Source organism: Dermacentor variabilis, chromosome 8 (genome assembly GCF_050947875.1).
Source record: "Dermacentor variabilis isolate Ectoservices chromosome 8, ASM5094787v1, whole genome shotgun sequence".
In the NCBI taxonomy this organism is placed as follows: domain Eukaryota; kingdom Metazoa; phylum Arthropoda; class Arachnida; order Ixodida; family Ixodidae; genus Dermacentor; species Dermacentor variabilis.
This window is the reverse complement of record NC_134575.1, coordinates 123400078-123544256: the sequence shown is the minus strand read 5'-3', so window position 1 is coordinate 123544256 and position 144179 is coordinate 123400078.

Genomic DNA, 144179 nt, shown 5'->3' with positions numbered 1-144179 from the left:
CAAACCGTAGGTGATGTGACTATAAATGAACGCATAGTATAAAGGTAATAATGCTTGTTCTGAAAAGAATGCATTTGATTTCATGAGAGATGTTATGAGATTTTATGCCAAAAGATGTTTTCTCTTTAACAAACGCAATATGATTAGTAAACTTCAAGTGAGAATCTAATTTATGCCAAGGAACGACACACAGTCCGCTGCAGGAATAAGGTAACTGTGTAGAGCTACTTGGGGGATACACGGCACGATCCTCTGCTTTGTTCGAATTCGTAAGATTTCCACGTAAGACCGAATTCACAAAATTTCAAGAACTTAAACTTTGTTAGGTAGCTGGTTACATGTTTCAGAAATAATTTCTCGGTAATTTTACTAATGGAGGACAAAATAGAGATTGGGCGATAATTAGACACGAGAAAATGGACATATTTTTTAGAGACAGGAATTACTTTTGCCTTCTTAAGCGAACTAGGAAACGTACCGCATTTGAAAATTTGATTATTTGTGGTGCTTAGGGACGACGACGACGAAGTGTCCTGTGTGGAACGCTGCCTTTTTGTCTCTGAGAATTTAAAGCTACTTTGTGGGAGACGCCACTCCCTTAACTACGGCGATGGACGTGAAGTCGCCTGGAGAGGTTCCTGGTCCCTCTACGTCAACAGCGACCGCACCGAGAAAGCGGTCTAGTCGCCCGAGTGACACCTACAGCGAGGACACTGTGATCTACTCAGGGACCAGTGATGAAACCTCTGATGACAGCGACTTCGTGCCCGTAGCGAAGCACAAAGCAAAGAGAAGGCTCGTCAGGACCTCTCCTTCCACAAGTAAGGCAACTGTGATCCCGACGCGAAAGCCATCAGACCTCATCATTTTATATGTGCCTGTGGCTGCTAGCGACAATCTGAACCGGATCAACCGCCAAGCCACATCTGTATCGCTCAAGGCACTTGTTCCGGGTCAGATCAAAGATATAAGGATCAACGGCCGTAAGAACATCCTCGCTATAGATGTCACAAACCGCAGCGCGCTAGACATTCTGAGCAACGTTAAGGTGCTGGATAGCATCAACGTACGCTGCTATAAACAAGACCATCATGACTCTACGGCCGGCGTTGTGTACGACGTAGATAATTCCATAAGCGATGCTGACCTGCATATACTCATCAAACCGGCGACAGAGGGAATTGCCATATTGCAAGCCCGCCGCCTGGGAAACTGGCAGTGTGTCAAGTTAACTTTCAAAGGAGACAGCCTACCGTCCCACGTCAAGGTCGGTCACTTCCGACACATTGTACGGCCTTTTGTGCCAAAGCCGCTTCAGTGCAGGAAGTGTCAAAGGATAGGGCACGTTAGTGCGGTTTGCACAAACGCTGCCGTATGCTCACGGTGCTCTGGGTCGCACAGCTCCTACGCCTGTCGTGCAGAAAACCAAAAGTGCGCAAATTGTCAGGGCTCTCACGATGCAACTTCGAAGCATTGCCCACATGTGAAAAATGAGGCGACAGACTTGAGGCAAATGGTCAGGGATGGTTCCTCGCACAGGGAGGCTGCCGCTAAGGTGCGACGTCGACGTTCACGTCGCCGGAGATCTAGGAAACCCACTGCTATTGCTAAGGATGCACCGCGTCCACTGACAGTCCAGCAACTTCTGCATACAACTAGCAATAGCAGCAATGAGATTCCTCAGCAGAATGTCTCCCATATCATTGCCTCAAGCGAGGAGTGGCCGCCATTGCCACGGCTAGATCCACCAGCGGAGCGACAAGATGTAGCACGCTCGCCGAATCATGCTTCACCTTCTGGCAGCAACCAAGACAACGACAAACAAGTTGTCACCATGATAAGGGCCCTTATGAACACGCTACGAGCACTGCTGACCGCCATACACACTCCGGCGGCTCGAGGCGCACTTCAAATACTGGATGCCCTGTATCCGGTACTGTCCGGTCTTGAGAAGCACCATGGCTGCTCCTCTACATTCGTTCCTTAAAGAGGTCAAGGAAGCGTCTATCTTCCAATGGAATGTCAGAGGCATTAAATCGCGTATTTCGGACTTTCGTCCGTTTGTTTTTAAGAACAAATTTCCAATCATCGTCATTTGTGAACCCAACGTTGAGAGCGCCATCCGCCTATCAGGATATGAAGCTTTCATGTCTGCCACCTGTACCAACCGCAACAAAGTCATCGTGTATATCAGATGCGATTTCACATATGTTTTACACCCAGTGGCACCTGATGACGACAATCAGTATGTGTGTTTGACTATAAAATGCAAGAACGTCGCACTCACGCTCATAGGTGCCTACATTTCACCTAATAGTCGATTTGACAACGCACGACTAGGTGCAATTTTAACAGCGACACCTGGACCATGGGTTATTACCGGCGACTTCAATGCGCATCATCCGCTATGGGGAAGCTTAAAGATGGACTGTCGAGGCAGACGTGTACTATCCTTCGCGTCGGACCATGAGCTCTGCTGCCTAAATGATGGCAGTCCCACTTTTCTGCGGGGATTGACATACAGCAGCTGCCTGGACTTGACATTTGTTTCAAGATGCCTCAGTGCCAGTGTGAAATGGTTCACGGACAACGAAACGCATGGTAGTGACCACGTTCCAACATATGTCAAAATCGACGGCTTACGCAAGTCACACTCTACTACAGTTCTTCATCACATCGACTGGCCTAAATACACACTGCTCATGGAGAAGAATTGCCAAGAGATCCAGGACTGTCTGCCTGGCAACATCGAGAAGCTAATTAACGCTGCTGCTCAAGAAGCCACAAGATCTTTCAGACCTATTCCTAAATTTTCTGAATTCGAAGCAGAATTGGAGCGGCTTCGAGCAATCCGCCGTCGCGCGGAAAGAAGGTACAGGCGCACCAAGTCCATCTACGACCTAAGGGAGGCGAGACGCATACAGAAGAAGATCCAGCGTCGGATCAACTCCCTGCAGTCTCTAAGATGGAAGACCTTCTGTGATACCCTTGATCCACGTAAACCCCTGTCACATATATGGAGAACAGTGCGTGGTCTTCGAACATCACCGCAACAAAGCCACCCCTTCAAATGCCTGGCTCTCTACCAAGGTCGCAGAGAGATCGACGTAGCGGAGGACTTCTGTTTCAAAGTTGCTGGTTTACCGCCATCGTTCGCAATACGTGATCCCCGTGATGTTCCAATCTCGCGGGATTCTCGTATGGACAATCTGTTTTCCATCGAGGAGTTGCAGGCGGCGTTGGCAGCGTGCAGACGTTCGTCATCGCCTGGGCCTGACGGGGTGACATACGCAGCTCTTGGAAACCTCGGTCACACAGCCCGGCATGCACTTCTGGACGTGTACAATAATTCATGGCGTGATGGAGAAGTTCCAGCTGCATGGAAGTCCAGCCGCCTTGTGCCTTTGCTCAAGCCAGGTAAATCACCCCTAGATGTGGCGTCTTATCGCCCCATTCCTCTGGCCAGTTGTCTAGGGAAGGTGATGGAGAGGATGGTGCTGACGCGTCTAGAGTGCTATCTAGAACACTACCGGTTATATCCTGACGCTATGGCAGGCTTTCGACGCGGACGCTCTTCTATAGACAACGTTATAGATCTTGTCTCATCTGTTCAGCACGAAAAAAGCCTCAGGAGACTGTCAGCGGCGATGTCCCTGGATGTCAAAGGCGCATATGACAACGTCACCCATCAAGCCATCCTGGACGCCTTGGGTGAGGTCGGCCTAGGCGGCCTTGTTTTTCGGTGGATATCCAGCTTCTTGAAGGACAGGTCATTCTTTGTGCAAACAGAGGACGGTGCGTCATCACAACGCAACACCTACCGAGGCGTACCACAAGGCGGAGTTTTGAGCCCCACTCTATTTAACCTGGTGCTCATCGACCTGGTCCATACCCTTCCGGAATCCGTCCATGTGTCGATCTATGCAGACGATATATGCCTTTGGTCATCAGGAGCGACGCGTCCTCAGGTGCGCGCCAGACTTCAAAACGCGGCCACACTAACATCAGGTTATCTTCGAGCACGAGGTCTGGAGCTGTCCTGCGAGAAGTGCTCTATAGTCGCTTTCACGCGTAAAGCAATGAAGCCGTACGTTATCAGAATTAATGGACATCCAATTGCCTACGAGAAGACGCACCGGTTTCTAGGAGTGATATTAGATCGCGACCTTTCCTGGAGTCCTCAAATATCCTACCTAAAAAGGAAATTAGTCATGATAACCCACGTGCTCCGATTTCTTGCGGGAAAGTCATGGGGTGCGTCTGTGAGTGCGATGCTCCAACTCTATAACGCACTGTTCCTCGGTCTGCTGCGCTATAGCTTACCTGTACTGGGTGGGACCGGCAAGACCAACCTCCGTGCCCTCCAATCTGTACAAGCGCAAGCTCTGCGAATTTGCCTTGGTCTTCCCAGATGTGCGTCCACGGCAGCAACAATAGCCATCGCGCATGACCATCCCATCAACACGTATCTTCAAGTCGACACTTTAAGGATGCATATCAGGCACTTCGCCCGCCTTCCATCGCATCATCTCGCCTCCCTTCCTGCCGCTCGACCTCGTTCAGCGTTAAGCAAGATTATTGCCGCCAACCATGGAATTTTACCGTCAAACTTCACGCCTGCAGCACGACCACCTCAACCGCTGTGGTGCCTCCATCCACTCCAGGCTCTTCTTGCTATTCCCGGTATCAAAAGGAAAACGGAGATGTCCACTTTCGCCCTCAAACAAACCGTGCTTTCAGTGCTACATGAACAGCACAGAGGACGCATCCATGTTTACACAGACGGTTCTGTATCCTCTAATAGTTCAGCTGGAGCAGTGGTGATTCCCGCAGAGTGCGTCACCCTCAAGTTCAAGACATCCTACATTACGTTATCGACGGCTGCAGAACTCGCAGCTATCCGTGCTGCTCTGGAGTTTATAGTTCACAAATCATCACATTCATGGTCCATCTTATGTAACTCAAAGGCAGCTCTTCAGTGTCTGATATCTCCTTTCAACCATGGACCAAATGAGCACCTAATCGCAGACATCCGACTGCTCCACCATCACGCAATCAACAAGGGACACAACATCATCTACCAGTGGATACCGGGACACTGTAGAATTTCAGGAAATGACAGTGCGGATGACGCTGCCCGGTCGGCTCATGATGGTGCCCAGATTATACCCATACCGCTGTCAAGAACAGATGCAGCCACAAGTCTTCGCTCCCTCGCCCGCGAGCTTACGCAGAATCTGTGGAACACCAGTGATTTCACGAACGCACGTCTCCACAAATTGGATCCACGTCTGCAACTCCGCCTACCACCAGGGTTGCCACGAGCGGAAGCAACACTTCTGTGCCGCCTGTGGCTCGGCGTGACATTCACGAACTCATATTCATTCCGCATTGGCATGGCCGACAGCCCTACTTGTGACACCTGCGGCTGCGAGGAGACGATTCAACACCTCCTATGTGACTGTCCCCGTTACGCAGTGCGAAGAAAAGTGCTCGTGACCGCTCTCGCAAAACTGGACAATCGCCCCTTTACAGAGGAAAAAGCTCTAGGACATTGGTCCAGACGGGCTTCGGCACTCAAGGCCTTAAGTGCTTTGTTGAAGTTTTTAAGGAACTACGAATTGTGCGACCGCCTTTGAACGTTGTAGCGCGTAGTTTCGCGTTACCGTGTGAATTTTCTCTTTTTTTTGCCATTTTTTTCCCTCTTCTTCTTTCTCCTTTTATTCCCTTTACCCCTTTCCCCAGCACAGGGTAGCCAGCCGGTACTTACACTGGCTAACCTCCCTGTCTTTCCTCTCCTTTGTCTCCTCCTCCTCCTTATGGTGCTTAGTGTTTCCGCAATGCATGGCGTAACAAGTGATACGCAGAGACATTATCTAGACCTGGGCAAGTGTTTTTTTTTATTTAATATACCAGAACAGACCAGAACAGACCCATCGGCTGCGACGGGAAAAAGAAAGAATGTATGATTGCTACGGTTACAGGTATAGGAAGAGGCTATCGGGTTGTTACTGCACACTTCATAGAAGTAATTTTTAAATGAGTTGGCTATACAAGACAAAATTCAGTGCAAGTTTCATGTTTAAAAGGTATTTTATCAATGGTTCTACTAGCCTGGGGTGTATTGAAAAAGTCCTTGAAAAGTTGCCATTGTTTCTTAGGATTATTGTTAGCCTTGCAGAATTCTTTCTAATAATATAGCCGTTTTGATTTTTTTGTGTAGGTTGTTCAACATGGTATTGTTTTATTTTTATAGCGATGTGCTAGGTTTACATTGAACGACTGTTTTTTTTTTAATCTTCCTGTAAAGCTTATCTTTTTTACGCATGCTGGTTAACAAACCTGTATATCGTATACAATAACATTCAATATGGATGTACTGGTCAATGGTGCAGTTGGCAACCTTGCCCACACTGAAGTCGGGACTCGCCATAGAGTTTCATGTTTGTATAACTAGAGGGAAATTTGGCGCTGCGATCGTTCAACCATCATGGGAATGATGGAAAGTACAGGCTTCGGATTGGCATTCTGATGCTTGGCGAACTAGTCTACAAGTATTTTTTGGCAGTTTTGGTTTCGGTCCAAGCGCAATTGCTATAACTCGCAGTGGGACAGTGCAACGCAAGGCTCTCTGCCTTTGTTATGTTTCTCGAAGTGGCGATAGCGCGCTGGGCCAGCGGCTGAGACGATGTTCGTGTCGCGGTGTGGTGTCGAAGCCCTGACGAAAAAGTGACGGCATCGTAAACGTTGAAAGAACATGTTTTGACCGTTTGGACCTTGGTTTGTTAAGTGTGTTATTATGTTGGCGCTGTAGAGTAACCTGCTTTATGAAACTTCAGAATAGGAAAAAGAAGGCACTACTGATACAGGGGTGGCTTGAAATCAAGTTTTATTGAGGGATTTATTATGCATTGCTCGTTTATGTGCTCATTGAAATACGTGTTTAAGACTTTGAGGACACAAACTTACTTGTGATAGGAAAGGTTGCTGCTTCCTGACTGTAGTCTAGTGTCGCAAGATGTGTAAGTGCAAAGCCACGCCATAACGCTTCGGAAGCGGTACGTCAATATAAAATATGATGAAGCATACTCGTAGGAGGCCACTAGCGTCCTAGATAGCACTGAAGCAGATGTGCTTAAAAGTACTTGACGATGTCTAGCAATCGTGACAGCCGACGCAGCCTTTCGAAAGAGCGAGAGAGTTCGAAAGTGCCTGCGCAAGTGCCTGCAGCGAGCAGGCGTGGTAGCCGACGACACTTGTAGCATTCCTTTCAAGGGCGCAACACTTTCTCACAATAAAACATTCTTATTTCCAGAAATACTTGATGAGTATTTTTATATTAGAGCATGCACGGTTGTTATTGCTGTTGCCAAAATAAATAAATAATTATTTTTTTCGCGTTAAATCGGGAATAGAATCGCACAAGTATGCATACGCTGGTGTGTCCTGGTAACAAATCATAGTAAACCATGCTTCCATCTCAAAGACATACAAAATTTATGTAGCGTGTTGTACATTATATAACATACTGCAGAAATAAAATTAGATTTTACGCGATAATATTTGAGTATAGCTTTGTTTACTGCGCCGCAAGCAAACGCCACTAGTCGAAGTCAATCCGAAGCCTGTACTTCCCATCATTCCCATGTAGGTTGAGGCAACGCTCGTGAAAGCCCCCGTAGACACTAGCGCCACATTTCCCTATAGGGTATTTATTTAGAAACTCTATGGGACTCGCCAAAAGCCACTGGATCAGTTCCGACTGTGGTGCCACGGCAAGGCTGGTGCAGCTAAAGGCAGCACCGTCGAGCAGTCTATGCGGGAGCGTGGTTCGTCCTGAGGTTGTACCCATTGAATAACGCACGGTAACAGCAACGTTGGACAGTAAGGTTGAAATTACATTTCGCCGCAAACAGTTTTCCGTGGTACAGGTTAGTGCAATAAGGATTCATATGCCTCAGGGTGGTGCCTATACTAGCGTCGTTTGCGATTACCACAAAGGTCACCCCCAGAAACTTCTGTGCCTGGCACACTTCACTTGATGGCCATCAACAACGCCGAAGGCGAGTTCACGTTTTACTGCGCCGCTGAAAACCCAGATCGAGCGCTGTGTGAAAAATTTCATAGACTGAAGCAACATCGCCTTGGTAAAATCGTTCAGCCTTGCTTTGCAGTGCTCGATCAGCCCTACCAATTTGCCATCTGCTAGCTCAACCGCTGGCGTGTCATGCACCACCACATCACAATGCGACTTCCCCTAATCTCGTTCTCCGAGACCTGCGGTCATCCACAGGAAATCAGCGACTACTGCTGCGTCGTATCAGCAAACAGGGCTGCGCACCGGGCCACGGGTGTGGTGATGTACGAACAAGAAACTGAGAGTGTTATTCGAGCTCCTCGGGGCACCGGACGTAGACTTGGTCGATGTGTGCGCATGGCGTGACTCCGAGAGTATATAGGCGGCCTCTGGGTAGGTGCTGGTAGGTGCTTTTAGCGCAAACACATTTAAGGCAAGCACTTTGCGTGACCTTGTGGGCACGTGACTGAAAAAAAAAATTTCGTTTAAGAAACCTTAAGGCACATGCAAAGCAAACGTAAACCGAAGACAGGCCCCATAAGGTGCCTAGCACCGAATATTTATGACACTTTGTTGGCGCCCTGCGGGCTGTTTCACCTACAGACGCCACATTAACCAAACAATCTGAGAAATTTGATGGCTAGGTGCTCGTAATATCGGCTTCCGGTGTTGAATTAGATGAAGTGAGACCGGTATTTATTGTGATTCCCAGTGAACAGTGCCCAGCCAGCAAGTCATTACGGACAGAGCTGGGAACAGTCGGTGCCACAAGTTTGGCAGCTCTATTCATGTATGTATTGAAATTGTAGTTATGTCCATTTTGCTTAGTTTTATATTTTGCAATAGCGTACGTAAGCAACAGGAATCCAGACAAGCACGATGCATGCCCAGTGCTACTTCACTACAAATTTACGGTCTTTGGGATTGCTGGTGAACCCTATCTATAATAAAAATTTCAACTTACTGTCATTCATCACGAATTACTCCTAAAGATCAGGATAATCATTACTCTATTGTGAATATCAAAGGTACTCGGCTCGTATTAACAAAATATCGCAAGAGGGACCTTCAACCAATTATATGACTGGATATATAGGGCGTTTCATAGAACCCTATCTATCTATCTATCTATCTATCTATCTATCTATCTATCTATCTATCTATCTATCTATCTATCTATCTATCTATCTATCTATCTATCTATCTATCTATCTATCTATCCATCTATCCATCTATCCATCCATCCATCTATCCATCTATCCATCCATCTATCTATCTATCTTTCTAAAGTGGGCACCGGTTCTGAAGCGTAGCTGCAAAAATATTTATTCTATGAGTTCTCTAAATGAACTGTGAATGCAAAGCAAATAAACTGCGTAGTTTGTGTGCCTTTAGTAGCCACAAACAGTAGAAAACGTACTTCGACATTTGTGCAGAGGCCCAATTTTGCGGTGAGTCTTCTGCGCAGCCCGGCAACAGTGCGACCGTGTCATTATGACTCTTTGCTTTGACGAAGTTACGAGTCTTCCCAGAATACCTTGTGATTTGCCACCACATTCACATGCTTTTCCTTTCTGTGCGCTGCCCGTCCCGGTGGCTCGTTTCGTTCCTGTCGTGGCTTCGGGTCCTTACAACGAAGGAAGAAACCCAAAGGTAGCAGTAAATCATTGCGTGCTGGCAACATGTTGCACAAAAAGTGTATAAAATACGAATGAAGGACCAGACAGACAAGCAGCCTCTTAGCACAACTGCATGGTCATGTATATGCGCAAACAAAAAATATATTTGACTTCGTGCTTTAACAAAACACTACCATGAAATTTCTAAGTCTGTATTGCAGTTTTTTTTCTTTACATGTAGATACTCTGCCTGTAAACCCTACCGAAACATTGAAAAGCACTACGGCGCCTGAAATAATTGGCTCTTATACGTTTTACTTCGTATCGCAGAATGTGTATCAATTATGACGTCATGAAGCCGTAGATGGTCACGTGATGGTCATGCGTGTCGTTTTAATACTCGCCTAGACTCGCCTGCTCGTCTGCCATGCTGCCATTTTGCATCGCGGCACGATAAGCAGACTATATCAAACGACGCTGCGAGCGTCAAAAAGTCCCGATCTAGCCTCCAACGTGACAACCTTCTGCGTTATGACGTCACGCCACATGCGCCTCCTATGAAACAAAGCCCAAGCTGGGTCCGTATTCACACAAAGCCATCTCTACACAACATGTGTTCTTAAGAGTAAATTTCAGCCAATCCTCCTGCTGCACAAAGCATTATCGAAGGCGGCTGTCGCGTGGCAAAAATCACTCACAGATGAGAGGCTGTGCTAATTCAGTTCCTCGCTGGCAGAAAAGTCGTCATGGGAAGCTAACGAGGGCGCTTTGAGGCTTGCCAAGGAAGAAAAAAGTGAAGGAGGAAAGGGAGAGAGGTTAACCAGTTTAGCTCAACCGGTTTGCTACCCTACACCTGGGAGCGGGATGAGGGGGATGAAAGATGGGGAGGAGAGAGAGAGAAAGCGCATAGCACAGCACACACGTCATCACTTACAGTCCGTCACCCTTGCGTGGTACATGACATCACTGTCACAGCCGCTTGTCCGAGCCCGTGTCATTCAAAAACAGAAGTAGTCTCTTCGTGGCCTTCTGTTTTTAAAAGGTTTATAGGTCCGGCCCCTTCATTTACAGTACAAATTAAAGATTGAAAATGACATTTCAGAAATATCTTGAGGGAACGTAAAAAATTGGCAAAAAATGGGGCTGTATGCGCAACGCCATTCCTTATGTTAACTTCAACGTGGATTGGTCATTGTCACAAAGAAGGTGTGTTTCATTATTTATTTTATTTGTTTGTTTCGACATTACAGCACACAAGTGTCGTCAATCTATATCATGAGCGCTAGTGTACGAACGCTATCCATCGCGGACGCGCCTTCACTTGAGAGTAGTTCTCTGAATACTAGCCGGAGTGATTCACTGATTTTAAAACGTGCACGTGGCTGCATTCACAGATGCGGCGATGACTGTTGGAATGAGAGAAAACACGACATATTCACGAGGGACTCACGGTGTCCTTCTTTTGGCAAGCTCATCAATGTCTTCCCGACACACTGAATTTAGCTCAGCGACTTCAGCATTCGTTGAGTCAGCGGTCAGCTTCCTCACGGAAGCCACTACGAAAGTGTCACTGCTCGACATAGTGCATCATTTTTTTTTAATTTTAGCATTCTTCAAAGAAAATAGAGAGGCTCGACAAGTACCGCGCGTGAAAGCTAACGCGGAATGGACAGAAGAGCACTTTCTGTTAGATCTAATATTGCTTGGCGTTACCGAGCAGCTATATTGCAGGCGCATTTACATAGGCGAAGTGCTTCAAAGCATTCGGTACTGAAATTCCGAAAGCCGGTTTTCGCGTTAGCTTGCCAGATATGTAACAGGCTACTTTCTTAGGTGTTGTTGGCTTTCGAAAGCTTGACCGCAACTAATAACGCACGTATGCATAAAGAAAGACAGAAAAACATAAAACGAAGATCTGCTATTTTCATTCATAGTGCACCATATTTTATAAGTAGGTCAGACATGTTTTTGTGTCATCTGCACATATGAAGAAAAAAAAACGGCATTGTAGACACATCGTCAAAGTTTGACCGTTATATACGGCGTTATTGTCACGGAATTTACAAGTATGATCGCATCCGTGTCCTCCAAACGGGTGAAAAATTGAGCATTTCTTATTTATGAAGCACTTTGCTACTATGCTGACTAAATTTATGGCAGAAAGCTATGCGATTCCTTTTTCTACTATCGTATAAAATGTGACATAGTGCTCCCCATATGCAGCCCGTTCAGCGAACAAGAAGAACACGGTAAATTCACAGTACATGAAATAAAGAATATGCATGAAGTTATGACACGTTCATATTATTGATGAGAAAAGGCCCACGTTTTTTTTTTTTTGTGCGTAAGAGAATGCAGCGGAGCCTTCCGATCCAGTGGCGTAAAAATTGTATGGAGTACGCACACATTGTTCTCGTTTCGCAAAATGGGAGAAATGAGGCGGGCCCTTGGCGAGCAAGATTTAATAAACAAAATACCATCTGCTCTTGCACTTAGACCTCGTATGGTACCGTAATAAAAACGTGAATCTAGAATATGAAGCGCATATGCGCACGTATTAAAATAAAGAGAAAAATTGGGCTTGTTGCTTTACATGTACGCATAACGGCAAGTTCCCTGTTTAGCCTCCTGCACACAGGCCTACAGAAAGGGTTGTTTTATAGAGGGTACTTCAACAGGGATAAAGTGCCTCAGAAAGGATGGCCAACATTTCGATAGGATGACCCATCTTTGTCGAAGGCGGCCTTCTCATCCTCCGCGAGTTAGATTTAACGGGTTAGTAAGGTGATGTTCGCTGTTGTCGTTGTGGGCGGCGGCTAGCTGTAAAATTAACAGACTGAAAATCAACACATCACAACCATTCGCCGTTTTGGTGCATTGTGGATAGGAGGACGGGGCTAAAAGACGAGAGGAAGAGACCGGGCCAGGAGGAGTTGGCAGCAGAAGGAAGAAGGTGGGGGGGAATTCGTACGGGGAGGGAGAAGATGGGAAATCTTTAGAGACGTCGACGGAAAGCGCAGGTATCGTAGACGGCATGCGTATGTGGTTTAAGAAGAATTCTTCGGCAAGCCGGTCAGCACCGGAGCAAACGAGGCAACATATATGAGTTTAAATAATGTCCTCAGTGGCCTAATAGGCAATGCGTCAGGAAATTATGGGGGGTCATAAGATGGCGACATGGTGCGTGTTGGAAAGAACGGGAGGGTGAGCAGACGCGGTGTTTGTACAGGTGCGCGTGCAAGAGCAAAGCAAAATATTTAATATCGACGTTTCAGTCGGGGTCCGGCCTTTATCAGCACCCAGGCCTAAATTTATACATTTTCCCTATAAGAGCGAAGCAAACTATATGGGAAAAGAAGAAACCTATGGTCTCATGAATACCAGCACGCGTACATTCCCTCAAGTTAAAGAAGAAAAAGAACCTACGCCGCCTATGAATACAAGCAAGCGGAAATTCAGTGGTATCCACAAGGCGTGAGAAATATGAGATGGAAAGACGCCGCCAATGAAATGAAGGGGAGAGGAGTAGAATGTTAGCATAAGGAATCCTAGAGATCGCAGCTACGACAAGAGTAGTTCTCTTGTTCTTTGTTAATCCAACTTTTGTGAGGCCTTGAAGACGGTCCACACACCCCCGACCGGTTATATGACCTCCACTATACTCTGATTTCGGCGTACTGCATTCTATTGCATTCTCTGCACAGGTGGTATCCTTTGTGATTGTGGACCTCGCACAACTTAAAAGCAACTTAGGCAAGCCACGTAAGAGCTAGGTGATTACTAGCTCCGCTGTCGACTGCAGCCTTGCACCACTAATGCAAGCTGCGCACATTTCTTTTTTTATACAAAGTCTGTACATGTATGAAAAATAAAATATAAGATGAGTGAAGTATTATAAGAAGAAATATCAACATACCAGAATAGGGCGAAGAATCTTTAATGATGAAGAAATATTCATATAGCTACATAAGCGTCGTATATATTATACACAATATCAGCCGTTAGTAAATGGAAACAGGCAGAAAAAATATTCTATAGTGCACGAAACGTGCTGGCCGTCTTGGAAACATATCTCTTGCTAGTTGGGCATGCACGTCAGCCTACCTGCGCCATCATTACTGTGAACGATCGGGGGGCAGGGAACAATGTGTGTTTATTATCAGACAAGGGGCTGCACATATAGGGACAGATAAAAATATGAGCATGCGCACTTCGTACGGTAAGGGCACGTGTTAACATGACAGTGCGCATACTTACATCTTCCTTCTTTTCGAAGAGAAAAAAAAATGAGAACAAAAAAATTTACACATTCGCATGTCAGTGACCTAATGCTGCCGTCTCTCTGGCTGGGGGCAACGTTGTGGCGGTCTAAGCAGACGGTTACTTCTACCAAGGGTGTCTTCAGGTTGTAGCTCCGCCATCTGGTCAGGCTGGGATACTGACTCCACAGAAACTGTAGCTTCAGGTTCCGACGTAGGTTGCATTTCTTCGGAACTGAGATGCTCCCTGGTGGGCCGCAGCTCTTGTCCGCTGTCTGTAAGTAGGTTGTACGACCGAGGTGTGCCTGCAGGGCCTACAACCACAGCTGGCGACCAGGTTCTGCGTATGGTGTCGTACACTGATACTGGAGACGCACTGAGAAGATGGGGCAGACGCTTGGCCGTCTGGTTGTAGAAGATCCGCTGCTTTTCTCTTATTTCCTGGAGGCGATTGCGAACGGCTTGTGGTGGCACAGTCTGCGATTCGAGGTGCTGGGGAAGAACCGGCAACTGCGTCCTTGTCTGGCCACCCATCAACCTTTGAACGGGCGACTTCAGTTGCTCGTCCCTTGGCATGTTTCGCCGCTCCAGCAGGGCGCTCTAAAATTCCAGGGTTGCAAAAGGACACTTCGTTAGCAGGGTTTTCGCCTCCTGCACTGCACGCTCCGCCATGCCGTTACCACGAGGATAGTACGGGCTTGAAGTTACGTGGGCAATTCCGAGCTGCGCAGCAACAGAGCGGAAGCACGCGATGTTGAAAGGTGGGCCGTTATCACTGCACAGCTTTGCCGGGATTCCATGAGTGGCGAAGAACAGCATGCACGCACTGTTTACCGCTGTCGCTGTTGTATGACGTAGCTTTTGAATCTCAAAAAAGAACGAGTAGAAATCCGCGAGGATTAGGTAGGACTGGTCATCGTGGCGGAAAATATCAAGGCCTACTACTTGCCATGGCAGGCCTGGTATCTCGTGGCTCAGCATAGGCAGTCTAGTGTTCCTGCGCTTGCACTTTTCGCACGCAGCGCATGACTTAGCTAGAGCCGAGATGTCCGCGTTCATGCCGGGCCAAAACATTACTTCTCTGGCTATACTCTTCATTTTTTCTTCGCCTCCATGTGCGGTGTGTAGCAAGCGCAGAATTTCCGCTCGCTTGGCCGGAGGAATTACTATTTTGTTGGTTCTGAGTAGCAGGACTTCCTCAACATGCAGTTCGTTGCGGTAACACCAGTATGGACGCAGGGTATGCGGCACATGGTTCTTCGTTTCCGGCCATTCTGTGCTCGACTAACGGCGCAGTTCAGCCGTACTGGCGTCTTTGTTAGTTACGTGCCGAATACTCTCGAGCTGCTGGTCTGACACAAGAAGAGAAGAAATAACGCTGACTTGAAATTGTTCTGTCTCGTCGGTTAGTTCCGTAGCACTCGGAAAGGGAGAAAGCGCATCAGCTAGAAATAACTCCTTGCCTGGTTTGAACGTGACCTTGATTGGGAATCTTTGCAAAACAAGCCTCATGCGCTGCAATCGTAGCGGGCACTCACAAAGTGGCTTTTTGAATATAGATTCCAGAGGCCTGTGATCCGACTCGGCGGTAACCTCTGACTGCCCGAAGATATAATCTTGAAATTTTGTGCGACCATGAACAATTGCTAATGTTTCCTTCTCGATCCGCGTGTAGCGCTGCTGTGCTTCCGTTAGCGAACGGGATGAGTAGGCAACTGGCTGCCGATCCTGTAGAAGAACGGCTCCTACGCCATGCTTACTGACGTCTACTGAAAAGGTCAATGGTTTTTCTTGGTTAAAATAGGCAAGGACTGGCGCCTTTGTGTGGGTCTCACGAAGCTGACAAAAGCTGTTTTCTTGCTGGTCTGTCCAGACCCACGCGACGTCCTTTTTTAACAACTCGCGAAGCGGCGCTGACAACGTGGATATGTTAGGGACAAACCGAGCCACGAAGTTGATCATGCCGAGGAAAACTTGCAGTTGCTTACGGTTTTGTGGTGGCGGGGCTTGCACGATGTCTTCGACTCTGCTCGGGTCCAGTCACAGCACCTCTGGAGTCGGAATGTGGCCCATTTAGCGGACTCTGCGCTGGAGAAAATTGCACTTGTTCTTATTGAGCTTCAGGTTGCGTCCTCCACACCGGGACAGCCAAGCTACTAAATTTCTGTCGTGTTGCTCTAGTGGCTGTTCCCAAACCAATATGTCGTCCATAACGACGTCAACGCCCCTCAAGCCCTCTAGTACTTGGTGCATCACCCGCGAGTTTAACCCGGAGCTATGCGCCTTCATTGGATAACCACTGTGGCTGGTACTTATGACAGGCCTAACCTCGTTTCCTGCATCTCAGCTAAGGAAAGCGCAACGTCATATGTCTTTTTCGGGAATAAACGTCTTGCGACTAAAGCGTGCGCTTCTCAGTATACTCAAAGTTAGCGTGGCTAGCGTCTCATCCGCCAAATTGGGTGCGTTGGGTAAAGTTATTTACTGTGTAAGGCTCCCTGCTTCGAGAAAAAGAAGTAAAGAAAAAAAGAATTTCGTCTTTTCTTTATAACCCAACGACGACGATGAAAAAACTAGGACAGGAAGATGGAGAACGCTTCAGAAGGCGGCAGCTATGGCAGGAAACTGCGACTACCGTCGCAGGAATCGGAAGCGATGCCAAACGGCATGCGCAGGAATCTGTATCGCCCGTAGGGCGTGCTCATAGTGCATAAGCGGGAGCTCGGCTCGTCCGACTTAATCGGCCAAAATCCTGACGATGCACCCACAGTAGAAAAGAATTTAGCTCCATGCAGCCGTGGTGGGATATCTTCTAACGTCGGCATGTGGTAGTGCTCTCTTAGAAGTGCCTTATTCAAGTCAGATGGGTCCAACCATATGCGTACTTTTTCTTTCTTTACAACCACAACCATGTGACTAGACCAGGAAGTCGGTTCTGTTACCTTAGCAACGACGCCGTCGTGCTCCATCCGGTCCAGCTCAGCTAGGACGCGCTTCTGAAGGGCGATGGCGATTCGTCGCGCTGGCTTGACCACGCCTCGAGCTTCAGGTTTCAGCTCCATGTGGTAGGCTACGTCTTCGATTTCTCCCAGCCCCTGCAAAACACCTCGAAATCTTTCCACTATTTCGTTAGTTTCCAAGGCGTCTACGGTGTTTATGCGGCCAATCAGCCCTAAGCGGTCAGCCACCTTGCCACTCAATGTAACAGGAACCGCTTGTTTCACGATAAAGAATAGCGCCGTGGTAGACTGCGTTGTACTGCGACCTGAAGCTCGATCGTCTTCGTCGCCTTTTCTATGTGCCCGAAAAACGACCGCAGCGTAGAGCAGCAGTCTTGTGCTGGCTTCGTAGTTATGTTTCTGAGTGTCACTTCGGGCATGACGCAACAGTTGGCTCCGGTATCAATTTGCAGCGTATGGCGGAACCTGCGATGTCGACAGTCGCTGACCAGCGGTCGTGGCCATCAATTGCATTGACTTCGAGGGTTTGAAGAAAATAGCCCTCGTCCTCTACTATTTCGACCTGTTTTATCTTACATGCTTGGCCCCTCGGTCTCGCGTCTGGTTGATGACACGCTCGCGCGAAGTGGTTTCGGCAGCCACACTTGTTACAGAGCTTGCCTTGCGCAGGGCACTTTGCTTTTCTTTGTGTGTAAGAGCAGTTTGAGCAATTTCCGAGGCTTGCTTTTGATTTCACAGCATGTACGGTGGCCTCATCGGTTGCGCTTACTTCTGTCTCCCTGATCTCGTTAAAGTGCTCCTTCGCTGGTACCCTTGCTCGGCATATTTCCACTGTTTTGGCATACGACGGATTTTCAGACAGAAGTTTCTGCTGCAGGTCCTTGTCTCTAACTCCTAGAATTATTCGACTGCGCAGTAATCTGTCCTCTAGTTCCCCGAATTCGCACAAGCGAGCAAGAGTTCGGATATCGATCAGCCACTCGTTAAGAGATTCGCCCTCACGTTGATCTCGAGAGCCGAAACGAAACTCGTTGAACGTTAAATTCTTCGTTGGTTTGTAGTGGGCCTCGAATTTTTCAATGAGCTTATCGAGGTCTTGCTTTTCGTCCTCATTTGCGAATTTGAAGGTATAGAACAGCCGCCTTGCTTCTTCACCAACTGTCACAAGAAGTGTTGCTGCCTGAACTTCTTTAGGCTGCTTCCTTAGTCCGGTCGCCGTAGAAAATAGAGTAAACTCACTTTTCCAGATGATCCAGTTCTGGTAAGCGTCACCCGCACTTTCCAGTGGCTTTGGCGGTGGTATAACCGTCGACGCCATACTTCTTTCTCTGGAGTGTACTAGGGGTCTAGTTGGACGAGGGGGCGGGGAAGAACAGCGGTGAACGCGGCTTGCGAAACGCGTCGCCGCCCCACTTCTGACACCATGTGAATGGTCGGGAGGCAGGGAACAAAGTGTGTTTATTATCAGACAAGGGGCTGCATATATTGGGACAGGTACAAATATGAGCATGCCCACCTCGTACCGTAAGGGCCCGTGTTAACATGACAGTGCGCATACTTACAATTACTTCCCCTAGAAAGTGCACCGAACTTGTGTGTTGACTCGCAAGCTCATCTTGTGTAGCGTGTGGATAATGCTGATTTCAAAATAGTGGCCTTAACTTTTTCCATAGGGTGGCCTAGTGTGTTCTCATGTTCGGAGAGGGGAAGCTGCAGTATAGATTTCGCATGTGATTAGCGATTATAAAAGCGCAGCCTCAAGGAGGCTTCCGTTTTGTCCGATGTGTTCTGCGTGGCACATGGTGCATTCGAGGATATATACATCGTTTCAATTGTCGCAGTTGTGATCCCCTTACATTTTGAGTGAAAATGAGGACGCCGTGCTCATGGCAACATTAGCGGTACTCATCGTGGGGCAGAGTTTTCGAAGATTGCCCGCATGGTGCGCAGACTTTCAAGTTAGCTTAGTTAATTTTGGAGGACGTAACCACATCTCTGCGGTTGGTGGCCCGTCTAAATACCACCCGCGGAGGTTCAGCAACAATTTAACGCACTTTCTCGCTCGGTAAGGGTGTGGTGCCTAGTTTGTGGAGGATACGATTAAGGTTAATAGTCGATACTGAATACCTGTGGATAAGGGCAGCCCGTAAATCTCGAGCAGCCGGATTGGTCTTGATGAGCACATGACGATCAAGGTTTCTTTCTGAATCGCGTCGCTCATAACAGAGGGAGGATAACGCTGGCGTAGTAAGCCGTTACGGAGTTGTTCACAGTTTGATGCAGCGTCCTGTTTTCTACTGCATATCCACTTCAAACGAAGAGCTTCAGTGGGCGCGATTGCTGTTTTACAGTGTTTTACATGGATACTGTGAAAATGTAAGCATTGGTGCTTATCGGTTGGTTTTCCGTAGACTGATGCCGTAAGTTTTTTTGTGCACGCTTACACTAAATTTCAGAAATGTGATTTTGAAAACCAAATAAGCATGGGAAGAATACGATGGCTGGATGGACTGCGTCGAACTGACAAATGAACTTCAAAAGCCCTTCCTCGCCATGGCACCAATGAGGAATGCGCCGTCTATGAACATTTTTTAACAATGGTTTTAGCACGCAGCGCTCAAGGAACTCCGATTACACTATGCCCATGAATTTATTGTCTTAACTGGGGCCAATTTTAGTGCCCGTTGATGTGCCATGGACTTCCACGAAGTGCTCTCCATTAAATTCAAAATTACTCAGCTCTAATACTAATTTTAATGGAGTTGGAAGTGTGTGAGAATTAATAGGTTTTCAAACAACGACTCTGAAAACGGACGTAGAACTGCGCGAATGCCATCCACGTGTGGCAGATTTCTATACAGCAATACAACGTCCAGGGTCTCTAAGAGGCTGCCTGTGGGGATACAAATGTCAAATATTTCGAATAGGAAGTGAGTGCTGTCTTTTCTCTAAGAAGCGAATTAAGGAGGAATTCCTCTAATTAGGCCATCTACGTAGCTCGAAATTTTTTTTCTTTTATGATTCCGATCCCAGAGACAACAAGTCGCTTGGGATTATTCCCGTTGTGTATTCTTGGTAGAAGATAAAACCTGCCTGGGGTAGAGCCTACAGCAAGCAGGGATTTGGCATCGGCGTCACAGATCCTGTTTACTTTTATAAGGTCATTGAGGGTCCTCCGAACGACTTGTTTAATTTCTGAGGTGGGGCTTTTGTCTTTCTGTTTGTAGAACATAGTGTTCCCTAGCTTGCGATCGACTGCTCTTAGCAGTCTTTGGCTTTCCCAGTTACAATGGCGCATCGTTTGTCCGCTTGCTTTAAAACTATGTCTCTCCTACCGCTGAGGTTCCTTAATGATATTTCTTTTACTTTATTTCGGTTTCTTCGGAAGTGCTTTTTCTTTCTCGTCTTGGAGATTGCATCCTGCCGAACTGCCTCAATGTGTATGTCAAGGTTATTCGTCACGTCGTGGTGGGGCAGTCCAATACCGGGCTGACGGCAGTTGGGGGCGTTCGGGTGAAGGATGGTGCTTGTGATGATAAAACTCGCGCAGTCTCTGATGGCGGGAAAATTTATCCAGATCCTTGTGTTGTGTGTATATATATATAGAGCAAGGGGTGGTGGTCTGCCCTACGAACCACCGGTAGTAGCACTTGGCTCCTCGAAGAGGCAGGACATGTGTCGAGTGAGCCCCTGAATAACGCCACTTGTGAGTGCTGCGAACGTTGTTTAAATCATGGATGCGGGACCTCAAAGAGGTGCGACGCAGTCTCTCTCGCACCTACCGCTAAATGGCCACCGGAGAGTTGTTTACCGATAGGAGTCACTACCGCTCGCATGGGCACCTTTCTCTGTGTCTTAGCTTTGGCAAGGCTTAGTAATAAACAGCGCGAGTCCGCCCGTGAACTAATATTAAGATGTTAAGACACAGCGGCCGTTTAGCAGGAAATTTGGAAAAAACGTTGCTCACGTTCAACCTTGCCGACTTCCTGAAGGCTTCATTAGTAAGATCTTGATGAGGGCTAGTTGGTTTATATTTAGAACTGAGGTTGAACAGTGCGAACAAGGACACGAGGAAACAAATACCGCAGACAAGCGCTGCATTTGAAATTATCCAGCTATGTTATACCTATTTCAGCATAGGCATGCCTACACCAGTCGCAAACACATCTGCAAATCCAACGACAGCGCCTGTCTGTAGTATTCGTTTCCTCGTGTACTTGTTTTATTCGCGTTGTTCAAGCGCAGTTGTGAAGACCTCAGTTTGTTTTACCTTTCTAAATCATCCGGTGGAATAAAATCGAGGCAAGAAGAACAAAAACAGGCCGATGGTCTCTATCAATGAATATTGAGAATGAGGGCCTACCGTCAATACCTGCGGGTGGTGCGGGTGGTGGTATCATCAAGCAGATGTTTGAGGAATTTCCACGAGGAGGCGCGATGAAGTTGTCCATCCACTGCGTTACACAGCTCAGTCCATTGTTGCCCGCTGAGGGTGTGACAATGCTCCTCGATGGCTGTGTTGAGTTTGGAGATCTTACTTTTGGGGCGACGGTTTAGGCGCTGCCCCTTCCATCACGCTAGGATGGAGGCCTTAGCTTCCAGAAGATGGGCGAGGCGGCTATCCATGCGTTCAACTGAGGCATCTGTAGTTACCACCCGAGCGGTCGTTTGAACATCAGTGCGTAGCGCTTGCATCCAGGTGTTAATGTCGGCAATGCAATCTGCTGAGGTAGAACCTATGCGTCTTTTACGGAAAACATCCCAGTCGGTAATGGTGAATTCTTTAGTGGGGGCAGCGGCGGCAGCGAGTTGGGGTAAAGAGAGAGCAAGGATATAATGGCCGCTGCCCAGGTCTTGCTGGGTATTGGTCCAGTGTGCATTGTAGATATGTTTGATGAAGGTGAGGTCGGGGGCAGAGTCCCGGGTAGTGGAGGTACCGACGCGTGTGGGAAAGGAGGGATCCGTGATGAGCGCAAGGCCTAAGTCGTGGTAATCTTGCCTGAAGTTGCGAGCTGCAGCTTCCGTGCGAACGTAGTCCCAGCCTGTATGGGCGAAGTTGAAATCGCCGCCGATGAGTAGGGGGCGTTCCAGCTACGTGAAGAGCCTTCTTAAAGCGGGTGAGGAAGCGACACCTTGCTTTGTACGTGGGGCTATTGTAAATGTTCAGAAGGCAGATACATTTTTTCCGTTTACGATGGGGAATTAATTCGAAGAATAGATGTTCCATGTGAGGACTATTGAGATCATGTTCAATAACAGGGATACGACGCCGTACTAGGGTGGAGACCCGGCGAAGAGGGTCGGTGGTATGGAAGGTTTGATAATCGGGAGCGTAGTGGGACCGTTATTGGTTTCTTGAAATAGGATAGCAGTATTTTCTTGCTAAACATTTATCGTACTCTGAAGAAATTTTGACGCGCTGGGCCCAATTTGTTCTAGCTGAAGAGATTGTTTGCTTCCAATTCGGCTACTACTAAGCTCTTTTATGATGATGACCATAATAATGATGATGATGATGATGATGACGACGACGATGACGACAACGGACGACGACGACGACGACGGCATGATGCTTTTTCTTTCGTGGCAGGCACAAATATTGGTTACGTGCTGGCTGTGTCAAGCGATTACAGCAGCTGGCCAATCTACATTTCATTGTACCGGTGTATAGCAATAGAATTACCCAACTCTCGCATAACTTCAACATGTAGGGCGTCTTATGGTTACCAAGCCATGTTGGACACTTTGCTGCGCTCGTTCAATGACGTGCACACATTTGACATAGACCTGCATCAGCTAGCGCTGTCAAAATTCCATAAGTTGTCGCTTTTATTTTCGCTTGCATATGCGAGCGTAATTAGCTCCCCCGCATTTTGTCGCCGTGTGCTCATAATTTTTTTTTTCGCATAGTAAACGCGTGTTTGATAAATTACCTTGTTCTCCCGTGAGAGTGTATTCCTTATTTAAACGAGAAGGGCATATAGATTTTTGCATATATATACACGCACAAATATATATATATATATATATATATATATATATATATATATATATATATGTATATGTTAATACTGCTTTCTTAACTAGGTGTGCTCAGGTAAATTGCATTAGTTTTGCCTTGTTGTTACTCCTTCATTGTGATGCAGATTGTTCGAAAGCAATTTTTGGACAAGTCGCAGAGTGCCCCTCATTTTAAAAGGTCCGGTGGGCACGTCAAGCTATTCATACATCATTCTTCCTCGGTGCTCGCCATGTACTCATTGTAAAAATAAAGAAACTTCTGATTTCAAACAAGATTAAGGCATATCGTAAAATACACAAAACGTAAAACGAAACTACAACAAAAAATTTAATGCAGAAAAACAAGAAGAAGGGGGAAATGAGAGCAGTCGCACGCATTCTTGACGGGAAACGCTCCCCGGGCGGTGTGCAGCAGCTTCTTAGTGCATGATGAACATTTCCACTCGGGCCCTGGTGAGGGGCCCTTTAAAACTGTTGCGACGCCTGCCAAGGAAACTTTTTTTTTGTGGTCCTACCTGGCAGTTGGGCTCCCGGTATTATAGCCTCTTCAGCCCGTAGATTAAAGTGGCCCTTCTGGTTCCCAAGGAAGAAAACAACTTTCGCCATTTCATTATCCGGAAGGCTACTAACAAGCTAAAGAGAGGTTCAGAAGCCTTGACTGTTGGCCCATTTGGTACATGGTGTAATGTCCTTGAGGGGCAATTAGGTCAGGTCCTGTCCACGTGGTTTCTATCATGCCCTTATTTCGGCTCAACGAATGTAATGGTCTTGAGCCGAATTAAAGGCTCTACACGCTACGCTCCCTGAACTGAAAAAAAAAATGAGTCACTTAAGTACGCTTAGGTGTTTTTAATGCGAAAGCATGATGACTTCTATAATTCTTTGGTTACGTCCTTGACATATGACGTCATACGTTATCACGTCTCCTTGACAACTCCACCTTAATCCACCTTGCTCTAATTTGTACCCCGCCCCCCAATCCTTAATCCATTACAATCCGCTTTAATCAAATTCACTTTACTCCACCTTGACTTACCTGGCCATGACTTCAGCTGTTCTAACTTTAATTCGCTTCACTTGGCTCTAATCCGCCTTATTTACCTTTACCTCACTATAATTCTTACGGCTAATTACCGTCGTTATCATCATCATCATCATCATCATCAGCCTGGTTACGCCCACTGCAGGGCAAAGGCCTCTCCCATACTTCTCCAACAACACCGGTCATGTACTAATTGTGGCCATGCCGTCCCTGCAAACTTCTTAATCTCATCCGCCCACCTAACTTTCTGCCGCCCCCTGCTACGCTTCCGTTCCCTTGGGATCCAGTCCGTAACCCTTAATGACCATCGGTTATCTTCCCTCCTCATTACATGTCCTGCCCATGCCCATTTCTTTTTCTTGATTTCAACTAAGATGTCATTAACTCGCGTTTGTTCCCTCACCCAATCTGCTCTTTTCTTATCCCTTAACGTTACACCTATCATTCTTCTTTCCATAGCTCGTTGTGTCGTCCTCAATTTGAGTAGAACCCTTTTCGTAAGCCTCCAAGTTTCTGCCCCGTAGGTGAGTACTGGTAAGACACAGCTATTATATACTTTTCTCTTGAGGGATAACGGCAACCTGCTGTTCATGATTTGGGAATGCCTGCCAAACGCACTCCAGCCCATTCTTATTCTTCTGATTATTTCCGTCTCATGATCCGGATCCGCCGTCACTACCTGCCCTAAGTAGATGTATTCCCTTACGACTTCCAGTGCCTCGCTGCCTATTGTAAATTGCTGTTCTCTCCCGAGACTGTTAAGCATTACTTTAGTTTTCTGCATATTAATTTTTAGACCCACTCTTCTGCTTTGCCTCTCCAGGTCAATGAGCATGCATTGCAATTGGTCCCCTGAGTTACTAAGCAAGGCAATATCATCAGCGAATCGCAAGTTACTAAGGTATTCTCCATTAACTTTTATCCCCAATTCTTCCCAATCCAGGTCTCTGAATACCTCCTGTAAACACGCTGTGAATAGCATTGGAGATATAGTATCTCCCTGCCTGACGCCTTTCTTTATTGGGATTTTGTTGCTTGCTTTATGGAGGACTACGGTGGCAGTGGAGCCGCTATAGATATCTTCCAGTATATTTACATATGGCTCATCTACACCCTGATTCCGTAATGCCTCCATGACTGCTGAGGTTTCGACTGAATCAAACGCTTTCTCGTAATCAATGAAAGCTATATATAAGGGTTGGTTATATTCTGCACATTTCTCTATCACTTGATTGATAGTGTGAATATGGTCTATTGTTGAGTAGCCTTTACGGAATCCTGCCTGGTCCTTTGGTTGACAGAAGTCTAAGGTGTTCCTGATTCTATTTGCAATTACCTTAGTAAATACTTTGTAGGCAACGGACAGTAAGCTGATTGGTCTATAATTTTTTAAGTCTTTGGCGTCCCCTTTCTTATGAATTAGGATTATGTAAGCGTTCTTCCAAGATTCCGGTACGCTCGAGGTCATGAGGCATTGCGTATACAGGGTGGCCAGTTTCTCTAGAACAATCTGTCCACCATCCTTCAACAAATCTGCTGTTACCTGATCCTCCCCAGCTGCCTTCCCCCTTTGCATATCTCCTAAGGCTTTCTTTACTTCTTCCGGCGTTACCTTCGGGATTTCGAGATCCTCTAGACTATTTTCTCTTCCATTATCGTCGTGGGTGCCACTGGTACTGTATAAATCTCTATAGAACTCCTCGGCCACTTGAACTATCTCATCCATATTAGTAATGATACCGTCGTTATACCTTTCACTATCTTCCGTATTACTACTCAGCGAGAAGAAAGGCGGTTAACTGATGGGCCCGATTTTAATTTGTCATATCATAAGAAGCCAACAAACACTGACACCAAGGGCAACATAGGGGAAATTACTACTGAGGTATTACTACAGAGGTTACACAAGACGTTGATGACGTCACATTAATTTTTGGTGCCACTCGTCGCGGACAACACCGGCTTTTCTGCCTCATGTGACATATAATGCTTTCGCATTAAAGAAAAGAAACCTACTCGAATTCTACGCGCTGAAAAGCGTTCTAACTGCGATGGTGTTGCGTATGGCTCTGCCTTTGTGCGTCTGCTGGCGTTCCATAATAGACCCGAAAATAGCTTCTACGAGGCAGCTCCACGAGCAGTGACCTAACGTATTTGTCGTCGAGTGCAGTGGGCTAACGCGGTCGCTACACCTAGGATACGTCAGCGGGAAGAGAAAAACAAGCCGTTGTCACGCCATTCTCTTCCATTCACATAGTCTCACGAGAGCGCGCTTAACGCCAGTTTCTTCTATGTACTCTAAAGAAAAGAAGATTCGCCGGGTATGCCTCTGGTACAAAAGAGACGTACGGACAAAGTATCCAGTTTGCCGTGCTTTCACAGTTCACATAATACTGTAGGCGCAAAAACGAAGGATTCCTTCGGGCAATGTATACGCGGGACATGTTTACGTAACAATAAGGTTTCATTCTACCCAGCAGGTTTCAAAAAATATGGTAATATTGAAGTACCTCTTATAGCTAAGAAATATCACAAAAATTGTTATTCAAGTGCCGAAAGCAGGTTCGTTTTCCTTTCCGAGAATACACAACTGAGTTAAGTAGTTTACCGCGCCTAAATCGGCATTCCTGCGTTGGGTAGAGGGGTGCAGGTGCACATATCTGTATAAATTTTTCAGCCATTTCGCAGCAATCTCTATTACTAATTTTAATGAGCCAAAATTCCACATACTACTAACTAAAGTGGCGCGCACGCATTTTATTATCATTTCACCATGGGCGCTGGAAGCAAACTTTATTGGGATTTTTGTTTTGTATGTGTTCGTTTTTACATTCTTTTAATTTTTTTGTTTTTACGCAAGGCACGCACCGCTTTCCCCAAATCACACCCCTACCTAAACGCAGCAACGAAAACTGTATAGCCTCGAGAAATTTCTGAGGATATCGCAACGCGGTTAGCCAGAAGGCGGCAGGGGAAATAAACGCTTTTTCAATCAGTTTCACTGGAATATGCAAGCGTCATGAATGCTTTATTTATGTCTCTGTTTGATTCAAAAGTTTGCCCTGCGGCATAAAACGGATAAACCGTGCCGTGTCAGTGAATTGTGCTACGCAATGAACGCGGAGCCCTTTCTGACACATGGTTGCTGAATTCGCCGCCCCTTCCCCACACCGTCCTGGATCGATGAAACAGCGCTCATCGTTGATGCATAAAGCGACGGCGACGGCTACGTTGGCTGATTATAGAGTTTGTTCCGCTGCGTAGTGTGCATGTTATGAACCAAAGCTTTATTTGCTGATTGCTGAGATGGGGGTGTATTTTCTAGCTTGACCTTTAGCAAAATTTGCAACTTGAAGCTGGCTCTACCAGCATAAGGTTGAGTAACGTCGTTTCATAAACCCAGGGATATTTCCACGCATTCATGATATGAAGATTATTTGCAAGTTGCCAATTATCGTATAACACGCACGCAGAGGCGGGCATTCTTCAGGGCACGTTTAAGGACCAGTGCGCCACCGTCGAACCATTCTCCCGACGAAAGCCTTCTTCAAACTTCATCCTCTCAGTGGTTGGTTAAAATGAAGAACACGTGACGAATGGTCGCGCTACCTCCAAGACCAAGAGCAAGCGTTGCAACCTGCACCGATGAGGCTGCTGCCTTCTGTGTGCGGAATTTGATGTGGACACGCTAGCGCCTTCCGCTCCACTTGCGTGTGCAAGCCGCCTCTGGCCAAATTTACCGGTATTCTTGAACATCAGAGAGACCACACTGACACGGAGGTGCGCAGGCATGAAAATGGGGAAATGCTTGACTATGTCCGATGCGAAAGATACCGCGCAAAAGGCCCGACGAAGTCACAGAAAGAACCAAGTACAGAGTTTAGATGCTAACGTTACGCGAACCACCTTGCGTCCCTTCATTTTAAGCCACTCTAATAAGGCTGAAATTAACAAGGGAGGGGGGGGGGGCTGCTTTCCGTATGGCAGTGCCGGAGACAGCGCCGTTTCCTTCGTCCCAGAGCTCAGGCAAAGAACGCTGCGTGGCAGCGGCGGAGCGGTTTGTGCGTGCATAGTGTCGAGTAGCGACGCGTGTTTGTTTTGAGTCTGGTCGCCGCTTACGGGCGATGCGCTTTCTCTTCATCGCCCAACGGTTTTGCGCTGTGCCGAAATAGCAGCGCGAGCGCGCCCGCCCGCGCGTATACTGCTGGCTTCCGGAGCCGCGAGGCGCTTCAGGAACAGGGAGCGAACGGCACCCGAAATCGTCAAGCGGATCCGTCGTGGCCATGGCAACAGCGCGTGGGCACCTTGCATCGGAGCGGACGAAGCTAGCCACAGGTGTTGCTTACGGAGCGACCATACGCGAACGGAAGCGTAGTTTGATATGAGACAACCGTTTGTCGTGGGTTCTGTATACCTTGCTTGTGTTCGGGCCCCTGTTTGCTTCGTAAGCAATATGAATCTTGGCCAGCTGGGTACGCAGTTGCTCACTTCTTGTGATCCGTAAAAAGCTCTTGTTACCTGCAGGTGCGATTTCCGGCATTACTATACTCGCTTTGTTCACGAGCTGATGATTCTGCGACGCCAGAGGAAAGCGGGAGAGAGCTGTCTTTTACTCTCGACACATCCTGCATAAATCACATCATCAGGCAAAAGACAGGTGACTCGCTGCACAAACGCCAGGATCGTCTGTTCTCTTCGTGTGCTGCGTCACGGTCTGTAGTGCTCAAAGTATGTGATGGCTAATATTGCAGTAGGAATTGTATAGATACTCGAGGCAATTTTTTGTCGTCGCGTCACTGATATGTTCCGAATAAAGTCCAAGTGCGAGAAGAATGAGAGGCCTGCGAGCCACATTCCGTGAGTGCGAGGGCAAGCACTCACGATGAGCAAAGTATGACGGTTGCCTATTGCCCGCCGGTTCCCTGCGCGCCCAATTTGAAAGCATATTTGTTGATGCATACATGACCTTGCTATAAATATATCTTTGTTCGGCATTTGCTTCCTTCAATGATTAAGTTTACATCCAAAGCAAGGGCATCTTACTTGTTCATGAGTCGCTCCAGTTTATGTAGCCTGATTTTATCTGCTATTGCTCGAGATATGTCGCAAGTCTTTTACAATGCAAAAAATGTACAACGATTTTTTTTCTATGCTGAAGGCTTTTTAGTGATATCAAAAAAGGTAACCCTTTGTGACGCCCACCAACCTACCGTATAAAATTTTAGCGCTGTTTGGACAACATGACAAAGGGTTTTCTTTCACGCATGAGCTTCCTGAATTAGCCGACTTGCACTTTTTAGACTTTAGCGTAACATTTTCTGGACGATACATCTGCGTGGAGTGCAGCCCTCGTTCACATAAGGAGCAGTTACTATTAGACTCGGACACAATGAACTTGTCAAGAGATCTACAGCTCCTATGTTTTTTGAGTCGGCTTTGGCGACGTCATGGCTTCACAAGACGACGGCTCGTTTATTTATCAAGTTCGACAGCTATACGTTCTTCCGGACGTCATTTCTTCGTCAGGATTGCAATAGCTTAAACCGTGAGGTTGCAAGCTGTAAGCAAAGCCGATAGTGGTAGGAAGGCGGCAGATAGTCCCTTTATGTGCACAAAGAGGCTAACAGGTAAAGGGTACCTTAGAATGACAGAAAGCTGAGCTAGTTGGTGAGGATTCATTATGCAAAAAAGAGGTGAGGCGTGCAGACAGGACACAAGAGTAGAGAATAGTAGAGAAGAAATATACTTCGGCGTTCGTGTTGTCCACTTCTCTAATCTTGTGTCCTGTCTGCGCGCCTCACCTCTTGTTTGCATTATGAAAGGGTACCTGCTGTTTTCTCGGCATCGCACAAACTGGTTGGCTCGCGCCCGCTCATTTCGGAACCGTAATAGCCGCCCCCGCGGGGAAAAATAGGCGTGCTGGGCCCTATGCTGCGTGCATGGGAGGCGTAGTGAATGAAATACGGCTGATTAGCGTTAGGGTTTACATTGACCAGGCAGGCTGCTGCTTTTGTGACAGGGCATGATTACTTGACGTTTTACGGTGCACTGAGCTTCCTGCAATCGTAGGACAAGTCGTTTAAACATCCGTACGCACTAGGCAGAGGCAAGTACACTTTGACGCGTGAGTCAATAGAATCATATACTTGTTTGTTGCAAGTCATCTCTATCATTGCTCAACATGACAATCTAATCTGCAAACGAAGCGTTGCTTATATGCTTTCCGTTGATCACAATTCCTAGCCCCACCTTTCCCCCACATAGCATCTTGAATACTTATATGAATGCAGTGAATAGAATTGGGGGTTTTGGCTCATTGCCTGGACCCTTTCATGAAAGGTATGTTGTGGCTTTTCTTGCGAATTATTAGGCCAGCTAAGGCATAGTGATAGGTGTTTGCTAAGATACTAACGTTTTCTCCCGGTGCTTGCATTTAATCTGATGCAAACATAAAATTTGCATACGATCGAATTTCTAACGTGTGGTGCATAAACATAAATATTGCATGAGCTTACACGTTGCACAGGATCAACGTAAACACAGTTGTAGCATCGTGGTTAGTTCGATAGCGTTTAATGCACCGTTTGAATAACTCTTCGCTTCACATTGATTCCAACGTGTGATTTCGATCTGCATTATTTTCTTTTGTTTTCATGTTTTACAGGCTTTGTGCACAAACCAGAAAATAGAACCATGAGAACCTTGTAAAACGTAACGCAAGGGAAAGAATTTCTGTGGGTGTTTCTAAGCATAATCGAAAACATGTACAATCACGCCTCCCCCCCCTTTCGACAAAAAGATATATAAAATTCCTGTAATTTAGCTGAGTTAGCAAAAGCAACTTAATCGAATTTCATAAAATGCTATGGGTATTTAAAGTACAGTATGAATAGCATGCCATTGGTCTCTAACGCCTAAAATGTACCCCTTTTTGAAAACTTGGTTTGATTTACATGATACATCCCGTGCGAACTGTGCTATTACGTCGAAAGTAAAAAAATATCACTGACCTTAGTCTGACTTAAGCAAATCTCAAAGGCGGTATTCTGATTACTGTTGTTGAGAGTAAAAATTCGGATTACAGGTTTCAATCTTGAGGAAAACGAGAACGACGTAACAGCGGGAGCCAACGTTTCAACAAGTGGACTTGTCTTGTCCCATCATGTTAAATTTCCACCTCCAGCCTTCCCCTTGCTCATCGTCTTCAGTCTCCATCTCCCGCCTTCCCCGTGTTTTCCCTAGACTTCAGGTTTAGTCATTCTAGTTACCCGACCTTAAATTCTAAAGTGCCATTGTGGCACACTGTTTCCAGCGTGGCACAATTTCGTCTTCCCGACTTTTTTCCTCCACAATACGACTTTCGCGGTTACTGGCCCTTCAGTGGATCTAAAAAGGCGGTGACGTAATAATTGCTGTTGACAGTTCACTGACATGTGCTCGGCAGAGCGACAGGAGTACAGGAGATGATTTGTGTGAAATGCGCTGTGAAAAATTGTTTATTGTGTGTTTCTATCTGCCACCGAATATTTCCCCTGTCTTCCTTAATGATGTCATTTTTTATTGAAAGTGTAATATGTTCCTATAGTAATTCCGGAGTAATACTTCTTAGTGAGTTAAATACACCTTGAATTGATTGGAACAGGCTTAAATATTGTCAGTACAATCATTACACAGAGAACAAATGCAGTCTGTTGTTGGGCGTTCTGTCCTTCTGTTCCGGTCAGCAGCATAACTTGATTGCCAATTCCTGTGGCAACGTTTTAAAACCTTTGCACCTCGAATGCTCAAGTTATACACGTCTCTCATTCTGACTTTTTCCTTATGCGTCCTGATGAGCTTCAATTGTCACTAAAGGTTATTGCCTCTGATTTCAGCCCTGAGGCAGAGCCCCTCCGGTGGCATAGATGAGCCCACTTGCTTTGCTTTCAAGCATGGTGATTATGCTGGTTTATATGATTTGTAGTCCACCACCCATTGGTCACTGGTTACAAATAAAACCAATGTTTATGACCAAATAGACCAGCTTACGGAGCCTGCACAAAGCAGTATGCGCAAATACATTCCCAAGTACAGACTTAAGCTCTCTGAACATCCCCACTGGCTCTAGTATGAACTTATCAGTGACCTATAGCATAAAGATCGCGCGCGCCGGAAACCCAGAAGTCCTGTGCCTAAGAAACGGCGGGAATAATTCCGCCTTTTTGGACTCTCTTCAAACGTCTCTGTGAGCGGGATCACGACTCGTATATTGCATTCTCGGAAAACGGCGCCGCCGACCGGCCGGCAGAATTTGAGAAGTATATCTGCGAGAGCTGTAGTAAACGCGGAGAGTGTTTTCGCCTGCTCCACCCTAGCGGATTCAAGCAGTCGTGGAATGTTTTGCTGCCCATTTCGCGACCTTATATAAAGCTTCTGGCTTCAGCGCTGGCGTCGGTCAGTACCACACGACGGTTCCTACATCTAGTGGTGCGTTGCTTGATGAAAAGCTGATTAGCGAATGCATTAAGCACTTGAAGCTTTGCCTATCCTGCGGGCCTGATGGCATCCCCTTTGCGATTCTGAAACCTTACAGCAGCATATTTGCCCCAGTATTGAGAGCTATATTTAATAACTCCCTCAATAATTCCGCTTGCCCTCACATGTGGTAAAGCACCCGTGTTTTCCTTGCATTCCAGTGTTGCTGTACAGGCGATGCCTCGATTTATTAAGCGATTTCTCTTCTCGGTGTTAGGTCAATTATTTTTTAGGGTGCTCTTCGCCACATATTGTATTCTACTGTGACGAACTGATTCATTCCGAATCAGCATCGATTTTTCACTCCGCAAATCGCAAATCTCGCAACTTTCTTTACACATTTCTCCGCGCTGGTACTTCAAAGGGGGCTAGTTGGCACCGTTTACTGGGATCTCAGCAAAGCTTTTGATGTAGTCAGCCATTCACTGCTTCTGATCAAGTTTACGCACTCTGATCTTTTACTCGTCAATTACCAATCTCTCGCATAGTTATCTTCTTCATAGATCGTGTTAACGTTAATGGTTCAAAGTCTTCTTTTTACATCGAAACTAGCGGTGTGGCCCAAGGTTCAATATTTGGACCACTCTTCTTATTTAATAGTTGCGCTCTTTCCGGTATTCGGAATTCTTCGTTCCATCTATATGCCGATGACATCAAGATTTTAAAGGAGACTCATACTGTTGATGACTGTCGCAGCCTGCAGACTGGCCTGTTTTCTTTTTCTAAATGGTGCAAAGATAATAACTTCACCTTGAATGCTGCTATGACCAAAGTCATGAGTTTCACACGCAAAACAGCAAGCATTTCTTTTTTCGTATTCTGTAGACTCTGTACCACATTGCAAGGTCTGTGAGATTAACAATTTCGGTGTACTTATCGGTGCAAGTTTACACTTTTCAGCTCAGACAAAACACGTTGCCACGCGAGATTTGCGCTCTCTTGGCTTTCCATCGAGGGAAGTCAGTTCTCTCACGCCGTTCCGCAAATTGTACACAACACAACAATCTCTCTTCATCAAATCGAATTCGCGTTCATCGTCTGGAATGGCATTTCTAGATCCAACAATGAGATTATATATTGGGCGCCAAAAAACGTTTCTAAGCATATATCATCAACGCTTTGCTAACAGGGACACCCGACCTTGTTCCAGCACTCTTAAATTATCCTCATTGCCCTCACTTGGCTGCCGACATAATCGCGCTGGCCTTCTGTTTCTTTTCAAGCTCGTTCACGGGGCCCGCAGCTGTACCTAACTCCTCAGTCGGGTCATGCTTCGTAATCTGCGCAAGATCACCAGAGGACATAGACCTTTCTCTGTTGCTGCCTGTCGTCACCAACACTCAGGCGTCCACAAAGTACTGAGTCTTTATAACGCTTTTATTTTAAAGATCTCGATATTTGTCATAAATGGCTGTCATCGTTCTCTCTCGAGTTTTGCGTTGTTGTGTCGAAGTTTCACATATTGTTCAACTCCCTTTCTGTTCCTTTTTCTTTTCTATTTACCGTGTGCTTTGTTGTATGTACACTGTTTTCATAATTATTTTTTTATTCATTGTATCTTTTTTACTTATATACCCCTACAATATTTTTCGTTTGTTTGTATGATTGTTTTTTTTTCCTCTGTGTACGCCAGCATTAAGACCTTAGTGTTGTTCCTGGGCATTGTAATTGATTGATTGATCGATCGATTGGTCGGTCATTATTGGTGTGCGAAAATTGGAAACTTGAAATACGGATTGAATAGCCTTCATTATTTAATTCGCATTCTATTCAGGAATTAGGTATTCAATGTTGTCGAATATTCGTTTCTTTTAGAATATTAGGAATAACAACAGTCATGGGAGTCTGCAAAAACCCAAATGCAAGTATTCACTGTGCCGTTTGGATCTGCTGTTACCAAGCCGTGGTTCCTTCGCAGAGGCATCATTTGTTGAGGAAACGTATGGTGTAGTTACACATCTGCTCCATATTCACCAGAAGTTCATAAGGTACTAGTAATTATTCTCACAATACTCATGCCAGTGTCGGAACCTCGAGGCATCTCGTTCATACAATCGCTTTGGGGCTGCGACACTTGCTGCGCTGCTGGTGGCTGTTTGATTTCCATTTGATACCGACCACGTCACTGCAGTCGAAGGATTGCGGAACTATTATTAACAGATTCGCTGTGAAATTAGTCCTAGCACGAGTTCCTTCACGCAACTCTTGACTGGATCACAGTTTTCGCTTTTCTTGAAGCATCCCCCACTTTACCGCAAACTTCATTCGCGAGTGAGTAAACTTGAGCAAACCAATCATAACTGCCTGCTTCACCTTTTCCATTTCTTGGCCCCTACAGTCGTTTTCGTCCTGGCAGCAGCGAAGGGAAAGCTTGGCTTAACTTCAGCTACGCTAGTTTGTTCAGTTTTCCCATGGAACAATGTTGCCACACTGAGCATGCTTCAGCAATATTGGCTGTATTGACGAGGCCAGAAAAAAGAAAAGAGGTAATTTAAGGCGCGTCACGCCACCAATTCTGAAGTGAGTTGGAACAGCAACGGAAAACCTTTTGGTCGTTCTCTAAAACGGAGACGCCAGGACTTCATGCTGGGCCGCCTCTACGCAGAACCCATGAAGTCTTCGCCAGCGGGGAACATCGAGGCACGGCAGCGAGACGCGAGAAGAAAAAAACTGGCCTAGATGATTTGAGGCGAGCGCAAGTGCTAAATTGGTTGTTTTGAGCAGAGAGGGCAGGAAAACTATAAGAAATATAATAAAACAAACTCAAGTTATCGCCATACCTTCAGCGCCTTTTCCCTGCCAAAGATTCGTGTTATAAAGAGAGGCCCCGGGTACTGCGGCTGATGGATTGTGTATGTTGTACAAAGAGAGATAAAACCAGAGAAACGACAAAGAGGTTCAATGGAGAGTATCTCCGGTTAGCTACCCTGTATTGATCAGCAATTTTGGTGCACAAGCACGATATATAAACTGCATTAGGATAGAAAACTCGGCTACTTGGTAGACGCTTCTGTTGAATCGCAATCGCAGTTGGATGACGGAGAGAAAATGCATGGGACGGGCGCTGACCCCCCGCTGAAATTTATTCGGAAACACACAAGTATAGAAAACCAACAGCGCGTAGATAATGTACGTGACCACAAAAATAAAAACGGAACATTTGCAAATTTTAAAGCACCATATCAAAAAGCCTTCCTCTGCAGTGCAATCCACCTTAGGCTGCCACCACCTGCCGACCAAATATTCAAATTTCTTACCCAAGAGCTGTATTGATGGCTGACCCACACACTCTCCCACTTTAATGAATACTTAAAGCGTCTTTCTCGCAAGCGCAGCTGCGAAGCCCTGGCAACGAGTCACGTCACTTAAACATCCTTGCACAAGATTCTCTCCAACTTGCTAACGTTTGCGTAACACGGAAACAAACTTTGTAATGACAGCGACTATATGTACTGACCCACATCACAGCTCTCCTCGAATTAAATCTGTCTTAAGGGCTGTATTCCCCTACAACTTTGCACCTCTAGACGTTTCTGGTGTCCCCACGCAATCAGAGAAAGAACGTGCTCTCGCTTGAGAAGCTTTCGCTCTGCAAAATGAAAGCCTCGACGTAATTCACATTCGTCTACAGTGCGGCTTACGTGCGGTACCTAATTCACTCGCCGTCTCTGATCCTGTGAGTGGAGTTCATTCCATTGCCCAAAGAGCACTTTGTCGCTCCTACGCATTCATATTTTTTAAACATCTTTCAGCAACGCTTAATAATCGAAGGGATTTCATACCTACGTAGATACTGCTAAACACTTCTTCATTTCTTTCCTTACCCTTTCAATAGTTGAAAAGTGCTATGCGAATATGTGAAGTGCAAACATCTCGTTCCTCCGAACTGCACAGAATACATTACAAGCTATGTAAAACTGTCGACTTCTTTTCATTTAAAAAAAACGGCAACTCATTAAAAAGTAAGACTATTTAAAAAGGAGACTTTAGCTCAATCCCTACCTGCTCTTTTTTTTTACTCGGCGGCTTTTCATTCCGCCAGCAGTTCTTGTTTATTATTTTTTCGTGTGTGTGTTTTCTCAAAACACTTCCACACTGTTGGCACTGTTCTTGCTCTTCACATCTTGTACTACCAAAGCTTGTTGTGAGCAAATTAATTATTCCGTCAATATTTTCATTGGCCTTGATGCAATATTGTTTACAGAGATATGACTGTGTAATACTGGCATGTCCCCCCAATTGACCAATTAATAAAGCTTTTTGTTGGGCGAGTTGGTTCATAGGGTGAGGAAATGAATGTAAGGCGCGAAATTCAGCACAGAGCGTAGTCTCTGGAGGTAGCCCAATTCAACGCTAGTCCATGTCTCTTACTACTTTCTTGTCTTGAATTATGCGCGTTGGATTTATTTCTTCCCCAATTACTCGGCAGTACGATTGAATCGCAACTGAACAGGCGGGGGGCCAGGTGTATACCTTACGTTAGGTGTATACCTGAAGCAGCAATATTTCTTTCAAATACTTGATCATCTTTCTACGAGTAATGGTGACGTAGAAGGCCCAGCAATACAAACGAATTCGTTTTGCTTGCTGCATTACACTGTGAGCAGAAACGTCGTTTTCTAAGCCATTTAGAAGAACTTCAGCGTTGTTTTAATGACATTAAATATTTATTTATTTATTTATTTATTTATTTATTTATTTATTTATTTATTTATTGGTTACTATCAGGGCCGTTTAGGCATTAATGACAACAGTGGTAAATATTTATACAAATCAATAAAAAAGGAGAGCTTTAGCATAGGTAATGAAGATGTGCAAATATTAAAACTTCAGGTTCAGGAATAGAGACGATGGAGGCAGGCAGGTGGTTCCAGTCGGAGCCGTTCTTGGGGAGGAAAGAATAAATATACTGAACATATGAGCAATGTGAAGAATAATATTATGACTGGTAATTTATATGCGCTTCATCTGAAAAAGCTTATCGGTCTCTATGGATGAGAAACTGCTATCTTTAGCCTACCCGTGTTACAATAGTCCCACATTTATCGACGTCCGTGTAACAAGCCTAAAGGAATGCGACTACACATCAGGCATATTGTGCTCAGGGCTTATTGACCACCTAACTAGCTATATTTGCACACAAAACTTATTCCCTAAGATAAACGTCGAAATATCTCGCAATATGGTAGTAATAATGACAAATCAGTATGAAGTTAAGTGAATTAATGAAACAAGCTTACTGATGACGTGTGAATGCGCAAAAAATCCAAATAAAAAAAATTGACATTTATTTATTTATTTATTTATTCATTTACTTATTTAAACATACTGTCAATGCCAATAGAAGTTACAACAGGAGGGCCACAAAACACGGGAATTTAGTACAAGGTCAAAAATAAAACATACAACAAAAAGATCACCCAATTTGCTTCTGTGAGGCATACAAAAAACTCTACAAAAGTAAGCTGCACAGACGGAATGACATTGGCACTTGACTATTATTACAACACAGGAAAAATATAAGCACAGTTTTAAAATTGCCAAGTTAGCAAATCCTTTTCAATTAGTTTGAAGAAACGGACTAAAGTTGTGCTAATGGTAATGGAGGGGGCCAGGTTATTGCGTTCTCCGTTCACTAGAAAAAAAAAATCTAGAATTCGAGGGCATCTATCTGGGAATTTGTAAGAAGTGGCGGTATGGCAATGGTTCTTCAGGGTAGTTCTTGCTGCAGATTGCTTAATATGCTCCTTAACTTTAGGCACGGTAATTGAAGTAATGCTATAATTCAAGTCGGATCAATGCTTTTTTCTTGTTACGGGTAATAGAGTTGATTTTTGTTCGTTGATGCGCATATTCCAATCACTGCACCACACTGAAACTGCCCTTAATGCTATATTTATGGTTATATAGTCATCGTGGAAAATTATTTCTTTGTGCAGAAGTCGGTCGTCTGCAAACAACTTACATCCGACAATAACAGATGAAGGCAGATTGTTCACAAAAAGTAAGAATAATAGTGGCGCCACAACACTACCCTCCGATACACCAGAGGTCACCGGTACGACTAAGGCTTCACATGATTAAGTTCTGGGAAGTGCGATCTGTCTGTGAGTAAGTTAGTGATGCAGCCAAGAATTTATCTGTTGCACAGGGTCATATTAAGTTTCAGAATAACTTTGCGATGCGACACCCAATCGAAAGGCTTAGAAAAGACTGCAGAATGAGATGGATTTGTTTTTGATGATCTACGCTTGAGGAGACCTCATGGACCAATTCGATAAGTTGAGTTACCATTTACCTGCCCTGGCGGAAACCATGTTGAAAAATAGATAATATTTTGTATTCTTTAAGGTGGCTCAATATATACTTTAGGATTATGTGTTCGAGCAGTTAAGCAACTGTACAAGTTAATGAGATTGGTGTGTAATTGGAAGGTTGGCTCCTATTTCGGATTTATTTATAGGAATTACTTTTGCTATTTTCCATTCTTTTGGGATGGTCCGCAACGACAATGGTCAGTTAAAGAACAAGCACATGTATTTCGATTTCCACTCGGTGTATCTATTTAAAAACGCATTAGGTATGTCATCCAGTCAGGAGCTTTTTTTGTTCAACCAAGTTCAGCAGTAAATTAAGGACTCCCGCTTCTAAAACAACTAACGGTCTAGTCCAGTTTTCCTCCACAATGTCTACGTTAGGCTGCTTCCCGTCATCAATGCACGATGAAAATAGATTGAAAGTAGCTATTTAATGTGTTTGCGGAATTTGCACTTTGTCGAGATCTCTGTTGAATTCTACAACGCTGCTTTTCCGCTACACCAGTTCAAAATGAAAAAGGGTAAAAATAAAAAAACCATGGATAAAGAGATCTCTTGAAGAGAATCAAGCATAAAAGCGCACTTTTGCATATATTTATCGCTACCAGAGATATTAAAACATTGCGAGAGTTCAAGCAATTTCCCAACGCAATAACTAGCGGCACTTTAAAAGCAAATATAGCCTATCACGAATTTTTTTTTTCGCACATAGTCAAATCCCTGCAAACATATAAAAGCAAGCTGATTCTTCACTTGGAAGCAGAGTACCATGCAATGCACCTAAACAAATAAAAGGTAACGATATTATTTCAGAGGGTAGAGAGCTTGTAGATGCAATTAATCAGTAATTCGTGAATGTGGCAGTCAGTGAGGAGGACACAATGCAATATGAAAATCAAGTAGGCAACCAGGTGAATTCTCTCTTGTTACACGAATTATCACCAAAAGCGGCGTACATATACATAAAAGAAGTAAAGACCATGGTTTCAGATGTTTAATATGAGGCAAAGGTAGCTCCAGTTATGGCTGTCGCATCTATACTTAGCTGTGTATCAGCATATCTTATTCTTTTTGTTTCTAACCGCAATTTTGCCGACAAAACGTAATGTAGCAAAAATTACTTCTATTCAAAAAGGTTGCAATACATGTGAATTAACAAATTATCGACCGATATCCGGGCTACCTGTCATCTCGCAAACATGAAAAAATGTATGAATAAGCATCTCGTAACAATAACGACAAACTAAATCTGTTATAACCATATGAATATCCTTTGCGAGAAAAACTAAACCACAGAAGAGGCAATAATAAGCGTTAAAAACTATATAATAGAATATGTTGAAAATAAAAAAAACTCACGTTAGGCGTCTTCCGTGGCTTGCATAAAGCTTTCGATTCCATTTACCATCACATGCTCTTGCGGAACTTAAGCCGCTATGGAATTCGTAGTGTAGTCCTATACTTATTTAAAAGCTACTACCATCAACATACCAATTTGTTGGCATAGACAGTGAAGTGTCACAGTACTTAAGCGTAATAAAAATAATTACACAGGGATCTATATTAGGTTCCGTGCTTTTTCTTCTATATATAAATGATATTACGGAAGTTCAAAATACTCTTTAAATGACTATGTTTTCTGACGACACAAGCCTCTTCATCACAGATCCATTATTCATGAAGTAAATGTTTCAACAAGTCTATACCTCTCTAAACTTTCAGGCTGGCTAAGAAAAACAAACTAAATCTAAAAACAAAAAGCTAAATTTATTTTACTCATGCCTATCAGCAAGCACATCAGCGATAATAACATAATATAAGAATTTCTCATAACTACGGCATAAGCAAGTAAACACATAAATTCCTAACCCGTCGTGGTTGCTTAGCGACTATGGTGTTGGGCTAATAAGCACGAGGTCGCGAGATCGAATCCCGGTCACAACGGCGGAATTTAGGTGGGGACGAAATGCGAAAACATCCATGTACTTAGATTTAGGTGCACGTTAGAGAACCCCAGGAGACCCGAGTCCCCCACTACGCCGTGCCTCATAATCTGATCGTGATTTTCGCACCTAAACCGTCACATTTTAACTTAATAAGTACCTGGCAGTCTGGTTGTTTCCATGAACACCTGTCGTGGACACCACACGTGAATCATCTCTTGAGGGATTTAGCCCGTTTTGTAGGATGTCGAAGTAGGGTCGGTTCTCTTCTCCCTGCATGGTTAACTAAGTCACTGCACTATACATTATTTTTACTCGTAACTACTATACGGAATGGTGGTGTGGCGAACAACAACCAAGCCAATTATGATAAGTTATAAATCTTGCAAAGCGTGCTCCGAATCCTAGAATAATGTAAAGGTGATGCCAACCACCTAGCCACTGGACCATTTTTTCTAAAACATGAAATCCTATCAGTTAACCCTTTCAGGGTTGATTTTTTTCGCCATATGCGACCGCCCAGGGTCGATATTTTTTATTGCGGATTCCGATTGTTCTGATGGACCTGTTTAATAAAAAATTTACCGTAATTTTTCTATGGTGACCGCAAAGTGAGAAAAATTATTTTGCGCTGGTATACATGTACTCTCCATTTATGATGAACAACAATAAAAAAATAAACTTATAAGAATTAAAAATTTGATGCATTGTTATACACATAGTTCAAGGCTATGAAAATGCGCGCACGAGAATATTTCTCAAGTCTCAAATGTTGCTGCTCTTACACTAATACGTACGTCCATTGCGTAATCGAAGTGCGTAGGTGCGCGCACTCAAGAAAACTGTTTTGTTGTGTGCCCGTCAAAAAAGCGAAACGTGTGACAAACTTCCGCTAATCTTCATCTTATCGCCAACCAGAGGCAATTAGTTTTCGCGAGTCTCCAAAAAAAAGGAAAAGAAACAGACACACATGGACGGCGCCATCCTTCTTATGCGCCCTCCTGCGAGCAGTAAACAACCAAGAAACTAGCGGTCGCCCTTTGAGCGACTAGTAACGAGATAGCCATCAGGTTTATTTTATTGTTTTTATTGTTTCACGGATTCTCTCCGTGTAGGGGGCAGAAGTAAAGGCAAAATGCCTGACAGAGCCTCTGCGCCCTTACCGTTCAAGGCAGCATGACATATCATTCACATACATATTTGCGAAACATATCTTTAACACAGCACACAGCAACGAAAAATTCACTTATTCAGAAAGCGTGTCTCCAAAGCATTAATTTTCCTTCAACGTGATTCATTCTGAAAAAAAAGCAGAAGATACATAAGCAATAAGTATTATATAACAATAAAATTGGCTTACATCACAAGTCAACAAAGAAAAGAAAACCATATGAACCACTCGCCCGAAAATAAATAGCATATACAGTAAGTAGATCAGTACATAGAAACATTCCAGAAAAGAACGAAGGTTTAGACTGATGTACAATGTAAATGCCGAAACGAGCTCAGGAAGCGGAAACCGCCCGCGGAACCAAGCCCAAACAGCCGCCCGCGCGCGCGCTAATGCGCGAGCGGTGGTATACGGTCACGCCGGAGCAAACTAGCTCTAAAACGAACTATGCAAAGAAAACCGAGAGAGGGAGGTGCGAGAAAAGAATTCCCTGTATTCCCACCTAGTGGCAGTCCATGACAGAAAAGAAAAAGTTAGGAAATGGGCGCGCTTTTTGAACGTACAGACGGCGCCGTAAATATACGGCTTCGACCGTTTTGAACTTATTCGCGGCGCCGTATAGTTACGTCATTGACCCTGAAAGGGTTAAAGAGTGTATAATCTAAAACCTAAGCAACACATACAAAAACACGAATTACAGATGCCTTCCCGAGCGCTATATCGACAAAATATGGCTTCAGAAGTTATAGCCAGAAAACTAAACATTACGTACAAACTATGGCAAGGGGGCCATTGAATATAATATCATGCACTTACTAAACCTCCATGAATCAAATATTGACCTTACATTACAAACCTAGCGACTCAACCACAATTATCCATCATTCCTTCTGGCTACTAACATCTTATTCCGTCCTAAATGTGGTCAAGGTATGACTGCATATTTCTATTTGAATTTTTTTTCGGTTAACATTTTGCTCGTAATCACAATAATTAAGCAAAACTGTTTGATACCATTTTAATGTACGTTTTTCAATATTTAGCGTACGTAGAGCATGTTGAATGCACGTGTATAAACAAATACGAATGTGATCAGATGTAAAAGAAAGAAGCAAACGCTATGTAATTGATGAAATGTATACTATGTCGTGTCGACTGTTGCAGACTGTGTTATTGATCAAGGGGGCCAACACCTCGTCAGGGATTCTGCCTTTAGTCTTTGCCTCCCGCAGGGAGATCTTGTATTCTTCCTGCAAATAATTATATTCGTATTGTTTTTATTGTGTTCGTCATGCTGTACCTTGTAAGGCTACAGGACAACTTGCATAGTATAGGTAGCGAAAAAAATATTAACTACGTAAATTTTGCCGATCCACCGGAAATATATTGAAAATTTTCTAACGGCAAGCGATGATATTAACGGCGAGATTTGGAGCAAGATTCGTATGAAGCAAGATTAACAGCAATTACCAGCAAGATTTGGACGAAGATTGCCGAGGAGCGGGGATCACCAGAAAGCGCCGTGGCAAAGCGTAGCCGTTTCCCAACTTCTGACGCTTTGGTAGCGCAGGGCGAATTGATGACCACCGCTTCCGGAGCATCAGCTCCTAAAACAACAGTCAAATAGAGTAAATCTATCTATTATATTGATCGTTAAAAATTAGTACGGGCGAGTTGCACGCGGTCACTGATTTTAGTCACCAATAGATCAGTGTATGAACAAAGTACTTCAAATGGTTGAGTGACGAGCGTCCCCGTTAGCCCAAATGGGGCTGTCAGTATGTAGATTTCACGAAAGCGGCTGCGGTGCCCAAAGAAATATCAACGTTTTCGACAAGTGTAGAAAAGAAGCTCCGCTAAGTATTGGCGTAAACTATGGCAGGTTCCAATACATATAATATTGCTGTAGTATCCCTCAATATAAATAAATCGCTTGTTTGGGGGGTATAGCATGTAATTTTTGTGATGATGAAGACGATGACGATTTATTGGCATCCCCTTTGAAAGTGGCCGGAGACAAATAGTCACCTTGTTTGCTTGAGTTACTCAGATGTCCTGCACATGCTTTTCATTCTAGCATTTTTAACGCGATAGCGTTAAGGAGCTCGTGTCGCAGAAAAGCCGGTGTCGTCGGCGTCGGTGTCGGGTGTCGGCGTCGGCTTCCGCGGCGTTGGCCGTGAGCGATAAATCATGGCAGGCACTTCATAAATAAAAAGCAACTTCCAAGATGGGCTGGGTGGGAATCGAACCAGGGTCTCCGGAGTGTGAGACGGAGACGCTACCACTCAGCCACGAGTTTTTTTTTTCTTTATCACTCAGCCACGAGTTCGATGCTTGAAATCGGTACAAACGCGCTTTTAGTGAACGCGGTGTTGCCTTAAAAACGTGCCGTAGAATGTTATACTGCGGTGTATATCGGTAATTATGAGCACGTAACTTACAGAAGTCGCATTTACACGAATAGCGAAGTACGTTTCCGCTACATTTCTTCTGCGCTTACCACACACACAGAGCCATCTTGCGGCAAACACAGAAGACCCCTCCTCTCAATGTACGGCGCTGCCCCGACAGGTGGCGCGCCATACGCGCATTGGGGCTGTGCTGTGCGCGGACCGGTGCCAGGCGCGTTGCGGCCCCGACTCCCTCTCCCCTGGCGATGCTTCGCCGTGCTCCCACGCGGGTTGCAGAATCAAGCGCCGTTCCTTTCTTTAGATTACTATCTGTCTATCTCTCTGCCCGTGCCGATCACGACGTTTGGCTGGCGTAGATCGTTTCCCCCTCCGAGACACCGAGTTCTTTGGTTCGTTCTGTTTGCTCACGCGCACGTTTCGTTGCTGCGCAGAACGCTGCGTTTCTCGACGCTTTCCGTGTGATAGGTGGACGCAAAGTCCGATGCGGGGCGCCTCGTAAGTGATCCCTGCGCCGTAGCGCTTTGTCTTACACCCCTTGGCGGGTCGATGGAAACGCTGTCGCGTTCCACTCTTGAAGGCGAAGCTTAAGCGTCCTGCAATTTTTAACGCGATAGCGTTAAGGAGCTCGTGTCGCAGAAAAGCCGGTGTCGTCGGCGTCGGCGTCGGCGTCCGCGGCGTTGGCCGTGAGCGATAAATCACGGCAGGCACTTCATAAATAAAAAGCAACTTCCCAGATGGGCTGGGTGGGAATCGAACCAGGGTCTCCGGAGTGTGAGACGGAGACGTTACCACTGAGCCACGAGTTCGATGCTTCAAAGCGGTACAAAAGCGCCTCTAGTGAACGTGGTGTTGCCTTAGAAACGAGCTGTTTCTAAGGCTCAGGCGTCCGTCGCTTGCTCAGGCGCACATTTCGTTGTCGCGCCCAACGCTGCGTTGCTCGACGCTCACCGCGTCCGATGCGGGGCGCGTAGTCGCTGCGCCGTAGCCCATTGTCTTACACCCCTTGGCGGGTCGACGGGAACGCTGTCGCGTTCCACTCTTGAAGGCGAAGCTTAAGCGTCCTCCAATTTTTTGTATACATCTTTCGAACCTTTTTTTTTCTTCTTCAAAACTGCTATATCTGCCTTGTACCAATGCCTATGTTTGTAGCGGACTCACTCGTATGAACCTCTTCCCTGCTTTTTCCACCAATAATCTAAACGTCTCTTGCTTATCTAGACTGCTGACCAGTTGATGCTTCCGTCCACTTGAATTCCAAGCGCTTTTGGAAAGTGCACGTTACCTAGGAATGTAGCAGGCAGGTTTGATGTAGAGGTTGTTTTTCTGCCCCTAACAAGATCATCAAAATTTGCGGTAAGATTGATTGGCCCAGGCTGCCTCCACTCATGCTTGGAAGGGCTGCACTGTTAAGCATACATCCCCGCTTGTGCACTGTTGAACAGGCTTTGTTTACGAGCTTATGTTTTTCTGCGGTCATCTCCGTATCGGCCAAACAGGTGGTTACCCGAACATTAGATTGTCTGAGCATAGGCGCTCGCTAACGGGTAATGCCTAATCACATGTCGCGCGGCATTGCTCTGAGCACGGGTGCACTCCGATCCACGAAAACACCGCAATACTTTCCACGCATAGCAGTCATACTACGAGGGAGATTATTGAGGCCTGCTATATCAGGAAAAAAGGGACGCGTTGTGTATGCATGCCATCGTTAAATTACAGATTACATAAAATTAGATTACAGGATTTTGAGTTTTTGCCTGCGCACTGACAATGACGTCATCGATGGGAGACCACGTGGCCATGGGTTTGGGCATGCCTTTGAATAAAGTTAGTTGCGAGTTCGGCACGGTCCTGCGTCTTCCTGCCTTCTGTCTTCGTCATATTGCGCTTCCCCTTCAAGATGCTCACATAATTAGCATGCCTCCTCCTCCTTTCCTTTACCCAGTGATTCTGTTGCACCCCTCCCCTACAAAAGTGTCTATAAAAAGCAGCTGCTCTAAATCTCGCAGAGGCGTTTCGGTGAGGGCGTACACGATAATGGCTTTGTCATACAGCGGCGATCGAATTTCCAAGCATTTTTCATGCATGTGTATGTAACAGCTCTTTTTCTTATCCTTTCTACATATTTTCATAACTCCTTGTAGAGTAATTCTGCCCCGCGCTGGTGTGTCGGTACATGCAATGGTCAATCTTCCTTCCTTATTGCCTAAAAAAGCTACTGCCCGTGCTGCTAATCGACGTCCAACCAATGTTGCTGGGCTATCGGTGAATTGTATACCGTCACGCACAAAACTCCTTCGCCGCCTGCTCGGTGCACCTCGGTTGAAATGGTGTGGTGACGAGTGCCACCACACGGACAAATGTGCTCACAGTAGGTAGATTTGTCGAAAGCGGCGACGGACGAAGCAAATGGCAGCATCCTGGTTGTGTGACGAAAAATAATTTCCTTCCGCTTTGCAGTTTTGCTCTGTTTTTTGCTTCCCAAGTGTGAACGTAGCCTCAGAGTGCCATACGGATACACCTTACGAACTCACCAGCTACAATTAGTAAACTGCAACGTGTGCCATAAGAAGTTAGCTTAAACAGTAATTAGCAAAATTGTCATAATTAGCTGGCTACCTATTTCGATTTCCAAACAAACGATTCGTGAAAACGCCAGCAACAACCTGGGGCTGTTTTATTTTTTCGACACTGGGCATTAAATAAATCAGAAAATAAAATGAAATCCGCACGCCAGCAGTGGTAGACGCGGGCGGCGTTTCGTACCGGGTGGTGCTGCTAACACTTAACAGCATAGCGCTCAATATACAACTTGGTCCCAAGGGTCCTTACTGGGACAATAGCATGCTCCCTTTCAACCACACCTCCCTGTCCGCCAAAATAAGCAAAGAACAAAGGGGTTACATCTGTATTAATTTCTACCACATCGGCCTCATATAAATTTACGTTCAGGGGCGATGCTAGCGTCCATATGTAAATAGATTGCATATTTGTATGTTCAGCCTGCTCCCGATAATATCTTTTATGTTAAATGGCTGCTTGTTATAACAGCGCTTTCACATTCTTAAGCATTTTGGCTGCTAAAATATCTTATCTAATACGAATATGAATGTTGTTGGCTGTTTTAGCCCATATTTAGCTCTAAATTTGTTCCACACCGAGTAAAAATTCGGAACATCTAAGAAGACAACGTGATCATTTCACGGAAATCTATTTCAAATTGTAGTACGAGATGAAAAAAAAGCACGTTCAAACTTTCGTGGGGGCTTACAGATAAATCGTTTAATATTGTAATTAATTCATTCAAACCTTAAGGCTGCCCAGCAAAGTTTGGTGAAGCAGGTTTTGCCAGCCATGGGTAACAAAATGAAGAAGCGCTTAGGATGTCTGCGCACAATAACTACAACTGCAGTTAGGCATAGAAGCACCCCGATTTTAGAGACAGGCAAGCCCACGTGCTTTGTATTCTAGCTGTCACTGCTTCAACACGCAGCGTGTTATTAAATTACACGCTCGTTACTTTAACAGACGTTGCCACTTAGCCAGCTTGTGTTTCTTTGTTTGGGCTCTCGCATCGAGACGCTGCCCTAGAGCGGCTATAGCCAGGTGCTTGCAGGGTTTCTCATGTTATTTTACATCGTCTGCAGCGAGAGCGACGGGGAACGCCAAAGTCATAAACTGGCAGACGCAGAATCCGCGCGAGAATTATCAAGTGCACAAAGCGCGAGTGAGAGAAAACAAGCGCAACCCCTTATTATGTGAAAACTTCATACATGCGGCGGTGAACATACAACTGCGCGCGGAGCCAAGTCCACGCATTCCAACGTGGTCATCACGCCTGTCTTCCGTTTTCACAGCACATGCGTGTGAAACCTAACTTGTGCAATCCAAGTTCGTATACTGGAAGCGAGAATCCAACGCGAACAGAGCAACCACAGTTCTTACGTGTTGCGTGTATGAATCGTTATTATCGGTTTCGACGAACGGCTGGAGCTCGAATTTTTCACACGCGGTGCATTTTCTTGCTGGCGCAACAAATCTGGAGCATACCAATGCAGTGTCACGTTCTTTTAGACGTAAGGCGAAAAATTTGGAGAGCAACTGAGTAATTTAGCTCGGGACGCTTAGCTCAGGCACGTCCGACCGCTAAAGGAGGCTCAACGCACGTTTCTGTTTCAAAGCAGAACGCTAATTGTGAAGGCGGTTCAAGTGTGCAAATGGGAAAATGCAATGCAAAGGTGCACGAGTGCAATCTAAGGGTGCTGTATTCAAGGCGGAAAAACAGGCTTTCTTGACTTTGTTCATTTGTGCCAGCACAACGAAATTCGCTGTTCATAATTTGCTGCACGATGAAGGTGATTGTTGCACTTTGAGAGCCATGAGTATCCGCACTGCGACAATGGTTGAGCCTTGCGGCATAGAGCAGCCGCGAATCTACACTGTCAGCTAGATGGCGGACGCGGCCAGTGTTGCCAGATGACTGGGCATTTTAATGCGAATTGCGTTCTTTGCCTATTTCAACCATTTTGAGCCTATCTATCTATCTATCTATCTATCTATCTATCTATCTATCTATCTATCTATCTATCTATCTATCTATCTATCTATCTATCTATCTATCTATCTATCTATCTATCTATCTATCTATCTATCTATCTATCTATCTATCTATCTATCTATCTATCTATCTATCTATCTATCTATCTATCTATCTATCTATCTATCTATCTATCTATCTATCTATCTATCTATCTATCTATCTATCTATCTATCTATCTATCTATCTATCTATCTATCTATCTATCTATCTATCTATCTATCTATCTATCTATCTATCTATCTATCTATCTATCTATCTATCTATCTATCTATCTATCTATTAGTCTCCCAAGTTGTCTACCTGCTTGGGCAGCTGCGCATTTGCTCCTGGTCGGGATGCTGCTGAGGCCGTTCTATTGTGGTCCTTGCATCTTCGTGATCTTACTATCGTCATGTCGTCGTCACGCCTTCTAATTCGACCCAGTGACCGAAGCTCTCTAATATCTTGCACCAGTACGTATGTTTTCGCATTCATGATGCCGTCGTGGTTATTGCCCCGTCGTCCTTCCAGCTGTGTTATCTAACTCTCGTCATTCCATCGCTGTCACGTCATCGTCATCACGCAGTAGTCGTCATACCGTCGCTGTCAATATGTGGTCATTACTGCAGTAACGTCATCAGAATGTCGCCATGCCGTCGTCGTCATACCGACTTCCCTTGTTCCGTCAACGCGCAACCTTTCTGCGTGATTTTATTGTAATCATACTGTCGTCAACCAAGCGGGATTATATCGGCCTTGTCACGCCGTCATCGTCAGCCAGTCGCTATCATGCCTACACAGTCAAACCGTCGTCGTAATGCCGTAGTGGTCGTGCCATTCTCGTCACTCCGGCTTCGTGATACGACACTGGTGATGCCGTAACCGTCGTGTCATCGTCATTGTACAGCTTCCCTGATGCACTCATCGCAAAGCCATCCTCATTATGCGCTAGTCTTCTTCCCATTGTCCTCGTGCCTCTCTCTTGCCATTGTGATCACTGCATCGTTGTCATACAGTCGTTGCAATACAGTCGTTGTCATGCATTCGCTGTCGTACCATCGTCTGGATGCTCTCGCGGTCGTTCCATCATCATCGCTGTAACTTCGACATTCGACTCCCGTCTTGTCGTCGTCGTCACACTATTGTACTGATGGCATTGTTATGACGGTGTCGTACCACCACGTCATGACTTCAGTTTCTCTATCCCATTGTCTTTATGCCGTCATCGTCATACCACCTTCGATCAGTTGACGTCATTCCTTGTTCGTCTCTCTATTGTAATCGTGCAGTCGTCATTCAATTGTGATTATGCCACTGTTGTGATGTCATCGTTATCATTGCGTCGTCGTCACACACAAGGAGACTAAAGAAAAACTTCTTTAAGCTACATGTTCACGCATACGCTTTAATACATCCCCTGTTATGTGTCATGCAGTCTTGGTAATGCCATTGTCGTAGTTCCGCTTCTTCATCTCGTCGTCGTCATCTCGTCTTCCTCATATCGTCCCTGTCACGTTGTCGTCGTTATATCATCGACATGATTCAAAAATCGACATCTGATTGTCGTCACGCCGTCGTTTTTATACGCCTTTGCAGTTTCATCAATATCAATCCTCCTTCATTCCATCATCACAGAGTCGGCGTCACACAGCCGTCATAATGCCTCCATGCTCACGAGCGGCATTGGTAACGAGTGCCACAGCAAAGTGGGACAATATCGGAGTATGTGGCCTATATATCCTATATCCGGAGTATGTGGCCTATAGCTGAAGCAACGATCGTCTAAATATTGCCACTACACGTGTTATAAACAGGACTTCAGGATTATGTTGCTGTCGGTACATTGGTCGATTGCTACTCGCCTTCCCATCGCGGGACATCGTGAGATCGGTTCTGCTGTAATTTATCTGGTGTCCCCTATTGCGTAACACAGCCGTTAGCCAGTACACCTGTAGCGGGAGTATAGGTGGCTATAAATACATGTATAACTTGAACTTGACATATATATGTTGTCTCCAGCGGCACGAGCACCAACGGGGGAGGTGACTTACATCCTCCCTTTTCTTTCTCACCAAACGATGGGAAAGAGCGGCGAGAAACGAGGAAGGCTGTCCTTTACGAGCGCTCCAGCAGGGGACGCAAACCTTCAGTGGCGCCTAAGCTCTCGCGCGGCGGCATGTATGTCTGAAAAGGCCAGTTGTCGTTTTCTGACGAATGCATCCCGCTACTAGGTTGCCCGAGTTGACGGGCCCGTTGTATCGCCTCGAGTATTACTTGTTGTGGACCTACATGGTACAGGTTCATATTGGTAGAGAGAGAGAGAACAACTTTAGTGAAAATGCCTGCAGAGTCGGTTAGGCTCCCTCCACGCAGGGAGGACAAGCTTTTACCGCGACGCGGCCACTACGTCAGTCTCGTGCATTGTGCTCCTCGAGGTCTTCGTTCCTCGCTACTTCCGCGGATCCGAGAGGGCCGCCGCCCCCTTCCTGGGGGTGCTGCCCCCCTTCTCCTCGGTTTCGCGCGGTCGCTGCCTATCTAGAGCTGCCGAGACCTGCTCGATGGCCTTGAGTTGTGTCTCTTGGTCATAGCTCCTCGTTGCAGCCTCTAGGTGCGGCGGTATCGTCGTCTTCTCGCTGGCTTCTCGCGGATTTATACTACACTCCCAAAGATGTGAGCCGCGGCGGCTCTCTCCTTAGCGCACAGTTTACACGCTCGAACACACGCTCGGACACACGTGCTTAGCTAGCACCGGGGTGAGCAGGGTCTGCAATTGCCTGTATAACACTGCCTCCTTCCGGGTGAGCCCCGGGGGAGGTGGCGGCATAGTCTGTCTGTTAAGTCTGTACCACTTCACTATTTCGTATATATATTGTTAGTAATGGCAAAAAAATAATGTGACCAACTAGCGTAGACAACAGGAAAGGTGCCACCAACAATGGCATTTTGGTAACAACAACAACGATATGTTTACGGACACATTGTAGTGGAGCACTCCGGGATAGTTTTGACCGCATGGGATAACTTAACGTACACCCAATGTGAGGTATACGGACGCTTTTTATTTTCACTCCCATCGAAATTTGGCCGCCACGTCTGGGATTTCATCCAGTCACCTAGTGCTTAGGCACCGCAACGCCAAAGCCACTACGCCACCATGGCGGGCAACTTTATTTCCTGAAAGTCGTGCTCGGTTTTCTTTTCACCAGCGCAAAAGCACTATGCGAGTGCTGAAAATTCCCTACATATCACACGGAAAAAATTCCCGAGGTTCTGGATCTACTACGCATAAGAAAATCTCGATATGCCACCACATCTCTCTCCTTCTTGTTTAAAAAAATTACCTTTGGTACCACTAACGCTCAACAGTGTCCTTGCGTTATGGCGATGCCCCTCTCTCCTTAAGCAACACCTATACGCCATCGCGGCTGCAGGCGTCCCCTTTCGTCCGCTCTGCTCCGTCGAGGCGCAGCTCGTGACATGGCGTCGCAGCCAATAGCAATGCGAATCTTGGTGCGCTGCCACTGCTACAGACCACGGAAGCCGGCCTTTTCGCTGAATGGGCCATTTTACGCTTTCGCATCAAAAATGAAATGCAGTCCATCTCCGACAGAGCGCCTGTGAGCAATGTTGACCTGCGCACGCTGGTGGTACCTGTGGTTATTGTCAAACTCCCGCCTCCCCCCGCCCCCCCGCCCCAATAAAAAGCCGAAACACACACATACGCAATATGACACAATAACACAAGTGACTACTCTAAAATCGAGGTTTATTCGCGACAGGCTCAGTAATATATAACCACACGTGGGTGAACAAATTGCACAGTTAGCCGTTCAAAAACAAAAGTTCTTTCTCGTGCAGCGCGCCGCAAGGAAAACTGATACATGTAAATTTTTTACGGTGTGTGTTCTGTGCCTTGACAACCTCCCGAGTTGTCCGACTGTGATGCTTGGCGGCAAGATGACTCTGGCTGAATGCAGCCATGGAGCTGCACTTCTTGCCTTGCGAGGCCACTGTGTTATTTTCCGCTTCCAGGTGCTTGCTGTTATGCACGGGAGAGCAGGGAATAATGTGAAAAAAATTGACTCGCCATCCCGGCTCTGCGAAAATGGATGTCTAGCAAAGCTGTGGAAAACGACCAACTACTCAGGAGAGTATCATAATGCGTGATACTTGTGTCGTTTCGCCGCGTTCTCTGCTTGTCGGCGCTCCGTGTCGTCTTGGTGGTATTGTCGCTCGCGCTCGGGTGCTCCAGCGTGGACACCCACACCTTGCCAGGCTTGTCGCTTGCGCTAAGCCTCTTATGAACGAAGTTCATCAATCCTGCCGGCATGCCGCTGCTGGTCGTATTGCCGTTGCGTTTCCCTTGGCCGGTCTTCGTATTCACGCTGCTCTTCGGGAACCCTAACCAAGCGTTGCCTACCCACAGCGGTGCTGCTACAAGAATCAATTCAGTGGCTAGGCTCGTTCTTTTATAAATGGAAGGCTAGTGACGTCACGCCCACGTCGCAATCAGCCGTCGCCGCGCCAGCCTGCACAACAACAATCTTTACCGGGAAACGTATGCCAGGAGCGCTAGGGGCTTCGCATTGTTAACAGGAGCGACTTTATCATCGATTATACAGTTTGAATGCTTCTTTTGTGCTTGTCCTATACTGAAACGAATGCTGCGCATTATTTTGTATGCGTGATACCAAAGAATGTATGCACTTCTCGCTTCAATCGCTGAAGATTTTCTTTTTTCCGTCAGGAAGATGCCGTGAGAAATCTCGACCAACTAGAGGCTAAAAGCTTCGCAGTATAGAAGAAAGTAGGGAAGCTTGCGAAAATCGTCTGGCCATACATAAAACACAAACAAAACAGAATACTTCTTGAAAACATTCTTACAGAAAATAAACGTCACTAAGTCAGAAGGAGCCGCGCTCGGCAGTCTATGATGTTTTTCCAAAAGCTTCAGCAATTGAAGCACTATGCGTGAAGTAGTGTAGAAGGGAGAAATAAATAACGTTTCTGGGAACGGTCGTCTGAAGGATGGAGGTGCTATCTTTTAGCGCGATAGCGTTAAGAAGCCCGTGTCGCAGAAAATACGGATTCGGCATATGGCGTCCGGCGTAGAACCTCGTTTTGGCCAAAAGATTTTCGAACCACACATACCCAGGCCGCTCCTGTGACGCAAGAAATTCACTCAACTAATTCAATGTCTCAAGCTAAAATACGTGAAAAAATTGTAAACTACAGCTTACACACAACCTACAGACATGATAGCTCTCGGATTGTTTTTTGTACATTGAGAAAATATAATTCTGTTACGCGAAAACTAAGCAGACCCCTTTCCACCGTTTAGAGAATGCACAGACCGGAGACGGCGTCCGCGATTTGCGCACGCCGGCGCGTACATATCTCAGAGTTTCCTTGAAACACTTCCAGATGGCAATCGCCTCCATCGCAGTCAATGGGCTGGGAGATTGTTGAGGTATCCCTAGAGGAAAAACGTTGATTTACCGTGGACAAAAAGAACTAGGAAGCTTACCAGCAAGTATGCGGCGTGCTGTTCTTGAGCGTGCACCAAAAGTACACGGGCGTTGTTGCATTTCGCGCCCATTGAAATGCAACCGCCGCGGCAGGGATACGAACACGTGACCTCGACTTCACCAGCAGAACGCCAAGGTTACCGAGCTGAGGCGGCGGGTAGGTGTAAAAGTTGGAAAAGAATAACTTCAACATTGAACGGTCAGGCTCTGCGTAACGATAAACTATGAAAACTAAAAAGAAACAACTTTGTTGTTGAGTGTGGTGGAGGCCTACGCTTAATCAGTCTTATTCACGTATTCACGCATGTTTTATCCGCAGTGTTCGAAGCTTGCGTCTATGCAGTGGACACCCTGCATAGACGACTTCATACAACATAAGGGGAACTAAGTTATTCAATGAAATGAGCCTTCTAGTGCAAATAAGTAGTGATCAACAACACAAGACCCATCATGACTCGGGAAAGCATTCAGTGATACCTGGTGCTATACATGCAACGTATCATAGCAACGGAGTGAGACTGTGGTCATGGAACAGTGGTCAGATTACCAAACTGAAGGGAATGCGCTTTGGAAGGCTGTGCAGAATGCTAGACTCTTTGGGGCGTGCACCGCTAATGAATGCACCAATGAACATTTAATGAAAGTCCCACGCGCACAGCGCCGTGAACCATTCTTTCATTACGCTGTCGACCGCGTTGCTTAGTGAATGCTTAGCGTCAGTTGCTCAAGCAGCACATTATTTCCACAACATTAGGCAGACTGCCAGTGTACTGCGGATGGAGCCTTGCAAGCCTATGTATCAAGTTTGATTACGCGTTGTATATATAGCAACAGATGCATATTTTCTCGCACGATGAATGCATAGATCATGCACATGGACACTGAGCTACAAGATTTCTTTCGCATTTCTATGCAGATTTTACACGCGAGGTACGAGAATATGTAAATAATATGCGAAGCAGCTAGGCGGTTCAATAAAACCACCAAGTTGTGGAAACTAACCGGTGGCTTGCCGAAGTTAGAGCTTTTCTCCATAGGACTATTTATCCCGTGTGGATGCAGGCATGTTTTGAATTATATTGCAGGTATTTACGTTGCCTGGGCCAGTTAGGTAACTAAATAGCACGTCGTATTGCAATATTAGCAGGCACGTGCTTGAATATGTCCCTATGCCAAAATGAAAATGATATTGTCTATTGAAATCTGGGTATCGTCAGCACGACTTCTGAAAAGTTCCCTCAGAAATTCTTGTGTCCCCCAAAACATTTCTCATGTCCCGGTGATTTCTCTTGACGATTCAGTCAGCCAAAATTACGCTTTTAGTGAGGCTTTCTAGTTGTTGAGATTTTGGATAAGCGTGGCTTTTCTTCAACTGGCCGGACGGTTCCGCTTGTGTTTTGCCAAGGGAATTTGTGAGCGTCATATTCATCAGTGAACATTCTGCATTTCATACTTCAAAATGCCTTACTTGGTCTATTGCTGAGTTTTTATGGCGCAAGGGCATCTTTAGCCAAAGAGCGCTAAGTCTACCCTTACTTGGTCAAGTGAATAGGGAGTTGTGAGGAAGAATTATGAGGATTATGAGAAAAGTATATAATTAATATGGCACGGCTTTTGTAGATATCACGAACAATTCTTATCTCGTATAAATATACGGCCTGAATTGTGCAACGTACTTGCGGTGCTGCAGCTGAAACACCGCATCAAATAGAGAAGGCGCTGATGGCGCCATCTGTGGCTGTTTGAGGTTCTCTTTCATTTGCTGTGCTGGAAATACACAAACTAAATACTGCAACCATTGATTCCAGCAATGTGCCTTAGTTATAAAAGCCCTTACCAAAGCACCACGTGAGTTACCGACGCTGCAATGGCGGCAATGTCCTGACCACAGGCAACCCGCATCTCAGGCGGCTGATAACATTGTGTAACCCCAAGAGTGCGTTTTAAGTTAAAGTCATTCTCAAGAAGGTTCGTTCAGTAGTGCTCCTGCATGCACACGGGATGTTGTCAGGCATGCTCACGAGAACAAGAGGCTCCATTTCTGTGCAGCGGATGCAGCAGACGTAATGACTGTAAAATCGCAGCAATCGCAACTGCGATATCGTAGACCTACAGTGCAATAAGTGGTTGATGTGATGCTGGGCCTGTAGTTATTGATTGTGTTGTATAACTGAAGCACCAGGTGTTCTGATGTAGTCCATGGCCTGTAAGTCCTCCTCTTTTCAGAACGCATCAACCTCTACTACACGAAAACGTGCGTTTCCTTAGTTCGGAATTACCAAAACCTGCTCTTTAACTCAGTCTCTGCATATACGTTTCTCTAGTAGGCATGTTTAGTGCGTGCATAAAATTTCGAACTTCTGGTTTGGCGAGAATGTGCTTTCTTTTTGCCTGGCAAAACGTGATACGCCAGCCGGCTACATCAGCTATGTCTAGGTGTCCAGCAAGTGGTAAATTATCTGTAACAAGATTCAGTTTCTATAAGCCGAACACAAATTTCCATCCAGCTGAACAAAATTGCTAATCTTTCTAACGCGCCCAAAATTGTAAGTTGTGGTCTCTTAGATCAAGTACCAAAACAACGCAGTATGTGCCACTACTACTCTCGTTCGCTGTCGGTAATTGCGTGAGCTCGTGACAAAGTAATCATAGGCGAGGAGACGGGGACATTACTTAGTCATTCTCATGACCCATTAACATGACAGTCGTACCACAGGGACTAACGAACGTCCACTAAGATGAGATGGGAATCATAGGCGAGGTGCCGAAGATCTTTAGTTCGTCGTTCTCATAACGTGCTAAAATGACGATTGTAAGACAGCAACTAACCAACGTCTGATAAGTTCAGAAAGTGGCGCTGCAGGGACGTATGCGTCAGCAGGTGCTTGTTGCGTTGCGACGCCATGAACCCTAGCACACGAAGTCTGGATCGTCCCGTGCCCAACCGTGAACGGCTTAGCCGTGTCCCCGGAAAAGGGGAGCCTGTGCGTTGAGCCGACACCATGTGTTTGGACCTTTACGGCCCTAAGGCAACGCACCTATGTGGACGCCGCTTCAGGTAGACGCCACCCCTAGGACTGACCCGTCCGTGGGAAGTCGGTAGTCACCGTTTCCTGTACTCATCTCCATGCTCTTTTTCAATCTCTCCCACTTTTCCATCTTTCCTGCGTTATACTGGCTTCTTCTCGCTGCCGAATCTGCGTGTGGCAAAGGTTAGCTTTGTGTTGGAGAACCAACCTTGGTTTTACATATTTGGTTATTGCAGAAACGTACAGTTAGCGGTTGAAGGATTTTTTATATTTTTTACAACACTTGCGACGTCCCCTTGTTGGTCTCCGGGGTTGATGGCTGGCGTTACTGCCTAATTTCGTATGTATATTTATGGATAGCTCTTTCCCCTAACTCCTTGACTGGCCTCAGAAACAAGGGTGCACCAAAGAAGTATTCAAATTTTTAGGCAACAAAATAAATTTTCCCCGCTAACACTAGTCCACAGGGAGAGACAAGAAAATAAGGAGAGAGTAATCTCACTATTTTTCGTTGCCAAGTGCTTCACTTCGACTATAGGACCAGGCTATAAAGCTGCCAAGTTGGCCAGCGGTGATCTGCTCTTATAGCTCCGCGATAAAAGAGAGTACGCAAACCTACAGAAGTAAATATCATTCCGACAAGTACCAGTTACAGTGATCACACACCGCACCACGAACACCGTCGCCGGTGTCATTTCTGACGACGATTTGATGGAACTGACGGAGACAAAATTCCTAAAAATTAAATTATGGGGTTTAACGTGCCAAAACCACTTTCTCATTGCGACGCACGCCGTAGTGGAGGACTCTGGAAATTTAGAACGAAAGGGGTACTTTTACGTTCACCTAAATTTAAGTACATGGGTGTTTTCGCATTTCGCCCCTACCGAAATGCGGCCTCCCTGGCCGGGATTCGATCCCGCGATCTCTTCTTTCTCAATAGCCTAACACCATAGCCACTGAGCAACCACGGTGGGTCAGAATTCTTACAGGGCTGGACTGAACAGAACGTAATTCATGTGAAACGAATCAAGATGAGACGTGAGGTTAAGCAGATCCAAACAAAGCACTCAATTCTATCTTTCGAGTCCAGTGTGCTGCCAAGACCATCGAGGCAGGGTAAACAAAGGTCAGGTTCAGTGCATACATCCCGAACCCTTTGCGGTGCATGCTTCAAATTCGAAAGCTTCGGCCACAGTTCCTAGAACAGCCGAGGTCGATTGACTTGTGACAAATGCACTGCCAATGAACATATGGTTGAAACATGTGAGAACACTGCACATTGTGCAAGCTATGATGGGGAGAACGCCGCGTACTCGCGCTGGTGCCCATTTTGAAAAAGAAAAGGAAAAAGAAATCATTAAAAGCAAAATAAAAGAAAATACTTCGTTTAAGGACGCATGACCGCGGCTGTCGTACCTACCAAAGAACAGTTTGCCGAAGTGGCGCGTCAGGGGGCAGCGCCACACATGCTTTCGGCGTCTGTCCGGTTCAGGCGCCGTGAGCCTGCGGTGACGCCACCCGCCCCCTTGTGGGCTGCAGCAAGCGCAGCTCCACCGTCCCAGAAGGCGTCGTCGTCCTCCGGGCTGGTGGACCTCAAGGTTCTCGTCCCTGGAGACGGGGCCTTCACGACAACTGCGCCGCTCGCATGAGCGCGGGCCGGTGCCTCACAAGAGGGGATGGACGCGACTCCCAGTCTAAAGGCGCCTACAGCGCCTAAGAAGCTGCGAGAATTTCTCGACCGCTCCAAGAAGGAGAAGCCCCGCATTACAAAGCCCCAAGAGCGCCCTGTGATGCGGGGGTTGTTTTAGCACTAGAAACACAGAACAAACATTTCCTGCAATACGAACACACAGGTCTTGCATGGAACTTTAGGGGCTCCATTGTAATCTAGATTATGTTTAAGGTACAAAGGTACGTTTAGGTACAAAGGTGCTGGGTGTTCAGAAAACTCACCTAAAGCCTACACAGACAAACTTTCTTACAGATTATGCCACTTTTCGGAAAGATCGCAACGACGCTCTCGCTTCGTGGGTGGTGCAGCCATAATATTAAATGAAGCTGTTTCCTGGCAACAATTGCAACTTTGAACGCCCCTTGAGGCAGCTGGTGTCTCAGCTGTGCTGTTCAATAAGCTGGTCACAATCACTTCCACGTACATCCTTCCCGACTATAGACTTCACAGAACTGAATTTCAGAGCCTTATCGATGGACTTCCTGAGACCTATATAGTAGTTGCAGACATTAATGCACTTAGCACACTTTGAGGAGACTCCCGTAGTTATATGAGAGGCCGCTTAATATAATTTTTTTTTCTTTTTTCCTCGCTTGCACAGCTCCTTAATAAGAAAGAACTTAAATTATATAGCGTTGCACATAAAACATCCTCTTCCATAGACACAAGCCTAGCATCAGCTAAAGTGATGTCGTACCTAGAGGGAAATGTCAGAGAGAATATCTACGCCAGTGGTCACTTTACCATGGTATTAAACCTGGCAAATCCAGCTAAATGCTCTCCACAATTTCTCAGATGTAAAACTGATGCAGGCAATTGGGCGCCACTTCGCGAACTTGCGAAGGTGACCTTGCATAACGTCCACGTGCTCAGCACTGATGAAGCAGTGGCCTACCTAACAGCGTTTGTAATTGAGGCCGCTTCAGTGTGTATCCCACGAACTAGAGACTCGGCTTCTAAATGACGCATTGCTTGAGGGAATGAGGGATGTAAAGAAGCTCGTAAGAAGCAAAAGGAGGCGGGGTGTCTCCTTCGTAGCTCGGCAACAGCAGAAAACCCCATCAAATTCAAACATATTAGGACTCAGTAAAGACGTACCCGACGTACTGCTAAGAGAGCTGGCAAAAGTACATCTCAAACATGAATTCCTATACCCAGGAAGGAAAAGTATGGATCAGGGTAGCAAAAATATTAGGTCGGCTGTCTTACCAATTGCCGTAGGTGAATAATCAAGGCCTTTAACACTAAGTCAAAGCTTTTGGTGAACATTTGGAGCATGTATCCTGTTCTGCAAAAGATTCGGCATCTCTTCTCACGCACAAAGTAATAGCAGAAAAAGTAAGGCACTGAACTGGAAAAGTAGTGAAGATGAACCATGCAGCCATCCTCTTAGTGTTTCCGATTTCAGAGCGTCTTGGAACAGTTGAGAGGACTCTGCTCCGATAGCTGATAAAATCATGTACTTAATGGTAAAACACCTTCACCCTGATACACAACTAATAATTCTCTCTTTTCAGTAATATCTAGGCAGCGGGATACCTTCCACTGGCATAGAAACTGGTTATTGTTGTCCCTGTCTTGAAAAAAAGGAAAATACCCATCCGTATGTCAAGGTACCGTCCTATTGCTTTAACGAGCTGCCTCTGTAAGATATTCAAAAAAAAAGAGAAACCGTCAATTGTTGCGCATTCTTGAAACAAACAAATTGCTCGACCTATATCAGTGTGAATTCCGAGAAGGCCGATCCATAACCAATCATCTGGTAAGGATTGAAGTGTACATTCGTGACGCTTTTCCTCACGGGCAATTTTTTTTCTAGGTGTGTTTCCTTTCCTCCCAGAGAAGGTTTTATATCTGCTTCTTGAGATGGAAACGGCCTGTGACATTACATAGCGTTTTGAAATTTTACGAGGCCTTTCAGAAATGGGTATCCGTGTCGATATGCTTAATCTAATAGGAACTTACTTATGAAAGCGTACATTCTGCGTAAGAGTTGGAAATGCCTTGTCCAGGTCATCTATGCGGAAAACTGGGGTACCTCATGGTTGAGTGCGTAGTTGTACTCTTCCTATTGTAATGATGCACTCTTTCAGATCACTCATTCCACGAAGTATCTTTTCCCCTGTATATGTAGATGACTTGCAGTTAGGTTTCCGCTTGGGATTGTCAGTTTTTCATTATGAACGTGTAGTATTCCACGTAAAAGACGCGAACAAAAGAAGGACCACAATTTGCCATGGAGCGCTATTTAGTTAGGGTTTAGGTCATGTAACCACGAGATATGTGAAAGGCAAGTGTAGCTTGGTCTGAATAAGGTGTCTAAACTGGCCAACGCAAATGTTTTTAAGCTAAATCCCAGCGAGAGCTCACGCATCCTTCTCTCAAGAAGGAGAGGCTCGATCTCAGATCCTGACATAGAGCTAGATCCATTCATTCATTCACAAAACTTTATTAGAGTCGTGAAGCCCGGTCTTTTCAGACCGAGGCGGGCCGCGTCCACGTCGCCACCGCCAGGCCGAGCCTTATGGCGTCATCGTGGACCCTTTGGACAGCCCGTAGTTGATCTTGATATGAAGAGCTTGATAGCGTCTTGTGCCAGTAAAGCCATTTTTCTTCGGGGTCGGCGAGAGTCGCGGCACAGCCCGCCAGCATGTCTGATGTCAATGATGCCACCGCACACGCTACATTCTTTCCTAATTTCTCTTTCGGGGTGAATTTCATTTATGAAATGCGGAGTGGGGTACGTCCCGGTTTGCAGTAAACGTAGCGTGACTGCCTGAACCCTGTTAAATTTTACGTATGGCAGTGGGAATTGCCTACGCCCCAAGTAGTAATATTTAGTGATGTCGTTGTAAGTTTGTAAGTGATCTTTATGCTCCCCGGAATAGTAGTGGGCGTCTGTTCGGTTCTGGCCGGCACGGCAAGCAAGTCCTCGTGCCAGGTCGTTCGTCACTTTGTTGAGGTTGGGCCGAGTCTCGTCCACTTGTCCCATATTTGCAGGAAACCATCAGATTTCAGTTTTGATAGTTTCGACCTTGTAGATAATTGTAGCCGCAGTCCCAGCGACATAGCCTTTGCCAAAGCTCTTAATTGCTGCTTTGGAATCACTATAATCGCTATAAATGAAAGACCATTTACGGTTCCTGATGGCTAGTGCAATCGCGGCTTGCTCCGCCACCGTGGAATCCTTAGAGAAGATGGTGACGGCGTCCCGTACATCACCCCGGCTGTCGACCACCACGGCCGTGTAGGCCTCTTTGCCTTTGACCCAAGCAGCGTTACAAGGGCTGCCTGTTGTCTTAACTGTTCAATTTCTTTCAACAAAGCTTTCGCTCTCCCTTTTCTCGTGCTAACATTCTGTTCCGGGTGCATATTTCTCGGGAGGGGGGTGGTTCTGATCGCGTCTCTAAGGTTCGCTCTCAATTCTCCCTCGGATTCCTTCGGGTTCATCGATCTATTGGGGTCTGTCCCTATCGCCTTGAGTATAAGCCTGCCCACTCGCATTTTCGTGAGTCTTTCCTGCTGCACCATCTGTTGCGCTTCCGCCATCTCTCCTACCGTATTGTGCACGCCTAGGTTTATGAGCTTCACGTTCGAGGTGCTGATGGGTATACCTAGGGCAGCCTTGACTAACTTTCTGATCATAGTGTTGAGCTTGTTCAGCTCGGCCAGGCGACCATTTAAGTAGACCTGCCACGTAGGTGAAGTGACAGAGAGCGAAGGCGTGCACTAGCCATAGAGCGCTGTCCTAACCCAAGCCTCTGTGTCTGTTGCTGATTCTCCTTAGTAACCTTGGTCTTGGTCTTGATGACTTGGTCGGTCTTGTTTGAAATGTGTTGAATGGCATTGAGCTTGGTACCTCCCGCTGCTACATGGAAGCCTAAACCTCTAATCTTTTCCATCTGCTTGATCACGGATCCGTCGTGACAGCGTAAGAGAATCTTGGGTTCCTCCCCGGGGACGTAGCCCCTGGGTCTTCGACTCCTGCGCCGATGTTTTAGGACCAAAAGCTCCGACTTTGCCGCCGAACAGTTGAGTCCCATCTCGCCTAGCGTGCTTTCCACGGTGTGTATGCTCTCCTGCAGTCTGGTCTCCGTTTGGCCTACGTTACCGTTGGCGCTCCATATGGTTGTCATCGGCGTATATTGCAAAGTGTATAACTTCTATACACTCCAGTTTCCTCGCGACTCTGATCTTCGCTGGATTAAATAACATGGGCGAAAGTACGGCCCCTTGCGGACACCAATTACTGTGAACATACAACACAAATTTTGGCCACACTCTCGGACACGGAATAAATACCGCTGTCACACGGGTAAACTATGTGCACTTTGAGCAAGTGCACTTCAGCGCGCTGAGTGTCATTTTGGCGTCGCTCTGCTACACGAGAAAGAAAAGTGTTCTTTGAAATTGGTTGCGATGGCGATAGGGAGTCAAAGCAAAACGCATATGTTTCTAAACAGCCCAAAAGCGAGAGCAGTTTGTTGCTATCCTTTTTCTTTATTTTGCAGTGTGGCACCATCTATTAGCTTGTAACTTTAGCAATTAAAAAAACGTTATCAAAAATTATGCAGGTCCCACGCACTGTGGGAATCGATCTAAGCGAAGCTTTCTTTGTTGGTTGCTTTGAGACGACAATTAGCGATGATGTTGACGGCGAACGCCTAATTTCGACAACTTTTAGTTTAACATGCGAGTGGGGGGTTGATGTTAAGCGTTACCATGCGTGCACCACTGCTGCTTGTCTGCGTATACACAGAACACACACGGGGAGGTGCTTGCTTGAGGCGTTGTTGTGCGCCCTATTTCATAACCTCTGAGAAGGTTGAGCATTGTCATTGCCTCACATGACACATCCCACCGGGGCAGAAGTATTAAACTTGAATTGGATTATGGGGCTGTACGTGCCAAATCCACAATCGTATTAAAGACACGCCGTAGTTTCAGACTCCGGAATAATTTTGACACCGTGATGATCTTTAAAGTGTCCCAAAATCTAAATGCACGTGCGTTTTCTATTTCGCTCCGTTGAAGTGCAGATGTCGGGGTCCAGATAAATTGGCGATCTCTACCGATACCATAGCCGCAAAGCTACCGCGGTGGGCACAGAAATATTGATTTGACGGTTGACCACTTCCGTAGTGTCAGCTCGACCCTGCGGTGCTCTTAAAATAATGTTACTCTGCTTCTGCACGCCCTGCGCAATTGGTCCGCTTGACATACTTACATGGTATTTATTTTAGAGCGCAGCTCTTTGGCGTCCGTTCCTGGGTTTCGCGTCGTCGTCGGCGTTGTCGTCGGCCTCGTAACCAGCTCCGCCCCCTTTTCATCCCCCCAGCGCTAGCAGCGACCGACTGATACCGCTGGATGCCGCTGTCGCCGCTAGAGAGCCAAGATAACGTGACTGCATAGAACACCGTCGCCGCCATGCAGAAAGAGGAGGAAAGGGTCCCCCCCCCCCCTGTTCTTGTGTGGCGGATAGGGTGCTCTTCAGTTGCATCAGTCAGTCGCTGCTATCTCTTCCCTCCTCCCTTTATCGTGTTGTCCGCTTGCTGCGCGCGCTTCTGCCCCCATCGTTTGCCGCTGGGTGTACACGCCGCCCCCCTCCCCCCTCTTCCTGCGAGTCTCCGGTTGTCAAAGCGCCGGCTCGAACTTAATTCCTTTCTTCGCTCCTCCTCCAATGCAACCCCTGTGCGGTGGCAATCAGAGAGCCAGATCGGTGGCGGCGGATCTGTATATGTGCACCGCCCGAGCCGATATTGCCGCTGCCGTTCGCCCTGTGCGGTGGCAATCAGAGAGCCAGATCGGTGGCGGCTTGACATAAAGACAAACAGCAATTTCCTAACACTTATGCGGGAGAACATCCCGTTCCTCTCGCTCGTAACGCGTCCCACGGCTGTGACAACCTCGCGAGGCACTTGTATAGATCTCGTCTTTGAGAATCAAGCATTGGTGTACCAAGTCGAACATATATCAGTCTATTTCTCCGACCACAAAGCTTCCTTCATGACTGTCAAGAACTGTTAGTGGAGTCTTTGTTAAAGGAATACGTCTGAAAAAAAAAAGTTCTGTGATAGCGCATACATGTGTTGCTCGATTTCTTTGCCTCAATCTATCGAAAAGGTGAAACAGCTTATTTGCTGCGCTCAAATTTCGCATTAGGAAGTAACGTAATCGTCGATAATTTTTTTCAGAAATAGTAGAAACGTACTGTACCGTACCTTGAACTTAAGCTTATCCAGTTTCCGCGCAACCGCTGTCGTGTCTATCATCATCATCATCATCATCAGCCTGGTTACGCCCACTGCAGGGCAAAGGCCTCTCCCATACTTCTCCAACAACCCCGGTCATGTACTAATTGTGGCCATGCCGTCCCTGCAAACTTCTTAATCTCATCCGCCCACCTAACTTTCTGCCGCCCCCTGCTACGCTTCCCTTCCCTTGGGATCCAGTCCGTAACCCTTAATGACCATCGGTTATCTTCCCTTCTCATTACATGTCCTGCCCATGCCCATTTCTTTTTCTTGATTTCAACTAAGATGTCATTAACTCGCGTTTGTTGCCTCACCCAATCTGCTCTTTTCTTATCCCTTAACGTTACACCTATCATTCTTCTTTCCATAGCTCGTTGTGTCGTCCTCAATTTGAGTAGAACCCTTTTCGTAAGCCTCCAGGTTTCTGCCCCGTAGGTGAGTACTGGTAAGACACAGCTATTATATACTTTTCTCTTGAGGGATAACGGCAACCTGCTTTTTATGATTTGGGAATGCCTGCCAAACGCACTCCAGCCCATTCTTATTCTTCTGATTATTTCCGTCTTATGATCCGGATCCGCCGTCACTATCTGCCCTAAGTAGATGTATTCCCTTACGACTTCCAGTGCCTCGCTGCCTATTGTAAATTGCTGTTCTCTCCCGAGACTGTTAAGCATTACTTTAGTTTTCTGCATATTAATTTTTAGACCCACTCTTCTGCTTTGCCTCTCCAGGTCAGTGAGCATGCATTGCAATTGGTCCCCTGAGTTACTAAGCAAGGCAATATCATCAGCGAATCGCAAGTTACTAAGGTATTCTCCATTAACTTTTATCCCCAATTCTTCCCAATCCAGGTCTCTGAATACCTCCTGTAAACACGCTGTGAATAGCATTGGAGATATCGTATCTCCCTGCCTGACGCCTTTATTTATTGGGATTTTGTTGCTTGCTTTATGGAGGACTACGGCGGCTGTGGAGCCGCTATAGATATCTTCCAGTATTTTTACATATGGCTCATCTACACCCTGATTCCGTAATGCCTCCATGACTGCTGAGGTTTCGACTGAATCAAACGCTTTCTCGTAATCAATGAAAGCTATATATAAGGGTTGGTTATATTCTGCACATTTCTCTATCACTTGATTGATAGTGTGAATATGGTCTATTGTTGAGTAGCCTTTAAGGAATCCTGCCTGGTCCTTTGGTTGACAGAAGCCTAAGGTGTTCCTGATTCTATTTGCGATTACCTTAGTAAATACGTTGTAGGCAACGGACAGTAAGCTGATCGGTCTATAATTTTTCAAGTCTTTGGCGTCCCCTTTCTTATGGATTAAGATTATGTTAGCTTTCTTCCAAGATTCCGGTACGTTCGAGGTCATGAGGCATTGTGTATATAGCGTGGCCAATCTTTCTAGGACAGTGTTCCCACCATCCTTCAACAAATCTGATGTTACCTGATCCTCCCCAGCTGCCTTCCCCCTTCGCATGTCTCCTAAGGCTCTCTTTACTTCTTCCGGCGTTACCTTCGGGATTTCGAATTCCTCTAGACGATTTTCTCTTCCATTATCGTCGTGGGTGCCACTGGTACTGTATAAATCTCTATAGAACTCCTCAGCCACTTGAACTATCTCATCCATATTAGTAATGATATTGCCGGCTTTGTCTCTTAACGCATACATCTGATTCTTGCCAACTCCTAGTTTCTTCTTCACTGTTTTTAGGCTTCCTCCGCTCCTGAGAGCATGTTCAATTCTATCCATATTATACTTCCTTATGTCAGCTGTCTTACGCTTGTTGGTTAACTTCGAAAGTTCTGCCAGTTCTATTCTAGCTGTAGGGTTAGATGCTTTTATACATTGGCGTTTCTTGATCAGATCTTTCGTCTCCTGCGATAGTTTGCTGGTATCCTGCCTAACGGAGTTACCACCGACTTCCATTGCACACTCCTTAATGATGCCCACAAGATTGTCGTTCATTGCTTCAACACTAAGGTCCTCTTCCTGAGTTAAAGCTGAATACCTGTTCTGTAGCTTGATCCGGAATTCCTCTATTTTCCCTCTTACCGCTAACTCATTGATCGGCTTCTTATGTACCAGTTTCTTCCGTTCCCTCCTCAGGTCTAAGCTGATTCGAGTTCTTACCATCCTGTGGTCACTGCAGCGCACCTTGCCGAGCACGTCCACATCTTGTATGATGCCAGGGTTAGCGCAGAGTATGAAGTCTATTTCATTTCTAGTCTCGCCGTTCGGGCTCCTCCACGTCCACTTTCGGCTATCCCGCTTGCGGAAGAAGGTATTCATTATCCTCATATTATTCTGTTCCGCAAACTCTACTAATAACTCTCCCCTGCTATTCCTAGTGCCTATGCCATATTCCCCCACTGCCTTGTCTCCAGCCTGCTTCTTGCCTACCTTGGCATTAAAGTCGCCCATTAGTATGGTGTATTTAGTTTTCACTCTCCCCACCGCCGATTCCACGTCTTCATAAAAGCTTTCGACTTCCTGGTCATCATGACTGGATGCAGGGGCGTAGACCTGTACAATCTTCATTTTGTACCTCTTATTAAGTTTCACAACAAGACCTGCCACCCTCTCGTTAATGCTATAGAATTCCTGTATGTTACCAGCTATATTCTTATTAATCAGGAATCCGACTCCTAGTTCTCTTCTATCCGCTAAGCCCCGGTAGCACAGGACGTGCCCGCTATTTAGCACTGTATATGCTTCTTTCGGCCTCCTAACTTCACTGAGCCCTATTATATCCCATTTACTGCCCTCTAATTCCTCCAATAGCACTGTCGTGTCTATAATAGTAGGGTTTCCTTCCCTTCTCACGTCACCTTTTCCTTTTCCCCACTTGTATAGGAACTGCACCTTCTACTCCCTCCTCTCTACAGTCTATCTACGTCCGCTCTAGACTCGCACGTTACCAGAAAGGGAAGGGCTGTAGTGTCGGCAGTGCTTTTGGGGGAGGTCACGGATAATTACAGCTGTCAAGAGGCTAAAATAGCGACTCCCTGGCAGCTCCTGAGGGCATTGTGCACATTCAACACGGTGGGGTTCAAACCAGTTTCTTGTGTCGCCTTTCCTCTCTGCCTCGCTCTTGTCATGTATACACACGCTCTGAACCACCCCCTCACGTGGTATGCCAGACAGCAGCACCCACAGCAGCAGCAGCAGTGGGAAAGTTAAAGGAACAGGCAAAGAAAGCTTCGCTTTAAAATGACTCCTGACTCGACTTTCAATACTATTTTACTTATTTTTTACTCATTGCTAGCGAAGCTACCCACTTTACCGCAGTGAAGAGTCTTCGCCGAACTCAGTCGCCGAGAGCGCGCTCTGCAGCCTCACTAAGTGTTCCCGCGTGGCAGACTGCGAATGACACTAGCGGCAAAGTGCACTCGCTCAAAGTGCACTTAAGTTTCGCCATGTGACTAGGGTATAACATCCATATCACACATTAGCATCTTAAAAAACGCCTGAAACATGTAACATTCTAACCATTTTGTCGCGCATAGAATGGAGTAGTGATTGGGAGTGTCTAAGAAATTTTAAAAAAAGCCTTATTGTTATACGATTACTTTACGATGTCATAGTGTACCAGTCCGCTACACCAAGCACCCTAAATATGTTGGACACCGTTCTCCACCTAGTTATTCGCCTGACCAACGGTGCCTTTAGGACAAGTCCTGTGATAAGCCTCTACGTAGAGGCAAATGAGGGATCACTCCATCTGCAACGTTCATACTTAAGCTTCACATACTTTCTGAAAGTGAAGCAAACTCGGAACATCCGTCTTATTCAACTGTAAACGACATGGCCTGTGCCACACTGTTTATTAATCGACCGGCAATGAGAGAACCCTTCTCACTGCGTGTAAGAAAACTTAGTGAAGGAATGAATGGTCCAGTCTTTGAATGTAGCCTGATGGCCTCAGTAAAGTCACTGCCGCTGTGGAAGCTCAAAGAATGTGACACATCGTTTGTAGAGGTGACAAAACACGCTCCTGAGGCACATATTAGAACACATTTGCTGGAACTTCAGTCGAAGTGCTCGTGCACAGAGCTTTACATTGATGCTTTTAGGTCAGATTCCGGCTTTTCCTATGCAGAAGTCGGTCTATCATTCACGGAATCAGAAAACCAACTTCTGGAAACAAGTATCTTTATGGTTGAGACCTATGTATTAATATTGGCTGTGAAACCTTCAAGCAAATCAGAACTTAATTCAAACACAATTGTTATTATAGCCTTCCCAAGTGTCGTAAACGCCCTAATGTCCGTCCGTAAAAAGACAAAAATCCTGTACTTAGTGAGCTCTGTTCCGTTATCTGTACATTATATATGTCTAACCGGGACGTCATTATATGGTGGGCACCTGGCCATAGGGGAAACGAAGGTAATATGCTAGCAGTACAACTTGCCACACCAATTGCACCGGAAGGTAATAATCCTACTGCTGCTGTCCCTGTCACCAATCGAAGCCTCTCTTCCGAAACAAACTGAGACGTCTCTGGTAACGCCTACAGGATAATAAGTTACACGTAATTAAGCCAGGGTAAAGGGTCTAGCCCTCCACAACGAAAACACAATGAACTGAAGCCGTATTTTGTCGACTAAAAATAGGACACACGTATGTCACCCACAAATTCCTCTGACCGGTAATAAATCACCACACCAACCTTTGGTAGATGTGGTGAGAGGCTGACCATCCTCCACGTCCTCTTGGATTGTCGGGAAGCAGAATTTAGGAGAAACACACACTTTTCTCAAGCACACTGCCAACACCTCCCTCTCCATCCTGTAAGGTTTCTTGGTGCAGAACTGTTTTTTTATAGCAAAGTAGCTCTACATTTCTTGGGTGACGTTGTGTTACATGTTATTAGAGCAAGACATTCGTAGCGCATCCTGTCGCCACAGGATGCTGCTGCGATAGTATTGTTCTGTATAGCAGGTGTCTGCAGGCTCTTGGGTTTCAAGGGCTCTGTCAAGGCAGTATTGATGTCACACTTCTAGAATGAACCTTTCTTGCTTATAGTATACATCATTAGTCATTGTCATAATCTTATTACATATACATTTTACGCATTTTACAGTCACTGCTTTAAAACCCTTCTAAAACCACATCATATCTACTTCTCGCAATTCACTTTCACATTTCCAGCTTGTAACCTCCAGCCTGGCGCTATTCGGCCATATTTGACCCTTGTGCGCTAAAACCCTAAGTATCATCATGAGAAAGCAGGTGGAATCGCAGTTTTCTGTGTGAGAAGCTTCTTCGACGTAATATGGCACTACCTTACAAAACGACTTTAAAAAGAAATGCGTTCGTGGTGAGCCAATAACAGCATCATTACTTGATATTCTCAACACCAAATTATCCAAATGTAACGCAGCTCAGAGCAGCCGCAAGAACAGCCGTTCGCTCAAACCTAAAAGGGTTTACTGCCCTATATTGCTCCCGCTAACCAGTGAAGTGATGGTTTCAAGCAGAACTTCAAATTCAAGACCGGCGAAGAAAGCAAGACACTGAATAAACTGCAGCGTAGATGCGCGAGCAGCACGCTAGCGCTACGAATTGTGAGCGTCTGGCCGATCCAAAGCTATTGAAGGCGGCAGAAAGAAAGGAGAGTTATAGGAAACGCAGCAAGATGGCCCAGTTCGTTACGGCGAACACAACAGCGGAGGCCCTCTCGGCAAGCAAAGCTTATTGGAGAGCGTTACTTCCGGTGTCCGCGAAAGACAAAGGCTAGCGAATTCTATAAGGCATTCGCTATGTGTATTTTTTTTTTGCGCATGCTTAAATTTTTTATCCTCGTCAAGGCTGTCATGAAAACACCGCGGTAAGCGTACTAGTGGAACTCATTTTAAATTAGTTTCGTTTCATGCGACTGATATGACCCAAAAATAGTAAAAAGCTACGCGTTCGTTTCTAACAATATGAAGTACTGATTTGAAATTGAATGCAGAAAACCTTGTTTGCATTTTCTTAGTTTGGTGAATTATATCAGCTTTAAAGAACATTGATACGGCGGACAAAGAGAGTGAAGCGCAAGTATGGAATAATAATTACCTGAGCGCCATCCAATGATTTCTTATAGAAAGTAACACACCTGCCTGAGCATTCCAATGGATCGAATTTCGGAGGTAGGAGCGCAATCAAGCATCTTACAGAATAGCTTGTCTTGCAACGTTCATGCTGTTTTCGGCTGCTTCAGCACATAAGCACTTCAATCTGGGGACGGAATTCACCAGCGAACTCTTCGAAGCAATGTTACGCTAAAAAAACGTAATCAATGCTCAAACTGGGGGAGCGGCACTTCTCCATAAATTATATTATACTTTACTGCAACTGAGCATTCTGTCTGATGAAAAGTTGAAGGACTATTGCACTAATGCTAAAAATTAAAAATAGTCACTGTGCCACACTGTAATATTAAACATGCGTACTACGTATATTTACTGCGTTTCTCAAAAAACAAAAGAAGTGCTCAGATTTCACTTGCCAAACGAAACCACAAATTCAGTGCAGCTATTCGACTGTACATTCCTTTGCAATAGAATATGTTTACGACTTCGAGAGTAAAATTAGGCGCTTCTTGTCTTGTTGTTGGCTTACTTTACGAAGCCGGTTTGGCAAGCCCTTCAATACGATAAGCCCGTAGTGTGCACGCCCTCCTATTTGGCGCACTATTTATTGCACATCATCTTTCTCCAGAGGAGAAAGCCATAAGAACCACGGGAAGTTGCGTTGATACATCGAATAGCGCATGACGTGTAAAAAGAGGGTTCTGAGACACGGTGCTTGCGCATGCTCTTTTCCTGCAAAAAAATTTGCTCAGGATTTTTGAACTCACACACACTCTGCAGGCAGCCTTACAGAATAACTGCCGCAGCAAGCACACGTGGCTACGTCTGTACTTGGTCCTCTGGGGGGGGGGGGGGGGGTGAGGACACCTATATCATGCCTTTATTCACCTCGAAAACGCACTGCCAACAAGCAGTACGTTGTCTGATCGCATGCATAAGGGAGCACTTGGCTGCTTGTGAGGTATACACGTGATCAAACCTGCCCACCCAATGCAACGTTATCACCTGCCATGCCCCTTTATGATAAACAAAGATTGTACTTATTAGAAAGAACTTGTTAAACTGGCAGCTAGTCGCGGTGCGTCACAGTTACAAAGACTTTGCCACTCATTCGCTGCGTACACTTCGATTGCAGTGCACGCCAAACAATCACATGGTCACATGGTTAGCCGATAAGTATTCATTTGCAATTAAATATTTTGCATGTATCACGCAATTCTCTGCGTGCGTATTGCATATATATAGCTGTTAGTTGTAGTAAACCTTACGTTTAGAATCCATCGCCCATGTTGCCTTTTTGTTGTGGCTCTTATCCTTCGCGCTGTTTTGTTTGAAAAACAAAACAATCAACGCCACTCTCGCTAATGAAGTCAGAGTGACCAAGGTGTGTAGGCGGCAGAGCTAGAGTAGGGTAGCATTTGTGAGAGCAAAGAATCAGTGAAATAGCATGAACACTAGCATTCTAGCGTGTTTTAATTAAACCGTAACACAAAAAAATAAGAGGCATGATCACATAGTTGTGACGTGGCTTTGTATACCACAGCGCTATCGGAAGCCACTGTCGGCAGAAAGTTTGTCATTGGTTCCACAGATCCTCAATGCATTAGGCTATATAAAACCAGCAGGCACTAAGCAAAGGCAAGGATAGGGCTAATTAGCTATGGTTGAAACTGAGAGGTAGAAAATGATGCTGGGAAAAGTTGAAAATGAAAGTGGGCAAAAGGACAGTTTGTCACCAGCGGGAAATGAAACGACAGCCTTCGCATTACGCGAGCGTTGGACTACCAGTTTTCCTACGGGGACGGCCACCAATCCGTCCACTACCTTCGCCATTTATGTTTGCCACATCTAGCGCTGGAAGCGTTAGCCAGTGCCGCTCAGGGCCATGGCGGGCAGAAGTGAAACATCCTTTTCAACAAAAATTGGGCTCTTCTGTTACCCTAATTCTTGTCCTTTATTCATAGCGACGGTCGCGAATCTGGCAGCCTTGGTGCTTTTAAGTAGCGCACGAGGTTTTATTAGCGAAGTGCCAGTTCTCCTAAGTTCGCACGTCACGCTACGCCATCGCACAAAAAAAAAGACCTGCTCTTGAAGATCTCTTAATGCTATAGCATTACAGGTGAACTTGAGCCACTTGGAGGTATCGAACAGGGAGCATGGGCCGAACCCGTGCAGTCTAATACAGCGTCTTAAAGTGCTGCCTATCATGATGAAGTGATGCGACAAAAAAAAAGCTATATATTGACTTGAGAGAGCCACGCGTGCGATCGTGGCCTAACGGTTACTGCATTGGTCTGCTGTGCTAAAAGACGGGGTCCATGGCGCGTCTCTTGCAGCGCGATGCACCGAAGTGCGGAAAGAACAGAACGAAAGGTTTTTGAAGAAGTACCAATACGAGCGCTGACGACTAACTCGATTTATTTGGTCAAGAACATACAGATATATACTCGAGGTGATAATGTTATCAAGCACTGTGTCAGAGACGCTAGTAGCACAGTTAGATCAATGAACCAGCAATACAAACTTGTAAAAACTTCCGCATGGCAAGAATATTGGATAGATTGAAAAGCAGGCTACCAGACTAGGGTACAATTAAGCGAAAACCACGCCATCAACTTAGACCGGCTCGCCGAAGTCTTTGTTCTCGTCTATCGGCAGAGGTCGGCTCGCACCACCGGTCAGGCATTCTTTAATAGCATTACAAACGGGCTTCACTCACCTCGGCGGTATCTATCCGAAAAATCGATGTGCGTCGTGGGCACGCGAGCGTCCCAGCGTGCACGAAACCGCAGGGTTTGTAATAGATGCACGGTATAGGAACGTCCCCTTGATAAATGTCAGCGTGCAAGTATGCACGCGCGTGCAGCTACGGTGATGTCACAATTCAAGTATGCTTGAGCTTTAGCGGCATCAAGTTCTTACCTATAGTTTTCTTTGTTTCCATTTTCATTGTCGATGCCATGACGCCCACACGCTCCCCCTGTTTAAAACTTCTTGTTCGATCAGTCCTCTCCAAAGCCCGATCTTCATCCGTGCTTCGGGTACAGAAAAAAATTGAATTGTTCGGTTTGCAGCAGTTCGATAACCTAGCACGGCCGCCACGAATTACCATCGATGGCAGCCGCACATCTGGCTATATGGGGCAAGCGCGATTGGCTATTTCTTGTACGCAATGAAAAAAAAAAGCGAGTCAGTTTACAGCCTTACGCAATGATGAACATTGAAGACCGCTATTTCGAAAACGGCAACGTGTTTCTCACGCCACACACACCGCGATTCCAAGCGCGTGCAAATGATTCACAGAATGAAATAGCCGCACGTAGGACATGGTCCGTAACTGTGTTAGCACAGGCGCGGGGTGTTCAGAACGGGCTGCAAAATAGATTACAATATTTGTTTTTCAAACAAGAAATGCGCTCTGTGCACGGTATTGCGACAGTCGCAACCACCAAACGACCATAAACGCCCATGCAAGCATTTCTTTCCTGCGGCTTTTTTTTTTTTGACGAACTGAATAAATTCGATATCTCTACGCAAAAGATTTTTTGTTCCCGAACAGCGCGTGGTGTTACTGAAGACACGTCTTATCTGCTCTTTGTTTATGTGTGCGGGAGGGGGTGGGGATAATGTGCATTCCGAGAACGCCCTCCTGTTGTTGTAGGCAGTCAGCGAGCAAAATACGTTGGCCGCGTGAACCCAATTGGAATCTGATGCAGTAGAAAAATAAAGCCATGTGTCAGCGGCCCTGAGTGCCGATATGCTCGGACTGAATGCGAAATCGTGGCCTTTTTCTTCTACGAGCGCTATGCGGAAAATAGTTAGAAAATGGAGCACTGTTTCACGGTTGCCCCAACTTTCCCATGTTTTGTGGACGCGAAAGCTATCGGCAGGGCTATTGTTTCCTAATGTCCGCACAAATTGCCGCTGCTGTTATATTACAACAGATCCAAAGGTGCTAGCGATATAGGCTCAAGAAGCGGCAGCCTAAACGGGAGCCAAAACATCAATTAATGTTCAGTTATCTTTGTCGGTGCATCTTTTCGCGCTTATTCAAGCGGGATAACAATTAAAAAAGAAACATTACAATGTTGCACAAGAAGAACGCAAAGAATGCCGTAAGAATATTAGGTGCTCCGATCAGAACAGTAAACTAGAAGGGTGAGGGTTTGACTCGAGCTTCCGCGATACACGGGATCAATGTGGAGGCTGCAGGGACAGGTCTTTGTTCTGCAGTGCATAGAAATAGACTGACAATGGAAGCGAAAAAAAAAACTGGCAATTTAGCGCGAAGGCTTTCAGTGCTCAGGAAGCGTTAGCTCGGCAGCTCCGTCCCAAACGCAACAAAATGCACAAATCGTTTTTCTCGGCAACTGCTCTGCCAATTTTGATGGTGTTTGTTAAAATAATTATGGGGTTTTACGTGCCAAAATCACTTTCTGATTATGAGGCACGCCGTTGTGCATGACTGCGGAAATTTCGACCGCCTGGGGTTCTTTAACGCGCCTATAAATCTAAGTACACGGGTATTTTCGCCCCCATCAAAATGCGGCCGCCGTGGCAGGGACTCGATGCCGCGACCTCGTGCTCAGCAGCTCAACACCATAGCCACTGAGCAACCAGGGCTGGTATGGCGTTTGTTCCATGTAAAAAAAAAAGTTAAAATATTGTGACTGATGAAAGAGCATTTGTGATTTACGACGTCATGTTCTTGCAATACAATTAGTGTTGAATCTTGTAAAATTGACAACGAAAGCACTACAACAAAAGTGACATGTTTACAATCCTTGAACGAATAAACAAATAATGATAGCACAATTATGTAAATTAGACGTTACGGTACATATAAATTGAACACGACCGACGTATTATAGACTCTATGCTCAAAATTATACCAGTAATTTGCGAATAGCACTTTCGACAAATCCTCGTAAACATTGCAAAAGCTTCAGGTAAGCCGTAAACTCATTTACCAAATTTATTCGCTGTACTTTTTCTTACACATACAGCCTACCAAATGCGATATCTGTTTCTTGGGCAGAGTGATAGATTTTTAAACTCCATTTTTCAATGTCATTTTTTTTATTGCGGCAATATCTGAAGAAAAAAAATGCCCAGGCTATAAATGAAAATTCTGTAGGCTACATTTTAGCTGTATTTCTCAAATACAATTTTTATTCCTATTGGCACAGCCGTTGTCCCGTAAAAACATTTCTGCGTTCTACATGTTAGTGAATAGGTGGAATCCGAGTAGCCACCGAGTTAAAGCTCTCACCTACATATTGCCACTAAAAGCGCATTCAAATCACCGGGCAGGTGTAGGAGCACGGCGATCGCATGGCAGAACAGACAACTAAAAGAAAGAAAGAAAAATTGTAGTACATTAACCTTCTAATTTACGCGAGAAGCCAGTACTTACAGGGAGTAGGGACTTCGTAAAACATAAATACGCGAAAAACCAAAAACGGGCTACGTCGTCGACTTGAAGTTCCCGCCCTAGCTCCGCTTGACGCCATGGATTTTTACGACGTCTTCATGCATAAAGTTCTTTCTTTAGCAGTAAAGAAATATTGCGCTGTACTCTAAAGGAGTGGAATACCCAACCTAATAAGTTACGATAACCTTTAAACAGCCTCAAGCGTTGAAATACGAAAAAAAAACATATATATATATATTCAAACCCGTGACGTCATCTTAAGAAACTTGTACACGTTGTGGTTACGGCTTCAGATTAATGACCCGCATTTTTTTATTTTATTAGCCAGCGCATCATCGCGAAACTTACGAAACTCTGGTACTCTGATACTTTATCAGAATTTAAACTCATTTATTTTTTCTATTTAGTGTCCCTTTAAAGAAGACATTTGTGAGACTTAGCCTCGCCTGCCTGATAAGGCTGAGGATCAGGTAGCAGCAGATTTGTATAAGGATGGTGGGCAGATTGTTCTAGAAAAACTGGCCCCCCTGTATGCGCAATGCCTATGACCTCGAGCGCACCGGAACCCTGGAAGAACGCCAACATAATCCTAATCCATAAGAAAGGGGACGCCAACACTTGAAAAATTATAGACCGATCAGCTTACTGTCCATTGCCTACAAAGTGTTTACTAAGGTAATCGCAAATAGAATAAGGAACACCTTATAGTTCTGTCAACTAAAGGACCAGGCAGGATTTCGTAAAGGCTACTCAACAGTAGACCATATTCACACTATAAATCATGTGATAGAGAAATGTGCGAAATATAACCAACCCTTATATATAGCTTTCATTGATTACGAGAGAGCGTTTGATTTAGTCGAAACCTCAGCAGTCATGCAGGCAGTACGGAATCAGGGTGTAGACCATCCGTCTGTAAAAATACTGAAAGATATCTACAGCGGCTCGACAGCCACCGTAGTCCTCCATAAAGAAAGCAATAAAATCCCAATAAAGAAAGGCGTCAGGCAGGGAGACACGATCTCGCCAATGCTATTCACAGCGTGTTTACAGGAGGTATTCAGAGACCTGGATTGGGAAGAATTGGGGATAAAAGTTAATGGAGAATACCTTAGTAACTTGTGATTCGCTGATATTGCCTTGCTTAGTAACTCAGGGCACCAACTGCAATGCATGCTCACTGATCTGGAGAGGCAAAGCAGAAGGCTGGGTCTAAAAATAATCTGCGGAAAACTAAAGTAATGTTTAACAGTCTTGATAGAGAACAGCAGTTTACGATAAGTAGCGAGGCACTGGAAGTGGTAAGGGAATACACCTACTTAGGGCAGGTAGTGACCGCGGATCCGGATAATGAGACTGAAATAATCAGAAGATTACGAATGAGCTGGGGTGCCTTTGGCAGACATTCTCAGATCATGAACAGCATGTTGCCATTATCCCTCAAGAGAAAAGTATATAACAGCTGTATCTTACCAGTACTCACCTAAGGGGCAGAACCCTGGAGGCTTACGGAAAGGGTTCTACCTAAATTGAGGACAACGCAACGAGCAATGGAAAGAAGAATGATGGGTGTACCGTTAAGGCATAAGAAAAGAGCAGATTGGGGTGAGGGAACAAACGCGAGTTAAGGACATCTTAGTTCAAATCAAGGAAAAGAAATGGGCATGGGCAGGATATGTGATGAGGAAGGAAGATAACCGATGCTCATTAAGGGTTACGGACTGCATTGCAAGAGAAGCGAATCATAGCAGGGGCCTGCAGAAAGTTACGTGGGCGGATGAGATTAAGAAGTTTGCAGGGACAACATGGCCACAATTAGCACATGACCGGGTAGTTGGAAAAGTATGGGAGAGGCCTTTGCCCTGCAGCTGGCGTAGCCAGGATGATGATGATGATGATGATAGGAGACGCGTTGCCGCGATACCATTACACGTTATGACGACTGCGCATGCGTATCGCACACCGCTTATTGTCCCGGCAGAAAAGCCCAGACACGCCGCTTTGATCTGAATTCATCCTCGCTACTTGCTTTCTGTCGTGACAGGCACGAATGCATTGTAAAAAGGCCACCGTTTACTCCCGTCTCACAATCGCGACAAAGAATGAGCTATATTTTGTCGTTATTGTTGAAATGAGTAATTTGTTTTCATGCGGCTCGGTTTCGAGAGACAACACCGAGCCGGGGAAGGATTTTGATTTTCATCTGGCATAACGTTGATGCCTTGGCGAGGAGAATCACTCTACAAGACTCATTACTAATTGCATCATTTTTAATTACATGTACGGGCTAGCACGCTCCTCTACGACCGTATGCTGAAACGTTGATCTCGGGGTGACTTTTACACCGGTAGTGAGGAGATGTGGCGCATGCGCAGAGGACCAAATGTACCACGGTTTAAAGCCTACCGCAGAATTAAAGCTCTGTGTTGTGTCAAGTCTGATAAAAATTTAAATGCCTCAAGCTATTTACATCCCCTGATTTCCAACCGTCTTGCGCAGGTCGTAAACAAAGCAACATCAGGCGCACGCGACACGACATTTGGCCGTACCAGGTTTCCATTTGCAGCGTCATGCCTTACCTTTTGCGAGAATGTGCAACTAAAATGTCAAGGGTCATCTCAGACTACAAATATGACAGTGAATTGCCTTCAGCTGCTCAAATGCAATTCTATTTGGGAGCAGGTTCGTATTTTCCATTCTTTAAATATTTTTCCTTTATCAAAATCACAGCCCTTTGGTGAGCTTTTGTCCCGTACTTCTCCATGCTTTCCATCATTTTTTGTACAGTCCGTAAAATGCACGAGAATGCTTACGCTATATTTCTGCCTATTGTTTACATCTCACCTACTAGAGAATCACCGAACTCTTTAGAATATATTCTGAAGCGTATAAGAAGAGCGGAGGTATAACTTAGTGCTTTTTGGCTACTCCTAAACCTTGATGCTACTCAATTATCGAGGAATCCAGTAACCCAATCATGCAGACTTGAGGTTCTCCTCATCATTACTATCAGTGAGAGCCTTTGGCGCTGCCGTTGTGGCATCCTACGAGTTTCTCAGAAACAGTGTAGCGAGCGACCGCAATTTTGGACCTGTACGAAGAGCAAAAGATAACAATTGGAAATTTAGTTTACAATTTCAATACATCAGTCTCTATTTGCCCGTTTCCACAGAACGTGTCCGGCGCAGCTTCGAAACTTTCTATGTTGACCGCCACCAGAGGACAAGGCGCATTCAAGCAAGGGAAGCCGCATCTAGAAACAAAAAAGGTCGCGTATCAGGCGAAACCTCCAGGCCTCACGCGTCTCTAAGGGCGCGTGTACAATTTTGTGTACGTTACACGACCAAGCAGACACGCGCTTCAACGCAAAAGGATGAGCCCCGTTCGCCGCTGCGCAGGTAACTGGGTGCTTATCCTATAATCAACGTGTTGCGTGTGCGAACCGAAGCACTAAGAAAAGACCGTTTTTATTTAACTTTTTTTTTCATTCTTACGTAAGCTCATCTCGACTGAATTCAATGAGGATGGCACTGGAACCCTACACAACACCGACACTGCAGCGATGATCAATGGCCCGAGCAGCTTGCCGATACAGAAGCTGCCACACCATTATACGTTCGAAACTGCACATGCTCCTGCAAGTTACTATACCTCGAGGCTATCCGCCTAGTGAGCTGCAAGCGGAGAAAACTGCTCCGTGCAGTAGAAGTAGTGGTTATTGCTTTGCAAAGACCAACATTCCAATAAAGATCACTGCAGAGCGATTGCCCACTGAAGTATTCTTCTGTGCTGTGCACTAATGTTGTCACGTGGACGCGCCATGAAAATAAAATAAATTTAAATAGATGCAAGATGCGTGCCACAGCATCGCAGACAAGGCGAAAGATTCGTATAAAATGTTCACAAAAACAAAAAACTTAGTCTGACGACAAGCAGCGAGACACCAACATGAGGTTATAGCTCGTAGGAAGTGCAAAGTCCAAGAAGGTTTGCAAAAAAAAAAAAGTCAGCTGTAGCATGTTCACTGTACACTATATGTCGTGCGTCCGCAAACAATACCCATCTGATTTTTTTTTCTGCCAAGCAGGCAACGTGCCAGCAGCGCACGCAGGGGCAGAACTGATTCATCTGCATATGCGGCGAGGAAACGAATTTGCTACGTCGTGATGTTTCTTTTGTCTACTGTAGGCAGCTATAGCATTGTAGCGTAGTGCGCTGTCACTTTCACGTAAAACAGCGTGAACGCGACAGACCGTTCAACGAACAGCTGTGCAAGTCAGCTTGGGTTTATGGCGAGCATAACCCACATAATCCAAACTGGTGTCCTAGCGAAGTCAGTGGGCAGGAACTAAAGAAGAGAAAGCTAGATCGTGTGATGTACGACCTTATCACGAGCCCTATCTTATATCGAACTCGAGACTACAAAAGTAGCCAAACCAGGCCCGAGGAACAAAGACAGGCGGACAGTATCGCGCCTTCCATTTTTCCAACGTGCACAACGCTGCATTGCGCTGCTTCACCAGACAGGCAAACAATGAATATCAATGTTTCGGTGCAATGGAGCTTCTGCGCCGTACAGTGATGGATAGTGGGCCTCACTCTAAGAACGTCTGGCTTCGTAGCGCGGTTTCGATTTCAGTCAGCCGGCAAAGCGCGCTTTCAACATTGTACGAAGCCGCTATTACGCCAACGCTACCAACCCACGGTGACCCGCGCAATGTGCTCGAGGCTGATTCAAGCAATGAGGGCGACGTTTTCGTAACCCATGATCCACAGCGATTTAGGCGAAGACAGACTGCTCCTCTGATAAAAGTTCTGGAAGTTTCACTTTATGAAACATAGTTCTGCACACAGCATACGAATGATATGCGGCTCCCCTATAAGCATAAGGTTGCCATTAAAGAACAACCCACCGTTGTTGCTTAGTGGCTATGGTGTCAGGCGGCTAAGCACGAGGTCGCGGGATCGAATCCCGGCCACGGCGGCCGCATTTCGATGGGGGCGAAATGCGAGAACACCCGTGTACTTAAATTTAGGTGCACGTTAAAGAACCCCAGGTGTTCTAAGTTTCCAGAGTCCTCCACTACGGTGTGCCTCATAATCAGAAAATGGTTTTGGCACGAAAACCCCTATAATTTAAAGAATTAAAGAACAGCGTGGAACAAGGGCTGTATTCTCAAAATATGTTTACCCAAGAATTGTTCAGAACAGCAAATTCTAGCCAATGCTGGGCATATTATTAACCGAAGACCCATCAATGGCAAAGTTAACTTACAAACAAGAAGCTTTGCAAGTTCAGATTATTACCTTATATAACGAAGTCCTATGGTTACGCTTAAGGGACACGCTAAATGAAAGAAAAGCAATATGTTCAGACAAATAAAGCGTTATTTCAAACATCTATTATTATTAATTTCACCGTAAAACGCTGGTTGCTGGAAGAAAGAATGAAGCTCGAAGTTTTTCTTCCAAAATTTCCTACCGAAACTACAGCACCTGCACGTCGGTGTGATGTCATGAATTTCAGTGTTCATTTTTTGCAGCGAAGCCGTTAAGTGCTAGTTCCCCCAGGATCGTGCCCCTGTGTAGACACAAAACCCCCCATACCTGGGCCGATCCCGAAGATAGTGCAATACCGGGCCGACCAGCGGCGGAGGTGCCGTTCGCCATCATACAGCTTCCCTGGTCATTCTTCTTCAAAGAGTGGACGGGCACTGATTCTTTTTTCTTGCATTTAGGCAATTGTGGATCAGTAATTATTCGTGAAACTTGATGAGTTCCCCTTTCGGCTCCTTTAGGATACAGTACAGTTTCTCTCTAGCGATAAAAAGTTGAATAGACCAATGCCAACGACGTTGAAATCCATGACATCATGGCGAGTTGGTTCGGTAAGTTCCATGAGTCGTCGTTACGCGCCAATCGTTCTTGTGTCTTTTCTGGCTCGCCATGCCGTTTGTCACGCTTATATTATGCTGCTATTTTTAATGCTGATTTGCTATTATAGCTAAACTAATATTTCGATTTGCAGTCCCTTTAAGCGATACATTGTTCTCTGACGTTATACCATAGTGCACTTCGAATGATACCCCAGTATTTAGTGTAGTAGCTGTCACGGTTTCATGTCTTCGCTTTGATTTATTTGCTTCCTTCGATCCATGTGAGCCCAGTAAGACAGGGTGATTCGATACCGTATTATGCAGTTCGCGTTCATTTTTTTTTTCACTGAACGCTAGCCGAAACAGGCGGAAAACCCCAATCCGTTTAGTCTGCTTGCTGAACGGCCCGTGTAGACAAAATGACCGACCGGCTATCGAACGGCTTGAGCAACTGCAGAATTCTCTCTCTCTCAATACTGAATATACAAAGTGCTCTGGTAGCGCAACGTATCCCGTCAGACATTCTTTAGATTTCTTGCTAGTGTCCCCGTTGTTATATTCTTAGCTTATAGTTCGGCAAAACGCAGTGGGGAGGTCTGCTTGTGTCGCTTGTGCTTGTGCTGCTTCTGCTTGTGTTGTAGCGTATTGATGATATTTGGATGCTGAACTATTTTATCCAGGAGACAATATTGTATTTGCGGTGACCCTTACAAAGTACGCTGCGTGAAACTTGGTGCTCCGCATTGCAATAAGAGTGTGCCATTTCAAGACGAAGGATATTTTAGTTTTTCTTTCCAGGCGTAAAGCAAGAATACAGGGCGCAGCTTATTAGGTTTTCCAGTTTCCCAACTCGTGCGTCGTGGCCGCAATACTCTTTTTTTCTACATTTATGGAAAGCACTAGCTCATTTTTCGAGCACGAAATCATATTTTCGCTCGTCGACCTTCGTACGTGTCGTTTGGTAACGTATGGACCTCTATTTTCTATGAAAAATGGTGCCCACACCCTTGCCCGACTGGCTCTTGTATGAGCTTTGCATGGACGTAATATTGACAGATCACTCGGTAAAGGACAGTGTGTGCTGAAATGCAGTCACGCACGCACACAGCTGCACTGGCACACACATACGCATGCACATAATTCACACACACACCCACACGCATGCACGTATGCACGCATACGCGTAAGCGCGCAGGTACGCAGTATAGCGCACGCTTATGTGCGAAGGATGACAGGAAATTCTCAAAAGGGTACGCACCACATTGATAGAGCATGCTACGATCTCCACCGACCGGCAGTGACTATACCAAATTTATTCTGACTTTACAAGGCCGTTTTTCGCACACAGCAAATAAAAATGCTACAATAGCGACAGAAACTTTGTCTGATGATGCATTGAATAGGTCGCGAGAATCCGCATTCTTTATGGCAAAAAAAAAACCGCAAACATACATATGGGCATGCTAATACCTACACGAAATCATCGTATAAAATTGTTTGGTATATCTGGTTGTGTTTAAATGTTTTCAAAATTTCGGGAATGCGCAACGTATGAAGCAAAGCCAAATGATAGCACAACCTAGTCATTCAAGCTGAAGAAACAAGCAAATTATGAGCAATGAACCACTGGAGCCAATCGGGAGAGTGGGCTGTTCGATTAGTTGGTACCTCTCGTCACGTTTCAGGCAGTTTGTGTTCTAAACTACACTCGAGGTTATTATTGGCGGGTTTACGGTACGAATCTTAACTGCATTATATATATATATATAGGGAGCTTCTTCAAAGTTCAGCACGCAAGGCCTGACGTAATATATGCAGGAAAGAGAGTGTACTGGGTAGAGGCAGAGTACACTATGCTCTGACGAAGGCGGGTCCCACCAGCCGAAAACGTTAAATACACACGTCTTCCAAAAGGTTTGTCGCCTCTGTCCTGCATATATATATATATATATACATATATATATATATATATATATATATATATATATATATATATATATATATATATATATAAGAGGGGGCGCACTGACGCTGCTTGGCGTTGAGCGCGTTAGTTCGTGCGCATACGTACTGCGCTTAGGTATAGCTAGAACTAAATACGATCCAACTGGAGAGGTTGAAATTACTACGCCACCCGCTACAGCTGGTTATTTCTATCTAACAAAATAATGCTAAGCGTGCTTCGAAAATGAACAAGAAGAAAAGAAAAAGAAAAAAGATAATGATATTGCAAAGGACACTTTAGCGTGCGGGTATATGCGTGCGCCAGACTGCGCGTTTAAATGCGTGCCTCTTGGAAGTGCGTGTACTTGCCATACTTTCTCCACCTTGTCTGTGCGCACCTATACTCCATCCATCTTTCACGAAGACACCAGTAAAAAACTTTCCTGCGATACATCAGATACCTAAGTTACACGTCTTCTCTTTTTCCTTTTCTTTTTGACGCTTTAGATCTGCATGGTGTGACATGTTGAATCACCCCAATAGTTTGTTGATGGACCAGCAGTCAGTTCCGTAAATCGTTGAGCGAAATGCTGCCAAGTTTTCGTCAATTTATCGCCACTAATGGGCATTCATGCGCGGCATTCGTGAGTCCGAGGCATTGGTGACATTGCAAAGGCAGTTTCAACAACAATTGCGTCCGTTTAAGTACTAGTTTACACTCGAATGCCACGCGTGGCTTCACCTTGCAAAGTTCGTTGTTCTTTGCGTGCATCTTAGCAGTTATTGGCGGCGAAACTTCATATTCTCAACACCAAACCGCGTCAACGTGTCATTAGAGGCACACGCGTTGTGGAATGAATGTCGTTCTCCACGCAAACAAAAACTTTCAGGTTGCCTCATGATGATGACATCATTGCCATTGAAGCACATGCAACAGCCCACGTAAGCAGCGTCGTTCGTTTTACATTGTGACTGTGCTTTATTAATAAACGCATTTTACAATACGCTACTTTCTTTATTATAAAACATTCGCTTGAATGCTGTTTTTTTTATTCTTTTAAGTCAACGATCTTAGGACCATATTTTACGTCAGCATCTGCTACGCATGCAATAATTCTTCTCCCGACTGTCCGCAAAACAGATACACCGCTGGTTAAATGCACACACATTTAACAGTGGCTGCGCTTTGTGACAGTCTAAATATTCTCCATGGTCTGTGATCTACAAAACACTTCCAGATGCTATACTACGCGCACAAATTTTCTTCATCTGAAAGTTTTACGTTACGATTCTCCAATTGTCAGCATCCTTATCTGGCTTCGAACAGTGCGCTGCACTACGTCATTCATCTCCCTCCTTCTGATTTCACTTTTTACTGCTCGATATTCACCTCCCCGTGCATAGTGCCTATCCAGCAGATTGTTTAGGCCCTGGTGCCTTGGCATCTACGAACATTATCTCAGCCAGTGTCCACAGTTTTCTTATCTTGTGGTGTTACATTCGCGTGATTTCTTTTTCTTGTTTATGAGTCACCGTTCCTCCTACACAGGTACTTAAACAGCCTATGTGCCCATCTATTTCAGTTTGGATTCATTACGCGTTTTCTTTTTCTTAACTAAATATGCTCTGAGCGTCTCGCACCAGCAAAGAACATCCAGCCCGTGCCTCACTGCAATACCTGTTTCGTCGTAATGGTATTACGACTAATATTAATCATACAACAGAGGTTTACTTAATCTGCAGTTCCACCAGCATTTCGGATTTTCTAAACAACACTTAGCAAACCTACGCCCAGGAAGTGCTACCACCCAAACTCCTCCCCCATCTTCCCACACAGACACACACCTCGTATTTGATTTTAGTTGTAACATAATCGACACAGGGTGTCATCCATTCGGAAAAGCTCGTTGCAAGGTGGGCCCCCATATGGTCACAACACGAGAGTCAATGGCAAGCAGCTCAAGTTAAATATTTAAAATCACCGACAACCTAAACTGTGACTCCAGTAACGCAGTGTGCAAGCTACACTGCAACGCTCTGGGCAAGGATATTTTCGGCAAGCTGACGTGTCGTATGGCTTGCGCTTTCATAACCACAGGTACCACGCCTCTTCAAGCCGAACCTCTCCTTATCAAGTGACCTACACGGCTGCCCAAACACAGTTCGCACCAAATCTCATTTCTCTTGCTGTATTCCGGCCTTTGCAGCATCCGTGAGCGGGAAAAGCGCGAAGGCTACAATATTTTGTAAATTCCGGACATTAACAACTGGCATCAACGAGGACCCTGGAATTCACTCTCCTGCCCCAGTGAAGTTACATAAGGGGAAAGCTGTATCTGGCGAACAACGTCGCAAGCTCTAACCATAACTACAATGGGACCACGCCCATTGAAGACGACCGTACTCGTAAGGAATTTTCAAATGTTTTCTACATATAAAGATTATCATCATGTTCACCCTGTATGCTTAACGCGCTTCACTTACCCAGACTTTAAATAACAAAAAAATAAATAAAGAGGAAGTTCATCAGGAGGCTAAAATAGCAAGAGACGTCCATGGCCCCTCAAGTCCCCATTCCGCTTCGCGTTTACCGCCGTGCGTTCTTCGTGTACTCCCCTTGAGGTGGTAATAGGCGGTGTGGTTGGGCGCCCGCCCCTTAGAGTCTGCGCAGTCGCTGAGGGCCACCGGGCCTTCGCATACGTAGTACGAGTTCACTGTCTTGACCGCCGCCGTTACGCGCTTGCTGTATTTTTTTCACCGAACGGCGCTGTTCAAGAAATCCAAGCGATGCGCGGCCGCACGTGGCTCTCGCGCCGAACGCGGGTTCCCTCGACACCGGCTTTACGCTAGCTCGAGATGGCTCGGGGCCAGCCGTCCTCGGAGATGCCGTCTACTGGCTCTTCATCAGCGACGGTTCCCCGCCGCTGGCGCTGAAACAGACGTTGCGCCGAATCGTTGAAATTTCCGTAGCGGCCTCCAGTGTAGAAGCGGGCCAGTAGCGGCCGGGTGGGCAGACTTCCTTCTCCTTCAAATCTGCTCGGCGGTGAGGGGTGTCGCCTCTGCGGAGACACTGTGCTACCTCGACGAAAGGCTACGGACGCTTTTAAACTGCCCTGACAACAAGAGTTCCGCTCTCCGAAAGGGTTGTCATAAATATACTTTAAAATTTTTCGTTTTCCCATCGCCTATATTGGGCCATCGTTTTTTTTTTTCAAATACCAACCGGCCCTTGGATATGCTACCTTCTTCTGTATATATATATATATATATATATATATATATATATATATATATATATATATATATGTAGAGAGAGAGAGAGAGAGCAAGTGATGGTGGTGAGCTCCTGGACCACACTCCGTTGTTCTTTCCTCGAACAGGCAGGGCGTGTGCTATGTGACCTCCTGAACAACACTTTTGAAGAACACGATTTAAATGATGGATCCGGAACTTCAAATAGGTGTGACGAAATGCTAACGAACTTCTTTCGCATTTAGCTTGGAATCTTTACGGAATACTGTTGTAGTTTCTTTTTCTGAACTGTACCTAAAGCCTACAGTTTCGTGCCCGTCTGTATAATTATCTCTGCGAAGCCTTGTACCAATCGCTGACTGTTTACTATAAGGTTAATGTAAATTGCGTGCGTCAAACACAGCAATACATGTTGCATGAGATATTGTCCGGTATATACAACAGATTGCAAACTCTATTTTTTATCGGTATACATTATCTTGCGTCTTTGCACGACGCGCTGATCATGTGCTGCTGTGGCACAGACACTTGAAGATATTTATCGTAGCTTCACTAATTATTCCTTCAATGTTGCCTGAACACTTATCCCTGTACGCCCCCTGTTTTCCTTTAGATCCAGCTGATTTTAAAGAAGCTCGCCCGTTACAAATACAAGTGTTGCCCTTCTACAGGTCGACTTCCTGAAACGCAAAAATTAACGTCTTGAGAAATCTGAGTTACAAGAAATCCAATTCAGGAGATCCCGTTCTTACTTTCTTTTATTTGTTCATATTAAACCCCATTTTACAACTCATAAATTGAAGCTGAGCCATAGCGAAATCTCTGCCCAGCGGAAGTAGTAAGATTATCAGCGCTTTCATGATATCTGTGTCCAAAATCTTCTAAAAACGGCACTGGCGCTCCAGTTTATGATACTCCTAAACTGCTATAGGGGGGTTCTGGGAATGCGGCCGACAGCTATGTTGAGGCACAGGCAGGCTGAACGCGAGTGTATTTCATAGCAGACTTTTAGCACGGATGTCTAGAACGTTGTGGTAGCATTACAATTCTTGCCAAGTAGGCACGACTTCCTCCCTGTTCTGTTTATATTTCACGTTTGCAACAAAAATTACTCTAAATTTCTTCATTGAAATATTCATTAGGGACTCTTTTTGTTTATCTATTTGTATATTATGATTTGTGGTGGGAGTAACGGCTGCCTGCTTAGGCGCCATCCACCCGAACATGTCCAATTGCACAATAAAGTCGAATACAAGTTTTTAAATAACTTCTTGCAAGCTGATATTGCAACCTGGCATATTCCTTTAGCATTGTTCACGAATGCCTTCACGATTAAGGATCTTCCATAGTATCTCGCTCTTTAAATTTGAAAGTATAACCGTAGAGGACGTTCTTCTTTCGTGGCTATTTCTGTGAGATGTACTGTTATATAGTGTTTTTATGTATGCGCCAACCGAATGTTCCATAGTTCGCCTACTGAATACGTCGGTTCCGCTTGTGCATATTTGGATTGTACGTATTTCGTTAGCATGCTGTATTTTACTATACAAGAGATGTTTCAATTGGCCTGCAAAATTTAGTGTTCGTTTCGTCTCCGCTAACTTCCAAAATAATAGTTCATCTGTGCCGTCCACTTTCTATATTTATTATCCTGCGTGTCTTTTCTCAATAAGTTCAAAAGTGATACCTTCGTCTTTAGCTTAAGCTGGGCCGAGGTTAATTAAAACTTCCAGATATTTCATCCATTTTCGTTGTGATGCGCTGCTTCTGTTCCTTTGTCGCTTTAGTTACTTTTATTCGCGTTCTCACGGATCCTTCCTACGCCTTCATTGAATGACTGGGCAAAAACTCCTGTACAGCAATTCAGAACGTCTGCACCCTCCATATTGCTTACGTCTGGAACGAGAACATTATACAAGCTTCCGTCAATCTATGTATGGTTGAAATTAGACATGTATCTGAGATTATTTTTAGAATCCCATTGATATTTTAGTCACTGCAGGTTTCAGGGACGCCAGACAAAAGGCTACAGTCATACTTGAGTGGGTTTGGCGCGTGGTTACATAGCGTATATCGTGGAAGGCAGGATATAACAGAGATTGGGAAGCAACTAAATGGTATAAAATTAGCAAATCGCATAATTGAAAACTTAACAAATTTAGTGATCAGCGCTCACAAATAGATGCTTTCAATTTTGCGGTGCGCCCAGTGTTAATACAGCGTTTTTTGAGCCTACGACACCCGACGACGTTTACTCTGTTTTTTATGCTTGAAGAACAATAAGGCACGTGACATTGATAATCTCCAGATTAGACCAGCAAAATTTGCGATAGACTTCTTAGTGCCCGCTTTCACCGACGTATTCAATATTTATTTGTTCTCTGTCGTTTTCCCCGCAGGAATCCTATGGGCAAAGTTGTTCTTTTCAAATCAGGTGACAGAAATGACATGTCAAATTCTCGGCTGGTGTCAGTGCTCCACATCATTTCAAAAGACTTGGAGAACGTTTTCTGTAAAAAGTGCGTCATTTTGTGAAAAATATAAATTATATGTATGCATCAATTCAGGTTTTGTAGGGGCAGATCGATTGAATTAGCTCTATTAACAAAGAAGGATTTAATTTTGAATGGCCATGAAAAAAATAACATTGGGCGTATTTATCTATTTTTCTAAAGCTTTTGACAGGATCAATCATATTCTTTTTCTAAAAAAACTCGTACATCATGGATTCCGGTGACTACCTCTTGACCTTCTTATTGTCTCACTTAATGCATAGGAAACAATGCATTCGCATCTCAGAATACTCAAGTCCCTGAATTTAGAAGCCGGTGTTGCGCAGGAAAGCGTGTTAGGGCCTATACTGTTTAACATATATATAAATAACTTAACATACATCAGTAACGTACCACACTATACAATATACGAAGACGATACCAGCCTTCTTTTTTTCAGTTGTGTAATGCTGATAACTTATCACAACTAGCTAACACCGTCCTTGATAAGCTCTGTTGCTGGAGTAAAGCAAATTCCTTGCAGATTAACCTTAAAAAAACCGAAGCTGTTGTTTTTGCACTCGCCCAAATACATGTATATTGTAGTCTAAACATAGTTTATCGATCTGAGCGGACTGACGTAACCGCGGACGTGAAAACATTGCGAGATATTTTTGATCAGCATTTAAGGTGGGACAAACACATTTAGCGCACGGCAACAAATATGGCAAGAGTATACGGCGTGCTTCGAGGTGTTCGTCCAATAAATCTACGGCTATTTCTGTATAACAATATATTTCCTTGCCATGCAAATTACTGAAGTCTTGTATGGGGACTAAGTCACAAAAAATATTCAGACGTTATCTCTCTCTTTAAAAAATAAAGCATTGCGCCATGATGCCTGTATTTCTTACGACAGTCATACAAGCACATTATATTCTAAATTTAATGTTCTCCCCATTTCATTACAATCATCAGTTTAATCTTGCTATGAAATATAAAAAGCGCAAAACGAGGCCACAGGAGGTTTGCTGATCCTTGTAATCTAAGCAAACCTCATCGCTTCAAGCACGACATTCGGAAGAGAGAAAATTGGGCCGTGCTTTTTCCACGAACTAATCATGCGAAGGAAAGACTACCCTGCCGAATATCAGTATTACTGAACAATCTTAAAAAAGAAAACATGGATCTTAATACTACTGCATGTGAAATTCTTGAGGAATATTTCATTAGCCCTGTGATTGCATGTGAATAATGTACGTTGTATTTGCGTTTGCTTTTCTTGTCTTAAGTGTGGAAGAATGTTTCGTTTGTCGTGTATGTGAAAGTGCTTTTATATATTATTATGTACCTGGAAAAATGTATTCTTTCGTCACTTTATATATGTCTGTGATTTCTTTTGTGAAAAGACGTGCATTTGTTGGTAAAAAAATGGTGGTCGCAGTCTATATATTCAAAAACGCCTGTTAATTTGGGCTTCGAATTGTTGTTGAAAATATATTTTATGTATCGATGTAAGAAAAGAATTCACAAACTGTCTGCTACCAAATGATGTAGGAGCAGAGGCCTTTGTCAAGCCGCTAATATAGCGGCTTTTCTACTTCTGTCGCAGCATTTGTACTTTCAAAGGCGAATGCTGAAATATAGGAATGAAATGGAATGTAAACATAGATAACAGCGAAACGAAATGCATAGACAAAAATAGAATACTGTATTACATAGCATTTTCACGCATGTATTCAACTACAATATTAAGATATGAACACACATGCAAAATACACAAGGCTACAAGAAGCAACAAAAATCCAAGCAGAGAAGCATATATACCATTCTTTATCGCAAAATACGTATGTAAATACAGGCAAAAACGATGCTTTGAAGAGCAAACAAATTAAATCACAGTAAAAGAAAAAGAAGCACATACACACAACCACAATGACAATTAACGAGGCAAGTAATATAATTTGTAGCAGTATGCGCACTGTTTGCTGAACGTCGTTCTTAAAAAAACCTTTTCATACAAAAGTCGCGGTAAGCAATTTGTAATGCTTGTCCACCCATTACAGCTTCCTCTCTAGGAACCACGTATTGCCACGTTTTAGGAAAGTTGTAAAATGTATGTGACAGACCTGTTAACCTACAAAATGTTAGGAAAATGTTGTTTTATGTTACGCTGTTTCAGTATTTGAGAGCAAGGATAAAATTGCACAACTCCAAGTCCTTAAAATATTAAGACAGAGAGAGAGAGAGAAAGGCGAAGGAAAGACAGGGAGGTTAACCAGAGATTATCTCCAGTTGGCTACCCTGTACTGGGGGAGGGACAAGGGGATGCGATAGGTGAGAGAGAGAAGGATAAAAACATAAAAAGAAAAGAAACCCCCCACACACAAAAGCCCGTACACACGAACTGTTTCTGTGGGCACTGTCACGCAGCCAGCAAAGGCGTTCCTAGTGTTGCGTAGTGTCAGCGTACAATCCTAAGTCACACAGTGTACAGTCACAATTTGTCCCAAAGTCCCGTGTCTTTTAAGTAACCCAGAAACGCCTTCATAACGGATCGCGCTGATGTTGCCGTAGGCCAATTTCCAAGGACGTTGTTTTCCGTTAGTGGGCGCTTGACCAGTTTGTCTAGGGTGGCTGAGAGGACTGCTATTTGCGGGTTGAAACGAGAGCACTGACAAAGAAGGTGCTCGATTGTTTCATTGCACCCGAAGAAGTCACAAAGTGGGCTGTTGGCCATTCCGATAAGAAAATAGTACGCATTTGAAAATGCTACTCCAAGCCATAAGCGGACTAGAAGGGTGCAGTCGCATCGTGGAAGCTCGGGCGGAATACGGAGCTGTAATTTAGGATCCAGGGTATGAAGGCGTGCACTTGTGAACTCAGATGAATTCCATCGAGCTAATGTCAAGTCATGCGCAAGTGCGGAAAGTATTTTCGCTGCGTCAGCTCTCGAAAGCCGAATGGCAACGCAGTTGACGCCGTCATGGACAGATCGAGCAGCTGCGTACGCTCGATCATTGCCATGTATGCCACAGTTACTAGGCAACCACTCATATATCCTGTCCTTCGTTAACTATGAGATGATGGTCTTCTCTTATCTCTGCGACGAGCCGCTCATGTGATCCATGGCGCAGTGCTGAGAGTACACTCTGTAGGGCTGCGTTGGAATCACAGAAGACTGACGATGCATGGGGTGGTTCCTCCTGAATGAAATGAAGAGCCGCACACACGGCTACCAGTTCAGCAGCTGTCGTTGATGATACATGTGACGTCTTTACCTGTATTTTTACGGATCTTGTTGGTATCACCACAGCAGCAGCTGAACTTGCAGATGTGACCGAGCCATGTATGCAAACGTGTATGCGGCCACTGTGCACCTCATGTAAAAGTTCTAATGTGGCCTGCTTCAGCGCAAAAGACGGCATATTAGCTTTCTTCATGATTCCTGGGATGGTGAACCGCATTTCACGTTTCTGCAGGCACCATAAAGGCGAGGATGGTCTTGCTGCAGGCACGTAGTTCGATGTCAACGAGGTACGATTGGCAACAATTAGACGACTGAAAGTTGCGTGTGGCCTTTCTGTGGGTAGAGCGGCAAGATGGTGAGAAGGTAGTCGGGAAACGTGTCGAATATGCGCCCTGAGAGAGTCGGTTACCAAGTACGTTGATATTGGATGATCTCGAGCTATGACAATCGTTGCCGCTGCAGACGCACACCTCGGAAGACCGAGACACGTCCTCAGGGCTTGAGCTTGTAGTCCCTGGAGGACACGCAGGTTTGTTTTGCAGGTGTTACCAAGCACAGGAGGCTGTATCTTGCGAAACCGAGGAACAAGGCGTTATAAAGCTGCAGCATTGACCGCACCGATGTGCCCCATTACTTTTCGCCGAGAAATTTGACGAGATGTATTATTGTCATTAACCTCTTCTTTAGGTATGAATGTTCACGCTCCATGATAGGCCGCGTTCGATAATTACCCCTAAGAAGCGGTGTTTCCTTGCATTTACAATTAATTGGCTATTGAACCTTGCAGAGTTACGCTTCATTGCCTTCCGAGTGAATGTGACAAGGCAGCATTTCTCTGAAGACAGCTCTCAGTTCTGTTTTCGCAAGTACAGTGATGTTAACCTAGCTGCCTTTTGTAGCCGTGCTCGTACCTGTAGTCGTCTTCCAACAGACGCCCAAATGCAGATGTCGTCTACATAGATTGATACTTGAACTGCGTTGGGCAAGTATCTGACTAGGCCAACGAGCACTAGGTTGAATAGCGTCGAGCTGAACACTCCGTCTTGCTGTACTGCACGGAACGTTTGGTGTTTGGCGCCATCCTCGGTCATCACGAAGAAATGCCTGTCGGGCGAATAACTGCAGTGCCACTGAAAAGTGCGGCCACCAATTCCGGCTTTAATCAGAGCCTCTGTAATGGAATAATGCGCTATACTATCATAGCCGCATCTTATGCCAAGGAATAATGCCGCAGTGAGTCTTTTCAGACGTTTTTGATGGTGAACAAACGTGACCAAATCAATGACATTATCTATGGGTGATCGTCCACGCCGGAAGCCAGCCATAGCGTCTCGGTACACGTTGTAATTTCCCAGGTACTGTTCCAGGTGCGTCAAAACCGTTATTTTCCCTATGCAACTGGCCAGAGCGATGGGGCGGTACGATGACAAATCTAACGGTGATTTACCAGGTTTGAGAAGTGGAACCAATCGGCTGCATTTCCATTCACGTGGAACCAAACCGTTGCCCCAAGACTCGTTGTAATGGTTTAGCAGCATGATTCGTGCTTTCTGCCCAAGATGGGCGAGCGCCGCATAGGTAATACTATCCGGCTCAGATGACGAAGATCGCCTGCAAGTCGCCAGTGCCGCTTCAAGCTCATCCACCGAAAACATGACATCCACGCGGGAATGCCATGGCACAGCAGATGCACGTGGTGTATGTGCGCGTTGGAGCTGCAAGCTGGCAAGTCTTGAGCAAAATTCTTCAGCAAAGTCACTTTCGCTGCGACCTTGGTGCAAAGCGAGGGATTTGACAGGAGCACGCTGTTGCGGTGATACGCGAAGTCCACGCACGGTTCTCCATATCTGAGATAATCGCTGACGTGGATCCAACGACTTACAGAAACTTTTCCATCTTTGAGATTGTAATGCATCAATGCGGCGTTGAATCTTCTTTTCCATCAGCCTTGCCTCTCTCAGATCATTGATGGATTTAGTTCTCCTGTACCTTCCTTCAGCCAGCCGGCGAATTGCTCATAGTCGCTAGAGTTCGGCTTCAAATTATTCATATTTCGGGAAAGAATGAAAACCACGCGTAGCATCTTACATGGCTTTGTGAATTTCGTCCTCCAGACTTGAATGGTTACCTTGCTGACACACTACCTCCATGTGCGACCGAAACGCCAGCCAGTCAATTCACCGGAAGGTCTTGGAGGGGCAGTTAGATAGTCCCTTGATCTTCAGGTACGTCGGAATGTGGTCGCTCCCATGTGATTCGATGTCTAGAACCATCGCACGTTTCTTTCAAGACGCCGAGAGACCAGGGTCAAGTCTAGGCAGCTGCTGTATGTAAGCCCGCATAAATATGTCGGGCTTCCATAGTTGAAGCAGAAAAGGTCGTGCTGTGTGGCAAAGGATACTAGTCTCCTTATCCTGGAGTCCATCTTCAAACTCCCCCAAAGCGGATGGTGAGCATTAAAATCTCCGGTGAGAATCGTATGGCCGGGTGTCGCAGATAGCACGTCATGCAGTCGTTTAGAGTCGAAGCCCCTTGAAGGAGCAATGTAAACAGCGATGAGTGTGAACGTAAGCTTATTCGTTTCCACAATTGAGCGCACTGGTTCTCGTCGTGAGGTGGGACTGGGTGCAACGCGTAAGTCAGATCAGATCTAATATATACAATTATCTCGCTCACATCATCACAGGTAGATGACATGAACGCCTACTAACCAGAAATGCGTATAACAATATGCACGTTCGGTTCGCAAATTACGAGGAAGGGAAAACGGTTTTCGAAGACAAAGTGTCTAAAATCTGAAATTCTCGACTTGAGACCAAGGGCATTCCGCTGCAATAGAGATGCTTTCTTGACTCGTTGTGGCAGGGCAGCAAGGGGCTGGCCATGGTGCTATGCAATGCTTTCAAGTACTGGAGTCAGTGCGTCGAGTACTTAGAGAGCGCTACGAGCAGCCGGAGTGTCCATGTTTGTCAGCAGTAGACGCATGACATTCGTGAGCGATTTGAGCATAGCAATCACTTGTGAATCCTTGTCTCGCATTTGGTCAACTGAAGTGACATTTGACTTTAAGTGGCGAGTCATGTTATGTGGCTCTGGCGCGTGGCATGTCTTCGGCAGTGCTGGCCACACCTCACTTGATGAAGCATGAATAGCATGGCCGCTTTTTTCGTTGACCTTCGTGCTCTTACTCGAGACGGGTGGAACAGGTGGCGGCGTCGCTGGACGAGACATTTCCCTTGAACCGAAAGAGTATTTCATAGACTTTCGTTTCCGGGAGCGACGCCGCCTTATCGCTGCAGAAGCATCTCTGTGTGACGATCTGTCTCTGGCCATGTTTTTCAAGATTTTCTGCTCTTTCTTAAGGCGCAGACAGTTTTTTGAGGATGCAGCGTGCGAGCATTGACAGTTTGGGCACTTGAGATCTGTTGCACAGCAAGTGTCAGTGTCGTGCTGTTCGGAACATCGTGGGTATATCGTTGTATTTCGGCAGACAGCACTCACATGTCCAATTCTTTGACACCTTCTGCACTGAACTGGTTTGGGTATGAAAGGTCGTACCACATGCCGAATATGGCCGACCTTTACATGTGATGGTAGGCAGTGACCTTTAAACACGAGCCTTACACAGGTCGACTCGCCAAGGCGCCGAGCTTGCAGTTAGGCAACACCATCTGTACCAGGTTTGATTAAAATTGGCAGGTCGCTGTCGCTAATCGAAGTGTCAATGTCATAAACAACACCAGTCGTGGTTTTGCTGCCCTACGGAATGAGGTAGTGGACATTGATGACGCCCAGGAGCTTTACTGCCACCAAAGCATTTATAGCGCTTTGGTGGTGGATATCAATAGCCAGGACGTTCTTTCGAGTATTAATTCTGATATCTTTGATTTCCCCTTTGACAAGAGTCTCCAGAGAAACTGAAATCACTTGTCGATTAAGGCGGTTGAGGTTGTCAGCAGGTGTGTCCGGCACAAAAAAAATTGTGTGCGCTGATGACCTTCGCTGTGGCATAACGGTAGACTTACTTCACGAAGACCGTCCGCTGCTGTTTCTTCTCTTGGCCTTCCGGTGTACCACTCTTTCGAAGTCTTCGTCATGTGACGCGCCATTGCTTGAGCCGGAGTACAACACAGTGTACTTGCTGTCAGCTTGTATAGGAGGGCAATTTCTCTTCCTCGGGCCGGTTCCTGCCGAAGCAGTCACGTCGCGTCGGCATTCTGCCGACTCCACTTCCATTGCCGTGGCAATCGGAGCGGGGTCTCCCAGTAAAACACGGTAAAAAGCCGAAAATACTGCAGCGCGAAGGAACAGTGGTCTCTACGAGACTCACTTCGTCTTCGTCCGTGTCATGATAAAGGTCATGAGCTGGTACGTCACTACAGGAACTTGCTATATAACAGTTATATTTTTTTTGAAATTACTCGATTTTATATTAGTCAACCTTGAAGTTTATCCCCACGGCAAGAAAACGATAATCTACCCGGAAGAGAAGAGAGCATAACATGTTAGACGTTTTTTTTTTTTGCAGAGCGCTCCCAGGTTCTTTGCGAGGTTAATAGGTGGAATTTTGGAACTGTTCAGTTCTTGCTCATTCTTTACATTTCCTGGTTCTGCATTGTATTGTTGGTGGGGAGAGGAGGGGAAGAAATAATAAGCTGGTCACCGCCAACCGCCGGCAGCAAGCTGACGTCTCTACCTCCCTGATCCGTTCCGGCCGAGCGTCCTAGACACAAAGGCACGGTTTAGGTGGGGCAACAATGAGTTCTTCCTAACAGGAATGAGTTATTCCTAACAGCCAGGGATTATTTGTGCTTTTTGATTATTTCTTTTATCTCAATATGGAAGTCTATATTCTCGCATCAATGCCCTTCGTACTCTTTTGCATTTCTTTTAGGCATTTCTCACGCTTTGTAATTCTTTTACTGCTTCCAATTTCTCTTCTACAGCGCAATGTATCTTGTTATTCCATCTACTACACGGCTTTTTTTTCATATGCAGCAGGTGTATTTCTTCCATTAAATATTTTTGACATCGTGATGCACTCAATGTTGTCCCGAAGTTTCAAATTGAATGTCAGGGCTCACAGTTACTATTTTTGTGGTGGGTCTCTACATATGCTTTGGTTTCTTGCAAAGCATAGCATTGTTTCTTCGTCTGCCTCTCTCGGTAACATTTTTTGCGCAATGTGGCATGCCTGTCAATCTCGCCATGGTGGTGTTGCACATTCTTTTTTCCATTATCACCATGTCTACCAAAGTAGCACAACATAGGTATATAACTACTTTTGTTCCGAGTCACCCAGAGAACATGATGTCACAGTGGCATCCATCAGCGGTATCGCTCTGTCTTGTTTTGGAGCGACGCATTCTCCCAGTGTATGAATACAACCTGTAAACATACTTTCTCGTAATATATTGCCGACGTAGCGCGATTATACTTTGTCAAGATTATGTTCAGGCAAAGCGTTTGGATGGACCACAAACACCTTTTACGGAGGGAGGATCGAGTGATTCTGACATGCGAATGTCTTCATCCTTCGCCTTTTCTGTTTTGCCGTGCGCTCTAGGTCTCGTGCCAGCAAACTTGTGCTAAGTAAAGGTCGTTCCTTTCTTGCCTTATTTCGGGCATTTTAAATGAAACAAATAATAAAAAAAATTTGGTTCATCCTACTCCAATAGGAATCCGTCATAACATGAAAGTGAAGCATGTGTTCTAAGAAACAGTGGCAGCTTAGTTGCCCATTCAAAAATACGTGTCTGCAAAATGTGCGCAGTCTCTTACGAATTCTAAATTCGCTCGAACGGCGAAGCAACGACAGCGATAGCAAGCAGGGAAGACCTGTACGACTGCGCAGCGTGAAATCGCCCGGAGAATATACAGGAGGATATCGAGCGTCGACGCCGTGTGCGTACATGGTGTGACTACGTCCTTAAAGCTCCGGCAGCATCACGCGCACTCGGCGATACACGTTTTTCGAATGTGAGCAGACGCGCAGAAACGGCGTGAGCCGCCGCATCTCCAATGATCGGTGACGCTTGTCAGCTGGGAACCATCTTCGAAAAAAAGCGCGAAGAACATGCTAGGAACGTCGATACCCGTAGACGCCGACTGAGTTTGACTACCCAACACCTGTAACCAATTTGAAGAACTCAACTGAAGAACTGAAGCGCAGCGGAAATAGGCATCGAGTTTCAGGCAATAATTACTAGAGGGTACTCTGGCGGTGCAGTGCCTACGGGAGCTGCAACAGGGGTGGTTCAGCCAGCATGGTAATTATAGGAAGTACACGGATCTGCCAAATCTTAGTGCTTATGGCTTCAAGCGGCTCGGCGACTTTGTAAATTCATCGTTTTCATCATAGCGACGTGTATTAAATAATTAGTTAAACGTTAATAAAATTGTCCTACGGCAGGATTCGAACACAGGGCATCTAGCACAGCAGCCTGAAATTGAAACCATTACATCACGAACGCTATTTTTATTGCCTGTTTTGTACTACTATATTAAGCTACAAATGGTATTTCGTAAAGCAAGATAAATTAGTAAGTTTTCAGCACCAAGTGTCAGCCTTACTGGGCTGACTATTTCAGAATTCCTTGAGCGCGATCGAGGGTTCCACCCTCGACACCCACGCAGGTACACAACCTTATGCTTTTTGACTTTCTACAAATCTGGACAAGCATTCTCGAAAATGCATTCGTGCAGGCCGAGCATCCGGATCGCAGTGAAACCCCGCCATACGGGCGCGCCATAGACAGTAAAGGCCAACTAGCATAATAAGGTCAAACGCCAGTGCAGCATCGTTTTCTATAGCTATATGTCTAATACCCTGTGGATCTAACGGAAAACTTTTCTTGATGGTCCTCTGAAGTACATCCCAAGACATCCGCCCAAAAATCTAGAAATACATCATCTGTAGTGTTTGGTTTCTTACAGATCAAAGAATGCGATCTCCAGGGTAAGAAAAAACCACGATCTTCTAAAAAGGTTTTCAGTGGCAACGTACCCATGAAAATATTAAAAAACAGACTTGCTTTCTGGCGTTACGTGCAATCTTTTGACCCGCTTAAGCCCGTCTTGCCCTTGGCCTCCATTGTATATGGCCCAGTACATTGGTACGGAGAAAAATATATCGCATACATATTTGTAGAGTGTTTTACGTTTCGCTGAAAAAAAAGGACTCATTTGAAAATCTAGCGGACAAGAACCGTACATTTAAAATAACTTCTTTAAGAAATACACAAACAGGACCGGTGATATTCTTTGTACAGGCTACATAGCCAGGTAACGCGCTCCTTGGCCTCACTTGGCGCACCGCCCGCAAGAAAGGATCGCTTAAGTCGCAGAAAAATAAAAATCGGTTCATGACCTCTCGTATAAAGAGATGCGGCATTCTCGAACCTCTGTCTTTAACTCGTCTGAACAAATTCGTTCAACTGCATCGTTTCGAATTCGAAGCCCGCACAATTACGGCGAAGACTCGGCGCAACCTCTGTACATCTGCCCTTGAACAATGCAATACCTGCATTACATACCCGCGTTTTCCTACGAAAAAGAGATTGCAAACTGTAGCGCTTGCAAACATGGACAGGTGCCCGCCTTTCCATCGGTTCGCTTTTTATCTGTGTTTCTCTTGTTCTGATCGTTATTTTTTGTAATATTTCACCTAACGCGCCTAACTATCTAGCGGGTGTCGTCAGCCGCTTAACGTTGGCGAAAGTGACTGGGCTCGAAGGCCACTCTCCTTGCCTGAAACCAAGGCACTTCCCCCAGTTTACCAGGCTTCCATTTAACTTAACGAAAACCTTCACGGTTGCGCTAGCTGCAGGTACATTTTCTTTTTCTGTACAACAAACTGCGACATCATCAGCATACACCAGAATTTTACCTTCCGATGCATTAGATCCGACATAGATCCAACATTAATGTGGTCTAGGATGGCAAGCAAAATACCGTGAGGAACAGAATCAAACACTTTCTCGAGATCGAGCTGTAGAAATGCTACCCCTGCTTGGATAATGTCGCGGCACTTCATCACGCACCGCATCTTGTGTATACTAGCCACAATCGAACGCCCTATAATGCGTCATGTTTGTTTAGGACGAACCGATTTCTTGATTAATTTTTTAGCCGCCTTGCTAGAACTATCATAAACATTTCATAATAGCAATTAGTTATTGATATAGGCCTGTATGAGGAAACCAATGTTAACTTCTGTGTCCAAAGGTCTGGAAGCAAAAAGTGCTTCGTAATGTCAAGCAAACGCACGTCCTACAGGGGCATTGCCTGTAATTTCTATCCCGTTATCTTCAATAACGTTAACATGGTTCCACAAGGCGCGACTTTTCTTGAGACCTAGTGTGCGTTCTGTTGGGCATTCATCTATATCCATCGCATCTACTCTTGCTTTAGAACGACAGAAAGCTGAGCTAGTTGGTAAGGATTCATTATGCAAAAAAGGTGAGGTGTGCAGACAGGACACAAGGGAAGACACGTGGACAACACGAACATTTCCGGTGATACATTTAGATCATTTGCATTTCAGATATCATGAAACGACTTCTTATTTCTTACACAAGAAATTTTTTTATGTAGTCGGGTCTTCGTTAGGAACAACACACATTGAAAGAAATTAAATTGCAGAACAGTGTTGGGTGTGGGATTTTTTCTGTCATGCAGTGTTGTCGTCGATAGCGCTATCGGTCAGACATATATCACACACTCAGCCATGCTTCCATTATGGTAATCCAGGGTGTTTTACCACCCACAGCCTCAAAGATACTCTTTATATTTGTCCAAGCATTTAGAATCTATTGTCTCACGACGTACCTTAAGTCAACAAAAAATGCATGACCACTCCAAGTACTTCGGCTAGAATCTTCAAAAGGTATATTTGTGAGCACTTCATCTAGACCCATAATTAGCTTATTAACTATACCAATTTTCGTTTCACCAGTGCTTGCTTACATGTTTGTCGTGACTTCAGCATTTTTTAGGAAAATTTACATTTGCGAGATTATCGGTCGGCAAGCTACCCACACCAAGCCACAATAAGTTCAACAGTCATCATATTGGCAAAAGGTCCTCTTCAACGGTGTGTCCCGTGATCTGTTTTTAAGTTTAACCGGTACCGTGGGGGTGGACTCTATAGAGGGAAAGAGCAAGTGTACAGGAGCAAGTGTACAACAGGATATGAATCCTAAAATCAAACATACAAGCCCACCTGCTTTTGAAACCGTTGCACGGGCGCGGTATCACATTAGGGCCGCGGCGGCCGCATTTCGATGGATGGCGAAATGCGAAATCGCCCGTCTACCGTGCATTTGGTGCATGTTAAAAAACCACAGGTGGTGAAAATTATTCCGGAGTCCCCCTCTGCGGCATGGCTCAGAATCATATCGCGGTTTCGCACGTAAATCACCTGAACGTAATTAAAAGCTGTTGCATGACCAAATGGAGAAATAACAAATTGAATGCGACTTGTTTCTTTTTTTAGTCACTACAACTATGACAGGCAGCACAGGACCAAAGTAGCGCATTTGAGTCGTTAAATGAAAATGCGAAGAATTTTTAAACGAAGGAAAGAGCTCAAAGCAATTTTGAGCAAATGACATGTCGTGGTCACTGAATTGTGGCGGTCACTCTTACGTGCTTTGTGAACGGCTACCATGAAATGAATAATTAGGCTGTTCCTGCGCAGTTGGACACAGTTACTAAAAAAGACAAGCTCACACAACAGGTCTCCGCCATATTTAAATATATGACAAATAATTGAAACAATTTTCGTTTCTGCTTAAACAGCAGGTGATAAACGTGAGTACGTGTCCCCGAAAGAAACAAAGAAACGTTTATTATACGAAACAGTGGCCCGAGCGAGGCCCAGTATCACCCTAAGGTGGGAAGGCCCATTGGACCAGGAGAGGGCTCCTGGACTAATGAGCCTTCCCACCTTAGGGTGATACCGGGCCTAGCTCGGGCCACTGTTTCGTAGAATAAACGTGTCCCCAGAAAGTTTCTAAAATATACTAGGAGAATATTACGTTCGACTTAACCTGCGGCCAATTAGTACTGGACGAGCAAGGGAACCATCAACGTGGGAACCCGTCTCGTCACAACCCCCTAAATATGTTTACTTGTTGAAACGTTGGCTTCAGGCTGCGGTTTTCCTTCGTCCCCCACTGTCACTCTAGTGAAGTGCTCACATTACAACCCCTTTGCCTTGTCTGAACATATAAATCGAGTTTATTATGGTTTAAACATGAAACCATAAATTGCGTTTTTTCAAAGGATCTGCTAGTACTGGGCTTGCTGTTATATTTATTAAGCCTCCTTGTTCCATTCACGCAATCTTTTTGATGATGATGATGATGATGATGATGATGATGATGATGATGATGAAAAACTTTATTTATCCCTCTTTAAAGGGACGGGGGCAATGGAATAGAGGGTGGGGGAGGAACTACTTGAAGTAGGCCTCCTTTATCATCTCAGCCCACTCCAGGATGGCCTCCTGAAGATCGGGCCTGGAGCTGCGCAAGGCAGCCTCCCACTGTTCCTCACTAGATATTAATTGCTTGAGGAAAGGGGGAAGGGGGTCCTCAGGGCACCCTCACATGATGTGGTTTAAGTCTGCTTTGGGAGAGACACAGAATTTACAAGAAGGAGAAAGGTAAATGGCGGCATGACTGCGGTGGAGGAGGTCAGGGGACGGAAAGGTGCGAGTCTGCCGCTGTCGCCAGAGAACTTCACACCTACGCGGGGATTTGCCCATGAGTGGCGGAAAGGTTAAGCGGTCTAATCGGTAGTGTGTGCAGGTGTCGTGGTAAGTAATAAGTCGATCCCGCGCTGTAAACGGCGCCTCCTCCGTCGTGACGTCCGACACATCTGATGCCTGAGCCCGGACTGTAAATCCTCGGGCACTGGCATGAGCCGCCTCGTTTCCGGCAAGGCCCGCATGCGCGGGAGTTCAGATTAATGCCACATTTTGATGGAAAGGATGGGCCAAGACGACAGAAATGGCTGGCTTAGAGACCCTACCCGCTCCGAAGTTACGTATGGCTGCTTTGGAGTCGCTAACGATAACTGATGAATTTGGGATTGTGAGGGCCAGGGCTATGGCCGCTTCCTCCGCCTCCTCCGAGGAAGAGCCAGGAATGGAGGTGGCCGCAGCGACCTGGCCGTGAGAGTTAATTACTGATATTGCGTAATGATTTCTGTTTCCATATTCGGCGGCATCAACATAGAGCACGTCTTTAGAGGTGGAGAATTGTTTTTGGAGAGCCTTTGCTCGCTGCCTCCTGCGCTGTTTGTGATGCACAGGGCGCTTGTATTTAGTAAGTGGGGGGATGCAGAGGTTCTCGTGTATGTGATATGGAATGGTGTATTCAGTTTTAATGATGGGTGCCGGAGTGGTAGAAAGAGTTTGTAGAATGTGTCGACCTGTTGTGGTGTTAGAAAGTCTGCTATATCGGGATGTGAGGTGGGCTTCTGTGAGTTCAGTAAGTGTGTTGAAAGTTCCAGTAAGCATTAGTCTTTCAGTGGAGACAGGTATGGGGACCCGCAGAGCGAATTTATATATTTTGTGTAAAAGAGTGTCGATCTTATCTGATTCTGATTTAAGGAAATGTAGATATGGTGTTGCGAATGTAATCTTAGCGATAACGAAGGCCTGAATCAAGCGGGGAAGTTCGGCCTCCTTTAGTCCGCCATGTTTATTGGATACTCGCCCTAGAAGACGCAGGGTGTGATCGACTGTGGTGTGGAGTGTATGTAGGGTATATGTGTTGAGCCGGTTGCTTTGAATGTGTAAACCGAGCACCCGAAGCCTGTCCACTCTAGTAACGGGGATGTGGTTTAGGATGACCTGTATACTAGACGTGTTTTCCGGCCCCCGGTGGGATGGCAAAAGAAGTAGCTCGGATTTTTGAGGGGAGCATGTGAGATTCATAGCCCCGGCATGAGCCACGACGGCGTCTGCTGCGGCCTGTAGAGTGTCTTGAATCTCTCCATCGGAGCCGCCAATCGTCCAAAGAGTGATGTCATTGGCGTAGAGTGAAAGCTTGAGATCGGGAATAGACCGCAATGCTTGCGCCATCGGCATCATAGAAAGATTAAAAAGAAAAGGGGACAGCACTGAGCCTTGGGGCGTGCCGTAGCTACCTAAAGCGTATGAAACGGATTGCTCTGTGCCTATGCGTATCGTTGCGGTACGGTTGGATAAGAAGATACATACGTAGTCATATGTCTTTCCACCAACCTCAATAAGATTAAGCTCTCGGAGGATCGCGAAATGTGAAACGTTATTGAAGGCTCCGTGGAGGTCGAGACTTAGAATTGCTTGCATATCTAGACTGCTATTGGGTGTAATAAGGTCATGCTACATTCGAAGCATGATATCTGGCATGAGAGAGATTTTCGAAAACCTACCATTTCTGATCGATAAAGCTTGTGGTCCTCCATGTATTTACTGACTCGGTTGAGGATGACGTGTTAGAGTGTTTTACCTAGACAAGAGGTTAGTGATATAGGCTTGAGATTAGAAGTGTTGAGGGATTGGTTTGGCTTTGGGATAAAAATTACCCTGGCATCTTTCCACGAACTAGGGAGGGTGCCAGTGTCAAAGCAGTGATTGAAGTACACCGTGATGGCTGTGACAAAGTTGTCGTCTAGATTGCGGAGTATTTTATTGTTAGTAAGGTTGGGGCCTGGTGCTGACATTGGGCGCAGTGTGGCGAGGGCATAGCGAACCTCTGCTTCCCTGATAGCGGCGCTAGTAGCTCGTTGGGTTCGCCAGTATATTTTGGCATGTGATACTTCTGAGCGGTAGGCAGATGTTTATGGCGGAGGTCGTCGAAGAATCAGTTGAGATTGTTTTTGTGGGCATGTAGCAGTTTGTTTATGCTATGGTGGAGGTGTGTGCGCGATGTGGTAGGGTCTATTAAGTGTCGCAAGAGTTGTCATGTGCGCTTGTTATCGAGGTTGTCATGCATGCTTTCACATACCTGGCACCAGTGCTGGCAGGCCAGTTGTCTGGCGTACTCCTGGATCTGGAGGTCTAATTTGACATTTCTGAGTCTTAGTTTTCGGTCGAACCGTTGCCTCTTCCACCGTTTGAGTAGAGACTGTTTGGCTTCCCACATGTGTAGAAGCTTGGAATCAACCGTAGTGATAGCGATTTCGGGGGGCAGAGTGGTAGTGTGCGTCTGGACGTGTGAGTGTAGTTGCTGAACCCATTCTGAAATGTATTGAATGTTTTTGGGAGCGGATATCTGGCGGGCCTCTCGAAAATTGTCCCAATTGGTAAGGCTGAGGCGTTTGGGTGCAAAGGGTTCATGTTTGAATTGTATTGTTATGGTAATGATGTAATGGTCGCTACCGAGGTTAACTTGTGAGTTGTGCCATGTGACATGTTGGATTCTGTGTGTAAGCGTAAGATCGGGGGAGGTGTCCTTAGCTACACCGTTTCCTAGCCTAGTTGGTGCATCGATGTCGTTATGTAATGTGAGTCTGTGGTCTTGTATGTGGATCTATAGGGCTCTGCCCTTAGGAGTAGAAACAAAGTGACCCCACAAATGGTTGGGTACGTTGAAATCTCCAAGATTTAGGAGGGAATGGTGGGTGGCAGCGGCAATAGCTTGAGCGAAAAGGGAGTCAAAGCGGTGATGTTTGTCTTGTGGACGACTATAGATATTGAGATTGTAAAGGCCAGATGCATTATTTTTTCGAGGAATAATTTCTAGAAAATCGTGCTCTATATCGACGCTGTCGAATTGGGAGTGATTGTCAGTGAGGTGCTTTTGGATAAGAATTGCCGTATTGGGCCGGGAGACCTTGTTGTTCTGATAGACATTATAACATCGGAAGCTGATTAGTCCGTAAGTTACCTGAAGCGCAATGACAGCTGGGAGATCAGAAGAGGAGGCTGGAAACTGCTGGAGGTGTGCCTTCTTTTTTCGAAACCCCTACAGTTCCACTGCCACACTTCAAACTCGGAGCGTGTCGGGTTATTGGCCATTGTTAAGCGGAGCTAGTGGGGAGGCGGATCGAGCAGGTGAAACTACTTTAGGATGATTCGCGGTGAGTCCAGCTATCCAACTTGTAGTTTGTTGGATGTGTGCTTGTACGAATTCGATAAATTTGTCGAGCTTTTCATTCCTGGCTGTGTAATCTGTATTGATTTTTCAATTGCAGTGAGTTTATTATGGAATTTAGTTTCCAAAGCGGTTAGCCTGGCGTTATAATTTAAGATTGTCTCATCCAGGGTGTCCTCTGATCGCGGAGTGCTCGGAGTTCTATGTTTGCTGGGGGAGGGTGAAGCGGTTCCCGTTCAGTGGAGGGGCTAGTGTCCGTGGGGCGGTGTGAAGAGGTTCCAGGTAGGGCTGATGGAGGAACAATTGTGTGAAAGCAGTGTTGTCTCCACAACGTTCCTTGCTTTCCTATGTAGTACTCGACTTGTGTCGGTGCCTTTACTGCCGCGTCTGAACACTCAACAGCAGACGATATAGAGTGCAAAACTTAGCATAATGCTTCTTTCGCTGCAACACGTGCTTTTTACGAATGCCTTATGATCAGAATAGGACATGACAGCTTTAGGTTATCTTGCTCTGATGCTACATATTTTCCGAATACCTTTGATGTTTCTTTTATAATCAAGCTGAAGTCGTCGAACGCAGGCAGAGAATACGTATAGCATGAAACACGATAAGCAGCATCAAACGCTATTACAGTACGAGGGCAGCCCGACACAGATGTCATTGTTTGAAGCTTCGCTGTCACTGCTTTAAACGGCACGCTGAAATAGAACAGAAAAATTCGCTCGATATCAGGCGGTTGTTTCTTTATATTGCAAACTAAGCGACTTAGAGCATTAGGCCTACGTGACCTATCCGAAAATTGCGGGCTTACATCTACTGGTCCAGTCGCGGTTGACAATAAACAATATATGCTTAGATGCTTCATGTGTTTTCCTTGCTACTTGAGGCCTGTCTGTCACTTAGAGACCTAATAAAAATGTTTTTGCTTAAAGCAGAGTGCCGTACACGCAATCACCGCGCGAAAGAGCGGTAACAAAGCTTTCCAAAACGAGCCAGCGAGCTACCAGCACGACAGAGCGGCCAAAGGTGTGGCCATCTTGCCCACTACGTAAAGATGACGATGTCAGTTTCGATTTTCATAGCACCATGGCTCGGTCGTGTACTTAGGTTCACGCCACCGCCACTACTCTTATTTTCATGGAGTTTCATATAATAATTACTGAAGGAAACTGTAGTTTCTGGCACTGCGATCGTTCAACCACTGTGGGAATGATGGGAAATACATGGTTTTCTCTGATCTTCCAACTTGCGGATTCAGGTGTTCTTGTGGCTTTGTTCATTACGCTTTAGCTGTCTTCGTCGTCCTAAATTTCAAAGCGATTTATATTTTGCTAAGTGCAGCATTCTCAGCGAACACTTAAAATGCCTACTAATTGCAGCGGCTCAAAAGGTCAAGGGGGACAAATTGAAACGCGCCAAGCGTCTCAACACGCTGGCTTGCATGCGAAAATTCATAGGGGCATTCTATGCCGCTTGTCGATGCATGCGTCCGTGATGTAATCACTTCCTTTGCAGCCACGGAGGTGAGTGGACGCGGAACTTCGGGATCTTCACGAGTGGTCTCGGTGGCCCAAACAGTAACAGGATTGTAGGATTGATATTATTGTAACAGGAACAGGATTCATATTATTTTGCCGCATTTGCGAACAGGACGTGTCGTTTTGAACACAGTGTTTTTGCACGGAGATGTTCGAGCGCGGCCCTTCAGTGTCGACGATTTTGGGAACTATTTGCACAAGGAACGGCTGCTCCCTGACGTTGTGACTTTGGCCGTCTACCAGGTCAACCACGTGTGGGCAGTGACATTAAACAGCACGTAGGCAACGAACCGGTTGGCTGGATTGAAAGAACTTGAGGTCAAGAGGTCGATGGCTCGTCATCGACCCGCAGAGGAGCAGGTGACGCTCCGGCTTCATTGGTTCCTATAAGGCGTGGAAGAAGACGATTCGTGCAAGGCGTTGGCCGCGTTTGGCGAAGTGACCGACGCTACTTGCGAACACTGGCGTGTGGAGGGAGTGAACGTGAAAGGTCCGACAACCCGGACTGTGCTCCTGAAGCTGAAGAGTGGTCTTAAAGTTGACGACCTGCCACACCAGATTCGCGTCACCGGTAAACTAGCACTTGTCGGTTGCACCAGGTCGGCCTATGCAGTGCTTGCGCTGCCATGGTTCGAGACATGTACACGGTCGTCCACTCTTAGGGTGAACACGGCTCACGGTGGCCGCGCCATTCTTTCTCTATGGCCGCGCTCCACGGGGCGCCAGTGCGTCCGCCGCGGCGGCGCATCGAAACGAATCGGCACAGGCGCGCGCGGACCTCGGGGAGGCGCTTCGCGTCGTCTGCTACAGAGCTGGAGCGCGCTGCTCTGGCTTTGGTGCGAGTACATGTCACCAAACGCAGGCGATCGGGGTGGCTTCGTGGGGAATCGCGCCTCACTCACTGGAGCATTTTCTGGCTGGTTTTCTCTACAGCTTGCGAACAGCCTGCTTAGGCAATGTGCATGAACCGAAACGAGCTTATCACCACATAAATCACTTAGAATTTTTTTGTAAGTGATGAGGGTAAAAATAGTCATTTTTCGCGCTCTTTATTAGCCTGGGGCAACATTATTTTACTCTCACAGCACTTGGTGTGGTGCCTACCGAGAAACCTATTAGGCGCGCTCTTCTTCGTTGGAGTCATCACGTGATGAGCCTAGCGCGCCGTGTCGCCCATGTCTTGATCCTAGAACGAATTTGCTTAATTGACTTAAGAAAGCTACCGAAAATCGCAAGAAATTTCATAGAAAGTTAGAGGACGATTGTTCAATCGTGCGTCATCATGTTTGCCTTCGCTTTTACCATTAAGCAGGGCAATAATATTACTTCGACAGCAACTAAGAAGTGACATCCGCTGCTTCGCGACTCTCTTATTGACGCGGTAATGTCGCTGGTAGGGGTGCATGGAGCGCTTTACGCGATGTAGGAAAGTGCTCTCCCCGGCATAGCAACTGACTTGGCGGAAATTTTACTCCCCCTTTTCATCTGTCTACAACCTATAAAAAATAAAATTATTTTTTGTTGTCACAGTTTGGCTAAAATCACCGTAGCGGTGCCGGTTCTTTGATGGCTACCTGATGCGAGAAGTCGCATTCTCATTTAGAGCACTCGTCGGTCAATTATTTGATTACATTGATTAGGTGGAGTAAAACATGTAGCGCCGACGTTGTTTCTTTTTGGAATCAATACACGCCACATGTGAATGCTGTTTCTGTCCGCTTTGAATATGTAATTGGAGTGGAAAAGTTATATTCCACATGTTTATTTTCTAGCTTAAATTACGTCTTGCCGGGCAATTAAGTCATTATTTGCTTCTATTTCATTTCAGTACTTCCTCGGAATAGGCCACATGCATATTCCCACTAGCATATAATAATTTGTTAATTGTGCGGTATACGTCTCGAAGCGACGCATGGCCTCTGCGTTACGCCATAGAGGTGGGCACAGGATAAATTTGGGGAGTAGGAGGAATTAATTTCTTTTTTCTTTAGTGGGTTTCTTTTTAGTAGTGGGCGGACAAGCGATGGTGTTGCCGTCGTGGGGAAGTCGTCAATTCGTGTGTTGGCCCGCTTCAAGCGTTCCTGTGCCGTATTCATATTTGGGTTTTACCCACTCAGCCTAGCTCCCCCCCCCCTACCCACCCATCCACTAAAAAACAAGAAATTGATTCCTCCTACTCCCCACATTTATCCGGTGCCCACCTCTATGGCGTAACGCAGGGGCCATGTGTCATCTCAATCGCCTGCGTTTGGTGACATGTACTCGCACCAAGGCCAGAGCGGCACGCTCCGGCTCTGTAGCAGACGATGCGAAGCGCCTCCCGTAGGTGCGTGTGCGCCTGCGCCGCTTCGCTTCAATGCGCCGCCACGCCGGACACACTGGCGCCTCGCGGAGCGCGGCCACGGTGAGCCGTGTTCACCCTGAATGGACGACCCTGTACGTCGCGAGTGCAAGGTGCCACGTTGCTCACACTGCCGGCGTTTTGGTCACGTCGACGCCGAGTGCATCCGTTCCTACGCCGCACTGACGGGAACAGTCGATGACGAGGATTCAATGGTGCACATTATGGATGTGAGTGAGGCAAATGACGCAGCGAAATGTAGTGGGGATTGGACCACTACTTGGCTGCATTGCGATACCTCAACTCCAGCAAGTGATGATCGATCACAGGAAGTACACAGCCCGCCAGACCCTGCAGCGACAAGGGGAGTTGCGGACACGCAGGTCCTTGGGCCCCCGCACGTCTCCACTGCACTCAAACGTTCATGTCCCGGAGGCTCATGACGCTGGCAGCCCGGCCTGTGGCGATGGCTTGCTTGGCCGGGTCCTCAGGGCGCAGTAGGGTCTCCCAAGCCTCCCAAGTAGTAAGGTGCTCCAGGCCCCGCGGGGGAGGCTCCGCCGGGCAGAGGAAAAGAATGTGATCGAGAGTGGCTTTGGGTTGGTGGCAGAGGGTACAGGAGGGGTCGGTGTGGACGTGGTGATAGCGCGAGCGTATATAAGGGGAGGGTAAGGTGCGTGTTTGGAGCCGCCTCCAAAGTAGGCGACTCTGCAACAGATGTAAGTTCTCAAGTAGCCGAAGCGTCCACACTAGTGTCTAAACGGGGGTCTGCGAAAAGCGTCCCTCGTAGTGCAAGTGCAGACCTGGACGCTGTCGGTGCGTCATCGAACGCCAGTGGCGTCTGTGGGAGTACTGGCGTCAGCTCGGTGGTTAAAAGGCCCCTGGCAGACGCAACAAGCCGAGACAAAGTGGGCGCGCGAAGCATCGACACACCAACGGCCTGCGAAGACACCAACGGGTAGGCGCAAGAACTTCATGGCGACGCCTGGGGACAGGACGGATAGGAAAGTTGACGACAAGCCGCTTTCGCAGAAGGGTGCAACCGTCCCACCAGGCTGTCCCGAAGGCGTCTAGCATTCAGCTAGACGCGCAATGTAAGCGCCATGCTCCGTGCCTACCTTTTCCACAAATCAACGATGGCTCCTCAAGCGTCACTTACACTCGCCATTTTAAGCGTTCGAGGTCGGGCCTCTACGGAAAAACTATGTCAACTGTACCGGTTGTTAATGGAAGAAGATGTAAACGTCTTGGCTGTGCAGGAGACGAAAGGGGAAGGAGAAGAGGAGACGGCGAACATGCTGCGGGAATTAATGCACGGTACCACGCCGTTGTGAGCCACGTTATCGGCAGGTCCGGAGGGTGCGTCCTCCGTTTTCGAAGGAAGCCAGGACTGTCAGCGCAAAATGTTTCTTCATATCTTCCGATAGATTTGTGCTGGGCGATTTGACATATAGTGGTATCGCATGGCATGTTATATGTGTTTATGCTCCAAGTGTGGCGCAGGAACTCGTATATTTCTTTTATAATCTAAGGACGTATATCTGCACTGATAAGCATCTTGTTGTGGCTGGGGATATTAATTGCCTTTTGAATTCAAGTGATAGGACAAGTGGTAGAATGGTTAAATGCAAAAGCACTGATGTGTTGCCACAAATAATTGCAGAGTGCCTGGAGAGCTCACGAGATGTGAAGTACACTCACTTTCAAGGCAGCAGCCATGCCCGCTTGGAGCGACGGTACATGTCAGTGGATAGGGTCACAAAGTGTCGCAGTTATGGTGTTTCACCGATTTGGTTTACTGATAATTGCCTTGCAAAACGTCAAACATGATCAGAGAAGGAGAGCAAGGCTTCTTCATGGGAGCAATGGAAACAACTCAAATTTATTAAGGGATGAATCTTTCAACGCAGCAGTCATGCATGAAATTCCCAATATCCATGAGGGTAGTATGGACAAAATGGGAGAGCAGTGGGTATTTTTGAAGCAACAGATAAGAATTAAAGCGGTAGAAAGATCCAGCATTTTATTCTTTGAAGCCACACAGAAAGAGAAAGGGCTTAATATGACTTCTGAAAAGCCAACAGCGCGTGAATTCGAAACGCGAGCTGCGTATGCCCAAGATCTGTGTAGCATCAAACAGAAACTCGAGCTTTATGATGAGAAGGGTTATCGCGGAACGCTAGTGGGAGCAAGATTATTGCGAAAAAAAAAGGTAAAGCGTGCAGACAGGACACAAGAGAAGAGATTTGGACAACACGAACGCCGACTATCTACTGTACGGAGCACTGAGGCGAAAAAAAGAAAGAAGAAAGAAGGCGCAAGCAGGAAGTACATTTGGCACTAACATATAGCGCGTATATCGCACTGAACACACTTATTCAGAATTCACAACCTGAACTTCTGAATAGCTGCAACTTTACAGCTTGAGGAAATGATTACAGCAATCTGCTTTATCTGCCTCGCACGCAAATGAATTTCAATGTTGCAAATACGAAGAAGTATGTTTTTACTAACCGGAGTTTTGGATTTCGTAGGTAGCAGATTGCACTTGTTTCTGTTCTAGCTAACAGCTTTTTTTATTGGAGGCACACGTAATTATGCGGCCAGACACGACAGATCACTGTCCGTGTTGACCGTGTTTAAACAAGTCCGTTTGGTGAAAGCGGCTGTCAAAAGTGAGACGCATAAACAGGCTGAAATATTATTGTTCTCGAAACAAAACCAATTGAAAAAAAATACCTGTATGATGCACCATAAAGAAAAGGACAGCCCCGTTCACAAATATCACCGCTGTGCAATTTGAATCAATAAACAACCTGGAACACAATCGACAACAGTGAGCTGCTGCTTATCGCGCGTCACCGGGGTCTCTCTCAAAGCATTGATCAAAACAATGAGTCATATACTATAATAACAGAAGTAAACTAAAAAAAAATCCCTGCTTGGTTTGTAAAAGAATGGTATGTTATGTGTGTTTGTCGCTTCGTATAGCTACAGTCATAGATAAAATATTTAGTCGCCTATAGTGCCCCTAGAAGAGAAAACGCAAATCAAACTATGCGGCCAAATAACACTAGCTCCACTTATGCGCGTCACGCTTGAACGCGCCGCGGTTTATTGCTTTGGCCGTTTTGACCATCGCTAGAATTTGCGAGTCTTCGGGGCCTGATTAGACCGTAAAACTCTTCCAAGCACTACTGTCTTTACCACACTTATTGGTGTCCACACTGCCGCCCCTGTTTACTACGGAATTACTTAAATATGAAGTAAATGATGCCTTAAGTCCTCATTGCAGCAATTATACGTCATCGAGAACACAATTCTTTTCTTAAGCCACATATTTTTTTTTATCTTTCCATGCCGGCTTTCCTATGGCCATTAGGCAAGCACAGCACTAGAAAGTATGACCGCAAAACACTTCTAAGCATTACCATCATTACTACTCCTACTGGTGTCTAGGCTTTCGGTCATTCTTTCTACGGAATTACTCAGTGATAGAACTAATTATACTTGAATAAAACACTTGCGTGTTCGTTTGTTTGTTTGTTCTTTAAATCTGGCCCCACCCATCTGATGACGAATGTCCGTATTAATGCAACTAGCCTCGAGGTAATGTATTGATACACTATACGTACTGGAGCGGCCGAAACGCGGCTTGTAGCAAGCGTGCATGTTGCTGGGTTGCTTTCTCGAAGTTCCTTCTGCACACGCTGCGCCATCTAGCGCCGCCGCAGCAAAGTCCTAGTCTTGTGCGTGTGGGAACGTTTAATGAAAAAAAAAGAAAGATTGTTTGAATATATTTGACACGCGTTCAGTTCCGCCCAGTCCCAAAGAAATTTTAATCGTTTTTTTTTTGTAACTGAATAAAGAGCGGATCGTACCAGGTGACCCAAGTTTGAGTGAAGGCGGTTTATTGAAGAGTCGCACCTGTCCTGTAGCACATACCCAGGGGCCCTATAACGTAAAACTATTCCAAACTTTTCTATTCCAATTCTGCTATCAGCCCTCCACGATTGGTCAAAAACTTTTTTCGACCATCCCCACTTCACCTGCCTATCACGCGACGTCACGAAATCCGCGATACCTCCACATCTGATATGATGTGTACACACTAATTATGCATGATTTGACAGAAAAAAGAAAAACAGTTATTTCTGATTCGACTCCTTTTCGCCATTAGCCCTCGGCTATTGGTAAAAAGCTTTCGGGCTGCACCCACTTCACCTGCCTGTCACGCGACGTCACAAAACCGCAAGAACTCACCGCGTCAAAGTGACGTGTATGCACTAAGGATGCATTAATATGCCGAACAAAACTGAATGTTCCTCTGAATAGCCGCAGGCTGCCCCGTTCCGAATGGAATAAAAGATGGTTACAGTCAATAGCCCAGGCACTGGCTGCTCGCACCTGCCGGAGAGCATGGGTTTATTTGCGTACAATAAAGCTTTCTGCGTGGTCGCGTAAAGTTTTCGAGAAGTTTCGGCACGTTTACGACCTCGTTCTGCCAAGTCTTGTTTGCTGTGGATCCGTTTTAGTGTCATTTTTAGGCTTCCGTTGCATGCCGCCGCGATTTTCGACCAGCCATCGCAAGCTAAGTAAGGGAAAGCGGACCAATCGCAGACGCCCGCACCACCCTTTCATCCGGTTATCGATTTTCAGGGCAATGGCCCTGCCCCATCGAATCCCTCTCCACTTGAGCGTTCTCCTCGCCTCTTGTCAGCCAATTAGATACGACAAGCCGCTCAGTATAGGCAATGTTATTCGATATTCAAGCAAGCAAAAGAGACCTCCTATGAACGAGGAGAGCATTTCATTGGTCTGTTTCGACAACCCTGCGGGTAACCGCCCGGTGCTTGCGTCGGTGGTTACGCAAATTTGACGTCAGGAGATTGGAATAAAAACATATTGGAATAGTTTTACGTTATAGGGCCCCAGTATAACACGCCCAAAGACTTACGCTGGTGTTAAAGAGGTTCACTGAAGTGGGGCACACCGCATTTGTCGTGACCGCTAATGCAAGTTGCGGTGAAAGAAATGCATTGAAGAGTGCAAGATAAACAGTGACACGCACCCAATAACACAAGTTGGCGTGAAATGGTTTAACTACAGAACGACGCATAACCGCGAGCCAAGTTGACCAGACGTTTGGTTTCGAACCTGGTTCTTTCATCACGCCAGCCCGATGCTCCCATCATTAAGCGAACGACCACCCAGACGGTTAAGGACTCGGGCAGAGAGACAGATCGGGTAGAGAGACAAAACTGCCGAACTCTCCACCTTTCCGGTCACGGAACTTTTCTTTCTCTCTGTCCTTAGGGATGCTAATTGCTATAAAATTCATCAATGATTGATGGAAACCCGACCACTGATACGAGTATATCAAAGAAAGACAAGCTGCATCAGTTTGTTCTCATACCCTTCAGCAGGTCTGGCTCTTATGAAGATTTCTTACGTATACATGAAGACATGTTAGTGCTTTCACATGAGAGTCATCATAAATGTGAATTTTATTCTGAGTACCTAAAGCAATTCAAAAAGAAATATTCCACCGTCCTTCTGCTTGGAAAGTGATGCGCAACTTTCTTTTGTGCTTCTAACATGTTATTATTCTGTCATCATCAGACCATTGTTTTTTTCAGTGGCTGATAAGTGTTCTTCGTACACTGCGTGTTAGATGAGAGTTCGCCGAAATTCACATAAATAATTATCATATAAATATATTATGCAAGAAATGGAGAAACATCGGGCAGTTAATAGAATTGCCTATTTGGCAAGTTCGTGCCTATCGTTATTTTATTGCGCCACTTCCAGACACGGACAGACGAAAGAACACAGGACATGTGCTATCAAGTGAATTTATTATTCCTAAACAGTAGCTCTTATAAAGCAGAACGTCACTACTTAAAACACGCGCATTACACGACGTGGTGGCTTAGTGGCTATGGTTTTCCGCTCCTAAGCACGAGGCCGCGGGCGCTTTTCGGTCTGGCCAAATGAAAGAACCCCTGTGTACGCTGCATTGTGTGCCCGTTAAAGAACCCCACGTGGTCAGAATTATTCGGGAGTCACCCAGTACAGCGTGCCCTGTGATAATATCGGTGTTCTGGCACGGAAAAAAACACGATTAAAAAAAAGAGAAAAAGTGGAGAACACGCTTGCGAGCACATCGCCTGCAATGAATGTATGACGCCAATGGTTTTCATCGAGTAGCACAACGTCACAGGGAAAAAATGTTTCACCATGTGGCATATTAACCTTCCCAAATTGCCACTTCGTGATTGCATAAGGCAATCGAAGGATGTATGGCGCAGGTGACACCATACCTAATTATATTATGCGCCTCTGCTATTTCACATGTTAATTTTCTATTGTGCCAGTAGTTGATCTTTGTGTGGTCCAAAATTGGAACACCTCCGCAATGACGATAGGGTGTGGAAATGTGTGTGTGTGTGTGTGTGTATTAGACCCCTTCAACGAACTTTTATGCTCCCTTAGTCTCGTGTTTGCATACCTTACGGTCTGCCCAACCCACTTGCCGCAAAAGGAACACGGCATTACACACAACACACCTTCCCTGTATGGTCGAATCTCGACCTTATGCTTAAGACTGCATAGCTCCCTCCACGAGCTCCTGCTGCCGCGACTGCTACACATAGTCTACTAATTTTACATTTTGTATAAAGTACATCTACACCAAACTTCGAGGAACACTTCCTTAAAGGACCCTGAAACGATATGGACGATGTGTAGAAACGTACTTACTAGGCAGCTTAAGAGAGCTTCTTGCCGGGCAAGTTGGTAACTCATGGTAACTATTTTATGGCACCAACAACCACACAGCGAACAAGAGAGGACAACGGGGCAGAGCGCCACTCACGACAGTTGACTGGGGGTACATTGTAGGTGTTTTCTGTAAACAAAAGCAGTTGTGAGGGGCGCTCTGTACCATTATCCTCTCTTATGTGCTGTGTGGTTGTTTTCGCCTTAAAATAGTTACAATGAGTAGGTAGGGCATGTCTTTCTCATCATTAGGAGACAGATTTAAGCGCTCTCCATAAAGCGCGTAATCAATTATAAAGCTTTAAAATGTGTATTGCTACCGATGGCAGCGGCTCAGGTTTCAGAGACCCCATTCCCATGCTACGTAGTGTGAGTGATGCCACTCGAATGAACAGTCCAACTGGCTACCAACGTCATTGGCAATGCTATAAACATGTCACTTCATTGAAGTTATCTTTAATACCACATGCCCTTCACCACGCACGTGTACCACAATACCATATACGTATGCGCAGTAAACTGTGTGACAAATGCCCACTGTCGAATGGCCCAGTGTCGCCTCAAAATGCCAATGGTGTGTTATAGCTCTGGTGAAGGAAGCCGATGCGACGCGGAGGGGTTCTCACACAAAAATAGGAGCAGCGATGTCTTCTTTGGCGGCAGGAACATGAATGGTCCTAGCGCTGTACTATGCTTGTATTGCACGGCAGGTTCGTGTAGGAAGTAACCTGTAGCGAGTGCATGCTACCGAAGACGCGAGCGCTGCACGTCTATGAGAACACCAGCCTCCTGGGGCAACACAGCGATGAACCGCAATTTCGAAAAGAAAGACGCTGTTATTGGAAACTGCAGCTTCCGCATATGTTGGAAAGCCAAGTTCTGTGTATAATTTGCGTAGAATAGTTACTGCGAAATAACCTGACATCCGAGACTAGAAAAACAAAAAGGTGGTGCGAAAGCAATGGAACATGCTTTACAACGTCAGAAAACGTCCTTTGGTGAGTCGCTATCTTCGTTTAGACGTTATAGTGGCATACCTTTTCTGACATCCACTCGGAAAGTGTGGGCTTAATTCTCGCTGGTGATAAGCTTTTCCTTCTTAAACTCTCTCTAGATATTCAATAGAGTAATGGAAACGTTATAAACGGCCCATTTTATCACATATAAAAGTTAGTAGTGCCTCTAGCTATAGCTGTGGCAGCACTTGCTTTTACCGCTGACGGCTACGAAGAAACCTTGCGAGCGTAATACAATCGTAAGTGTACATGTTAAGTTTTTAAAAGCGCAATGATACCTGAAACAGATAGCTTCTAGTCTGTACATTGCATACAGGCTCGCAGTAATGCGTGAGCGCCCTCGCCGCCTCCTTTGGCTTAGTGCAGCCCAAGCCAGGTACGATTGCGCGTCGTGCCACCGCATCTCCATTCACCGTGCGAAGTTGGTTTTTAAGGTTTGCGCCGTGTAGCCCATGTTTAACAAGAAAAACTACGCAAGAAACAGACGAGGGAACACACTCGGTGGAAATCAACGGGCCGTAGACAAATATTGCGGTACCACACGAAGGAGGTGGTACGTAGCGATGGCAGCCCATTGTAAAAGTTGAGGGGGAATGTTGTTGCTTGAGAGTTTCACCCCTGGAACCTGTTTCAATATATCGTGCTTACTCGAAATTCTTGTGCAAAAGCATTGCTTCAGAGATGACCTATGTGTCTAGGCGCACGAGAAAAACGGTTTTAGGGACGTTTTAAAGGCAACTCCGACGATTCTTTCAGCTCAACGCATCTGCATGAAATTTGCTGAGTGGTTTCTACTGTACGCTTTCATAATTTCTTCTTTGAAATATCAAGCTTGGGGTTTGTGCAGAGTTTTTTACAAATTAATTTCGTTCATTCCCTCGAAATACGTGCCTTGCCTACTCCTCAGCTACTGGCCACATTTCATTATGACGTAAAAGTAGGTACACACTGAGCATGCCAGGTACCAATTGCGCACGACAGGGCCGAGGAGTTAACTATGACAGTGAGTCAGTGTTTGGCGCGAGAAGTTGTTGTCGCGAAAAGTTTCGTTCTCTGTAGGCGGGCAACAGAAGGGAAGGCAAGTGGTGTTGTGCTGTAGGCCGCACGACCTTCAGCCCTCGCCATCTGCACACGCAGTTTCAGCCGATGTCGATCGCGTTCAGCCTTAAGTCTTTTACAGTCGCCGAGTTCGTGCGTCTACTGCTGGCGAACCTGAGCGACTGACTTGAAGGTAATTAAGCCATCAGATGAAGAGAGCACCTTCTGTTGTCCAACTTTGACCATAAAGATTTGAAATAAACCATTCTTCATTTCGTGCACTGCACGCACAAAAAGCCTAAAGCGACGACACGGCACACTAATCAACATCGGTGTGCGTTTGCCGTGCGGTCAGTAGCACTCCCCGGCACTTCTCTAAATTAAGTTTGGCTACTTACGGGTGTGTATTTTTACTTATTGTTGTGCGGACTCATTATTTAGCTTCTGAGGTGTACTGTTTGCGTCGCCTCCCAAGTGGGCAGCAAGCGGTGACCCCTCCAATAGAACAGCATAAACAACCGCCAGCAGCCAACGGCTTCAATACTGTCATTGGCGTTTCCGTTAGAAAACTGCGCCTTCTCTCAGAACGATCATACACGCAATGTCCTCATCTATGTCAATTCTACGGAACACGCTGATTATGTCATGAAGAGGATGCGAAGAGTGATAAGCAAGCAGCATAACAGCGCTCCCGTACTACGCGGTCCCCCGCTAGATGCGTTCGAAGTGCGTGGTCGCTCATATCAGCGCGGCTCGGAATGATGCAAAGGTGCTTACATGCGCAAAATCTGTGTGTTTTACTATGTTCTGACATTAACTGATGTCACTGATGAGTGGCTAACATCATATCTCAAGCGAACGACGAGCGGTCGCTGTACCTGCCGGTGTAGACCAATGCACTCGTCGGTGCTATGGACTGATAAGGAATTCGTGCTCCACATCTTGCTGTGAACAAGCGAAGCGCTTCCCTGAGAATGGGTGAAACACCTAAAATAGCAAGTAGCACGTGTGAAATCAGTGGTTAGGACTACCCTTGGTCTTCATGCTGCAGCGGGCCACGTTGCGACTGGGCGATGGCTCTCGTGGTGGCGGGTCGAATGCGAACGGCGATTGGCGGCTGGGGAATTCATTGGAATCGTATCCCTCACTGCTTGACATTTGAAGAGCCGGTGTAGCTCACATTGTAACCTGAAGGTCCATCGTGGTCAGGGATAGGCCGAGCTTCTGCTCTGCGTCGGTTTCTTTCGTGCCAAAGGGCGAGACCGGTATGCCTTGGCGCCTTCCCCGCTATGTTTCTCTCGTTAGGTAACGCGAAGGAGTTCGCTTGGCTGCTTGGTTAGGTTTCGGTTTCATTTTGGCACTATTTCTCCTTACTTAAAATTATTTTGAATCTGCGGAACATTTCTACTCTCAGACGCGTGACAGTGTGGTATCGGGGACCTAAATATTCATTTACCTTGACATGGTCAAAAAGTCGATTCAGTTGCCCTTTAAGCCATGGGACAACGGGTGTGCAAGGGATAGAAGCCACTCTTCTGCGTGAAGAACCTGTAGAGCAAACGTCCTCAGCCCAATTGTCCTTAAATTTTATTGATCGTAGGATGCCAGATTCCGAGGGAAACATGTCTGAGTAGCCCGCGTCCTTCAGTCCGCCAAGCTGTTCAAAGAAACTCCTCCATCGCACAAGCGCCTCACTTTTGAAGGGCTGTCTTCAATACAGACCGAACAGTGGCCACCTGAACGGGCTTTGAGTTCGCTGACCCGAAATCAAGTGAGCATTCTCGTGTCCTAGGGCTATACTTGCAGCAGGCGTGGTTGTCCAATATCCGTACTAGCCAACCGAGGAACTGTACGCACCGTTTCGTGGCCAATTCTAAATTAAAGGAAAACCCTTTATCCAGTTCACTAAGCATGCGAAACACTAATGCTGTGTCCCTGCGCTTGTCTTTCGCATATATTCGTCTTTATAGCTCTATAAACACGAGAGAATAGTCCGCCAGCTTGACACTTTTCAAGCTGCATGCTTTCAAGCTTGTCGGTAAACGCCTTATTCGAGCACCGTATAGCCCCCTACTAAATGTCGGTGCTACCCGCCAGCCGATGAAGACTCCTGACCTTGGCACGTACTGCCTCTCTTCTCATTTAACGAAGGTCGACTTATAGTAACTTAGTACCTCAATGAAACTTTCAACAGGCAACCCACTCTTAGAAAATTTCTTTCCCATTCGCCCTTATTTATGCACTTTTCGGCAAAGCGTACGAGACGGTCTTGCTGGAAGGAATGAAGCATGTAAACAACATTCAAGCTAAACGTGGTGTACCTGATTCGATTATAGCACTTAAGAAACACTGCTACGTCCGCTGAACAGGATACTTCAAAAAGTGTAATCCACTCTTAGCCTATTAACACTCAACAAAAAAAAGCTAGAAACAACTTGCAGCCGATTCCTGCGCTCAAAAACCACACAGCGAAAAGTCATGTTTCACCTTATGTGTTTCTAATGTGAACAAAATGCTCAGCACCTTGTTGCCTTATTTCGACACTTGATTCTCAAAGCGATATTTACTCATGCCATACACAATGACACTGCTTGGTCCTGAAACCTTGAAGAGTTTTCACGCACTTCAATGAATTTATATGAACCGGTTCCCTCGATTTATCTATGCAAAACGCTCTTTGGCATGACAACTAACAATCCTTCCTTGTCCGAGATCAGCTCTCTAAAATTAATGTCAACGGGGCAACCCACGACTGGTTCCAGCTTCGCGGGACCACACCCGATTCTTGCGAAGATTGGACAGAGGAGGCAGTAAACTTTATTGCCCTAGAAAGAGTAATTCAGCGGATCGGACTTTGAAGATTGGACAGAACATCCATAACCTCCGGGTTGCACCTGCACGGTCTTCCAGGGCGCAGGATATTCAGGTGATATGTAGGCCTCGCAATGCATGAAGTTCATGCGGTGACCCAAATGTGATGGTAATGTGGACAGGAGTCGGTTTCCATATTCTTCCCTCAGAAGAACAGTTTCTCTCCCTTGTTTTCATGGTATGTCCCACAGCTTAAGAACGATGTGCCTGGAGATTCGGTGCAGATGTCGTATTTCCCGGAAAATATAAACATAGTGGATTACGTTCAACAATTGGAACATAGGCCGAAAGCAGCAGGCACCCACAAATGGAGTTCTGCAGTGTTACGCATAAATTAAGTTGGGACCATGCAGGGAAGTTTCTGTTTATGAAGTGCCATGTTCTTGTAGTGCCACGCACGTGAGGCACACCGGAAGGTATGTAAGCGCGCTGCTAAGGGAGCATAAATCTTCCGCTAAGGGGGCTGCAAACACTCTCTCTCTCTCTCTCTCTCTCTCTCTCTCTCTCTCTCTCTCTCTATGGCGGTTGCGTTCTTATTTTCAAAGGCGCAACAATACAGGCACAATGAAAGATTAACGCGCTAAATATCAAAGACATATTGAATAATCAAGCTTAACACGCATGCCTGCCATGTCTCGATCACTTTTTCCAATTGCGAAGTGGTATTTCGGGAAGGTTGACGTATAGTGAAACAATTCTGGCTGGGAAGTTGTGCCTTCTGATGAAAACTCTTCGCAACAGACATCTAATGCGTGCTACGAGTGTGTAGGTCCGGGCTCCAAGCAGGGACGTTATCGTGTATATAAGCTTCAGTTTTATGTGTAATAAATTCACTTCATCCTCAGCATATGTTCCGTGCTCTTTCGCCGGTCCGTGTATAGAAGTGTTGCAGCAAAATAGGGGTTCTGGGAGTTTGCCACTAAGAACTTTCTTCTTCTTCCAGGATTCCAACGTCAGAACCTTCACTAAGAAACTTAGTACCTTAACACAAAACCACGCCGGAACTCGTCAGTTGCCGGAGATTTCATACATTTACCAGCAACATGCGCTGTCACGCTAGCGTTTAGATTTCCCGCATCAAAAACGCAAGTTGAATTTCACGCTCAACAACTACAAACTAGAATATTTGCTACCTCTCTAAATGTCGTAGACTTGCCGTGTTTGGAGCATTGAATGGGTACCACAGGAAGAAAAGATTTCACTTGAGAGCAACATGGCGATAGCTGAACTCTAGAATGCGGTTATTATGCTAAAGCATTATATTTTCACGTGGTAGTGACGGTGAAGAAAGCAGCCAAAATGAGAAAGACAAAACTAGCGTTTTATTGGGCGAGCTTGTGCCCCCAAGAACAGGCTACGCTCAAAGAGCGGCGACAGCGGCGAACACAGCCGGCGATCGTCATAAATCTGATCAGCGGGTCAAGCGCGTCCACTTTTATACATCAATCGCCGAACGTTCCACAGTAATCGCTGGGACCCACGTGCCTTCCACAAAGTTCTACATTCTCGCGTCGCGCACACATGCGATCATATTACACAAGGTTCGGTCGCAGGCAGCGGATGGAAGCACCTATAACATTCCAGAAACTTCCGATACACGCAGGCGCGTCCTGCACTGTGCGATAACATTTGTTAGGCGGCGAAACGTGTCGCCCGATAAAGACAAACGAGCACACGTGTCAATACCCTCCTCTTAAAAAGCATCGACCCGATGCTGCAAACGAAAGTAATAAAGAAAAGCACCCGTAGCAAAGAGAACAACAAAGTAAGGAAGTTCGTCAGCGTCCGCAAAATGGTTTAAGACGCACCATGTGGACCACTTCAGATCGTGCGCGGCACCGCTGAGAATGCGAAATGCCGTCTGGCATGACCTCATACTCCAGCGCGCCAATACGTCGAATGACCTTGTAGGGTCCGAAATAGCGTCGCAATAGTTTCTCACTCTGTCCTCGTCGGCATATCGGGGTCCAAACCCAAACACGGTTGCCGGGCTGGTACTCAACAAAGCGTCGTCGCAGGTTGTAGTGTCGGCTGTCGCTACGCTGCTCGTTCTTGATACGTAGGTGGGCAAGCTGTCGGGCTTCTTCGCCGCGCTGGAGAGAGGTCGCGATGTCAAGATTCTCTTCGTCAGCGATGTGCGGCAGCATGACGTCGAGCGTCGTCGTCGGGTTGCTGCCGTTAACCAGCTTAAACGGCGTGATCTGTGTTGTTTCTTGCACCGCCGTGTTGTAAGCGAATGTTACGTATGGCAGGACGGCATCCCAGGTCTTGTGTTCGACGTCGACGTACATTGCTAGCATGTCAGCGAGGGTCTTATTCAGGCGCTCCGTGAGACCATTCGTCTGTGAGTGGTAGGCAGTTGTCCTCCTGTGCCCTGTCTGACTGTACTGTAGAATGGCCTGGGTGAGCTCCGCTGTAAAGGCCGTTCCTCTGTCAGTGATGAGTACTTCTGGGGCGCCATGTCGCACCAGGATGTTCTCGACAAAGAATTTCGCCACTGCGGCTACGCCACCTTTCGGCAGTGCTTTGGTTTCAGCGAAGCGGATGAGGTAGTCCGTCGCCACGACGATCCACTTATTTCCGGTTGGTAACGTCGGAAAGGGTACCAACAAGTCCATTCCGATCTGCTGAAACGGTCGGCACGGAGGCTTGATTGGCTGTAGTAATCCCGCTGGCTTTTTCTATGGTGCCTTGCGTCGCTGACAGTCTCGGTATGTTCTTACATAACGAACGACGTCGGTGGTCAGGCGCGGCCAATAATACCTTTGCTGTATCCTCGATAGTGTTCGGGAAAATCCGAGGTGTCCAGCAGTCGGATCGTCATGTAGGGCGTGCAATACTTCTGGACGCACCCCTGAGGAAAAAACAAGAAGGTAGTCGGCGCGGACTGGTGAAAAGTTTTTCTTTACGAGTAGGTTTTTTTGAAACGAGAACGGGAAGCCAATGCTCGCCTAAATGCCCTAGGGACAACGTCAGTGTTCCCTCCCAAATACTCGACGAGGTTTTTCAGCTCCGCGTCTGCTCGTTGCTGTTCAGCGAAGTCTTCCGCGCTTAAAATGCAAAGGAAGGCGCCGTCATCTTCGTCATCTTGCGGCGGCGAGTCAATGGGGGCGCGTGATAGGCAATCGGCATCAGAGTGTTTTCGTCCGGACTTGTTGGTTACAGTGATATCATATTCTTGCAGTCTAAGGCTCCACCGCGCCAGCCGTCCTGAAGGGTCCTTTGAGTTCGCTAGCCCACACAAGGCGTGATAGTCGCTGACGACTTTGTATAGCCTGCCATATAGGTAAGGGCAAAATTTCGCTGTGGCCCAAACGATAGCGAGGCTTTCCTTTTCGGTTGTAGAATAATTGTCTACTGCTTTTGACAACGACCGGCTAGCGTAAGCAATCACGCGTCTATTCTCTCGACTAGGACGGCACCAAGGCCTAGGCTACTCGCGTCACTGTGGATTTCGGTATCGGCGTCCTCGTCGAAGTGCGCAAGTACCGGCGGCGACTGTATGCGTCGTTTGAGTTCTTTAAATTCGTCGGCCTGCGGCGTTTCCTACTTGAACTCGGCATCACATTTAGTTAGAGGTGTCAGCGGCTCAGCAATGCGTAAGAAGTCCTTGACAAAGCGCCTGTAGTAGGCACACATGCCAAGGAATCGATGCACTGCCTTCTTGTCGATGGGCTGTGGGAACATTGCGACCCGCAGCAAGCTTCTGCGGGTCGGGGCAGGCTCCATACTTGCTGATGACATGGCCTACGAACAGACGGGCATAGCAAGCGAAGCGGCAATCTTGTGGCTTCAGAGTAAGCCCTGATGACTTGATGGCCTGTCGCAATCCGCCTAAGGTGATCGTCGAAATTTCCGGCGAAGACGACGACGTCATCCAAGTAATCAAGGCAGCTCTGCCACTTCAATCCTGCTAACACGCTCTCCTTAACGCGCTGGAACGTTGCAGGCGCCGAGCACAGTCACAACGACATGACCTTGAACTCGTAGAGGCCGCCTGGCGTGATGAAGGTGGTCTCTCGCGATCTCTCTCGTCGACTTCCATTTGCCAGTAGCCAGGCTTGAGATCCACCAACGAGAAGTATTTTGTGTCGTCTATCCGTGGTAGGGGGTGTACATTCTTCTTTGTGATCTTGTTGAGTCGACGATAATCGACGCAGAAACGTAGGGTTCCGTCCTTTTTCTTCACCAAGACTACAGGCGATGCCCACGGGCTGGATGATGTCGTGCAGCATTTCGTCGACTTGTTCTCTTATAGTTTCACGTTCTCGCGTCGAAACTGGGTAAGGGCTCTGGCGGTTTGGTCGAGCGCACTTGCCTTCGGTGATTATGCGATGCTTTGCGCCTGGTATTTGTCGAATCCTCGATGACGTCGAAAAGCAGCCTTTGTATCGTCGGAGCAGACTTCTGAGCTGCTGCTGCTGCTTAATCATGGGGACACTTGGATTTATGTCGAAGTCTGGTTCGGGAACTATGGTCGTCGGGGTAGAAGCGGCAGAATTCGACAGGACAAACGCATTACTGGTTTCCAGAATTTTCTCGATGTACGCGATCGTAGTGCCCTTGTTGATGTGTTTGAACTCCTGGCTGAAGTTTGTCAGCAACACTTTAGTTTTTTCTCCGTGCAGTCGAGCGATCCCTCTTGCGACGCAAATTTCACGTCTAGCAATAGACGTTGGTCACCCTTGATGGCACCTTCTACGTCGGCAGGTGTTTTGGTGCCGACGAAAATGACAATGCTGGAGCGGGGTGGGATGTCGACTTGACTTTCAAGCACGCTTAAGGCGAGGCGCCTACGAGAGCTCTCCGGCGGTATCGCTCGATCTCCCGACAGCGTTATCGACTTCGACTTCAGGTCGATGATTGCGCCACGTTCGTTCAGGAAGTCCATTCCGAGAATGATGTCTCGTGAACACTGTTGGAGCATAACGAAGGTGGCAGGGTAAGTCTTATCATAAACGGTAATTCTTGCCGTGCAGATCCCAGTCTGCGTGATGAGGTGTCCTCTGATTTTGAGGGCCTCCCCATGTAGTCTTAACCTTCTTCAACTGGGCGGCGACGGCTCGACTCATGACGGGGTAATCGGCTCCTGTTTCTACTAAGGTGGTGACTGCGTGGCCGTCGAGAGCACGTCGAGGTCGGTTGTTGTTTGCGTTGCGTTACAGTTAGGCCTAGGCGTCGGATCACGGCTGCATCGCGTTGACCTTTGGCTGGTACGTGGCGTCGTCAGGTCGTCTTTCGTCGGCGTATTCTCTGCTTCCAGACTTCGTCCGGAGGGCGGCGTGTCATTATGTCGTCGAGGTAGTTTCTTCGGCGTCTTCGTCGCCGGCGGAGGATCTTCGTCAGTTCGACGAACGGCAACCGCACCTCCATCGGTTGATGCTTTTAGTTTTCCGGATATGGGCTCGCAGAACGGGTCCGGGCTGGGCCAGTGTATGGTCGGTGCTGCGGCGACAAGTAGCGGCCTGGAGACGGCGAACGTTACGGCCGCCGAGGGCTCCGCTGAGTGGTGTCGAGGTATTCGGCGATATCGCGAGGTCGTTCGCCAATCTGTGGTCGCAGCGCGTTAACGGCGAAACCTCGCAGTCCCATCTCCCGGTATGGACATCGGCGGTACACATGGCCGGCTTCTCCGCAGTGATAGCAGAGCGGGTGATGGTCGGGGGCACACCAAATGTCCGTCTTCCTCGCGTAGGTGCGCTGGGCGACGGGTGGGCATGCTGGCGGCGGCGGCGGCGGACGACGGAATCGCGGCGTTGCAGGGCCCTGGCGCGGTCGCGGAGGGGACCTTGACGGCGTGCGACGGCGGCGTATGTCACCGCTTCTAGCTGGGGCTGCGGTAATTGTGGTTGCACCTCAGGAACTCCTAGCGATCGCAGCACCTCTTCTTTCATGATGTCGGTGATCGAGGCCACTTCAGGCTGCGACGAAGGCAAGATCTTGCGCAGTTCTTCGCGCACAATGGCCCTGATGGTCTCGCACAGATCGTCCGTGGCCAGTGATGGAATTTCGGCGTAGCTGGTAGAGTTCGTGCGGCGTTTGAATCGGCGGTTCCGCATTTCGAGTGTCTTCTCGATGCTGGTGGCCTCGCGAAGGAACTGTTCTACGGTCTTCGGTGGGCTTCCTATCATTGTGTCGAAAAGCTCTTCCTTCACACCACGCATGAGAAGGCAGACTTTCTTCTCCTCGGGCATATCCGGGTCGGCGTGGCGGAACACCCGGCTCATTTCTTCTGTAAAGATGGCAACGTTCTTGTTAGGTAGCTGCACTCGGGCGTCCAGCATAGCTTGACCCCTTTCCTTGCACACGACGCTCGTAAATGTGCGCAGGAAGCCGCAACGCGAAAGGTCCCATGTTGTCATGTTCGACTCCCGGTTCTCAAACCACGTTCTGGCGGCCCCTTCTAATGCGAAGTATACATGCCGCAGCTTGTCGTGGGAATCCCAGTTGTTGAAAGTCGCGATTCGTTTGTAGGTCTCGAGCCAGGATTCTGGGTCTTCAGTAGCTGCTCCATGGAAGGTCGGTGGGTCCCGAGGTCGTTGCAGGATAACAGGGGACGCTGGGGCAGCCATTGGGTTCTCTTGGCCACGATCTACTTTGTGGTCTCAGGTAGAAGTCCGTGCTCTGGGGGAAGTCCTTGCAGTCTGCGGCTAGCACACTTGTCTTGGGCGATGTTGGTTTTGTCCTCGGGCTTCGGGCTCTCATCGCGGTTCTGCGGGGGTGTTGGGAACATGAACGCACAAGCACCTCCACCAGATGTCACGTGGTACTCACGGTGAAGAAAGCAGCCAAACTGAGAAAGACGAAACTAGCGTTTTATTGAGCGAACTTGTGCCCTCAGAAACAGGCTACACTCAAAGAACCGCGACAGCGGCGAACACAGTCGGCGATCGTCGAAATTCTTATCAGTGGGTCAAGCGCGTCCGCTTTTATACATGAGTCGCCGAATGTTCCAGAGTAATCTCCGGGACCCACGTGCCTTCCACAAAGTTCTACATTATCCGCGTCGTCACGCATGCGATCAGATTACACTAGGTTCGGTCACAGACAGCTGATGGAAGTATCGATAACATTCCAGAAATCTCCTATACACGCAGGTGCGTCCTACGCTATGCCATAACATTTGTTAGGCGGTGAAACGTGTCGCCAGATAAAGACAAACAAGTACACGTGTCAATATGCACAACCAAGCCGAAAATCCTGCATCCGGCGTCAACATCTCATGGTACCGAAACGCATGAGACTCAGTGTTGACGCGACGTTCCCCGCGCTGGACCTGCTGCGGCTTGCGCTGCGAAATCCCAGGGTGGACAGCCACGGCGACGGACGGATGCCGTGGCCCACACGCAAGAAATTGACTGTGCTCAATTCGAAAATTCAGCTGACCCACCTTCAGAACCGACATGGCTCAGTCTAAAAATTGGCTAGGCCCACCCCAAAAGAATTTGAGTGGCCAAATTGACTTTGCCTGATTCGGAACTTGAGTTGACCCACGTTATATACCGACTTGGCCTATTCGCAAAATTAACTTCGCCCACACCCAAAAGTTTGGTGGCTGACGGTCAAAGTGAAAAGTATGGCGGGAAATAGAATCCTTTCCCACTCAATGCGTCTTTAACTCGACCCCGGTGACTGGCATAGACAAATGGTTCATGCAAGTGTAAGCGTAAACAATGCCACAATTTCTGCTGTGGCAAGTTGATTTCGATAGTCGAGTGGCCCCAGTGACACCCCTAGGATGACACCCGCAGAGATAGCGAAGGCTTGATTTCATTACGTTCCTCCTTTTTTTTTTCAGTGAGCCTGTGCAAAGAAAATTACAAATACAGGTTCCCCGGGATTTTGGAACATTTTTCACGTACGGGTACGCATGAAACGCTTAGTCATTTCCCTCATTCCCGACCTATCCTTCCACACTGTATGAATTAGGTTTTTTGAAGAACATGAGATTTAGCATATGCACCGTTACTAGCGATAAACTGGAGAGGAGAGAAAGACCCATAGGCCGTATGTCAGGACATCAAAGCTAGGCGTGCAGTGAATACTACAGTATAAGAAAATAAATTAGCCCTAACTATCGGGAACCCTCATTGACTCAATTACGAAGGAATAATTCCGTTCATTCGTACACAAGACACAAGCTGTTTCGTGTTTAATGGTCCTTTCAAAGAGAATGCCTAAATACGCGAGGAGACGGTGCTCTTCCAACAAAATTGTGGGAATAACTGCGTTTCCACTATTGAATTGTGTTTCCAAAAATTGTCGTAGCCCCAAGGAGTACCTTACTCTGACCTTGTACTATTAGAGTACACGTACCTGATCGCCTTTACTAAATGTTTGCTAAAGATGTATGTAGATATGTTTACTAAATGTGATCAGGTACGTCTACTCTGCTAGAAAATTCAGATTAAGGTACTCCTTGGGGCTACAAAACGTTTTCGGAAACGGAAGTGAACGGTAGAAACGAGGTTACCGAGAGTCTGTCGGGTCCCGGATCCCTGTAGGTTGAGAACGCACGTACGAAAAAAATGACGGGGTCCGGCCTTCATCAGAATACATTGCATGGTGTCGGTACAGTTAATATACATGTGCATATCAACCAGATGAAGATATGTTTACATGAAAACGAATAAAATGGACGAACAAAATACATCCGAATCGTTCAAAGGACAGCTGATACGTTTATAAACCGATGGTGATTGCAAACATATCATCTAAGATACAAAGCATAAAAACGCAACGAAATGAATTGCAAAAACCAATTGCGACGTGACAACAAAACGTCACCGAATATGTGCTATGTTAGCAAGCCAACACAGACACAGAAAAAGGGGGAATAGTGACGTACTAGTAGAAGAAGGGACAAGTGACGAGCTGCAAAGACAGGCAACTCAGTTTTCTTTAACAATGACTTTAACAATGCCCATCCATCCATATCATTTTCTCATACATATTCTGCATCTACTATTAACTTCCTTGACGTCAGCGTTTCAGTGCTAAATGATAAACTATCTACTGCCCTATACAAAAAGCCGACAGATAGATGTCAATATTTGCACTTCGGTAGCAGTGACGTTAAACATTGCAACACTTTGCATTATAGCCAAGCCTTACGTTTTAAAAGAATTTGTTCTGAGCAATCAGAGTTTCAAAAAATTGCGGTAACCTAAAAAACGCTTTAGCCAAAGAAAATTACCCACCACAATTAATTGACTATGCAATAAAACGCGCAGACGTGCATGACCGAAGGACGCTTCTTTGCATTGCGAACAAACTGACTCCCTCACCCCAGACAAATCTTGTCCTAACCCACACTGCGTCAATCTCAAGTGTTTCGCAAGTATTAAAGAAACACCATAATATTCTAATGCAAAGTGAACGCCTCAAAAACATATTCGCTCATCCGCCTAAAGCAGTATACCGTAAAGCTAGAAATATTCGAGATATACTAGCATCATCATCTAAGACTGACTGCCCTGATGCCATCAGAGGCCATCCATGTCGAAAACCGCGATGTAAAGTATGCCCCTACATGGTCACATCGCAACAGGTTACTAGTACGTCTTCAAGCTTGTTTAACAATCAAAGGCGATTTCGACTGCGACACAAAAAACGTAATATACATGCTTGAATGCACGCTCTGCAAAAAACGGTACATCGGACAAACAGAAGGGCCTTTCAGATTCCGCTTTAACAATCATAAATCCCACGCTAACACGCTGCCCAACCTGCCCATCTCAAGACACGTGCATCTCCCTTACCACTCATTTGAAAAACTGAGAGTCACCTTGCTTGAATCTGGATTTCGTTGAAATTATGATAGATAAGCTCCCGAATCCTTCCTTATCTATAAGTTTGATACCGTCACGAGTGGTTTGAATGAATGTGTAGGAAAATTGAGTTGCCTGTCTTTGTAGCCCGTCACTTGTCCCTCCTTCTACTAGTACGTCACTATTCTCCCTTTTTCTGTGTCTGTGTTTGCTTGCTAACATAGCACATATTGGGTGACGTTTTGCTGTCACGTGGCGATTGGTTTTTGCAATTCATTTCGGTGCGTTTTTATGCTTTGTATTTTAGATGATATGTTTGCAATCGTCATCGGTTTATACACGTATTAGCTGTCCTTTGAACGATTCAGATATATTTTGTTCGCCCATTTTATTCGTTTTTCATGTAAACGTATCTTCATGTGGTTGATATGCACATGTACATTAATTGTACTGACACCATGCAATGTATTCTGATGAAGGCCGGACCCCGGCCGAAACGTGAATAAACCGCTTCATACGTGCGTCTATTTCACTGTGAATATTTGCCCGGACCCAGAATTGTTTTTCCTGGCACACACACACACACACACACACACACACACACACACACACACACACACACACACACACACACACACACACACACACACACACACACACATATATATATATATATATATATATATATATATATATATATATATTGACACGTGTACTTATCTTTATCGGGCGACCACGTTTTGCCGCTTAACAAATGTAATCGCACAGCGAGGGACTCGCCTCCATGTATCCGACGTTTCTGGAAAGTTATCGATTCTTCTACCCGGCTGTCTGTTGTCGCCGAACCTTGTGTTATCTGATTCCATCGCGTAACGCGAATGGTGTAGAACATTGTGGAAGGCACGCGGGTCCGAACGATTAGTCTGGAACATTCGACGACTGCTCTATAAAAGCCGACGCGCCCGACCCGCTGATCAGATTTCCGACGATCGCCGACCGTGTTCGCCGCTATCGTTGTGCTATAAGTGTAGCCTGTTTTTGTGGGCACAGGTTCGCCCAATAAAAGCTAGTTTTGTGTTTCACCGTATTGCTTCTTTCTTCACCGTCACAACCACGTGACATGGTGGAGGTGCTTTACGTCCATGTACCGGACGCCCCCGACAAGCCGTAATCCAAGCCCAGACCGCAAAGACAACACCAGCGCCGTCCCGGAACATCGAGGAAGCCGCCGTCTTCAACAGCTGCCCCAGGAACACGGACTTCTACCTGAGAAGACCAAGAAGATTGTGGCCAAGGAAACCCCAATGGCAGCCCCAGCGTCCCCCATCGTGCTGCAGCAGCCCAGGGAGCCTCCAACGTTCCGCGGTTCAACATTCGAAGACCCGGAATCATGGCTGGAAACCTACGAACGGATCGCGACATTCAACAACTGGGACCCCGACGACAAGCTGCGGCATGTCTACTTCGCCTTAGAAGACACCGCCAGAACTTGGTTTGAGAACAGGGAGTCGACCTTGACAACGTGGGACCTGTTCCGTAGCGCCTTCCTGCGCACCTTTACAAGTGTCGTGCGCAAGGAAAGGGCCGAAGCTATGCTGGACGCCCGAGTGCAGCTACCAAATGAGAACGTTGCCATCTTTACGGAAGAAATGAGCCGTCTGTTCCGCCACGCCGACCCGGATATGGCCGAGGAAAAGAAAGTACGCCTACTCATGCGTGGTGTGAAGGAAGAACTTTTCGGCGCAATGGTACGAAGCCCACCGACGACCGTAGCAGAGTTCCTTCGCGAGGCCACCGGCATTGAGAAGACACTCGAAATGCGGAACCGGCAATTCAACCGCCGCACAAGCTCTACCCACTACGCAGGAATTCACTCACTGGCCACGGAAGATCTGCGCGAGACCATCAGGGCCAGTGTGCGCGAAGAACTGCGCAAGGTCTTGCCTTCGTCGCAGCCTCAAGTGGCCTCTATCGCCGACATCGTGAAAGAAGAGGTGCACCCATCCCTTGGAGTTCCAGAGGTGCAATCAGAACCACCGCAGCCGGAAGCAATGACCTACGCCGCCGCCGTCGCCCGCCGTCAAGGCCCCCCTGCGCGACCGCGCCAAGGTCCTGCAACACCGCAATTCCGTCGTCCGCCGCCGCCGCCGCCGCCAGCGCGCCCACCCGTCGCCCAGCGCACCTATGCGAGGAAGACGGACATTTGGCGAGCCCCCGACCACCGCCCGCTCTGCTATCACTGCGGAGAAGCCGGCCATGTGTACCGCCGATGCCCATACCGCGACATGGGACTGAGAGGGTTCGCCGTCAACGCGCCGCGTCCACAGCTTCGGGAGCGCCCACGTGACATTGCTGATTACCTAGCCGCCACTCAGTGGAACTCTCGACGACCGTCCCGTTCGCCGTCACCAGGCCGCTACCTGTCGCCGCAGCGCCGTCCATACACTGGCCCAGACCGGGGCCGCTCTGCGAGATCATACCCGGAAAACTAAAAACAGCAACCGATGGAGGTGCGGTTGCTGTTCGTCGAACTGACGAAGATCCTCCGCCGCCGACGAAGACGACGAAGAGACCATCTCGACGACATAACGACACGCCGCCGTCCCGACGAAGTCTGGAAGTCAAAACTACACCGACGAAAGACGACTTGACGACGCGACGTTCCAACTTCAGTTCAGCACGACGCAGCCGTGATCCAACGCCAAGACGTAACTGCAATGCCAGACAAAGAACAACCGACCCCGACGTGCTTCTCGACGGCCACGCAGTCACTGCCTTAGTCGACACAGGGGCCGATTACTCCGTAATGAGTGGACACATCGCCGCCCAGTTGAAGAAAGTTAAGACCGCATGGGAAGGCCCTCAGATTCGCACCGCTGGAAGACACCTCATCACGCCGACTGGGATCTGTACGGCAAGAATAACCATTCATGACCGGACTTACCCTGCCACCTTCGTTATCCTCCAACAGTGTTCACGAGACGTCATTCTCGGTATGGACTTCCTGGACCAACACGGCGCTATCATCAACCTGAAGTCGAAGTCAGTAACGCTGTCGGAAGATAAAGCAATGCCGCCGGAGAGCCCTCGTAGTCACCACGTCTTGAGTGTGCTCGAAGATCAAGTGAGCATCCCGCCTCTCTGCAGCATTGTTATTTCGGTCAGCACCGAAACACCCGCTGACGTAGAAGGCGTCATCGAAGGCGACCAACGTCTACTGCTAGACCGTGAAATTTGCGTCGCAAGAGGGATCGCTCGACTGCATGGAGGGAAAACTGAAGTGTTGCTGACAAACTTCAGCCAGGAGTTCAAGCACATCAACAAGGGCTCGACGATCGCGTACATCGAGGAAATTCTGGAAACAAGTAATGCGTTTGTCCTCTCGGATTCCGCCGCATCTACCCCGACGACCATGGTTCCCGAACCAGACTACGACATTAATCCAAATCTCCCTATGATTAAGCAACAGCAGCTCCGAAGTCTGCTCCGACGATACAAAGGCTGCTTTTCGACGTCATCGAGGATTCGACAAACACCAGTGGCCAAGCATCGCATAATCACCGAGGAATGCGCTCGACCACTCCGTCAGAGCCCTTACCGAGTTTCGGCGCGAGAACGTGAAGCTATAAGAGAACAAGTCGACGAAATGCTGCGCGACGACATCATCCAGCCGTCGAAAAGCCCGTGGGCATCCCCTGTTGTTCTGGTAAAGAAAAAGGACGGAACCCTACGTTTCTGCGTCGATTATCGTCGTCTGAACAAGATCACGAAGAAGGACGTATACCCCCTCCCACGGATAGACGACGCATTGGATCAGCTCTGCAACGCTAAATACTTCTCGTCCATGGACCTCAAGTCTGGCTATTGGCAAATAGAAGTCGAGGAAAGAGATCGCGAAAAGACCGCCTTCATCACCCCAGACGGCCTCTACGAGTTCAAGGTTATGCCGTTCGGACTGTGCTCGGCGCCTGCAACGTTCCAGCGCGTGATGGACACGGTTTTAGCAGGATTGAAGTGGCAGACCTGTCTCGTATACTTGGATGACGTCGTCGTCTTCGCCGGAAATTTCGACGTTCACCTTAGGCGGCTGGCAACAGTACTAGAGGCCATCAGGTCATCAGGACTTACTCTGAAGCCGGAAAAGTGCCGCTTCGCTTACGAGGAGCTTCTATTTTTAGGCCACGTCATCAGCAAATCTGGAGTCCGTCCCGACCCGCAGAAGACAGCTGCCATAGCAAAGTTCCCACAGCCCATCGACAAGAAGGCAGTGCGTAGATTTCTTGGCATGTGTGCCTACTACAGGCGATTTGTCAAGAACTTTTCACGCATCGCTGAGCCGCTGACGCAGCTAACTAAATGTGACGTCGAGTTCAAGTGGGAAACGCCGCAGGCCGACGCCTTTCAAGAACTCAAACGACGCATGCAGTCGCCGCCCGTACTTGCGCACTTCGACGAGCACGCCGATACCGAAATCCACACTGACGCCAGTAGCCTAGGCCTCGGCGCCGTCCTGGTCCAGAGAAAAGATGGACATGAACACGTGATAGCTTACGCTAGCCGGTCATTGTCAAAAGCGGAAGGCAATTATTCTACAACCGAAAAGGAATGCCTCGCCATCGTTTGGGCTACAGCGAAATTTCGCCCTTACCTATATGGCAGGCCATTCAAAGTCGTCAGCGACCATCACGCCTTGTGTTGGCTAGCGAATTTAAAGGATCCCTCAGGACGGCTGGCACGGTGGAGTCTCAGACTACAAGAATACGACATCACTGTAACATACAAGTCCGGACGAAAACACTCAGACGCCGATTGCCTATCACGCGCCCCCATTGACCCACCGCCGCAAGATGACGAGGATGACGACGCCTTCCTTGGAATAATAAGCGCGGAAGACTTCGCCGAACAACAACGAGCGGACCCGGAACTTAAAAGCCTCGTCGATTATTTGGAAGGGCACGCCGACGTTGTCCCCAGGGCATTTAAGCGCGGATTATCTTCCTTCACGCTTCAAGACAGTCTACTCGTGAAGAAGAACTTCTCACCAGTCCGCGCCAATTACCTTCTTGTTGTCCCGTCAGGACTTCGTCCAGAAGTATTGCACGCCCTACATGACGATCCGACCGCTGGACACCTCGGTTTTTCCCGGACACTATCGAGGATACAAGAAAAGTATTATTGGCCGCGCCTGACCGCCGACGTCGCCCGTTATGTCAGAACATGCCGAGACTGTCAGCGACGCAAGACACCGCTGACAAGGCCAGCCGGATTACTACAGCCAATCGAGCCTCCTTGCCGACCATTCCAGCAGATCGGGATGGACTTGCTGGGACCCTTTCCGACGTCAATAACCGGAAATAAGTGGATCGTCGTGGCGACGGACTACCTCACCCGCTTCGCTGAAACAAAAGCACTGCCGAAAGGTAGCGCAGCCGAAGTGGTGAAATTCTTTGTCGAAAACATCCTGTTGCGACATGGCGCCCCAGAAGTCCTCATCACCAACCGAGGAACGGCCTTTACAGCGGAGCTCACCCAAGCCATTCTGAAATACAGTAAGACAAGGCACAGGAGGACAACGGCTTACCACCCGCAGACGAAGGGTCTTACGGAGCGGCTGAATAAGACCCTCGCCGACATGCTAGCGATGTACGTCGACGTCGAACACAAGACCTGGGATGCCGTCCTGCCGTACGTAACATTCGCTTATAACACGGCGGTGCAAGAAACAACACAGATCACGCCGTTCAAGCTGGTCTACGGCAGGAAACCGACGACGACGCTCGACGCCATGCTGCCGCACGTCACGGACGAAGAGAATCTTGACGTCGCGACCTTTCTCCAGCGCGCCGAAGAAGCCCGACAGCTCGCCCGCCTGCGAATTAAGAACCAGCAGAGGACCGACAGCCGACACTACAACCTCCGACGACGCTTCGTGGAGTACCAGCCCGGTGACCGTGTTTGGGTTTGGACCCCTATACGCCGACGAGGACTGAGCGAGAAGCTTTTGCGTCGCTATTTCGGACCGTACAAGATCATCCGACGTATTGGCGCACTGGACTATGAGGTCGTGCCAGACGGTATTTCGCTATCACAGCGGCGCCGCTCACGACCTGAAATAGTCCACGTTGTGCGACTCAAGCCCTACTACCAGCGTTAATGAACTTTGTGGCTTCGCGTAACTGACCTTTGGACTTTATTTCTTTTTGTTGTTACTTATGTTTAAGAAGTGTCTTTTTGTGTTTCGCTCTCTTATATTTGTAGCATCGGGACGATGCTCTTTAAGAGGGGGGTATTGACACGTGTACTTATCTTTATCGGGCGACCACGTTTTGCCGCTTAACAAATGTAATCGCACAGCGAGGGACTCGCCTCCATGTATCCGACGTTTCTGGAAAGTTATCGATTCTTCTACCCGGCTGTCTGTTGTCGCCGAACCTTGTGTTATCTGATTCCATCGCGTAACGCGAATGGTGTAGAACATTGTGGAAGGCACGCGGGTCCGAACGATTAGTCTGGAACATTCGACGACTGCTCTATAAAAGCCGACGCGCCCGACCCGCTGATCAGATTTCCGACGATCGCCGACCGTGTTCGCCGCTATCGTTGTGCTATAAGTGTAGCCTGTTTTTGTGGGCACAGGTTCGCCCAATAAAAGCTAGTTTTGTGTTTCACCGTATTGCTTCTTTCTTCACCGTCACTACCACGTGACAATATATATATATATATATATATATATATATATATATATATATATATATATATATATATATATATATATATATATATATATATATATATATATTTCAAGATAGAGGGTAACGCGAATTTGACGCTACCGGCAGACTTTATTTGTTAAGCAACAAGTCCAGATGTACACGCTTCTTAGCTTCATCGCTCATTTCCGTCTCCGTTCTAGCGCTTTCTTTCTCGCAAATGTATTGTCACTCGTCAGAGGTTTCGATAGAATTCCATGCACGCAAGCACCGCGAATTCACCTAAAGACGACAAGTGGGTTGAACCCGAGCTGTATAGATTGAATCGGCGCACTGGCTCACGCGTTCGGTTTTCACTCGCTCAGGTGTTAGCTGAAACCGGTCTATTATTCCACTCAAGGAAGGGTTTTTAATATACGGCTGCTGCCAGAAAAATTTAAACAGCGCAGTGCTAGGCTAGAGGGAGCAGTCCTCAGTGCCACGTGCGTAGTCTGTCTTTGGTCGGAATGTCAGCGGTGGGCGAAAACATTTAATAAATCACTCGGCGCAAGGGTTTCCGCATTCTAAATGGCTGATGTTGGATTTAAAGCTTTGAACACAGAATTTCTATTACACTGGCGAAACATTTCCATCGCCTTACGATTAAATTTCGATCTGATTGAAAGCCATTTTGCATCCTTCCGTACACATCTTTCCGTGAAATTTCGTTGCAGGGAAAAGGTGGATTTTGTCTAATTCCTTTATGTGAATGCTGGGCCGATGTAAACAAAGATTCATCATTTCGGCGGCACAATCTCAAAGCGAGCAAAAGCTCAAAGCGTCACTATGGGTGGAAACCTTCTTGCTAGAGACTACTTCACTGCACCTTTTCTTTTGCCCTCAGGCGTATTTGTAAGAACGGAAACGCCGAAGGGAAAAATTCTCCTTTACATCCGTCTGGGCAGTTAAACATCCTGTCAGCATAAGTTCAAACGCGAACATTTAGAAACTTCTTCATTGTGTTTTTCTCTCGTTTGCAGGTTCGACTACATTTCTAACGGTGGCCTAATTCCGACTCGAAAAACCTGCACTTGGGTGAGCGCCATGTTTCTAAGCCGGCTACAGAGCGAGTAGATGTTGCACTTGTATGCAATCACGTCTAAAGTGCGTTCTCATCAGTTACTTCCCGTTCGAATTTAAATCACTGCTGATGGTGAAAAGCCCAGTCGCGGAGACGAAGGCGCATCAGTTACTGGCGCGCAGCACGCTTTTTGCGAGGTACTGTTTTGCTGTGTTTTAATTCCGAAATAACCATGTTTACGAGGCTCTTGGTAGCGTGGCAGAAATTAAGGAAGTAAAGTAAGTAAGTAAGTATGTAAGTAAAGTTAAGTAAGTAAGTAAGTAAGTAAGCAAGCAAGTACGTAAGTGAGTAAGTAAGTAAGTAAGTGCTTTATTTCCCATAAACAACATACATTTGAATGTGGACAGGTCTTGAGGAAAAAAGCTGCCGTCAGCAGCTTGACTAAATCCTAAAACTCATTTTATGGCAGCGGCAGGCGGAACAACAGTGCATGATAAATGGTAACAATTAAGCAGAATAAGATGAATAAAATAACACAAAAGAAACCAACAAAAAATGATAAACCAATGAAACTTACTTAGCTTAAATAATATTAAGAAATCAGCAGTAAAAACCGAAAAATGATACAACACTCAGATTAGTCATGATTACTAATAACAGATGACGTAGCAAACGTAACATTGTGATCAGCAAGTAGAGTATTAAGCATAAAACCAGCGCTAGTAGCTATAGTAATTATACAGGCTTGTTAACGGAGTCTGTAAAACATCGATATCATCTGCGATCAGTGTGTTGAGTAGGACAGGCAGCGAATCATTTGCATTCCGGAATTAGTGCGCGGGTGCGTTGCGTACCAGTATTATGGAGATCGTGTTTGATATTGGCGCATGTTCTGTTTAAGGTTAACTGTGGAACGGATATAACAATTATTCTATTTACACTCCCTAACGTATGCACGGACTAACCGGTAAGTGTACAAGCTATGCACTTTGCGCATTTTCAGTTCCTGGAAAAGAGGTTCACTTGGGGAATCCCGTGGTACATCACACATCACACGGAGAATTTTTTTTTTCTGAATGATGCATAATCTACCTTTATTTGTGACAGATGTGGTACCCCAGACAAAGCAGCAATAATTGAGATGTCCGATGAAAAGGGAGTTATATGTAAGCGTGTTTACATTGTGTGGAAATTACCTATAGGGAGAAAAGCAGTCCAACTGCGAAAAGCAAGTGTGAAAGTTTAGTGACAAGTGATGATATGTGGCTATTCCACGGCATATCGTGGTCAGAAATGATCCCTAGGTTGTTTACTGAGCTCACTAGTTCAATTTTCTCCGAATTAAATGTGATGTCAGCAGGCAGCGTGGCGTTTTTGTCTGACGCGTTGGGCGATGTCTAACCCGAGATGAAATATTCGGGTGGATTGCAACATGTATCACCCCGGTTGTAACGTTAAAGCCTTAACTGAACCGAAACCATAGCGGTGGCACTGTGATGGTAGGCGTCGTGCTGTTGAGCCAGATGTCGCGGGTTCGAACCCGGCCTCGGCAGCCGCATTTCACTGGAACACAATGCAAAAACAGGCTCATAGTGCTTGTAGTGCGCGCGCGTTAAAGCCAGACGAGCGTTTAACTTAATCGGAGTCCCCTACTACTGCATTTCTAATATCATGAGAAGCCAACAAACGAGGACACCAAGGAAGACATAAGAGAAATTACTCGTACTTAATAATTGAAATAAGGAAACGATAAATGAATGGCAATCAAAGTGAATGAAAAAAATCAACTTGCCGCAGGCAGGGAACGATCCCATGTCTTCGCATTACGCGTGCGAGCATCGCACGCGTAAAGCGAAGACGTGGGTTTGTTTCTTCATCCAATTTCATTGCCATTAATTTATCGTTTCTTTATTTCAATTAGTAAGTACAAGTAACTTCCCTTATCTTTTCCTTGGTGTCCTTGTTTGTTGGCTTCTCATGATATTATTAATAAAAACTGGGCCCCTCGATTAACCCGCTTTCTTCTCGTGTTTTGCTCATACTCACTTGAAGGTTGTGACACGTAAAACTTCAAAAAATTTATATTTTAAGTAGAGATTACCCCGAAATGACTAGACAAGAAAATATGTTCAGACATGCAACTACTTCAACTATATGCGCATCTACCATCAATCGCGGGAAATAAGCGAGCCTTATAGGTACGTTACCTGCTTATGTTTTTTTTAAGCACGATTGCTCCATTCCTACTTTGTATAACGCACACGAATAATGGTACTTGTGTTTTCTTTTTCTTTGGCTTGTTTTTCGGTTTTTATCAATATATATGGCTTTTTCGGTACGTTCTACACACAAATATCTTGTTTACGAAATCGTTTTGCTGCACCTATACGAATCTCCATCGCTAACTCAATTGAATCGATAGCGCACGTTACACTTTGCAATTTTCTGTATTTTATTTGCGTGTAGAATGGCCTGCTATCAAATTGACGGAGGCCGCGAAATTATAAAACGCTCGCCTGCAAAAGAATAAGCAAATGCTGCAATGCTACGCGTCCTTGATCGTGTACCAGCCGAACACCTGCAGCGGTAAACAGCTTGAACGCAATTCTTCGGAGTCAAATTCACCGTTATTTTGAATGACTGGTTTTTTTTTGTGTGTGTGTTTTTTTTTGTAGACTCGTATGCATAGCCATGGGTTCCTAGGGCATGTTTTTTTTATGCCAGTTATACAACGTGTGGCTCGCAAGCCCTTATGTCCCGTCAGTACGCATGCCTATATTGTATCCACTCCCATGCCACAGTGGTAGTGCTGTGTGGTGAAGGCAACTTAAAACGAGAAGCCAAAAGGCTGGAGCAATCTGTCAGCTTTCGTAACGCGCATGAGGCACATATCATGGGAACTCGACCGGCGCCCATGTGATTTTGGTATGCGGAAACAAACAAGAAATCCGGCCAGAACGGGTGGAATTCAATTTTAAACTCGCGGAAATGTGTATGGAATCTACCCACAAGGTCATTCGAATAAAAATTCGGACGCTATTCGAATAACCCTCCATGCTCACAAGGACGTTCCAACAAATCCATGTTTCGCCTCACTCGTGTGAAGAATAAGTGCTCCTACGTTATCGACACCCCAAAGATGACATCAAGAAAAAAAGTTTTTTCAACGG